This window comes from Leptodactylus fuscus, chromosome 1 (assembly GCF_031893055.1).
Source record: "Leptodactylus fuscus isolate aLepFus1 chromosome 1, aLepFus1.hap2, whole genome shotgun sequence".
Lineage (NCBI taxonomy): Eukaryota > Metazoa > Chordata > Amphibia > Anura > Leptodactylidae > Leptodactylus > Leptodactylus fuscus.
This window is the reverse complement of record NC_134265.1, coordinates 310,744,146-310,888,324: the sequence shown is the minus strand read 5'-3', so window position 1 is coordinate 310,888,324 and position 144,179 is coordinate 310,744,146. Positions and strand designations below refer to the sequence as shown.

The 144,179-nt window shown below is 43.4% G+C and overlaps 1 protein-coding gene and 1 non-coding gene across 4 annotated transcripts; one reads left to right on the top strand and one right to left on the bottom strand.

Moving 5' to 3' along the window:
* Positions 1-55,517: 55,517 nt before the first annotated feature.
* On the top strand, positions 55,518-111,631 carry IRF2 (interferon regulatory factor 2). Of its 3 annotated transcripts, none has more exons than XM_075259273.1 (9): positions 55,518-55,649; positions 87,104-87,214; positions 95,735-95,834; positions 95,928-96,104; positions 98,465-98,511; positions 99,683-99,800; positions 102,346-102,513; positions 104,898-104,938; positions 109,099-111,631. In XM_075259273.1, exons 2-9 carry the CDS (start codon positions 87,128-87,130, stop codon positions 109,405-109,407), a joined length of 1,047 nt encoding a protein of 348 aa, XP_075115374.1. In that variant the 5' UTR covers positions 55,518-55,649; positions 87,104-87,127; the 3' UTR covers positions 109,408-111,631. The 3 variants fall into 3 exon arrangements, with proteins under 3 accessions (XP_075115374.1, XP_075115382.1, XP_075115388.1); XM_075259281.1 differs by lacking the exon at positions 55,518-55,649 and adding an exon at positions 56,200-56,659; XM_075259287.1 differs by lacking the exon at positions 55,518-55,649 and adding an exon at positions 84,236-84,255.
* Positions 111,632-138,212: 26,581 nt separating this feature from the next.
* Positions 138,213-138,294, bottom strand: TRNAS-CGA (transfer RNA serine (anticodon CGA)). The gene has a single exon. It is a non-coding gene; the product is annotated as a tRNA-Ser (tRNA).
* Positions 138,295-144,179: the final 5,885 nt, after the last annotated feature.

Genomic DNA, 144,179 nt, shown 5'->3' with positions numbered 1-144,179 from the left:
TGTCACTCAACATCAGGCGGGCCCTTAGTTCCGCGCTTTGCACAAAGGTCCACTTGACCACCGACGCGTGGACAAGTGCATGCGGACAGGGACGCTACATTTCACTGACGGCACACTGGGTGAATGTAGTTGAGGCTGGGACTGCTTCCCAAACTGGCCCGGTGTACCTCGTCTCCCCGCCTAACATTCCTGGCAGGGACACGAGAAGAACACCCCCCTCCTCCTCCTCCTCTACCGCCTCCTCCTCCGCCACCGCCTCCTCCTCCGCCACCGCCTCCTCCTCCGCTGTTAGATTGACCCCAGCTACGAGTTGGAAACGTTGCAGCACTGGCGTTGGTAGACGTCAGCAGGCTGTGCTGAAGCTGATCAGCTTGGGGGACAGACAGCACACTGCCTCCGAGGTGAGGGATGCCCTCCTCGATGAGACGGCAATATGGTTTGAGCCGCTGCACCTGGGCCCAGGCATGGTCGTTTGTGATAACGGCCGGAACCTGGTAGCAGCTCTGGAGCTTGCCGGACTCCAACATGTTCCATGCCTGGCCCACGTCTTCAACCTAGTGGTGCAACGTTTCCTAAAGAGCTACCCCAATGTTCCAGAGCTACTGGTGAAAGTGCGGCGCATGTGCGCCCACTTTCGCAAGTCGACAGTAGCCGCTGCTAGCTTAAAATCTCTCCAGCAACGCCTGCATGTGCCACAACACCGGCTTTTGTGCGACGTCCCCACACGCTGGAACTCAACGTTTCAGATGTTGAATAGAGTGGTTGAGCAGCAGAGACCTTTGATGGAATACCAGCTACAAAACCCTAGGGTGCCACAAAGTCAGCTGCCTCAGTTTCACATCCATGAGTGGCCATGGATGAGAGACCTTTGTGACATCCTACGGGTCTTTGAGGAGTCCACAAGGAGGGTGAGCTCTGAGGATGCGATGGTGAGCCTTACAATCCCGCTCTTGTGTGTTCTGAGAGAATCCCTGATTGACATCAGGGATAACTCAGATCACACAGAGGAGTTAGGGATAGCATCCGATCCGTCACAGCTGGAGAGTAGGTCCACACATCTGTCCGCTTCACTGCGTTTAATGGAGGAGGAGGAGGAGGAGGAGGAGGAAGAAGAGTTGTCCGATGATGTGATGGTGATACAGGAGGCTTCCGGGCAACTTCGAATCGTCCCATTGTTGCAGCGTGGATGGGTAGACATGGAGGATGAGGAGGAAATGGAGATTGAACTTTCCGGTGGGGCCAGAGGAGTCATGCCAACTAACACTGTGGCAGACATGGCTGAGTTCATGTTGGGGTGCTTTACAACCGACAAGCGTATTGTCAAAATCATGGAGGACAACCAGTACTGGATCTTTGCTATCCTTGACCCCCGGTATAAAAACAACATCTCGTCTTTTATTCCGGTAGAGGGGAGGGCCAATCGCATCAATGCTTGCCACAGGCAATTGGTGCAGAATATGATGGAGATGTTTCCAGCATGTGACGTTGGCGGCAGGGAGGGCAGTTCCTCCAGTAGGCAACCAAGTTCTCACCGGTCCACACAAACGAGGGGCACACTGTCTAAGGTCTGGGACACCTTGATGGCACCCCCTCGCCAAAGTGCCGTCACGGAGGGTCCTAGTGTCACCAGGCGTGAGAAGTATAGGCGCATGTTGCGGGAATACCTTTCCGACCACAGCCCTGTCCTCTCCGACCCCTCTGCGCCCTACACGTATTGGGTGTCGAAGTTGGACCTGTGGCTTGAACTTGCCCTATATGCCTTGGAGGTGCTGTCCTGTCCTGCCGCCAGCGTCCTATCTGAGAGGGTGTTCAGTGCAGCCGGTGGCATCATCACTGACAAGCGCACCCGTCTGTCAGCTGAGAGTGCCGACCGGCTCACTTTGATAAAAATGAACCACCACTGGATAGAGCCTTCATTTTTGTGCCCACCTGTGTAAAGCACCCCAACATGAAACTCCATGTCTGTACTCAACCTCTCCAATTCCTCCGCATCCTCATACTCATCCACCATAAGCGTTGCACAATTCTGCTAATACTAGGCTCCCTCCAACATGATTTCCCCCAACTCTGCTGGTTAGAGGCTCCCTCCACCCTGATTTCCACCAACTCTGCTGGTTAGAGGCTCCCTCCACCCTGCTTTCCCACAACTCTGCTGGTTAGAGGCTCCCTCCACCATGAATTTGCCCAAACTGGGCTGTTTAGAGGCTCCCTCCACCATGAATTGGTCCAAACTGGGTTTTTTAGAGGCTCCCTCCACCATGAATTGGTCCAAACTGGGCTGTTTAGAGGCTCCCTCCACCATGAATTTGCCCAAACTGGGCTGTTTAGCGGCTCCCTCCACCATTAATTGGTCCAAACTGGGCTGGTTAGAGGCTCCCTCCACCATGAATTTTCCCAAACTGGGCTGTTTAGAGGCTCCCTCCACCATGAATTTGCCCAAACTGGGCTGGTTAGAGGCTCCCTCCACCATGAATTGGTCCAAACTGGGTTTTTTAGAGGCTCCCTCCACCATGAATTTGCCCAAACTGGGCTGTTTAGAGGCTCCCTCCACCATGAATTGGTCCAAACTGGGCTGTTTAGAGGCTCCCTCCACCATTAATTGGTCCAAACTGGGCTGGTTAGAGGCTCCCTCCACCATGAATTTCCCAAAACTTGGCTGTTTAGAGGCTCCCTCCACCATTAATTGGTCCAAACTGGGCTGGTTAGAGGCTCCCTCCACCATGAATTTGCCCAAACTGGGCTGTTTAGAGGCTCCCTCCACCATGAATTGGTCCAAACTGGGTTTTTTAGAGGCTCCCTCCACCATGAATTGGTCCAAACTGGGCTGTTTAGAGGCTCCCTCCACCATGAATTTGCCCAAACTGGGCTGTTTAGCGGCTCCCTCCACCATTAATTGGTCCAAACTGGGCTGTTTAGCGGCTCCCTCCACCATTAATTGGTCCAAACTGGGCTGGTTAGAGGCTCCCTCCACCATGAATTTGCCCAAACTGGGCTGTTTAGAGGCTCCCTCCACCATGAATTTGCCCAAACTGGGCTGGTTAGAGGCTCCCTCCACCATGAATTGGTCCAAACTGGGGTTTTTAGAGGCTCCCTCCACCATGAATTGGTCCAAACTTGGCTGTTTAGAGGCTCCCTCCACCATGAATTGGTCCAAACTGGGGTGGTTAGAGGCTCCCTCCACCATTAATTGGTCCAAACTGGGCTGGTTAGAGGCTCCCTCCACCATGAATTGGTCCAAACTGGGGTTTTTAGAGGCTCCCTCCACCATGAATTGGTCCAAACTTGGCTGTTTAGAGGCTCCCTCCACCATTAATTGGTCCAAACTGGGCTGGTTAGAGGCTCCCTCCACCATGAATTGGTCCAAACTGGGTTTTTTAGAGGCTCCCTCCACCATGAATTGGTCCAAACTGGGGTTTTTAGAGGCTCCCTCCACCATGAATTGGTCCAAACTGGGCTGTTTAGCGGCTCCCTCCACCATTAATTGGTCCAAACTGGGCTGGTTAGAGGCTCCCTCCACCATGAATTTGCCCAAACCGGGCTGTTTAGAGGCTCCCTCCACCATGAATTTGCCCAAACTGGGCTGGTTAGAGGCTCCCTCCACCATGAATTGGTCCAAACTGGGGTTTTTAGAGGCTCCCTCCATCATGAATTGGTCCAAACTTGGCTGTTTAGAGGCTCCCTCCACCATTAATTGGTCCAAACTGGGCTGGTTAGAGGCTCCCTCCACCATGAATTGGTCCAAACTGGGTTTTTTAGAGGCTCCCTCCACCATGAATTTGCCCAAACTGGGCTGTTTAGAGGCTCCCTCCACCATGAATTGGTCCAAACTGGGCTGGTTAGAGGCTCCCTCCACCATGAATTTGCCCAAACTGGGCTGTTTAGAGGCTCCCTCCACCATGAATTTGCCCAAACTGGGGTTTTTAGAGGCTCCCTCCACCATGAATTGGTCCAAACTTGGCTGTTTAGAGGCTCCCTCCACCATTAATTGGTCCAAACTGGGCTGGTTAGAGGCTCCCTCCACCATGAATTGGTCCAAACTGGGTTTTTTAGAGGCTCCCTCCACCATGAATTTGCCCAAACTGGGCTGTTTAGAGGCTCCCTCCACCATGAATTGGTCCAAACTGGGCTGGTTAGAGGCTCCCTCCACCATGAATTTCCCAAAACTTGGCTGTTTAGAGGCTCCCTCCACCATTAATTGGTCCAAACTGGGCTGGTTAGAGGCTCCCTCCACCATGAATTTGCCCAAACTGGGCTGGTTAGAGGCTCCCTCCACCATGAATTTGCCCAAACTGGGCTGTTTAGAGGCTCCCTCCACCATGAATTTGCCCAAACTGGGGTTTTTAGAGGCTCCCTCCACCATGAATTGGTCCAAACTTGGCTGTTTAGAGGCTCCCTCCACCATTAATTGGTCCAAACTGGGCTGGTTAGAGGCTCCCTCCACCATGAATTGGTCCAAACTGGGTTTTTTAGAGGCTCCCTCCACCATGAATTTGCCCAAACTGGGCTGTTTAGAGGCTCCCTCCACCATGAATTGGTCCAAACTGGGCTGGTTAGAGGCTCCCTCCACCATGAATTTCCCAAAACTTGGCTGTTTAGAGGCTCCCTCCACCATTAATTGGTCCAAACTGGGCTGGTTAGAGGCTCCCTCCACCATGAATTTGCCCAAACTGGGCTGTTTAGAGGCTCCCTCCACCATGAATTTGCCCAAACTGGGCTGTTTAGAGGCTCCCTCCACCATGAATTGGTCCAAACTGGGTTTTTTAGAGGCTCCCTCCACCATGAATTGGTCCAAACTGGGCTGTTTAGAGGCTCCCTCCACCATGAATTTGCCCAAACTGGGCTGTTTAGCGGCTCCCTCCACCATTAATTGGTCCAAACTGGGCTGGTTAGAGGCTCCCTCCACCATGAATTTGCCCAAACTGGGCTGTTTAGAGGCTCCCTCCACCATGAATTTGCCCAAACTGGGCTGGTTAGAGGCTCCCTCCACCATGAATTGGTCCAAACTGGGGTTTTTAGAGGCTCCCTCCACCATGAATTGGTCCAAACTTGGCTGTTTAGAGGCTCCCTCCACCATGAATTGGTCCAAACTGGGGTGGTTAGAGGCTCCCTCCACCATTAATTGGTCCAAACTGGGCTGGTTAGAGGCTCCCTCCACCATTAATTGGTCCAAACTGGGCTGGTTAGAGGCTCCCTCCACCATTAATTGGTCCAAACTGGGCTGGTTAGAGGCTCCCTCCACCATTAATTGGTCCAAACTGGGCTGGTTAGAGGCTCCCTCCACCATGAATTTGCCCAAACTGGGCTGGTTAGAGGCTCCCTCCACCATGAATTGGTCCAAACTGGGGTTTTTAGAGGCTCCCTCCACCATGAATTTGCCCAAACTGGGGTGTTTAGAGGCTCCCTCCACCATGAATTTGCCCAAACTCTGCTGGTTAGAGGCTCAATCCACCCTGATTTTCAAAACAAATGTTGGTGCCAACCTCAACTTACTACAAGGGCCAAATTCACTGCTGGTGACAAGCTCTCCTCACTGCAAGTGCCAAATACACATGTTTCAAGGTGTTTTCCTACTGTCAGAGAGGTGGTATTGAGTGTGTAAAGTGTGTAGTTGTTAGGCTGTGATGTTGGGGTAATAGAGGGTCTTTGGTGTGTTAGATGCCCCCAGACATGCTTCCCCTGCTGTCCCAGTGTCATTCCAGAGGTGTTGGCATCATTTCCTGGGGTGTCATAGTGGACTTGGTGACCCTCCAGACACGGATTTGGGTTTCCCCCTTAACGAGTATCTGTTCCCCATAGACTATAATGGGGTTCGAAACCCGTTCGAACACACGAACATTGAGCGGCTGTTCGAATCGAATTTCGAACCTCGAACATTTTAGTGTTCGCTCATCTCTACTTTCCATGTATCACACAATGTTTGTGAATTATCCTCCATATCTCAATATACTGAGGCGATGTGAGGACAGGATCAATAAATGAACAGATTACAGGTGAACCAGATGAACCACAAATGATCATGTGACAAAGTGGTGGAAGCCACCCCTTCCCTCACTTGGTCTATATTCACATAACAGTGAATAATGTGACACAGCAGCATTCATTTCACTGTCAGTAAATAGGGGGCTACACATTTTAAAGTCTTTTGACACCAGCAGTATTATACACCGATAGAAAGTTGACTGAACCTCTGTCCTGTGTCCTTGTGTGTACCACATTGAGCATGGAGAAATGAAAGAAGACCAAAGAACTGTCTGAGGACTTGAGAAGCAAAATTGTGAGGAAGCATGAGCAATCTCAAGGCTACAAGTCCATCTCTAAAGACCTGAATGTTCCTGTGTCTACCGTGCGCAGTGTCATCAAGAAGTTTAAAGCCCATCACACTGTGGCTAACCTCCCTAGATGTGGACGGAAAAGAAAAATTGACGAGAGATTTCAACACAAGATTGTGCGGATGGTGGATAAAGAACCTTGACTAACATCCAAACAAGTTCAAGCTGCCCTACAATCCGAGGGTTCAACAGTGTCAACCCGTACTATCCGTCGGCGTCTGAATGAAAAGGGACTGTATGGTAGGATACCCAGGAAGACCCCACTTCTTACCCAGAGACATAAAAAAGCCAGGTTGGAGTTTGCCAAAACTTACCTGAGAAAGCCAAAAACGTTTTGGAAGAATGTTCTCTGGTCAGATGAGACAAAAGTAGAGCTTTTTGGGAAAAGGCATCAACATAGAGTTTACAGGAAAAAAAAAAGAGGCCTTCAAAGAAAAGAACACGGTCCCTACAGTCAAACATGGCGGAGGTTCCCTGATGTTTTGGGGTTGCTTTGCTGCCTCTGGCACTGGACTGCTTGACCGTGTGCATGGCATTATGAAGTCTGAAGACTACCAACACATTTTGCAGCATAATGTAGGGCCCAGTGTGAGAAAGCTGGGTCTCTCTCAGGGGTCATGGGTCTTCCAGCAGGACAATGACCCAAAACACACTTCAAAAAGCACTAGAAAATGGTTTGAGAGAAAGCACTGGAGACTTGTAAAGTGGCCAGCAATGAGTCCAGACCTGAATCCCATAGAACACCTGTGGAGAGATCTCTTGATGGCAGTTTGGAGAAGGCCCCCTTCACATCTCAGGGACCTGGAGCAGTTTGCCAAAGAAGAATGGTCTAAAATTCCAGCAGAGCCTTGTAAGAAACTCATTGATGGTTACCGGAAGCGGTTGTGCGCAGTTATTTTGTCTAAAGATTGTGCTACCAAGTATTAGGCTGAGGGTGCCAATACTTTCGTCCACCCCATTTTTGGAGTTTTGTGTAAAATGATCAATGATTTGGCTTTTTTTTCATTCTCTTTTGTGTTTTTCATTGCAAGCAAAATAAATGAAGATATTAATACCAAAGAGTTTGTGCTTGCAATCATTTTCTGGAAGAACACGAGTATTATCTGACAGAATTGCAGGGGTGCCAATACTTTTGGCCAACACTGTATGTCTAGATGCCCTGTCTATGGGTAGGTTGAAGTGGGTTGAGGTGAGCTTGGCCTAGAGTAACACTTACATGGCGAAGTTAGAGTTGGTTGTGGTCCCCTGCTCCCTACAGAAGCACAAAGAGGGTACTATGTGCAGAAAGAAACCACTATTATACTGTAGGGTAGAAAAGTTGGCGCTATTACTGTTTTTATAGGGTACAGTATGGCAGTATTTTAGGTGCAATATCTGGCATTATTGTTTTCAGGGGTGCTGACTGTATGGCACTATTTGTTTGTATATGTTCACTCACATAAGGTGTTGCAAACTCTGAAGACACAAGTTATAGCTGAAAGAAGCCATCATGGAGGTCTGGGCTGGATTGAAAAGACTCCACTCGTAGAGATCACCCATTGAGTCACTGGATTTTATTGATTTTACTCTATTTTTGGGGGGAGAAAGAACTAACATAGCTCTCACTACCATAAATTATGTAGTAGGGTTTCCAACATTTGGGCAATTTGCAAGCACCAGCCCATCCAAATGCAATGCAAACCACCTAACTGATCATGGATTTTCTCCTGTCAGGTCAATACTTTTAACTGTATTCTTATACACCCTGCAGAGTGTCTGTGTAGAACTGGTATGGACCACAATATGATCATTGTATGGTAGTAATATTGTTTTTTGTACAGTGTAATATTGGTGGTTTGTATAGTGTGTTTTATTCCTTATCTGTATGATAATGTTATTCAGTCAGTATTTAGTTGTAACGGTAGTGGTCATGGGCTGGTAGTATTATTTGGGCATTGTATGGTGGTATTGGTAATATTGGTCTTTGTACAATGTATTTTGTTCAGTAACTGTATAGAGGTCTTATTAATGTTTGATTCTACACTCAGTGGCCAAAGGTGATGGGAAGGCGTGTCCCAGTGCCGGTTATGTCGGATATGATGCTCAAACAGTGTGACATGATGCAGTCTATGGCGCTAGTGTCACCAGGATATCTGAGCAGTCTGATGTAGACAGGTGTCTCGTGAACATGACAGCACATCACGAGTTAAGTGACTTTGAACGTGGGATGATAATCGGTGCAATTCGCATGGGGCATAGCATTTTGGAGATTACCCAGGAATTTGGGTTTCCAAGGTCAACAGTGTCTTGGGTGGACCTTCAATATCACAGAGACAATGTTAGCAGCCACATAAACTGGCGCACTGGTCGACCACACGTGTTCGATGAACGGTCGACACGTCACCTCCGCAGAGTCATATGGGGCTTTTGACTGTGGGTCAAATCACTGCCAATTTAAATGTGAGGTGCCAGGACCCAATTTCCACCAGGACTGTATGCCGGGAAATGCACCACATAGGCTTCAACAGTCAACGCAGACCCGTGTCCCTTTGCTGACGCCGCAACACAGAGCTCGAAGACTGCATGGGCCCACGACCATTGTCATTGGACCATGGAACACTGGCGGCATGTGGCATGGTCTGATGAATCACGGTTCCAGTTGTACAAAGCCGATGGGTGTTTGAAAGTGTGGTGTATGCCCCATGAAGCCATGAATCCTGCAAGCCAACAGAGACGTGTCCAGGTGGGAGGCGGCTCCGTCATGGTCTGGGCCGTGTTCACATGTTCGCAATTGGGCCCCATTGTCCGGGTGCAGGGATCAATAACCAGTGCTCGATATGTGCAACTTATGGCAGACCATCTGCACCCCTTTCTGGTGTTGGATTTCCCTGATGGGGATGCTGTGTATCAACAGGACAATGCAACATGTCATAGCTCGTTGGTGGCACGGGACTGGCTTAATGAACACACCAGTGACCTCATGACCCTCGATTGGCCTGCCCATGCGCCCAACCTCAACCCCATAAAGCATTTTTGGAATGCTGTGGATACCAGTATCCGCTCCATGGACCCAGCACAAACTACACAGGACCAATTGTGGGCTGTAGTGAAGACTGCGCGGATCAATATCCCTCCAGAACTCTTCCACCACCTTGTGCAGTCCATGCTTAGTCATCTTGCTGCAGTTATCAGGGCTCGCGGAGGGGCGACCCACTATTAACGGCGCATCCGGTACCTTCCCATGACTTTTGGCCACTGAGTGTAGTATACCAGCAACAATGCCGTGTGATACACTGACAAGCAAAAGGGGAACAATGTTTTGAACTTTTGACTTTCAGGCTCCATATCTCACCATCAATTACAACATAGAACGTGAGACTACCTCTACATTATTATGATTACTCTCTATGGGGCCAAAAGGAAATATTATGCTTTATAAGGGGCATTTTTAGTATGTGGGGGTATTATAATAATAATAATAATTAATAAACCTTTTTATTTGTATAGCACCAACATTTTCTACGGCACTTTACAATTTATAGAGTTCAAGTGCAGACAAAAAGATACATTACAGAGTAATACCGTATTTTTCGGACTATAAGACGCACCGGACCATAAGACGCACTAAGGTTTTAGAGGAGGAAAATAGGGAAAAAAAAATTTTAAGGAAAAAAAATTGGTGAAATATTTAATAACCTAATAATATAATATTTCACCAATGTAAATAGAACCGGGGGCTTTCGGACACAGGGATACCAAATGTGTATGTGTTTCACAGTAATGTTTTTGTTTTATATGTATTCTAGGGATATGGGGGTGATTTGAACATATATCTATATCTATCTGTCTATCTATCTATCTATCTATCTATCTATCTATCTATCTATCTATCCATCTATCTATCCATCTATCCATCTATCCATCTATCTGTGTCTGTCTGTCTTTCTATCTATCCATCTATCTATCTATCTACCTATCTCCTATCTATCCATCTATCTGTCTGTGTCTGTCTGTCTTTCTATCCATCTATATCTAATCTATCTCATCCATGGAAGTGAAGCTATGCAAGAAGAGAAAAAGGGGCGGGCCAGACGGGTGAAGGAGGTGTGGTTTTCTAAGCAAACTTGAAAACACACCTCCTTCTCCCATCTGGCCCGCCCCTCCTTCACTGCCTCTCAGATCTTGCTCCTGCAATGAAGCCACACAGGCAGGGAAGTAGGGGCGGGCCAGACGGGTGAAGGAGGCGTGGTTTCAAGCTTGCCGAGAAAACCACGCCTCCTCCTCCCGTTTGGCCCGCCCCTCCTTCCCTGTCTGTGTGGCATCATTGCCGGAGCCAGATCTGAGAGGCAGTGAAGGAGGGGCGGGCCAGATGGGAGAAGGAGGCGTGGTTTTCTCGGCAAGCTTGAAACCAGGCTTCCTTCACCTGTCTGGCCCGCCCCTACTTCGCTGCCTCTCATATCTCGCTCCTGCAAACATGCGACACAGACAGGGAAGGAGGGGCAGAGCAGGCAGGCACCGTGCTGCTCTCCGTGCTGCTCCTCATAGACAGGACACAGACGCTGCACACGCTGCATTCGGTCTATAAGACGCACACACATTTTCCTCCCATATTGGGAGGAAAAAAAGTGCGTCTTATAGTCCGAAAAATACGGTAATTAATTCACACAATGGGACTGAGGGCCCTGCTTACAAGAGCTTACAATCTATGAGGTTGTATATCAGAGGATTAAATATTGTGTGAAAGTGGAGCCCTCACCTTTTAGTAAGTGACCCTAGATAGGCAACATTCTTAGGTACTGACCCAGGATTGGCTGTGTAGCTCTTTTGTCTATTTACTTTGGTTTGTGTGTCCTACTGTGCATTTTATTATGTGAAGAGCTCAACGGAAAAATGGCCTAAGTCCAAAAATCAATATTGTGAGAAAAACGAAATTTAAAGTTTTAGCCTAAAGCAAACGGGCATTTTTGTGGAATATATCTATCCAATGTAATCAGCTAATGAACACCGGTAATCCTAATCATAAATTGTATTATTTATTTTAAAAAAATTGCAGCTTCATGTATAAATATTATTTATTTAATATTATTAATTAATTACTACTATTATTAAACGATGATGAAGAAGAATTACCTGCCTCCCTTTTCGGCGCTAAATACAGTCCTATGAAAAAGTTTGGGCACCCCTATTATTCTTAATCATTTTTAGTTCTAAATATTTTGGTGTTTATAACAGCCATTTCAGTTTGATATATCTAATAACTGATGGACACAGTAATATTTCAGGATTGAAATGAGGTTTATTGTACTAACAGAAAATGTGCAATATGCATTAAACCAAAATTTGACCGGTGCAAAAGTATGGGCACCTCAACAGAAAAGTGACATTAATATTTAGTAGATCCTCCTTTTGCAAAGATAACAGCCTCTAGTCGCTTCCTGTAGCTTTTAATCAGTTCCTGGATCCTGGATAAAGGTATTTTGGACAAACAATTCAAGTTCAGTTAAGTTAGATGGTCGCCGAGCATGGACAGCCCGCTTCAAATCATCCCACAGATGTTCAATGATATTCAGGTCTGGGGACTGGGATGGCAATTCCAGAACATTGTAATTGTTCCTCTGCATGAATGCCTGAGGATTTGGAGCGGTGTTTTGGATCATTGTCTTGCTGAAATATCCATCCCCGGCGTAACTTCAACTTCGTCACTGATTCTTGAACATTATTCTCAAGAATCTGCTGATACTGAGTGGAATCCATGCGACCCTCAACTTTAACAAGATTCCCGATGCCGGCATTGGCCACACAGCCCCAAAGCATGATGGAACCTCCACCAAATTTTACAGTGGGTAGCATGTGTTTTTCTTGGAATGCTGTTTATTTTTGGACGCCATGCATAACGCCTTTTTTTATAACCAAACAACTCAATTTTTGTTTCCAAAATGAAGCTGCCTTGTCCAAATGTGCTTTTTCATACCTCAGGCAACTCTATTTGTGGCGTACGTGCAGAAACGGCTTCTTTCTCATCACTCTCCCATACAGCTTCTATTTGTGCAAAGTGCGCTGTATAGTTGACCGATGCACAGTGACACCATCTGCAGCAAGATGATGCTGCAGCTCTTTGGAGGTGGTCTGTGGATTGTCCTTGACTGTTCTCACCATTCTTCTTCTCTGCCTTTCTGATATTTTTCTTGGCCTGCGACTTCTGGGCTTAACAATAACTGTCCCTGTGGTCTTCCATTGCCTTACTATGTTCCTCACAGTGGAAACTGATGGGTTAAATCTCTGAGACAACTTTTTTTATCCTTCCCCTGAACAACTATGTTGAACAATCTTTGTTTTCAGATCATTTGAGAGCGGGCTGTCCATGCTCGGCGACCATCAAACTTAACTGAACTTGAATTGTTTTGTAAAGAGGAATGGTCCAAAATACCTTTATCCAGGATCCAGGAACTGATTAAAAGCTACAGGAAGCGACTAGAGGCTGTTATCTTTGCAAATGGAGGATCTACTAAATATTAATGTCACTTTTCTGTTGAGGTGCCCATACTTTTGCACCGGTCAAATTTTGGTTTAATGCATATTGCACATTTTCTGTTAGTACAATAAACCTCATTTCAATCCTGAAATATTACTGTGTCCATCAGTTATTAGATATATCAAACTGAAATGGCTGTTGCAAACACCAAAATATTTAGAACTAAAAATGATTAAGATTAATAGGGGTGCCCAAACTTTTTCATAGGACTGTATGTGCAAAAGTCGATTTAGAGCCTTTTAAACAATAAGACAAAGTTTTTACACTAATATAAACAACAGACCGGAAGTCACGATTTCAATGAAAAAATGACCAACAAGAGTGAAGTAAGTAAGTTTGTATTGGACTTAGGCCATTATTCCATTGAATGTAAATTCTTCTGCATTGAAATATATGGACTTAGGTCATTAATCCTAGGTACCTTGTAAACCCAATGCATAGAACGAGGTACAAAGAAGCTTTCTAGGTAATAATTTGAAATATGACAAAATGTGGACTTAGGCCATTTTTCCGTTGAGCTCTTCATGTGTATTGCCCATACAGTATTGGCCAAAAGTATTGGCACCCCTGCAATTCTGTCAGATAATACTCAGTTTCTTCCAGAAAATGATTGCAATCACAAACTCTTTGGTATAAATATCTTCATTTATTTTGCTTGCAATGAAAAAACACAAAAGAGAATGAAAAAAAAAGCCAAACCATTGATCATTTTACACAAAACTCCAAAAATGGGCCGGACAAAAGTATTGGCCCCCTCAGCCTTATACTTGGTAGCACAACTTTTAGACAAAATAACGGCGAACAACGGCTTCCGGTAACCATCAATGAGTTTCTTACAAGGCTCTGCTGGAATTTTAGACCATTCTTCTTTGGCAAACTGCTCCAGGTCCCCCCTGAGATGTGAAGGGGGCCTTCTCCAAACTGCCATCAAGAGATCTCTCCACAGGTGTTCTATGGGATTCAGGTCTGGACTCATTGCTGGCCACTTTACAAGTCTCCAGAGCTTTCTCTCAAACCATTTTCTAGTGCTTTTTGTAGTGAAAAGGAAAAGGTTGGTTTGCGACACTCCAGTAAAAAAAAACTTTTCTTTTATTTAATCAATTAAAAAGAAACACACATAACAAAAAAAAAAAGAGGAACTGCAAAAAACACACAAGAGGGGTGCGTTTAAAAGACACCGCTTACGCGTTTTGGGGACATTGCTGCCCCTTAGTCATAGCCTGTTTCCCTAAAGGAAAAGTCCAGAATATATACCTAATGGGGTGTAACCCCTTCTCATTAGTTAATTAACTCACGCAGCTACAACCTGTGATGTTAATACGAGGAATATCCTTACAAATAAAGTTGTTACAAAAAGAGCATAAACAAAACTCTATAATAGTATAAAAAATGATAATGTGACATAATAAACATACAAATTTCAACATAAATATAAACATAAACATATGCCAGTGTGAATAAAATGCTATGAATAGAAAATCTAGATTTAGCTCTAGTGCATACAAAACACTACAAGGTATTGTCCTAAAAGGATAAGGTGTTACTCTGTAAAGGGTAAGTTATAGCAAGGGGCTCTGCGTTTGACTAGATGACTTCAAGCAAAACTCAATGTGAACAAAGCCCAAAAGATAAGGTAACAGGCACCATATATAAATACACAATGGATATGTTATCAAGAACCACCTCAAAATAAAGGATCATTAATTATTACAAGGGACTCTGTATTTGATTAGATGACTTCAAACAAGACTTAATGTGAACAAAGTCCAAAGATAAAATGACAGGCTCCAACAGCGGCACCATATATAAATACACAATGGATATGTTATCAAGAACTGCCACACAAATGAACCACCTCAAAATAAACAGTATAGATAAAAAGTATAGATAAGAAAGTGTGTTACTTATGCATCATGAAACAAGGCTCGCATAATTTCTTAATCCTTATCATGAGAGTGAAATACAGCTTCTCATGTTGTATTTAGTAATCCCAAGTAGAGGCTGGAGGGGTAATCCCCCTAACTTCTCCTCTACTGATCACGTGATGAAGGACAACCAATGAACAGTCAGTAGTATTTGGGTTTCAATGAATGAATGAAGCCTGTCTAAAGATGTACATAAAGGCAAAAGGCACCACCTTCCTTAAACCCCACCTCCATAGGTCACATGATATAAAGTGACCAATGAACAATTTCAAATTTTCTATGAATGAAACTCAACATGTGTTATATTATCTAAATGACCCAAGATCAGACACTGGCTATACTACATAGGACGAAAGCTTCTAACTGCAAAGTAATAGCCAGATAATGCATAAACAAACACATGATAATAAAAGGTACAGAAAAGAGCAAATGGTGCAAAAACCGGGAACAATATGTCTAATGATAGAGTATACTATTATTATTATTATTATTGTTTATTTTTATAGCACCATTAATTCCATGGTGCTTTACATTTGGAGGTTACATACAATACACAGGATATACAGGTAGATATAATACTAACAGTGACAGACTGGCACAGTGGGGTAGAGGACCCTGCCCGCGAGGGCTTACAATCTACGAGGGAAGGGGGAGTAGAGACAGAAGGAGAGGGGGGAGGCTGTGCAGATGGCGTTATGCAGATAGTGTTATTGGAGGTTGTAGGCCTTCCTGAATAGGTGAGTCTTCAGGGCCTTCTTGAAGCCTGTGATTATGGGGGTCAGTCTTAGGTGTCGTGGTAAGGAGTTCCAGAGTATGGGGGATGCACGGGAGAAATCTTGGAGGCGGTTATATGAAGAGCAGATGAGAGCAGAGCGGAGTAGGAGGTCATTGGAGGATCTGAGGTTACGTGTGGGCAGGTAGCGGAAGATTAGTTCAGAGATATATGGAGGGGACAGGTTGTGGATAGCTTTATATGTTAGCATTAGTAGCTTGAACTCAATTTGCTGGGCTATAGGTAGCCAGTGGAGGGACTGGCAGAGGGGAGCAGCCGATGAGGATCGGGGGGTGAGGTGGATTAAGTGAGCAGCGCAGTTTAAGGTGGACTGGAGGGGGCGAGGGTGTTAGCTGGGAGTCCATGGAGAAGGGTGTTGCAGTAGTCTAGGCGGGAGATTATGAGGGCCTGGACGAGCATCTTGGTAGTTTCCTGGGTGAGGAAGGGGCGAATTCGGTGGATGTTCTTGAGCTGGAGGCGGCAGGAGGTGTTGAGGGCTTGAATATGTGGCTTGAAGGATAGTTCAGAGTCCAGGGTTACCCCAAGGCATCGGGCCTGTGGGACAGGGGTAATTGTGGTTCCATTAACTTTGATAGATGGGTCAGGTGGGAGGGCCATACAGGATGGGCTGAAGATGATAAACTCTGTTTTCTCCATGTTGAGTTTGAGAAAGCGGGAGGAGAGGAAGGAGGCTACGGCCGCTAGACAATCTGGAACTCTGGCCAGCAGGGAGGTAATGTCTGGTCCAGAGATGTATATTTGGGTGTCATCGGCATAGCAGTGGTACTGAAAGCCATGAGATTCTATGAGTTGGCCCAGGCCAAGGGTGTAGATGGAGAACAGGAAGGGTCCTAGGACGGAGCCCTGGGGGACACCTACAGAGAGAGGGCGCAGTGAGGAGATGATGTGTGAGTGGGAGATGCTGAATGTGCGGTCGGTGAGGTATGTGGAGATCCAGGAAAGGGCCAGGTCTGAGATACCAAGGGATGAGAGAATTTCTAACAGGAGGGAGTGGTCAACTGTGTCAAAGGCAGAGGAGAGGTCATGTCTAGGGATAATCCTACAATAAAGTAAATTAACTCTTAATCAAAACGTCCTCAGACAAGGAACTTAGCATAACATTAACCCTCAATAAATATAAGTGATGTCTGATTCAACTCTGAATTTTTCAGTGGGGTTATAAGTTAGCTGTTTGTAAGTGGTATTGTCATAGACAATGGGAGGAGAAATAAATTTTTTCTGTTTCAAATCCTTTTCTTCCACATTTGCTCTGGTATGGGCGCTACATTGATGATATTCTCATTGTATGGTCTGGAGATGTAGCGCCCATACCAGAGTTCATTAATTTTCTTCATGAGAATCCTTTTGATTTAAAATTTACATTTTTCCATGATTTTGTTTCTGTTAATTTTTTAGATGTTTCGTTGGTGGGCTCGGTGGAAACAGGCAAAGTTTCAACTTCACTTTTTAGGAAAGCATCAGCAGGCAACGCAATATTAAAGGCAGACAGCTGTCATCCCCAGCACACTGTTAAAAGCATTCCCATTGGAGAAATGATACGCCTTAAGAGAGCCTGCAGTGATGAGTCTAAATATAATGTAGCTAAGGTCAATGCCCTGTCCAGACTCAAGTGCAGGAATTACCCTGACTGGATGCTGGATAGGGCATGTAAAAGAGTAGATAGAGTGAATCGAGAGGAAATATTGAAGGACAATAAAAACAAACATAATGGGAATTTCGATAAAAAAATAGTTTTTTTCAACTAAATTCAGCCCTCAGTTTAATGAAATTAAAAATATTATTAAACGCAACCTTCCGATACTGGAAACTGATGCTGAAACACAAAGTATATTGGCCGAAGGAATTAATTTTGTCTCAAAAAGAGCTGATACTATAGGAAGCAAATTATCACCTAGTAGTTATTTTCCTATTCCATCTGATGATATCATTGAACAACCTAAGGGTTTTTTCAAGTGCAAAAATCCCAAATGTAAGGTTTGTAGGTTTGCAGAAGAAAAAGACATGATTGTTAGTCATGTAGGGAACTTCAAACACAGAGTTAACAGCTTCATTAACTGTAATACAGAAGCTGTCATTTATTGCATTTGGTGTTCCACATGCAATATAGACTATATTGGTTGTACCTCAAGAAAACTGGGCATTAGAATCAATGAACATATAAGGGACAGTGAAAAAGAACCCACTACCAATATGTCAGGGATTTCCAGGCATTTTGCCACAGAACATAATGGTATTGTTCACACTTTGCGGTTTATGGGTCTTGAAAAAGTTTCCCTCTCCTTTAGAGGAGGTAATTTGAAAGACAAACTCCGCAAAAGAGAAGCTTGGTTTATATTTAAATTTCAAAGTAGAGCCCCTAGAGGAATGAATGTATGTACAGACATCACTTATACTTACTGAGGGTTAATGTTATGCTAAATTCCTTGTCTGAGGACTTCTTCATTAAGATTAATTTACTTTATTCTAGGATTATCCCTAGACATGATTATAGTATACTCTATCATTAGACATATTGTTCCCGGTTATTGCACCATTTGCTCTTTTCTGTACCTTTTATTATCATGTGTTTGTTTATGCATTATCTGGCATAATGTAATAATCTGGCATAAGGTAATAATATTATTACCTTATCTTTTGGGCTTTGTTCATATTGAGTTTTGCTTGAAGTCATCTAGTCAAACGCAGAGCCCCTTGCTATAACTTACCCTTTACAGAGTAACACCTTATACCTTGTAGTGTTTTGTATGCACTAGAGCTAAATCTAGATGTTGAAATTTGTATGTTTATTATGTCACATTATCATTGTTTATACTATTATAGAGTTTTGATTATGCTCTTTTTGTAACAACTTTATTTGTAAGGATATTCCTCGTATTAACATCACAGGTTGTAGCTGCGTGAGTTAATTAACTAATGAGAAGGGGTTACACCCCATTAGGTATATATTCTGGACTTTTCCTTTAGGGAAACAGGCTATGACTAAGGGGCAGCAATGTCCCCAAAACGCGTAAGCGGTTTCTTTTAAACGCACCCCTCTTGTGTGTTTTTTGCACTTCCTCTTTTTTTTATGTGTGTTTCTTTTTAATGATTAAATAAAAGAAAAGTTTTTTTTACTGAAGGAGTGTCGCAAACCAACCTTTTCCTTTTCACACCATTGCTGGCTTGTCCTCTACTAGCCCGGAGGCTAGGTTTGGCACCTCCCGAAATTGTTTCTTCATATGCGGTAAGAAAACAGTCATCCATTCTTTTTTTGTATCGCTTTTTGAAGTGTGTTTTGAGTCATTGTCCTGCTGGAAGACCCATGACCTCTGAGGGAGACCCAGCTTTCTCACACTGGGCCCTACATTATGCTGCAGAATTTGTTGGTAGTCTTTAGACTTCATAATGCCATGCACACGGTCAAGCAGTCCAGTGCCAGAGGCATCAAAGCAACCCCAAAACATCAGGGAACCTCCGCCATGTCTGACTGTAGGGACCGTGTTCTTTTCTTTGAAGGCCTCTTTTTTTTCCTGTAAACTCTATGTTGATGCCTTTTCCCAAAAAGCTCTACTTTTGTCTCATCTGACCAGAGAACATTCTTCCAAAACGTTTTTGGCTTTCTCAGGTAAGTTTTGGCAAACTCCAGCCTGGCTTTTTTATGTCTCTGGGTAAGAAGTGGGGTCTTCCTGGGTATCCTACCATATAGTCCCTTTTCATTCAGATGCCGACGGATAGTACGGGTTGACACTGTTGTACCCTCAGACTGCAGGGCAGCTTGAACTTGTTTGGATCTTAGTCGAGGTTCTTTATCCACCATCCGCACAATCTTGCATTGAAATCTCTCGTCAATTTTTCTTTTCCGTCCACATCTAGAGAGGTTAGCCACAGTGCCATGGGCTTTAAACTTCTTGATGACACTGCGCACGGTAGACACAGGAACATTCAGGTCTTTGGAGATGGACTTGTAGCCTTGAGATTGCTCATGCTTCCTCACAAGTTTGCTTCTCAAGTCCTCAGACAGTTCTTTGGTCTTCTTTCTTTTCTCCATGCTCAATGTGGTACACACAAGGACACAGGACAGAGGTTGAGTCAATTTTAATCCATTTCAACTGGCTGCAAGTGTGATTTAGTTATTGCCACCACCTGTTAGGTTCCTCAGATAAGTAACAGGTGCTGTTAATTACACAAATTAGAGAAGCATCACATGATTTTTCAAACAGTGCCAATACTTTTGTCCACCCCTTTTTATGTTTGCTCTGGAATTATATCCAATTTGGCTTTTTGACAATTCTTTTTGTGGTTTTCCATTGAAGACAAATTAAATGAAGATAATAATACCAAAGAATTTGTGATTGCAATTATTTTCTGGAAGAAAATGAGTATTATCTGACAGAATTGCAGGGATGCCAATACTTTTGGCCAACACTGTATTTATAGGTCCAATTTACATAGTGGAGGCCACAATAGTGTCCTTCAGGCTTCTATCAAGCTGGAATAAGTTACTACAACACAATAGGCAATAGGAATTGAAACCTGTGATCTTAGGTCATGCAGCCACAAATCACTATGCAGTCCTAGTCTCACAGAAGTATTCCAATAAAACAATGTCTGAGCCCCTCATTTATGAGACTGCGTGTAATGTAATGTTATTGATAACTTACTGACAGCTTTATTGTGGAGTTATGTGCTCACCTCTGGATCACTGACCTCCTCTCTTATCCTCTGATGCACATAGTGTGTTCTCTATGAAGAAGAGGCCAAACTCACAATGCAAGTCTATGGCAGAGGGATAGAGAGGAGATTATTGCTCCAGAGAGGAGCACATTACTTCGAAATTAGATTAAAACGACTAGTCTCAAGTTACTAGTCTAAATGGACTTAAACATACAGGTTTTAATAGTTTAGGTTCTAATCTCATTTAGGAGGGGAAAACTCTCTGTATGGTTTATCATTATGGTTTAGAGATTTCATGTAACCATATACTTTAGATAGCTGAACTCTCATTTACCATTCATCCTGATAACCACATACACATGCATGGATCTGGCATGATGAAATTCAACATGCCAGACCCTTGTTGGGCACTTGGCATCCCTTCTAATTGGTTGTTCTCACCTTTTTTCGGTGCCAGAACTAGCCAGCTCCATCCACTGTATGCACAGGTCAATTTCTGTGTATCCAGGACACATTAACATATTGTTAGCGTGCCTTCATATTCTGAATATCTTGGCAATGGAGCCCCAAATTTTCATGTGAAAAAGCGATATATTCAAGTGAGGCTGACCTATCGAACTGTGTTACTGGTTTACTAAGCTTCATCCTTGTAACAGACTCCCTGTAAGGCTAACCATACACATTTAAGAAAATTGGTCGTGATACGGCCAGTCATTCCATGTTAGTATTATTCATATAAAAGATCCCATCACCAACATAAACAAGTAAACTGCAAGCAGGACTTTTCTCTTTCAATTTTCCAGGCAGAAACTGCAATAACCAGGTGGGTATCCACTTTTTAAGCAAATTAGGTTTCCGAGAGCACGTGTGAACCTAGTGTAACTCTGCTATGCTTAGTAAGATAACTCTCTACCACTGTAGATGGGGAGACTATAAATCACTTACTAGATAGCAGCAGTTTGTCTGTTGATCTCTGTCCAGTGCCATCCTCTTCATTCCCTCTCCATTCACTTCTATGTTAGCTTCCAATGGAGATGATATTGCCTGGGGTTAGAGAAGGTGGACTAGTTGCCACTCCATTGGGGTTGTGTTCAAAGGGCAACTACTTACACAATAGGTGGCCTCAGTGTTGAGATGTTTCTACCATCTAGTTGCAAAATACCAAATAACATGACTATAAGGTTATATCCAGCTATTAGAATAAACTAGAAACCTTTCTTTTATAAACTCAGCCTTGTATACTTCCATATTAACTTACAGTCATTATGTGTAAATGTATATATATATATATATATATAACATTCTGCCATATCTGTACCATATGTAGATATTTGTAGCCTTCTCTGTCATTCTGATGAAGGTCACTGTCCGGCTCTCTCAGACCATTTTTCATTGTGTGCTTTAATAATAATCTGATCCCTTCCAGGCTGACAGATCTCCGCTATAAAAAGATTTGTTAGATATTCTCATGAGTATTAATTAGAGAAAATACTGGGCAAACAGTTTCCTGCCGGAAAAGGTCGTCAGATCCCGATTTGTACAGAATCTAAGGTAGAGATGATCTGGATAAATAACTTTTCAACATATCCTAATTTTTTCATAGGTTTTCTGTGCCCAAGACATTTACCGTATTTTTCGGACTATAAGACGCACCGGACCATAAGACGCACTAAGGTTTTAGAGGAGGAAAATAGGGAAAAAAAAATTTTAAGGAAAAAAAATTGGTGAAATATTTAATAACCTAATAATATAATATTTCACCAATGTAAATAGAACCGGGGGCTTTCGGACACAGGGATACCAAATGTGTATGTGTTTCACAGTAATGTTTTTGTTTTATATGTATTCTAGGGATATGGGGGTGATTTGAACATATATCTATATCTATCTGTCTATCTATCTATCTATCTATCTATCTATCCATCTATCTATCCATCTATCCATCTATCCATCTATCTGTGTCTGTCTGTCTTTCTATCTATCCATCTATCTATCTATCTACCTATCTCCTATCTATCCATCTATCTGTCTGTGTCTGTCTGTCTTTCTATCCATCTATATCTAATCTATCTCATCCATGGAAGTGAAGCTATGCAAGAAGAGAAAAAGGGGCGGGCCAGACGGGTGAAGGAGGTGTGGTTTTCTAAGCAAACTTGAAAACACACCTCCTTCTCCCATCTGGCCCGCCCCTCCTTCACTGCCTCTCAGATCTGGCTCTTGCAATGAAGCCACACAGGCAGGGAAGTAGGGGCGGGCCAGACGGGTGAAGGAGGAGTGGTTTCAAGCTTGCCGAGAAAACCACGCCTCCTCCTCCCGTTTGGCCCGCCCCTCCTTCCCTGTCTGTGTGGCATCATTGCCGGAGCCAGATCTGAGAGGCAGCGAAGGAGGGGCGGGCCAGATGGGAGAAGGAGGCGTGGTTTTCTCGGCAAGCTTGAAACCAGGCTTCCTTCACCTGTCTGGCCCGCCCCTACTTCGCTGCCTCTCATATCTCGCTCCTGCAAACATGCGACACAGACAGGGAAGGAGGGGCAGAGCAGGCAGGCACCGTGCTGCTCTCCGTGCTGCTCCTCATAGACAGGACACAGACGCTGCACACGCTGCATTCGGTCTATAAGACGCACACACATTTTCCTCCCATATTGGGAGGAAAAAAAGTGCGTCTTATAGTCCGAAAAATACGGTAAATTACAGACGCCTCTCATCTTTTTAAGTGGTGAAACTTGCACTATCGGTGACTGACTAAATACTTTTTTGCCCCACTGTATGTTACCCTTGGTTTTATTGTGCTGTTCTTGACATTTTTTCTCATCCTATTACCGCTCTGGTTGTTAGATCATTTTTACTGTTATAACAATTTAATAAATATCTGTGAAACTAAAAGATGCTTAAAAACTAAAAAAAGTTATTTGCCTTTAACAGCCAATCACAACACAGCTTTCATTTCTAATAGTGTGCAGGAAAATTGAAAGCTGTGCCGTGATTGGTTGCTGTGGGCAACTAAGGAAATTTTTCTTTAAGCCAGTTTAAGAAATGTGCCCCTATTGAGTCAGATGCACCAACGTATAGCAGCCAAATGTACAGTATGACAAAAAGACACTAAACATTTGGTACACAGTTTGTTAATAACACATGGGTATGGTTTTTGGTGGGGTCAGTCTTTGAATAGACCAGCAGGATGCATGCTTGCCCAATATCCCTTTCTAGATGTCTTTTGGGGAGGAGGGTTTGAGGGAGTGTGAATGCACCCTTACCGATTTCGATTCATCAGTTCTTCATTTCACACTTTTAGGCCGGGTTCACACGGAGTATTGTGGCTCGTCATTTGGTACGTACACGCCGCGGGATCTTTTGCGGGCCGTATACGCTCCCATTGTTTTCAATGGGAGCCGGTACCGTACACGCGGCACGGCGCAGTCCATTCATTTCTATGGGGAGCGCTCGCATGCCGGCTCCCATAGAAATGAATGGGAAGTGTCCGGCAGCCCTGCTGTAATGCCGGCGTGTACGGCTGTGATACACGCTGGCGTTCCGTAGTGTGAATGCACCCTAAGTCTGATCAACACGCGGTTTGGAACACAGTTGTGTGAATGGGTAGTTAGGGTTCCCCACACACGTCGATGGTGATGTAGGAGGAGGCCATGATCCCTTGCTGCTACGTGCAGAGATGAACTGCTGTCAGCCATCTTTGTTCAGAAACTGTGTCTTTAGATGTATCGACCAAAAACATCCATGAATGCCTTCCTAAATGTGACACTGTTACGTGTGTTTATTTAGTAACTTTCTTTTTTAAGATTGTGCTTACTGCTTGGGTTCTTCACATTATTCACTGAGAGGTCAGCTGTTTCACATGACATTTTTGGGGTTTTTAGACCTCTCTTTATAATATTAGTATATGAGCCTTTCTGACAAGGAGATGCAATGGCTGTAATCTCGGTCTATAGAACTGGCTGCAGAGCTTTCACTTCTGATGTGACTGTTCTCACTCACTTCTCCTCTCTGGTTTCTTATCTGTAATAAGACCACATGTCATCTGTCATCTGTATTTAGAAGGTTTTTTTCACCTTAAGGTTAATTTGATTGTTAATGTGAAATGTTGTTAGCAGAGCATAAAATACTTCAATCCATTGATGGTTACTGCACATGCCCAAGATTTCAACTAGAACAGCAAGACGTCAGAGGCCAGTACTCGGCCCAATATCCGGGAAGGAGGAGAAGAGACGGAGCACAAGCAGTGGAGGGGCAGTGTTAAAGGCATGATAGAAGGGGTATCGGAAGCCTTGAGGAACACCCAGGGTGTTCCGTGAGAACATTTGCATAACGAAAGAAAGCGTTTTAACAAGAAACGGGGACAAGAGCAGAAGTGAGGGTGCTAGTAGAACAGCCTTTTTAAAGGCTATTCAAATGTGTGTTCAGCTAAAAAGGACTTTCTGCAAAGATAGACTCCCTTTAAAGAGGACCTTTCACCTTCTGGGGCACATGCGGTTTTATATACCACTAGAAAGCTGACAGTGCGCTAAATTCAGCGCACTATCGGCTTTCCCTTTCTGTGCCCCCGGTGAAGAGCTATCAGTGCCGGTACCGTAGCTCTTCACTGTCAGACAGGCGTTTCTGACAGTCAGTCAGGATTGCCCTTCCTCACAGCAGCGCCTATTGCACTGTACTTTGAGAGCGGTGAGGAACGTCTCCTTCCCCTCCTGATAATACTCGTCCATAGATGAGCAACGCCCCCTCTCAAAGTACCTGTCAGTTTTCTAGCGGTGTATTAGGGAGCCTTCACACGGAGTTACGCTGCGCTCGTTCTGAACATAAAAATGCGCGTAATACATTGTAAGCGATACGTAAAAAAGCCTCCCATTGATTTCTATGGGGAGCGCACGTATGCCGACTCCCATTCAAGTCAATGGGAGCTGCTTTTTACGCACTCATTCTGAACGTATTTTTACGTTCAGAATGAGCGCAGCATAACTCCGTGTGAAGGCTCCCTTAAACCGCATGTCCCCAAAATGGTGAAAGGTCCTCTTTAAGCTCATTCACATGACAGCAGTAACATGGCTGTTATTTTGACAGTCCATTGTCACAGATTATTCAAATATAGGTCATGTCCTACTTTTGGCTGTTTTCACAGACTCCTCCATAAACTGAAATGCATGAGGGATCCATGAAAACTGCTGCCCCTCGGGTTCAAGACAGCCATACAAAATGGACGTCTGAGGGTCCATTCACACGGAGTTTTTTGGTAAGGATTTAAGGATTTTGGCGCTGAATCCATGTCAGAATCCACGTGAAAAAAACACCTCCTGCTAGCAGAAAAAAAGCTTCCTTCAGGCAGATTCTGCCTGAAAAACGTAGTCAATGGGAGGCGGAAAATCCACGTCACGGAATTGGGCGTGGGATTGGCTAAAACCACGTGGAAAAAATGATAGCGGTTTTTTCAAGGTCCATACACTGCGCTGGAGGAAAAAAACATTTCCTAATTCCTGAAGCGGATTATTTCCTCGCCAAAAAACTCAGTGTGAATGGACTCTAAGGGCTAGTTCACATGGGGTTCCGCGTGTACACATTCCGTCGCGGAATTCCACGATGGATTAGGGCCAAATGAATGAGCCGGAGCTTCGCACCACGGAATCCGCGGCAAGTTGGGCAGCTCGTTTCTTTTTTCCGCTACTAACTAGCGGAAAAAAGAAGTAAGCGGATCCCATTGAAGTCAATGGAAGCAGCAGATTTTGAGGCAGATTCCGCATGAAAATCCGCTGCCAATTTGCCCCATGTGAACTAGCCCTGATAGTACATCATGCATCCTGCCTTCCATCATCCTGGACTACTACTCCCCTAATCTCTCCTCACCCAACTTCCTTTTTCATATACTGTATTTTTTCGTCCTTACATGCCTATTATTGTTCTCTTATCCTCACCCCAGACTAACCTGGGACTCCAACCACATAGTCTGTGTCATTTTTCCCAGGTTAATCTCCTGCACTAGCTTTACCTTTTTCCCTTCCATACCTAGCCCTGTATATACAGGCAGTTTGCCTGCTCATCACTGGAAAGGTTTCTCGGGTGCAAAAAAACTTTTAGAAACAGAGACTGCTATACTTATTACTGACCACCAGATGTCACTATTTGTTATTCTCCCATTGGTCACCAGATGTCACTATTTGCTATTCTCCCATTGGCCACCAGATGTCACTATTTACTATTGTCCCATTGGCCACCAGATGTCACTATTTACTATTCTCCCATTGGCCACTAGGTGTCAGTATTTACTATTCTTTTGTACATCACTAAGTAATAGCTTATGGTATACCTTATGGATGTTATAACATGGACCTGCCTCATTTCTGTTTTTTTCTGCAGAGAATCATTTCCCAAAAAAAGTGTGTGTGTAGGGGGGTTATATCAGTATTTGCTAAATTATGAATGGAATGTGTGTGTAAATCTGAACAAAATCCATATACCCTTATTGTACCCATATACCTCTTAGTTCATAGCATGGAATACCAATGGAGCCTAAAAAGAAACAGCAATCATGGTCCCTATCAGATGTAATATTAAGGAATTTTTGTGCCCTTGAAACAATATATTTGAACGGTTGAACCTCTTCATGGCATCTGAATTTGAGCCCATGGCATTAACAGTGGGTATCAGATATATATTAGAGTTGCAAAGGCCAAGAATCGAGTTTACGCCAATCCCAGCTGTTTAATGACTTAGAAGCCATAGTTAATGCTGACCATAACATCTAAGTGATTTGCAGATTACAGGGTACCTGTGGTTGTTGTGGCAGCATTACAATGGTCCCCAGGGCCGCCATCTTACTGCACCTATCATACGTCTAAGGGGGCGCTCACACTACCATTGTTTGCATTCGACACAAAATGTTAACAACGGACACTAACAGATCCATCATAAATCCATTAAAAATCCCAATGATTTCAATGGGATTTGATATTGTCCATTTTTCACCAAATCCATCACTTTTGTGTCCATTGAAAATGATGGACTTATGAAGGACATTAAGCGTCCATTATTTTTTAACATTACTGTCTATTGCAATTGGATGGTAAAGGATGGTCGTCTGTTATAATGTCTGTTATTACTGTTCGTTATTACTGTGGGTTTTTTCTTGCGCATGCTCAGAAAGTAGAACAAAAAATAAGCCAAAAAAACACATATTGACAGATTCATTTCTGTTATGATAGGCATCCATTTTTTTTTTCAGAACGGACATTCAAAGGTAGTGTGAATGCTCCCTAATAGTATGCATTTCAGTTGTTATGCTGGCAAGCATAATACAGTGCAATGCAGGAGACACCGATGTGCTATCCAAGGTGTCAAGCTATGGTATGTTAAAATCCCTTATGGTAGGTTCACACCAGGTCCAGACCTGAAAGACAGAGCCTGTCTGCTTACCAAGCAGTTACCCAAGGACACTAACGGATTCCATAGACTATAATGGAGTCCTTCCAGGTGTTCTTCAAGTTTTCACCCTCCTTGCACGAAGTAAGATAATCTGGTTCCCCAAATATACAATCTCTCTTGTCAAAAATAGACTAAAGAATGACAAAATAATGTAAAACAATGTCATCTTTATTCAAGAAGTTAAAACCCATACACAGAATAAAACAAGAACATTAAGCTCCATGATAGCAGATATAACTGACCCCCTGAGCAGCGCTGAAACGTGCAGAAACTAGAATATGGACCCACAGGGCCGGCTCCAGGTTTTTATGGGCCCTTGGGCGACAGAGCCTCAGTGGGCCCTCTTGTAAAGGAGGTGGGGGAGTCGAGACACTGTGCGTTGCAGATGAAGTGAGTGACGTCATGCAGGAGTGTGGCGTCACCAACGCCATACCTCCCAATCTTTTAAAGAGTAGAAAGAGGGGCAAAATGTGCGGCGCGCTCTGCTCCGCCCTCTTTTATGTTGATTCCACCCATTCTCATTCATTTATTATGTGCTCCCACACAGTATAATCCTCCTACAGTCACCCGTAAATTATATGCCCCCCTCCATCTCTCCCCCAGTTTCATATACACCCTTCCTCTGCCCCCAGTTTCATGTCTCCCCTCCATCTCTGTCCCCAGTTTCATCACGTTCTCCCCCTTCATCTGCCCACAGTTTAATGTCCCCTGTCTCTGCCCCAGTGTCATGCCGTTCCCCCCCTCCCCTTCATTTGCCCCTTCAGTTTCATTGGGCCCCCTCCATCTCTGTCCCCAGTTTCATGCCGTTCTCTCCCCACCCCCCCTTCATTTGCCCCCTCAGTTTCACTGGGCCCCCTCCATCTCTGTCCCCAGTGTCATGCTGTTCTCCCCCCCTCCATCTGCCCCAGTGTCATGCTGTTCTCCGCCCCTCCATCTGCCCCAGTGTCATGCTGTTCCCCCCTCCCCTTCATTTGCCCCCCAGTTTCTTTGGGCCTCCTCCATCTCTGTCCCCAGTTTCATGCCGTTCTCTCCCCACCCCCTTCATCTTCCCCAGTGTCATGCCGTTCCCCCCTCCCCTTCATTTGCCCCCCAGTTTCATGGGCCCCCTTCATTATGTTTCACCTTAATATGTAATACAAAACAAACACTTACATCACTCACCTTCCCTCGTTCCCCTGACGCTCCTCTCTCCGCTCTCCCTCCAATCACATACGCGATGCAGGAGCTGTGAGATCAGCTCCTGCTTAGCTCCGGACCGGCTTGCGTGTGTAGGCGTGATGCGATGACGTCATCGCGCCTACACACGCAAGCCGGGGCCGGAGCTTTAAAGCAGGAGCTGATCTCACAGCTCCTGCATCGCGTATGTATTTCAGCTCATCGGCGGACGGACGCCGATGAGCTGAAATTGTGACAGGCAAGTGCCGGGGGGCCCCCAGAGGCTCTGTGGGCCCCGGCACTTGCCCGACTATGCCGTGCGCTGACGCCGGCCCTGTGGACCCATATTGGATATCCTATCCTACTAATTTTGTGTCTTTGGATGTTTGTTAGTCAATCACGCAAAAACGGCTGAACGGATTTAAATGAAATTCGGCACATAGATAGACTGTAACCTCGATTAACACATAGACTACTTTTTATCCCAGTAAATGGCATGGTTTAACTAGTGTTATGAATTTATGTTCACATACTATATTACACTGCACTTGCAGCAGCCTTATCTCAGGTCCCAGGACTCAGCGCTGCACCTCCCATGAGGCGACCTGACGTGACCGCTTCAAGCGGCGCTATGCCAGGGCCCCAGGGGGGCGGCATTTTTGCTTACCTAAGCCAGTCCAGGACAAGCTGTCCTCAGGTTTTTTTTAACCGGACACAAAGTCCTGCATGTCTGACTTTGTGTCCGTTTAAAAAAAAAAAACGTTTTTTCCGCGTAGGGTATAAAACGCTCACAGGCGCTCACGACCAGACAGTTTCTAAACCCATTCAAGTGAATGGGTTTGAAAAATGACTGCAGGTTTCCGACTCCTGTCCAGTTTCGGGCAGGAAACGGAAACCTGCAAAACGGAGACCGGGCGCAGATGTGAATGAGCCCTGACTTGTTCTATCTTTATCTGTTCTCATGGACCCAACAGAAATCAATAGATCCGTTTTTAAGAGATGAAAATGGATCAACATCTGTTAAAACCGGAATTTCTGTCTCCATTATACCTATAGGGAAACAGTCAGTGTTTCCATAGGTGTAATAGACATGCTGCGGTTTCCAAAACCACAACAGTTTTGGAAATTGCAACGTGCCCGCTGTGCATATTTTTTCACAATGTTGGATGGGATTCGCTAGACTGGAAAATGATAGACCACGTGGGGCCCCAATCTTAAGATATATCCCTCAGTGTATTGTCCTGAGAGTATAAACCCACTACTTAACAAGTAGACTTTTATTAAACCAAATATTTTAATGGGTCAGTATTGACTTATCTACGGAGAACAGGTAAGCCTGCTACACACGACCGAGTGTTCCACCCAAGGGGGCCTCCAAACATAGTTCATAAACCCCCCCTCCCCCTCCCCATAGAACTGAATTAAGGCAGGGATAGCACTCGGATGAAAAAAACAAAAAGAAAAACCAATTGCACTCGGTCACGTTCACAAGGCCTTAGACTAGGAATAGTTTTATACTCCAGATGTCGGATTTGTTACACTTTCCTTAATCACATTCACATTTATCTGTGTGCTTGTGAATACTGTGGAGGAAAGCGAAAGTAAAAGAAATGAATCACATTCCTGCTGCAGACGAGAATATGGGTGAAATGAAACGGAAAGAATTATATACATGGCTGAAGGCCGGAGTATGAAATTATAGCCATACATTAGTGTTAGCAGCTCCTTTATGTTTCACACCTCATGTAATAGCAGTGATGCACGGTGGTTACACTGGAAGCCGCAACGATGACTTCACCATTACAAGAACTCTTACTGGTGATGCTGGAACATGTATGAATCACAGTCTGAAGGAAATCTCCAGGCACCGTATAATATTACATGGATGAAACTGTGATAGAAAAAGTAGAATGAAAATGTATGCATTCTGGAGTTTTTATCTTAGGTACATCACAAGGGGCATAATCTGTCACATGACAGTAGATGGCATCTAAGACCTGTACAGGTCTGAATGCTGGGACCCCTAGTGATAAGGAGTAGAGATGAGCGAGTACTGTTTGGATCAGCCGATCCGAACAGCACACTCGCATAGAAATGAATGGACGTAGCCGGCACGCGGGGGGTTAAGCGGCCGGCCGCCGTCAAAGCGGAAGTACCAGGTGCATCCATTCATTTCTATGGAGCGTGCTGTTCGGATCGGCTGATCCCAACAGTACTCGCTCATCTCTAATAAGGAGTAAAGGATACTGAAAGTATCACATGCCCCCTCCTTGTGAGTGTGAATGGAACGCGTGTGACCTGTGCACCATTCACTGCCAAGCATACAATACATGTTAAATAAATATACAGAGATAATTTTATGCTGCACACAAGTCACTTAACATGTCAGGGAGACCTTGGTCCACTATGATACATTTATGGTTGACATGTATTGACTGACTTGTGGTTTTGCTGTGATGTTTGGAAAACAGTAAGTATTAAAGAGGTTTTATTGGCTTATCAATTGATGACCTATCCTCCCAATTAAAGATCGGCAGGCATCTAATACTGGGTCCCCAGCCAATCAGCTGTTGGTAGAGGTTGCAAAATTTGGGTGAGGACTGCAGACAGGGTTGGACTGGCCCACCGGAGCACCGGGGAATCCCCCGGTGGGCCCCAGACCCCAACTTTAAATTGCTGCTCGTTTTATTTAATAAAAAGCATAGGCAGAGTCGGACTGGCCTGCCGGGGAACTAATAGTCAGGCCCTCGAGCCTGACTATTAGTTTCATCTAAATACACTTGTCAGGGGCCCGATCGGGATCTTCAGGGGCCCGATCGGGATCCTGACCATGCCAAAATGGGCCCCTGTATCAATCGCTAGGAGTGTGTGTCTCTGCTCCCTGCACTGCACACTGCCGTCACTAGCAGGAGCTGTGCTGCCCCTCCCCCACACAGATCGGAGTGTGCAGGGGGAAGTTGCCAGCTGCTGTAAATGAAGAGCTTTCACCACAGCCAGACAGGACACAGCCAAATGTAAGTACATTTTTTGGGTAAAATATGTATATTTAATGTGTGTATATTTGTGTAAAGTGTCTGATATACTGTGTGAGTCCTGTATATTTGTAGATAGGTGTGTGTGTGTAAATGTATGTTATATGTATTAGGTTTGGTTCACATTTAGGGCTAGTTCACACGTGAGTATAAGGGGAGGTTTTTGACAGCGGATTTCGCGTCCAAAACCTCCCCTTATAATGGTGGTCTATGGAGACCGCCGGGCTTCTGTTTTCCGCTAGCGGCGAGCTGCTGCTAGCGGAGAAAAGAAGCGACATGCTCTTTCTTCAGGCGGAAGCCGCGCGGGCTGCGCCGCACGGCTTCCGCCCGGCTGCAGCACCCTCCATGTTGGCTCATTCATTTGAGCCGACAGCGGAGGTGAAAGCCGCGACCGCGATGGTCGCGGCGGGCGGGTTTTGACAAGAGAGAGACGCGGCTCACCGCGTCTCTCTCTGTGTCAAAACCCGCGCAGGCAGTTCACGTGTGAACTAGCCCTTTTTTCCCTATTCGGGAAGTCCACTATGGGGAATAATACAGTGTGCAGGGGCCACTATGGCGCATAATATTGTGTGCAGGGGCCTCTCTGGGCCGGGATAATACTGTGTGCAGGGGCCACTATGGGGAACACTACTGTGTGCAGGGGCCACTGTGGGGTATAATACTGTGTGCAGGGGCCACTATGGGGTATAATACTGTGTGCAGGGGCCACTATGGGACATAATACTGTGTGCAGGGGCCACTATGGGACATAATACTGTATGCAGTGGACACTAATGGGGATAATACTGTGTGCAGGGGCCACTATGGGACATAATACTGTGTGGAGGGGCCACTATGGGGGATAATACTGTGTGCAGGGGCCAGTATGGGGTATAATACTGTGTGCAGGGGCCACTATGGGACATAATACTGTGTGCAGGGGCCACTATGGGACATAATACTGTATGCAGGGGACACTAATGGGGATAATACTGTGTGCAGGGGCCACTATGGGGCATAATACTGTGTGGAGGGGCCACTATGGGGGATAATACTGTGTGCAGGGGCCAGTATGGGGACTAATACTGTGTGCAGGGGCCCACTATGGGACATAATACTGTGTGCAGGGGCCACTATGGGACATAATACTGTGTGCAGGGGCCACTATGGGACATAATACTGTGTGCAGGGGCCACTATGGGACATAATACTGTGTGCAGGGGCCACTATGGGGCATAATACTGTGTGCAGGGACCACTATGGGGCATAATACTGTGTGCAGGGGCCACTATGGGGCATAATACTGTGTGCAGGGGCCACTATGGGGCATAATACTGTGTGCAGGGGCCACTAAGGATTAGGCCCTACTGATCAAAACACAGCTAACGCTGGGTTCACACCAGCATCTGGTCTCCATTCTGAGGTTTCCATCTTCTGCACGTAGAAGACGGAAACCTATCGGTTCGAGTCTGGCCATGAGCGCCGGTGAGTGTTTTATGCTCTCTGCGGCAAAACCGTTTTTTTTTTTTAAACCAGACACAAAGTCCTGCATGTCCGACTCTGTGTCTGGTTAAAAAAAAAAAAACGTTTCGCCGCGGTGAGCACAAAACGCTCACAGGAGCTTACGGACGCACACTTTATTTGAATGGGTTTGAAAAATGCCTGCAGGGCGGAGACCCCGGGCGCAGATGTGAACGAGCCCTTAAAAACACTTTCTATTTTTTTAAGCACACTGCCGATCGGAGTGTGCAGGGGGAAGTCTGCCTGTCTCAGTGTCTCCCAGTGCGGTCCAGTCCGGCATGTAACTACCAGCAGAATTGCAGGACGGAGCACTGGGAACAGATGAGTGCGGGGTTTTTTATGTGTAATTTGTTTTTCACCTCCCCGGACTAATTATAAACCAAAAAAAATAAATTATGCTGGACAACCTCTTTAAAGTGTGGGGCATTTGGGGGGAAAATTAAAGGGGTTGTCCAGGCATAATTTTCTATGGTTTATCGTCAGAATAGGCTATAAATGCCTGATCTGTAGGGGGCCAACACCCAGGCCTCAGACCGATCAGCTGTATGGAGCCACTTCTGGTACCAGTCCTGTACACAATACGGGGCCAGAAGCAGAAAGCTCTGTCCACTGTATATCAGCCGGCTCCTTCTCTGCATCTCAGCACTTATTGAAGTCAGTGGTAGCTGAGCTGCAGTGAATCTGCCAGGCAACTATACAGTGGATGAAGCTTTCTGCTCCCAGTCCTGTGTCGTGTACAAAACGAGCGCGGAAACGGAAACCTCTGTGGAGTTTCTCCAAAAAGCGCTGCAGAAAAAACTGATGTGTCGGCGCCGGGGGTTTTCCTGCAGTGTTTTTTTGCTGTGGGACGCTGTGTTAGGCCTTATCCTTATAGTGTGATGTACAGTATATTGAGATGGTAAAGAGGAGCTCTCACCTCCTGGGACACATGCGGTTTAATACATTGATATTGAACTGACAGTGTGATGATGTCAGCGCACTTTCAGCTTTCCCATTCTATGCCCCCGGTGAGGAGCTATCAGTCCGTAGCTCTTCACTGTCAGAAAGGCGTTTCTGACAGTCAGTCCGGAACGCCCTTCCTCACAGCAGCGCCTGTACTGTGAGAGCGCTATAGGCGCTCAGCGTCATCGCTGGCTGGTAAGCAACGACCCCTCTCACAGTACAGCTCTATAGACGCTACCATGAGGAAGGGCGTTCCTGACTGACTGTCATAACGCACTTCTGACTATGAAGATCTACGGTACCGGCACAGAACGTGAAAACCAATAGTGCGCTGAATTCAGCGCATTGTTGGCTTTCTAGTGGTGTATTAAACCTCATGTGCCCCAGATCATGATAGGTCTTCTTTAAGGATTAGGCGCAACAGCGAGATGCAGCTAAAAAAACATTGTGGGAAAAAATTGCAGTGAATCCCAATATATTTTTTTCCACAGTGTTTTTCATTGAGCTTTTGTCCCCAGCACTCCGTTGTCCCCGCCTGTGTCTGTTAGATACAGGATTTCCGGAAATGAGACCTAATTGGTTTCAGTGGTCCCATGAGGTGCAGGACTCCCAGCATGGGTGCACCGGCGCGAGACTGAATGGACACTGGCAGCGGACAACGGAACAACAGGAACAGGTGAAGGCGCTTTTTATTTTATTTTTTATTTTACACCTCCCTCCCAGCACATGGGTCGCTCCAATTCCTGGACAAATCTTTAAAGGGTTTATCCATCTTTGTAATATTTATGGTCTGTCCTTGGGATAGACCATCAATATTACATCTGTGATGACACAACAGCCAGGACCTCTGCAGATCAGCTGTTCCAGGACAGTGCGGCTATAGGTAATGGTAACATTTCTAGGAGCCACGCTGTTCATTTTCCATACACTATGTAGCAATAGGTTTAGGTAGTGAAGTGTTGCACATTGTATGGCGGGTGAGCAGCATGGTTCCTGATATGTTATTACCTTCAACTGGTCAACTGTCTTGGTATCGCTGGTTTGCAGGGATTCTGATGGTGGGCCCCTAGAAATAATTCCACTGGTGGGCCCTAGACACCCCAGTCCGACACTGACTGCAGAATCTTCAGTACTAACTTCACTTGAATTGGACTGAGCTGCGATCAGGCCATGTGACTGATGAATGTGACGACACATGAAACAGAAGCAAACAGCTGATCTACAGGGTGCCGGACTTATACAGATCTTCAACTAATAGGTCATCAACTAAGAACTCCAGAAAGCTATGTGATGGTTGTCAGATTTTTTTTTTTTTCAAAATAAAAACTTAATCAATTGGAAACTCTAAGAAGAACACAATGTGCTGTTTACTCCACAGGAAATAGCATACTTCATACTACTACAAGAAGGAAATCGTCTCATAGTGCGATGTGCACAGGAAATGGCTGCTGCTAGTGAGTCTTTAAGATGCTGGTCTCACATCTCACAACAGTTGTGGTATTCATGGATTGTACAGGATAAAATGTGGTTGCCTGAGAATTACACATATTTATGTTGCAATTTTACTAAACTGAAATATCAAAGAGGTAACAAGATTTTTCCTTCCTACAATAAATTAATTGTCAATAAAACGGAACCATCCAATTAAATGTCAATTTTTCAGTTTTCTCTTAAATAATGGTAGTTTAGAAATGTTTAGAATACTTGTCTACTTTGGGATCTTTGGTTATATCACCAAGAGTGAGTAGTCGGTGGTCCCTGGTAGTCGGTGGTGTGTTAAGTTACTGACAAGTTATATTTCAGTGGGAAGAGGGGATGGTTTATAGGATAGTGGAGACGATGTAATATATTCTTGGCTCTATCATGGAAGGGGTAGTAGTTTATATTTACAATTTAGGAATAGCTGGTAGTATTGCCTCCTGTGTAATGGGAAGTTAGTACATTAAAATCTGTGGCGTACAATAGGGTAAAGAAGTAGGTATTAATCCCTTGTGTAACATGAACAGTAGTTCTATTGGGCACTGCTGAATATAATGCCTGTCAGGTTTACTCTGACTGCATAGTACAAGCATAGTCCATCGCATGCACTGTATAAGTAGGGTGGTATACAATATAAGCAATCAAATAATCAAATATTAAAGGGGTTGTCCCATAACAAGGATAATATCTATACTGCTAGTTTATGTGGATTTAAGACTTTTTCAAAATACATTTCTTTATCAAAACTGCTTTGTTTGGTCCCTATCTTAATTTATTCACTTCATTGTTTACATGCGTTTTTATGACCACGGGCCCCAGACCACGGGCTTATCTGCTCAGTCACTCAGTGACGTAGCTGCCTGCTCTCAGGGGGGGAGGGAGGGGCTGAGTGCTGGGAGCAGCCCTGAGCTGTGTATGTCTCTGACCCACACAACGGAGCTCCTCAGATAGGAGGAGGGGGGAGGTGAGAGCTCCGAGATTTTTGAACTTTTTATCTCCTGCTCTTCCACTTATTAGCTGGTTTAATTGAATTTGACTGATAAGGGCTGAGATAAGAAGTCCCGTACCTCTGTATGTGTTACAAACTGACTCAAATCCAGCTCTGCTACATCAGCTTCTACATCAGCTTCATACTGTGGTAATGCATTTACAACCAATCCCTCTTTACTGACTGCAAGCATAGCACATAGCAGATCAAGTGAAATCCCACCCACCAATGTACCGAGAAAACCAGGAAGTGAACAGAGCACAGAACCTGCAGGTTGGTGAACAAAGGTTATGGGAATACCCCTTTAAAGGGAGTCTGTTAGCTGTAGCTATACACCTAATCCCAGAACCTTGTAAAGGGGATTCTACAGTTTCCAAATATACCTCTGTCATTTAGCTCTGGAACCCCATTTTCATAAAATTGCTATTTTATTCATACGCAAATGAAGTGAAGGTGCTTTGGCTGGGAGATTAGAGCCAAGACTAAAGCCCAGGCATGTCCCCAAAGCACTTTGAAAAGGGGGCTCCAAAGCTGAATAACAGAAGCATATTTGGAAACTGTGGAATCACCTCTAAAATACTGTAGGTATATAACGAATTTACTGCTGACAGATTCCCTTTAAGAACCAAACTAGACTGCTTCGCCAGGTGCTTTAGAAATGCAAAAAAAAGTTTAATAAAAACAGTAAAAAAAAACCCTAAAGCATTAATTCCCCCCTAATAAAAAGTAAAGCACATATTAGCTATTGCCATTTCTAATATTTTCCAAGCAATGCAAATGCCATGTTATTTATCCATCCTGGATACTGCCATATAAAGAATATCTAAAAAACAGTGCAAGAATTGCTGTTATTTGTCTGTCTACCACTGAACAATGTCCTAAAATTTTAATGAAAAACCTTACATTCCCAAAAATGTCACTAATGTTATTGACAGAAAAATAGGAAGGTTCTGTGTCATGTAAAGTAAAACTTAACCACTTCTGGACCGCCCATAGACTATAAACGTCCATTTTTAACTAATCACATACTTGCATAGCCTTTAGAAAGGCTATTCCACACATACCTTTTGTATGTAAATTGCCTCACTAGTTTTTGAATGAGACCGTTTTTATTCATATACTAATTAGCCTCCTCAGTGCACCCTGGAAGTCTCTTTGTGCACAGTTTGCTGTGTATACAGCACAGGCTGCTGCGGCTGCTGACTCCTCCTTCCTGCTCTCATACACAGCACACAGCAGGGAGAGGAGAGCTGGCTGACAACTTCCTGTGCATGGAGGAGGTTAATTAGCATTTGAATAAAAAAGGACTTATACAAAAACTACTGAGGCAATTTACATACAAATGGTAGGTGTGGAATAGCCTTTCTAAAGGCTATACAAGGATGTGATTAGTTAAAAATGACTTTTCCCAATGCTAGAACCCTTTAAGGCTATTCTGACATAGGTTTAGCTAAAAACGGGGTTGCAATGATAGAATCCCATTAAACTTCTCACTAATGCCTTGTTTGTGCAAGGAGTCCTGCTGGACTCTCTTACTCAATTTGCCTCTTAGACATCTGGGTATGGGAATGATTCGTGCGGGCAGTGCGCAGCAAGCACACAGAGCCCATTATAATCTATGGGGTCCATGTGCTTTGACAGCACATCGCTTCCAATTGCGAGTGTATTCTGTCCGGGGGGTGTCCATGCGGACTCCTTCCGGATGCAATACAAGCGCTAGTGTGAACCAACCTTAAGCTGTTTGTCTTTTTGTGCACATCTGCAAAAACCCATAGGGTCCATTCACACGGAGGAAAAAGGTGAGGAATTTGGTGTGGAATTTCAGCGCTGAAAAAAAAGCCTCCCATTGACTTCAATGGATTCCTTTTTCTGCTAGCAGGTTTGGCAGTTACATGTATTCATAGAGGTACTAGTAGATTTTACATGTTCCTGAGACACACAGCTTCATATTACAGAACATTGTCCTTTGATGATTACTTAGCCCAATGGCTGCCAATAGCAACAGCACCCAGACCAATCCTTGCCCACCTATGAGGTAGCAGTCTCTCACAGTACGTTGCTTTCTCACTCACATCAGAAGTCTGGTGTCTTACTAGCAGTCTTTGTTGCTCAATATGACTCTGTACGCACCTTGGTGTTTTTGCAGTACACTCTCTAGTTCCCACACACACTTTTCATTAGCAGCAGCAATTTGTTGCACAATATGACTCAGTACACACCTTGGTGTTTGTACAGACATTCTCTAGTCCCCACAGCCTTTGTATGAGTGTTTGGCCCTCTCTGGTATCTGAAGGAGACATACTTAGCTTACATACACATGACGGTGAAAATCAGCTATGCCACAATTCAACATATGGGAATGGAAGCAATTCACATTACCATTTTTTTGACAGTCCATTTTCACAGGCCATCAAAAAATAGGTCAAGTCCTATATTTATCTCCTTTCCTAGATTCCTCAATAGACTCCAATCTACAAGGCATCTGTGAAAATGGTTGCCCTTTGAATGCAAAATGGCCGTCAATTTTTCAGGGCCATTTCATCCAAGTTCATGTAAATCATATAGGCTTACTGGTTACTATACATCTTATTCTGACATGTGTGGCTCGCCCATTCACACAGATCTTGGTCTTTCCCACCATTCACAGACAATCTAAGGGCCCCTTCACACAGAGTTTACGCTCCGTGTATTCTGTATACGCTCCGCTCATTTTGTTCATTTTACACGTGTAAAACTACACGTGTAAAATGTAGTTAGCCTTTGAGTTCAATGGCATGTTCATATAAAGCGCGTCTTTACAAAAAGACGAGCGTTATACGAACATGCCATTGAACTCAATGGCTAACTACATTTTATACGTGTATTTTTACACGTGTAAAATGTACAGAGTACAAGGAGCGTAAACTCCGTGTGAAGGGGCCCTAAGGGTAAGTTCACACAGAGATTTTTGGTCAGGATTTTGAGGCCATATCCGCCTCAAAATCCTCACAAAAAAAGACAGCTCCCATTGAAATCAGGAGACGCTCAGCGAGGTGCTCATTCTTCAGGCCGAGGCGATTTGGCCTGAAGACACTCCCTCCTTCGAACTAGGCCCTTTCAGTCGCGGCTACCGACTCAGGTTCCGCAGCAAAAATCTCCATGTGAACTTACCCTTAGACACTCTCCCTCTCACCAAACACAGTAGTCACATAGTCTAAGGGCCATAGATAATGCTGTATGCCCACTACTATTTACTAGCAGTCCAGAATTAGGTGTATCTTGAGGGTTCCCCTATAGCAGGGGTCGGCAACCCCTGGCACGCGTGCCAAGAGTGGCACGCGAGGCATATTTTGCTGGCACAGCAGCCAGCCTGCAACCTTCATGCACTAAATTGAGAGAGAGCGTCCTTTCAGAAGCTCTGCTGAGCTGCGGTGTAGGACACGCCCCCTTCTCTCCCTGACACCAATCAGAGGTGAGCCTCTCACTGCACAGGATAAGGGCTCCCTGGACCTGCTGCTACATGTGAGGAGCTCCTGCCCAGCCCTGAATAGGAGAGGAAGCTCCAGGGAGCAAAGTGAAAGTAAAAACACCAGGTACGTGTGTGTTACTAACTATTCCTATTACTGTCAGGCATTTGGGGTTATTAATTTAGTGTTAGTAACTCCATGTGCCTCACATTAATAGCAGTTAACCCCATCATGTCCCTCACATTAACCCCTGTGTGGCTCACATAAGGGTTATTGATATGTGAGACATATGGGGGTACTAATAAAGGACCTATATAATGAAGATATTCACTTATTACCTCCATATGCCTCACTTATCAGTGTCCCTTATATAAAGCACACAGGGGGTTAATGTGAGGGACATGATGGGGTTAACTGCTATTAATATGAGGCCCATGGAGTTACTAAGCTGTAATGCACATGACCGGACTTTTTATCCACAACTGTGGATAAAGTACAGACTTATACATTTCAATTGACCCATATATACAGCCATTCTTTGTGGCTGTGTATCTGGGCCAAAATGAAGAGCTAAAAATTATGGAGCAGGTCCTATATCTGTACTATACGTACCCTATATCAGTCCTATACGTCTCCTATATCTGCCCTATACATACCCTATATCTGTCCTATACGTACGCTATATCTGTCCTATACGTCCCCTATATCTGTCCTATACGTACCCTATATCTGTCCTATACGTACCCTATATCTGTCTGCATTTTCCGCCTTGTCAACTCATTTTTAACATATAGGTCAGTGAAAACCACATCCGTGCCATTTGTGTGCAGGAGGTGTAAGGCTGAGGCCCCACGTTGCAGAAACGGAGCGTTTTTGTTGTAGATTTTGATGCAGTTTATTTCAACCAAAGCTAAAAATGGCTGCAGAAGGAATGGAAAATATATAGGAAGCTTCTTATACGTCTCCCTTCTGTTCAATCCACTCCTGGCTTACGCTAGGTTCACACTAGCTTTCAATCTCCGTTCTCAGCTTTCTGCATGCAGAAGACGGAAAGCTGTCAGACCGGGTCCAGCCGTGAGCGGCGGTGAGTGTTTTATGCTCTCCGCCGCGAAACCGGTTTTTAAAATCGTACACAGAGTGCTGCATATCCGACTCTGTGTCCGATTTAAAAAAAACAGTTTCGCGGCGGAGAGCATAAAACGCTCACCGCCACTCACGACCGGACATCTTTCATACCCATTCAAATGAATGGGTATGAAAGAGTCCTGCAGGTTTATGTCTCCTGCCTCTGTTTTGTGCAGGAAACGGAAACCTGCAGAACGGAGATCGGGTGCAGATGTGAACGAGCCCTTAGGCTCAGAAAAACGCAGCAAAATATTCAACAAAAAAGCTGTGTTCCCACAACGTGGGGGCCTCAGCCTTAGGCTAAAGCCCCATGTTGCAGAAACAGCTTCTTCTTTTTTTGCAGATTTTGCTGTGTTTTTTGAGCCAAAGCCAGGAGTGGATTGAGCAGAAGGGAGACATATAAGAAGATTCCTATATATTTCCCGTTCCTTTTCTAGCCATTCTTGGTTTTGACGGAAAAAAAACGCAGCTAAATCTGCAACAAAAAAAGCTGCATTTTTGTAATGTGGGGCCTCAGCCTTAGTGTGATTCTATTGGATGGTGACACTGTAACTAGATGCAATTATAGTCAAATCACCAGTGCAGTCACTTTGGTGTAAGTGTGACACCCATTAATTCCTGGCTAGGGTTTTGCGGTTACTGCACCGCCAGGAACTAAAAGTGACTGAAATTAATCTGCGTTTCACTTACAGAAAACTGAAGGGCCAAGGGACTGGATGGAGCATACAGGTGCATTGTGTGTCAGCGCTTTACAGGTATGACCTCACTCTGCTCCCAGTCACATACATTACCACTAATTGTGGGTTACGCATGTACTTACATTGCTTCTAATGGAAAAGAACATGTGTATCCAGGCAAATAGTGGTAAGTGCATGTGGCTGGGAGCACAGAATGACAGCACCCCTATGTTGTGGTTTGTGCTATATGACTTTAGTGTAGGTGTCGTCGGCTTTACAATTATTGACCGGCACTCCGAGGACCTCATCTTTGATTTTTTTATTTAAATCGGCACACCGAACAGAAAAGGTTGCCTACCCCTGCCCTATAGCTACGCCACACTTGTTATCACAGATACTAGGAGTACAGACTTATTCACACATCAGCTATCTGTATAATCACGGATAGCACGTGATCCTGCTTTATTTTTGGGTCATGTTCTGTCTATTGATGCTTCAGGTCAATTTATTTATATTACTATTTGCAATGTTTTTGGGTCCATTTCAAAACAAACACTACACAGATGGCATCCTTTGACTGTCCGTGATTTTCTTAGACCTATATGCTAGAATACTGCTCTGTGGTTGGTAAAATGGACCAAAATTGAGCATGTTTTTGTGTTGCTAACCACAGATATGCTGAAAGCAGACATGCGTGTAAGTGTGTGTTCACACCAACCACAAACTAATATTCCTGTCAGAATACAAAGCTGAGGTGACAGGAATGGCCGTCCAAGTTATAAACACAGGATTCCCGCCTAAATCACTCTGGACTAATCTGCAGCCCCCATTACAGGTCAGATCTATAGACAGCCAATAGGAGCTCAGAGTTTAGTGTGATGGAAGTGCAAGCAGCCAATCACAGTCCGTTATCTTACAGAGCGGCAGGGCTAGAAACTCACACAGAGAATCCTGTCTGAAGGAGCTGATGAGAGAAATTCTCACAAATACAAGAAAGGTTATTGTTCTTATTTATTTATATGTGTCAGTAGCGTGTACATGTCTCAACATACAACAAACTACACGCACTATACTACTCTGTACCTGCTATATACGCCAGTATACATGTCTATTAGGCTAGGTTCACTCAGCGGAAAAGAGAAATACCTCTTCATTTTCCACCACCGTATTTGGCCGCGGTCTAAACTGCATCGGCATTGCGTTGTGGCTTTTCTCTAATAACTAGGCCCGGATTAATGCGCCTAATCGGCAGGGACGTCCGAGCTGTGGAATCCGCGGCACGATCGAGCAGGACTCTGACAATGGGAGGCAGATTCGGGTCAGAATCTACTACAGATTCTGGAGTGGATATTCCTACGTGTAAACAGACCCTTATGGCTGCATCCAACACATCACTGCACAGTATACCGTATTTTTCGGACTATAAGACGCACTTTTTTTCCCCCAAATTTCGGAGGAAAATGAGGGTGCGTCTTATAGTCTGAATGTGGGTTTACAGCATGGCCGCGCTACTGCCACCGCTGGTTTTCTTCAGCGGCAGTAGCGCGGCAATCTGCAGGCCCCGGCAGCTAAGACACTCCCCGGCATCCGCCGGTCTATTACAGCAGATGCCGAGGACTGTCTTAGCTGCCGGGGCCTGCAGATTGCCACGCTCCTGCCGCTGAAGAAAACCAGCGGTGGCAGTAGCGCGGCCTTCCACTCCTCCTCTGCAGGTCCCGGCAGTCAGTTAGCCCCGGGGCCGGTCCCCACCGGCCCCATACCTTTAGTGATGCAGGCCGGCTCCTGCACGGCGAGGCCGCAGGAGCCGACCTGTTCCGATGACAGCCGGGAGCCTAATGAAGGCTCCCAGGCCTGTCATAGATATATATTACTATCGCGGCTGGTCTATGACCCTCCGTGATAGTAATGTATAGAATCTCCCATAGACGGCAATACACTTGTATTGCCGTCTATGGGACTTGCAATCAAATGATTGCAGGTTCAAGCCCCCTAGGCGGGGGATAATAAAATAGTAAAAAAAAAAAAAAAACCACTTAAAAAAAATATAATAAAAAATAAAATAAATAAAAGTTCACCTCCTTTCCCTAGAATACATATAAAAGTATAACATTACTGTGAAACATACACATTAGGTATCCCTGTGTCTGAAAATGCCCGGTCTACTAATATTTTTATGTACAGTGAACGTCAAAATCAAAAGTGCTAAACTGCCGGGTTTTTCTCTCTGTTTTGCCTCTGAATTAAATAAAAGGTGATCTAAGCAATAAACATTTCCCAAAATGGTATATCTAAAAAGTACACCTGGCCCCACAAAAAAAACGCCCTATACATCCCCGTACAGCTGCAGGGTCACCTGTCAATGTGGCCTTGCAGCTGTTTCAAAACTACAACTCCCATACATTAAATATTTTACCATTTTTTGCCTGAAAATTTTTTTTCCCTATTTTTCTCCTCTAAAACCTACGGTAAAATACGGTACCGCACATTATACTAGCTACACACTATATTATACTATACTATCCAACACATCATTCATTACATACTATAATGTATGTTACAATAGACAAAACATACAGTATATGTCACATAATACAACACATTACTACACGGTACACTATATCATATACTACAGTGGTGGCCAAAAGTATTGGCATCCCTGCAATTCTGTCAGATAATACTCATTTTCTTCCAGAAAATGATTGCAATCACAAATTCTTTGGTATTATTATCTTCATTTAATTTGTCTTTAATGGAAAACCACAAAAAGAATTGTCAAAAAGCCAAATTGGATATAATCCCACAGCAAACATAAAAAGGGGGTGGACAAAAGTATTGGCACTGTTTGAAAAATCAGGTGATGCTTCTCTAATTTGTGTAATTAACAGCACCTGGTACTTACCTGAGGCACCTAACAGGTGGTGGCAATAACTAAATCACACTTGCAGCCAGTTGAAATGAATTAAAGTTGACTCAACCTCTGTCCTGTGTCCTTGTGTGTACCACATTGAGCATGGAGAAAAGAAAGAAGACCAAAGAATTGTCTGAGGACTTGAGAAGCAAAATTGTGAGGAAGCATGAGCAATCTCAAGGCTACAAGTCCAACTCCAAAGACCTGAATGTTCCTGTGTCTACCGTGCGCAGTGTCACAAAGAAGTTTAAAGCCCATGGCACTGTGGCTAACCTCCCTAGATGTGGACGGAAAAGAAAAATTGACGAGAGATTTCAACACAAGATTGTGCGGATGGAGGATAAAGAACCTCGACTAAAATCCAAACAAGTTCAAGCTGCCCTGCAGTCCGAGGGTACAAAAGTGTCAACCGTACTATCCAAATGATCACAGAGGATAAAAAAAAACTGCGCTTAACCTGAAGTAACAATGAAGAATTGTGGCATTTGGTTGCTGCAAGTTGTATAGTCCCTTTAGTATATTCTTTGACTACTTTTGAATACGATAACAGGATGGTATACTATTTATTTATTTTTTATTTTATTTTTTTTAATATTTATTTGTGGTTTTATCAAGCTATTTGGATATTCTATTTATACATACATGCTGGTAATTTTATGTTTTTATGTGTGTTCTTGTTTTAAGGTTCAACCTTGCTCTGTGTGTAACACTTGAAAAAGGGGAATCACCCCGAAACGCTGCAAAATCAGCGTCGTGTGTAATTTTTAATTTTTTAGTGTGTCAATAAAAATTCTTCATTGTTACTTCAGGTTAAGCGCAGTTTTTTTGATCCTCTGTGATCATTTGGGTTGTTCTTTTTCTAGTATTATTCCCAGTGCCGCACCTCCTATGAGGCGACCTGAAGCGAGCGCTTCAGGCGGCACTATGCCAGGGCCTCAGGGAGGGCGGCATTTTTGCTAAACTAAGCCAGTCCAGGACAAGCTGTCCTGGACTGGCTTAGCACCGAGCGGTGGTTTGGGGAGGCCACTGAAGCAGCGCTGCTCCGGCAGCCTCCCCTCACGCTCAGGCAGAGAGCAGGCAGCCTCCGGGCCTACTCTCTGCCGGCGAACGGGGCTAAGCCCCGCCCCTTCACGCGGTCACGCCCCCGATCCACCCGGCCACGCCCCCAATCCAACCGGTCACGCCCCCGATCCACCCGGTCACGCCCCCGATCCGCCCCCTCCTCCCGGCGGGGGGGGGGGGGCGGCTTTCTGCAGTTAGCTCGGGCGGCGAAAGGGGAAGGTTCACCCCTGATTATTCCCCTATGGGGTGAATTATTTTAAACTGCAGCTGTTTTAAACCTGGTAGCTGGAAAGCTAAGTCTTTATTCATTGTGGACAGATCAGCTCGGTGCACATCTTTATCTAACCCGTACTATCCTTCGGCGTCTGAATGAAAAGGGACTGTATGGTAGGATACCCAGGAAGACCCCACTTCTTACCCAGAGACATAAAAAAGCCAGGCTGGAGTTTGCCAAAACTTACCTGAGAAAGCCAAAAACGTTTTGGAAGAATGTTCTCTGGTCAGATGAGACAAAAGTAGAGCTTTTTGGGAAAAGACATCAACATAGAGTTTACAGGGAAAAAAAAGAGGCCTTCAAAGAAAAGAACACGGTCTCTACAGTCAAACATGGCGGAGGTTCCCTGATGTTTTGGGGTTGCTTTGCTGCCTCTGGCACTGGACTGCTTGACCGTGTGCATGGCATTATGAAGTCTGAAGACTACCAACAAATTTTGCAGCATAATGTAGGGCCCAGTGTAAGAAAGCTGGGTCTCCCTCAAGAGGTCATGGGTCTCCCAGCAGGACAATGACCCAAAACAAACTTCAAAAAGCACTAGAAAATGGTTTGAGAGAAAGCACTGGAGACTTGTAGAGTGGCCAGCAATGAGTCCAGACCTGAATCCCATAGAACACCTGTGGAGAGATCTCTTGATGGCAGTTTGGAGAAGGCCCCCTTCACATCTCAGGGACCTGGAGCAGTTTGCCAAAGAAGAATGGTTTAAAATTCCAGCAGAGCCTTGTAAGAAACTCATTGATGGTTACCGGAAGCAGTTGTTCGCAGATATTTTGTCTAAAGGTTGTGCTACCAGGTGTTAGGCTGAGGGTGCCAATACTTTTGTCCATTTTTGGAGTTTTGTGTAAAATGATCAATGATTTGACTTTTTTTTCATTCTCTTTTGTGTTTTTTCATTGCAAGAGTTTGTGCTTGCAATTATTTTCTGGAAGAAAATGAGTATTATCTGACAGAATTGCAAGGGTGCCAATACTTTTGGCCAACACTATATGTACTACATTTCACAATATACTAGCCAATACATCGCTAAACACTATACTTTATCACACAACACTTTATACCAATCTCATATACTACATTATACCACACAGTATACTACACTATTTCATCCTATTAATATTGTGGGTTTGTGTGTTTGGATGTTCGGATGTTTGTTCCTCAATCACAGCCAAACGGCTGAACGGATTTTGGTGAAATTTCACACACACTTACATATTTCCCAGGAAGGTGCAATAGGCTACCGTACTTTAAATGTGGGTCACTCACCCCAAATCGCCACCATCACCCTCCAAAGACCCCTCCGGGCTCGGCTATAGAAGCTGGCATTCTGCCAGCGCTGGTCTGTCCACGCTCCTCCTATTGGTGCATAGCAGGCTGTGGGTGGGCTATAGAGCCAGGGCTGCGGCACCATAGGTTGGGGGCTGAATGTGGCCCATAGGGTCCCGGATCCGCAGCTATACCAGGCTGCCTACACACATTGCGGAGGCTAAGGAGGAGGCTGCTGCACCCCAATCAACACATACAGGTCAGTGCAGCGGGGGAAGGGGGTGTCCCGGGGGAGAGGGGGTGTGCCGGGGGAGGGGGTGTCTGGGGGGGAGGGGGTGTCCCCCGGTCGGTCTCCCCAGCTTCAGTTCCCCCCCTACATCGCCCCCCTGTGTAGTACGACTCACCTTTGTCTTTGTCCTCCGCTGCTGTGTGTGCTGGCTGAGTACACACAGGTCTCGGCCTGCTGCCGCCTGTGTCCTATATGAAGCACAGCGAGCTCCGGCGTCAGGTTGCTATGACGCCGGGCCTGCTCTGCTACATATACGCCACAGGCAGCAGCACTAGAAGTGTGTGCACTCAGCCAGCACAGACAGCAGCGGAGGACAAAGACAAAGGTGAGTCGTACTACACAGGGGGCCGATGTGTGTGTGTGGGGGGGAACTGGGGCCAGATGAAGTGGACTGGGGGCAGAGAAGGGGGACATGAAGCTGGGGGCAGAGATGGCGGGAGAACAAACTGGGAGCAGAGATGGAGGGGACATGAAGCTGGAGGCACAGATGGGGGGGACAAGATACTGGGGGCAGAGATGGGTGGGACAAGATACTGGGGGCACAGATAGGGGGAGAAATATAAGCGGCTCGGCGCCACCGCCAAACCGCAGACGAAGTCGCGGGTAAGTGCTAGTACTTCATACATTATACTACACCCAGTGCCGCACCTCCCATGAGGCGACCTGAAACGACCGCTTCAGGTGGCACTATGCCAGGGCCACGGGGAGGGCGGCGGCATTTTTGCTGACCTAAGCCAGTCCAGGACAAGCTGTCCTGGACTGGCTTAGGGTCGCCGTCACTGAGCGGTGGATTGGGGAGGCTGCTGGAGCAGCGCTGCTCCTGCGGCCGCCCTTCACGCTCAGGCAGAGAGCAGGTCCTCTTCCTGCCTGCTAAAGACGCTTGCGCCGCTCGGCCCCGCCCCCTCCGCTCAGCCCCACCCCATCCGCTTGGCCCCGCTCCGCCCCACTCCCTCCTCGGGAGGGGGGGGGCAGCTTTCTGACGTCTGCCTCAGGTGACAGAAAGCCATGGTTCACCCCTGACTACACCACACATTAAAGTACGCTATACTATGCCTGATACATCCCCTAGATACTATACTATACCACACGCTATAGTGCACTATATCACACCTTACACCTATACTAAACATCACTACACACTATACCAGGGATAGGGAACGTACGGCTCTCCAGCTGTTGCAAAACTACAACTCCCAGTATGCATACTTGCTCTGCTGTTCTTGGAACTCCCATGGAAGAGAATGGAGCATGATGGGAGTTGTAGTTTCACAGCAGCTGGAGAGCCAAAGGTTCCCTATCCCTGCACTATACTATATCATACACCACAGTGGTATCAAATAACACGTTATATACTACATAACACACTAAAGTACACTTATCATATCCTATATACTACATTAGACAACACACTATAGTGTATTACATCACACTCCTTTACGACTCCTTAATTCAGCTGACTGGTGTGTGTGTGGGGGGGGGGGGGAGGGGGTGTCAGACCCTCAGTCACCTGATATTGTTTACCTTGAGTATCGGTTGTCAATATTCTGAATCTGAACTTTTAAGTATATACCATAAATTTTAAAAAGCGTTATACTCTCTTTAATGCCTCTGACCCAGGTGCTATTTTTGTATTATATTTCCCACATCCTGCCATGCAGTGCCGCCCTACTTTGACTGCATAAAGCTATTTGGTACCTATATACTTAGGGTCATATTTTTATTCCTACTATAAAGATTATGTTGTACTGTGCAGACATACTTTCCACAAACAAGTACAGTGCTTTATACTTTTCCCAGTACCCACAGTCACTGAGAAGACATGACAACCACTAAGATCTCCATCATTGTGCAGGAGAATTATACTGCCCTCTGCTGGCCACTGCTAGTAGTGCTTGCAATGTATCCATTGTCAGTATAGTAAAATCCAGTACATCATCTTCACACACCAGCAGGCCCAGAATTTTAGTTAGCCATAAAAAGCGCATACCTGTGGATGTCTTTATGGAGAAGGTGTCTTCTGCTCAGGGTTAGGACTAGGTTATATTGGATGCATTGTGAGTCGGTGCTATAGTCCCCATTAAATACTTAAAAGGAACCTATCACCAGATTTACCCCAATACCTTGCTATGGCCAACATCTGCATTCGGTATTCCGTTCAGGGATTCCGCTCGGGGACCCCCGATCGGAATACCAAACGCATTTACAAGCGGTGGGCTTATGAAAGCATAGACTATGTGTTTTCCATGTGGTGTCTGTACGAGTCATGCAGAGAAGAAAGTAGTTCATGGCTGTTGTAGAATATGTCATATTGATGGCCTATTCTAAAGATAGCCTATCAATATTAGAAAGATGGATAAACCCTTTAAAGAGGTTGTCCAAGAATTGGAGCAACCCATATGGCAGGCGGGAGGTCCATTATCCGCCACCACTGTCCATTCAGTCTTGAGTCGGCTCCTTCTTGCTAGGAGTACTGCGCCTCATGTGAGCGCTGAGACCAATTAGAAACAGGAAGTACAAGATTATGCTCCTTGGTCACCACAAGAGCGCTCTAACTTTTTAAAGGGGTTGTCTTGGCCTTTTTTTTTTTTTTTTATGGCTACTTTACTGGTCCCCCTGTACAATGGCCCCTTCACTGGTCCCGCGTACTGTATGCGGACCAGTAATAGGTCATTATATTGTGTGGGGGCAGTGATGGGGGTTAACACCCTGTAGGTGGGACATTATAGAGTGTGGGGAAGTAGGGTGAATATTAAAAGGATTATCAGGCTTAATTTTTTATGGTCTATCCTCAGGAAGAGCCATAAATACCTGATAAGTAAGGGCTGACACCTAGCCCCATCAGCTGTACGGAGTCGCTTCCACTGCCCATCCTGTACTAAGTACAATGCTGGAAGCAGAAAGCTCTGTCTGTTGTACAGCTCAGCTCCAACTGACTTCAATATGTGCTGAGATGCAGTAAAGGTGCCTGGCCCCTATACAGTAGGCAGAGCTTTCTGCTTCGTAACCTGTGTTGTGTCCAGGACAGACACTATATTTACATATTTGTTACATATTAGTAACTTTGCCCTTTTAGGGTCCGATTACACGGACTAAAGTGGCGCTGATTCTGACACACTAACTCGCATAAGAATCAGCACTGAATAAAAGACTACCATTGACTTCAATGGGTTCCATTTTCCACGCGGAACACATTGAAATCAATAGGAGGGTTTTTTCAGCGCTGATTCTTACGCGATTTATCGTGCCAGAATCAGCGCCACTTTACTCTGTGGGAACAGACCCTTATAAAGACTACGGCCCTGAAAAGTCCACTCTCACTTTTGTCGCCACCAGTAACATCGCTGCTCATCTAGTATTTGTACTTATATACAGTGTATAGGGGCTATAATTATTTAGATTATCTGGTTGAGGATCTGTATTTATTAGGGGATCTGGTAAGGGGTCTATTTAGGAAATTGTATCTAATATGTTCTGAGGTCTGTATGTGTTGGGAGGGGGGGGGGTCTGTGGATTGTATTAGTTTAGGGAATTTAGTCTGTGGTCTGTTTTTTTTTAGGTGTAGAATAATTTGGGAGTCTGTTTTGGGGTTTGTATTTATTTTAGGATCTGTGAGTTCCTGTACAGTTAGCGTAATTCACACTGCCAGTATATATTGACATAGGTCCAGTGGCGTAACTACCGCAGAGGCAGCGGAGGTAGCTGCCACAGGGCCCGGGCCATTAGGGGGCCCGGTGACAGCCGCTACTGCTGCGGGGTTTTGTTTTTTAATAGGCCGTTACGGGCCCTATTTACTTGCCGATCCTGGCTGGGCCGGGATCGGCAAGTGACACCGCAGGCCCCTCAAATACTATCATTATACTCGGGGTCTTTGCAGACTCCCGAGTATAATGATCGGCGGACTGGGAGAGGTAAGGGAACGTAAAAAACACTGTTACTTACCTCTCCACGATCCTGCCAGGCCTCCTTCCTACTTGTCTGATGTCTCTGACATCACATGAACCCGGCCTGTTTCCCGGGTCATGTCACGTCCGACGTCATAGAAGAAGGACGGCAGCGGAGAAGACAGCGTAGGAGCCGGGGGACAGGTAAGAAACAGTAATTTTTTTATGTTTTTATTCCTCCAGGTCTCCGATTATTATATTCTGGGGTCTGAAAATACCCCAGAGTATAATAATTGTTTATGGATGTCCACTATGGGCTATAATACTGTGTGCCGGGGCCACTAAGGGACATAATGCTGTGTGCAGGGGCCACTATGGGGGATAATACTGTGTGCAGGGGCCACTATGGGGGAATAATACTGTGTGCAGGGGCCACTATGGGGGATAATACTGTGTGCAGGGGCCACTAATGGACATAATACTGTGTGCAGGGGCCACTAATAGACATAATACTGTGTGCAGGGCTTACTAAGGGACATAATAGAGTGCGGAGGAGGAGGTCGGTCGAGGTCTTCGGCGTTGGTGTCGGTTGGGGGGGGGGGGCCATGTTAAAAGTTCACCACGGGGCCCCGCCATTCCTAGTTACGCCACTGCATAGGCCTTTGACAAGGGGACATATAGTTGTTAATGCTAGCACATAAAAATTAAATGATGATGCCTATAGACATGGCTGGGAAAGTAGTGTGGGAACAGCCTGGGGTTGACAATGATTTTACTTAATCTTATACGTCCCGATTTATTTTGGGTAATTTTTAAGGTCTTTTACTACATAATGCTGAGATGACTATTGGCAGGTTCAATACCAAAAAACCCAAGCTGCATGAGAACCTGCGAGTGATTTAGTGATAACTACAAACCTAATGATTGGTTCCACTTGAAGCGTCAAAAAATAAATGTCATTGATTGTACATTGATAAGTTGTACAATTTTCTGATATACAGATATAGCAGAGTTAACCCAAACTTTTGCAATTGGCTAAAGTGCTGCAGTGTGATATTTTACAATAACCAATGTTTATCATGCAGCAGTTCTGGTTAATTCTGCTACATCTGTATTAAATGTATCAGTTTCTTATGGTTTTCAAGAACTCTGCTTGCTGCCATCCATTGTTTACTTCCAGTGAAAAAAATCAGTCCATGGTGATGTGCTGGACACTCAGGTGCACTGCTAATTGCAGTCACAGCACAGTAGCCAGAAGTTTCTCTTGTAACTTGCAGTGCACCTGTGTGTCCATCACGCATGATTTTTGTTCACTGGAAGTAACAAATGGATGACAGCAAGCAGAGATCTAGAAAGCTGTGAGGAGTTTTTGCAGAAAGTATTTTAGAAAATTGTAGAACTTTTCATTATACCAACAATATACCTCCAGCCGTCCTGGGTTCAGTAGACAGAAGATATGTCCTGATTTCAACTCATCTGCGTTTCCAGCTGAGTTGAATACAAGCCTGGTGAAGCAGGGATCCGCCAGCTCCCTGCTTCACCATTCTGCCTCTGCCCTGGGAGGGTAGGCGTGATGTGATGGCGTCAGTTACATTTTGACTGCAGCTCCCCGAAGCCCCCGGGACCAGAGACAGCAGAGAAGAACACCAGGGGAATGGGTCAAGGTGAGTATTAAGTTTTTTTCAGTTTCTTTGGAACCAGGAGAGGGACATAATATTGTGGAGGCAACTGCAGGGGTGATTTTAATCAATGAGGGGAGGCTGGAAAGGGGACATTGAACTATGGGTGCAGTTAAATGGAGTAGATGTTCCAGGGTCAGACACATTTTAGTTTTTTTGTATGTGCGGTTTTGAGGGCTGTAACATTTTTATCATATGTGTTATTCAACTTTCTGCATCTTTTTTCAGTGACACACGGGGCTTTATTTTTATGTTGTTTTTATTTTTGCATGTGTTTTAATTTTTTTTATATCTGGGAAAATATAAACAAAATAGGAGGGAAGTCTGTTTTTCACTTTTCATTTTTCTTTTTATTTAATAATATACTAAAAAACTTTATAAAACAGTTTTATAGGCATATTATTTATTTTTTTTAATAATTTTATTTATTTTACTCAATTAATTAATTAATTAATTAAGTTATTTATTTTACATTGTGTCCCGTTAAGGTCATAATAGACATTTGGGGACATGTAGTCACTTTTTTTTTTTGTTGGCTGATTTCCCCTGTAACTGGGGCTGGTACATTTAGCCCCATTTGCAGGAGAGAATCCAGCCTCCTGCACGTTAGTATAAGACTAATAGAGCTCATCCGGGTCCTGTAGGACTCAGCAGCTCTTAACTGAAGCTGATACCAGCGGATCACTTATCCGTTGGGTCAGAGGGGACCCGCAACATGGCGGTGCCTATAGCGTTGTATACAGCTCTCATTGAGCACTCTATACACAGCGATCGGTAAGGAAGGGAAGGTACCGTAATAAACCTTCCCTACCTTCTCTCTGGGAGCTCCAGCTGAAGTTAAAGCCGGCTCCCCATTTCAGCAGCTGCACAATTTCGTGCAGCTGCTGTGTTCTGCTTGGTCGTACCAGTAGAACTAGACAACCATCTTCCAGAAGTATATAGTCTATGGACCGTCCAGAAGTGGTTAAACCGGGTGCAACTGGACGGAGACATTAAACTGTGGGGGCAACTGGAGGTGGACATTAAACTGGTGGCAGCTGGAGGGGGGCTTTATACTGGGTGGGTCAACTGGACAGGGGACTTTAAACTGTGGGGGCAGCTGGAGTGGGACATTATACTGTGTGGGCAGATGAGGGGGATATTACTATACTGTGTGGGCAGATGAGGGAGACATTATACTGTGCGGGCAGATGGAAAGGGACATTATACTGTGTGGGCAGATGAGGGGGATATTATACTGTGTGGGCAGATGGAAAGGGACATTATACTGTGTGGGCAGATGAGGGGGATATTATACTGTGTGGGCAGATGAGGGGGACATTATACTGTGTGGGCAGTATAAGGGGGAGAATTATACTGTGCGGGCTGATGGAGAGTGCCATTATACTGTGTGGACAGATGAGGGGGACATTATACTGTGCGGGAAAATGGAGAAGTGCATTATACTGTGTGGGCAGATGAGGGGGACATTATACTGTGCGGACAGATGGCGAGGAGCTTTATATCGTGTGGGCAGATGGGGGGATATTATACTATGTGGACAGATGTAGGGGAACATTATATTGTAGGTGCCCTTGGAAAGGTACTTTATACAGTGGGGTGTTATACAATGTAGGGGCACAAAGAGAAATGGCTGGATTCAACGTGCAAGTAGGTGGGGTAAAAATTACCACGCTATGCACAGGTTCTGTCCCTCTTTCTGTCCTTGGATAGATGGGTAAACAATAACATTTATTTGCTGAAACTGAACAACCCCTTTAATGCCTTTGTGTTACATGTTGTGTCCGTCTTGTGACCAGTGAAGGACCTCTAACATTTTCCTCCTTCTCTTGTGCTGTTTCTCTCTATTTCTGTATAGACTATGTCTAGTTACCCCCTTAGGGGCTCAGTGGGTTTTCTTTTATATTTATTGTAGCTGTGCCATCCTGATGTCAGACTATCCTGACTATGTGTGTAGTGAGGGCTGATCTTTCTGTAGAGGGGCCCAGTCTCCTCCTGAGGGCCTGTTGTGGCCGCCCAGTCTCCAGCACCACAGCTCTGTAGTTTCCTTTACAGCCTGTGACGTGCTGTGTGCACAGGGAAGTGAAAATGAAATTGCCTTTTTCCGAGAATGGCTGGCCGGGGGGGGCGGGCTCACCAATGAGGAGGCTGCAGCAGACCCCTCCCCTCCCTCCCCGTCCTTGTGCTGAGCAAACATGTAACAAACAATTCCTGGGAGGGGGGACTCTTCTGCCTGAGCTCTCTCACTTTCCTCTCCTTGTTTTGCTTTCGATCTGGAGCCGTCACTTTTAGTTTTGATCCTGCGATCATTCACTACTGGTATGTAACTTGCATTTTGCAGCGCACCTTGTCGCCATCTGGGAGAGCAGCAGATACCAGTGTGATCTGTAGCCTGTAGCTCCTAGCCATGTCCACAGTCACTACACACAGGAAGCACAGCCTCTTACCAAATAAAAGTCATCTAGAGCCAGGCTGTAAGGAAGCTTTACCATCCGGGGCTGCAAGAAGGTGAAGTTTACATTACGCTTTTGGATTTAGGATTGCTGGTGCCACCCTGGCAGGCGGCTGTCTATGGCAGGGCTACATGCCAGGCTGTATACTGTCTCCAGGATGGGCAGCTGCTGCAGCAGGTAATCGCCTCTTCTTCTGGATTACCCCTGTGTTATAGCAGCAGTACAAGGTGAATAGCTGGGCTGAGACTCCAGCTGACAGGCTGCTATTTATGACATGAGGTAAAAGCTTCCAAAATAGCTGTGATCTCAACCAGTACACACTGGGAGGACTGGAGGCAGAAGCTGCACCGCATAGGGGGAAGTGCACTGGTGTCTTTTATATACAGAGAGTCTGCTGTTCCAGACGGATTGATGTGTTGTCATTGTATTTACTACATTATAGCAGCCCTGGCCATGTTTGCTGTGACTAAATGCATTGGATTTTATGCCCCCACATGGGTTTATCAGCTTCTGTGTACTTGTCATCTAAAGGATTTACTAAAACTTTTGTCTAGGCTACATAATATTGTGATTTTATGTATCTCTTGCCTTTCCTGTATATATAACATGAGGTTTTACACTGATCTGTCTGATATTTTAGTAAAAATGTCCCTACCCAGCTATGTTTACCACCAAGTGTGATCTGTTCTGCCCCCTAGGCCTGTGCTTTAGTCATGTTAGTTGCTGTCTTGTGACTGATGTCCTCTTTTGAGACCCCTGTTTGTATCTTGCTACTTGTTTACATCGCCTTTTCCTTCCATGTCACTATAAGGAGTAAAGCTGCCAGGGGCTGAAGTGGTTAAAGAGCTCTAAAGCTTCTTCTCTCCTTTCAGTCAAGTAAGTTTGTTGATTGATGTCTGTCATGGCCAATGGGATCTGAGGGCTGAGTGTAGATCAGCCAATCCCTGCACTTGTTACACGTCATAGAGAAGGAAGGTCTGTGCTGGCAACTTGTAATAAGCAGCGGGGGAAGGGACTTGCAGGCCCAGGCTGGCTGTCTATGGTACCATTGCCTCCATCTAGTTATCATACAGAGAAGCCACATGTTCCCTTCTCGGTCCTAAATGTTAGAGGCAATAAAAATATTCTTGTGTTTTATGCTTTGTTCTTTATAGATTTATGTGTAAAACAGGGGACACATCTAAAAAGCCGAGCATAGTGTGATATTTACTGAGCTATCTGTATAGAGCCTCTTGAAATAAGTTATACAATGTAGTAAACTAGAGGCGTAACGAGCACCAGGACGGGACCTGTAACAGACCTCCCACCTATTGTGTGCCATTGAGCCCCAATAGACACTGGGGCCATAATATAGCAGAATGTCTGCACCACTAGGCGGAAAGCAAAGAGGAATCTGAGGAGGTTTTCTGCTTGAGAATCCTCTCCACTTTCCAGGCCTGGACTTTCTATTGTGGCTTTACTTGCTGGTTAGCCTCAGATACAATGAAGATGATCAGTGGTAGTCTGCCTTGGGATCTGCAATTGAAGCAGATTCTGTGGCTAGACCGTGCAGGACACTTCTTGTTTTGTATTTATTTATTTTTTTTTAGGCCCGGTTTACATCTGCATTCGGGTCATTCCCTTCCCCTATCCTCATGAACTATGCGGAGAGAAAAGTCCTGCAAGCAGCACATTTCTCTCCGTATTTTTTGTGCGGAAACCACACGGACCCCATTATAGTCTATCGGGTTGGCAGGTTTCCTTAGGTAACCACTTTTCTATGCAGATAGGTTTCCAATTGGGGGGTCCCCAAGTGGGCTGTCCAAACAGAAACCCGAACGCAAATGTGAACCTGGCCTTAGGGCAGGCTTTACGCGCGCTCCCATTGAAGTGAATGGGAAATATATAGAAGCGCTCGCGTGTACAGCTCGGAATGAGCCGAGCACTTACGCCGTGTGAAGGGGCCCTTACTGTTCTGAAAAAGAAGCATCTGGTGCTGACTCTCACTGACACTAAGGGTAAGTTCACACAGGGTTTTTGGTCAGGATTTTGAAGCCTCAAAATCCTGACCAAAAAGACGGCTCTCATTGAAAAAGAAACGAGCTGCTCATTCTTCAGGCCGTTTCGCCTCGCGATTCGGCCTGAAGACACTCCCGACTGGGCCCATTCATTGGGCCTAATCTGGAACGGAGTGCGCGACTGGATGCTGGTGCAGTGCACCGGAATTCAGTCGCAGCAAGCCGTATTTTGGACCGGAACCTGAGGCAGCCTCCACCTCAGGTTCTGGTCCAAAAAAAAAAAACGTGTGAATTTAGCCTTATTCTGGTCAAAATTTGGATCTCAATTTGAGGCAGAATCTAATGGATTTACTCCTATAGTTATGCCCCTTGTTGGAATCTTCTGTGAATCATAAGCTACAGTAGAAAATGAATTAGGTTATTTGCTGTGTGACACCACAACATCTGTCATCTATCACTATTGGCTACCTGCAGACTCTAAACATTTTTTAGATATTTTTAACTTTTGCAACTTCCTTGTGACTTCAAGAGAACTTGTCACCACTCCTGATGTGTCTGTTTTAGTAGATAATTGTATCACCATGAAATAATTCTGGAATATCTTTATTTAGATTTCTGTATTGCACCATTCTGTTTATTCTTCCAAGATGTTTATTAATAAAATAACAATTAAGTGTTACCAGATAGGACTCATTCACACGTCTTCCTTATACAGACTTGTGATAATCAGAGAAAGCACACCATCCTTGTCTGTGTAGTATTTCTCACACACGGGTCTTGTCCGTGAAGTATTTCTGTTTGCTAATGTGTTTGGGTCTTTGTATGATACATCTATATCAAAAAACAATGACAAAAAATGTATGTGCTATGGAAAAAAAAAATATGAATAAATACATATACATATGGATCTGTATTCTGTCTGTAAGAAATGCAGATGGCATGTGGATGTGGAAAATAGATGTGTAAGCAGGGCATGGACCCCCCCCCCCCCCCCCCCCCCGAACCAAAACACATTCCTCATTAAAAAAAAGTGGTTACTGTAGGAAATCCACGGACCCTACAGACTATAATGGGGTTTGTGTGGTTTTCGCATGAACAATGCAGGGAGAAAAGTACTGTAATGGAATCCCCGAACACAGATGTGAACCGAGCCTAAGGCCAGGTTCACACACGTTTTTTTGGTCCACCTCAGGTTCCGGTCCAAAATACAGGTAGCTGTGACTGGATGCCGGTGCAGTGCAACAGCATCCAGTCGCACACTCCGCTCCGGATTAGGTCCAATGAATGGGCCTAGTCCGGAGGAGAGAGTGTTTTCAGGCCGAATCACGAGGAGACTCGGCCTGAAGAATGAGCACCTCACTTCTTTTTTCTGGGAGCCGGAACAAACGGCTCCCAGAAAAAAAGAACTGAATGCCTCCTATTGATTTCAGTGGGAGCCGTCTTTTTGGTTAGGATTTTGAGGTGAATACGGCCTCAAAATCCTGACCCAAAATACCCTGTGTGAACCCGGCCTAAGGCCCCACGTTGTGGAAAACAGCTACAAAAAGCTGCAGAAAAAAACGTTGCGCAAATGCATGTTTTTTTTTTTCTCCCTTTATTAAATCTATAAGAAAAATGTCCGCGTTTCCGCAGATAAAATTAACATGCAGCGTTTTTCAAAAACGTTTGTTTTCGAAAATGCAGCTTTTCCCGTGGTGTTTTATTTTCTGCAGTGTGTGGACAGGATTAGCCAGGATCTCTTTTACTTTGTTGGTACTGTGAAACACAGCGTTTATTTTCTGAAATGTATAGTGTCTTCCTTAGAGCAAGTCCCAGACATATTGGGGAGAATTTATTAAGTTTGGTGTGCTGACCTGCTTGGTGTGTGATACATCTGAATTAAAGGGGTACTAATTTAGGTGCCGCTAAAACTGAAATCTACTCCAGTTGGAAATTGGCATAGATTTTAGGTATAATAACTCACACCAGTTTTCCGCGGGTTTCCTTAGGCAACCGCTTTTTTTTTATGTGGATTAGGATTCTGTTCAGGGGGTCCCCAAGCAGATTCCCCAAACAGAAATTTGTGTGCAGATGTGAACCAAACCTAAGCTTTCCCCACCCTATCCCTTCTTGGTTTCTTCCTTCTTTTGTAAAAAGAGGCAAGCGGAGTGCAGAAGGTAAAGTAGTGCTTTGGTATAAGAGGTGACTGTGTGTCAAAAATGTGCCACATTTACAGCCAGAAAAACTGGCATAGATGGGTTATTAAACTTCCCCAATATATTTTTTAACTGTTAACTATCAGTGCAGCAAAAATCCTGGCTTGTATGAACTCTAGTGTCATTCCTTCACTGATCCCTAAGGGTAGGGTCATGTGCAAAATATCACAAGTATTTTTTCCTGTAGTAACTGCGGTAGAAAGTGGAGGCTGAACATGGTGGTTCTGCCGTAGTCACTTACACAGGTCTGCACATATATTAGTCCCTTTCAATAAAGGTAATCATTGTCTTGAAACCACTGTGGTTTCAGCGCTGAAACTACAGCCATATACGGTTGGACACTTCTTTTTCCAGCTCGCTGAAAAGAAATGTCGGTCACTGCCTTGTGTTAAATACAAAAGGAGGGAGATTTAAGGAGTATTTTTTTCACACTGATAGACATAATTGACTTCAGCATATGCAGAGTTAGATTTCTGTCAGCGACATTCTGCCGCCTGTTTTTCCTTGCAAGCCTCTGCGGCAAGGAAACACCTGAAATTGTGATGCTGGATTAAGTCACAGAAATGGATGAAAATCTCATCCACTGTGTAGCTACTCATAGCAGTGGCTAATCCACTATACTCACTGCCTTTGTGGCCTGTGACTCACGCCAGGTTCACACTAGCACTGCATCTTCGTTGTTCGGGTCTCCTGACAGACTTGAACAACAGAGATGGACTGCTAAAACAATGGTTACACACAGAACCTGGCGAATCCCTTTAACTATAATGGGATATGTCGAGTGTCTGTTGTTATAAAACTGAAATTGGTTGGAGGAAAATGTCCCCCTTGCGGGACTTTCTCCTTCACTGATTTTCGGCCGGGACTCCGCTACAGATGTGAAAGTAGTATTAGGCCAGGGGCCCACGTAGCAAAAACGCCGCTGCATTTTACATTAACTTCTCAGTTATATCTGTATGGAAAATCTGGCATTTTCTGTATAGGTATAATTGAAGCAGAAAGTCTGCAGAGGAAAATTCTGTGGATTTTCTGTGAAAAGTGCTGCGAGAAGAACCACAATGTGTAGCCGCCACGTTTTTCCCTACAGCATTTTAAGGCTCCATGTAGAAAGGCCGCAGCCTATGAGTGAGTTCACATGGAGTTTTTTGGACCGGAACCTGAGACGGAGGCCGCCCGCTCCGCCCTGCTCCGCTCCGGATTAGACCCAATGAATGGGCCTAGTCGGGAGGCGAAACAGCCTGAAGAATGAGCACCTCACTACTTTTTCTGGGAGCCGGCACAAACTGGCTCCTGGAAAAAAACACAGCCGTCTTTTCAGTCAGGATTTTGAGGCGAATACAGCCTCAAAATCCTGACCAAAAATCCCTGTGTGAACTTACAGAGTAAACGTGCGTGTATTTTGGCAAAATACACGTGTAAAAATGAGACTCCCATTGACTTCAATGGCATTTTCTTTTACACGTGTAAAAATACACGTCAAAATACACATCAAAATACATGTCAAAATACACGTGTAAAATGTCATTGAAGTCAGTGGGAGTCTTATTTTTACACGTGTATTTTGCCAAAATACAAGCGCGTTTACTCCGTGTGAAGGGGCCCTAGAGTGTTTTTGCTTTTGTCGTTTAAAAAAAAAAAAAATCAACTACCTGTCATTGGTCCTTGATATGAACTGCTATATATTACTATTGTTTTGTATAATATATTATTGTGTTGGAATATTTTGGTGGTATATTCTCTTGGAAGAGGATTTTTTGGACCCTGTAATTTTGTTGGCGCGGTTATTTGTGTGCTTTAGTTTTATGTGATATGTTCTCATTTTTGAGGGGGGGGGGATCTTTGAAACCTCATTGTTGTGCAATATTATAGCACAAAACCTGAAGCGCTCGTTTCACTTTTATTTTTAGTTCCTCGTATGGTTTTCTTTCCATCTGACATCTTTTTTTATTTGTGTGATATAGACAAGCATATAGATACCATCAGCTCTTTAGAATAATGGATCGGCAATGCACATAAACACCTGTAAAGACAACCTGTATGTGGTCACGTGGCTCATAAGAAAACTGGATGAGTGAATGCTTCCCAAATGTTTGAGTTGTCTTCTGTGTAGCTAAAGTTCAGAAGATGTTTCTGTAGCATCAGCAACTCCCTCTCCTTATCTAGTCGGTGTGTAAATATGGAGTGGCCTTTTTGCTTGTGCTTTATCTAAGAGCTCAACCGTCATGAAGTCTCCTGAAATGCTCAGATTAGAGACCTGAAGGGAATGGCACACACCCCTGTCAGCAAAAAAAGCTCAAGAATGTCGGCCTGAATGGGTTACTGTTGAGCCGCACTCTGGGAAAACAGGTCTGACAACTGGAAGTCCTGAGTGTATAATTTCACATTGGTCTAACAACAGTGCTGTATGTGGGGCCTACAATCACAGGTATTCACTTACTTGTAAGACAGGTGGGTTTTTTACCATGGCTTGGTGGGGGGGATTTATTAAGACTGGCGTTTCTTACACCAGTCTTCTCAACCAGGTGCGCAACCAGGTCCGGCCTCTTAGTAATTCTAGCTAATGTAGATGCGCCTGATCACAGATCTACGCCATTCAGATGCTGGGGTAGGTTTGTGGTATAACTCACACCAGTTTTGTGGCACGAGTTTTAATAAATTTGGTGGACTGGGGTGGTTCACACCCCACTCCACCTACTGTCTTAAAAAAGCGGTAAATGGGTTGCAAAAAAAGCACCAAGCTGAGGATGCACATTTTATCTACTTTCTTAGTAAATGTGGGCTGCAATGTTTATAGGTGTATGGATTTTAGTAGGCCGTGAATATGCTGGTCATACACTTCATATAGCTGTCCGGCTCAGGTAGGCAAAACCTCTATCTTTACACTGGCCGACTCCAACCTTGACCCCTCATAAATGGCTGACTGCCGTGCTCAATCAGCAGTGAAGCCCCTCTAATTCATTAAAAAGCCAGTGCTTGAATTGCTATGAAAGTTAATATGAAACAAACTATAAATCTAATTAATTATAGATTGTCAATAATTGTAATATTAATCTAATAATATAATCAAAACGTATTTACGGTAATCATTTTAGTTATAAGTCAGATTCGGTGACGCTTTTCCGTCTCCACTCTAAATTGGTCCTGGCTTCAACTGGTCAGCCTCAGGCCTGGTTCACATCTGCTTTTGGGTTTCCGATCGGGGAGTCTTCTTGGAGACCACCGAATAGAAACCTAAACGCATAAAAAAGCATTTACCTACGGTAAACCCACAGACCCCACACAAAACATGCAGAGAGAAAAGGGCTGCTTGCAGGACTTTTCTCTCTGCATATTTCATACGGAAACCACACAGACCCCATTATAGTTTAGGTAACCTCTTTTTTTATGCATATAGGTTTCCGTTTGGGGGGTCCCAAGACTTCCCAAACGGAAACCCGAGCATAGATGTGAATAGGGCCTAAGAAACCAGCTATTTCTCCAGACGATTCCCGCATACAAATTATGCTTGACTTGGCCAGGCATGCATGTGTTCTTTATGTAGAGAGAGAGTAAAGACCCTACTACACAACCCAATGATCAAACCAGTCATTGGGCTCATGTGTTTGTAGAAAGGTTTGTACTTGATATTGGCCTATGTGAGGACTCTGCCACAAGTAGCGGATCTACAGTAGATAGCCTGCGGGTGCATTCACACAGAGGATTTTGGTACGGAATCCGCGCGGAAAATGGAACCCATTAAAGTCAATGGGAGGCTTTATTTATGGGAGGCATTAAGGCTAAGGCCCACAGGCTGTAATCGCAGCGCTAAAGCGCTGTGGAAAGAACCGCTGTGTGAACGCATTGCGGTTCTTTCCGCAGCGCTTTTAAGAGAAAGTTCACAGAGTTTTCCTCTGCAGACTTTCTCTTAACATTATATCTATGGGAAAGCCGCTGCCGTTTCCGTTGATATAATTGACATGCTGTGACGTGGGGCCCCGGCCTAAAGGTTTTTTTTTTTGTTTTTTTTTTAATGTAGATTGTGAGCCCCACATAGAGCTCACAGTGTACATTTTTTTTCCCTTTCAGTATGTTTTTGGAATATGGGATGGAAATCCATGCAAACACAGGGAGAACATACAAACTCCTTGCAGATGGTTTTTTACCCTTGGCGGGATTTGAACACCAGGACCCAGCGTTGCATGGCTGCAGTGCTAACCACTGAGCCACCGTGTGACCCCCTCACTAAGGACATTTATCTCCTATCCATAGGACACAGAATAAGTGTCCAGTTGCAGGGGATGTGACCTCCAAGTCTCCCAATGATCATAAGACAGAGGACCGAGGACTTTGTTTATTGTCCCCTGCCTCATGTTACTGGTGTGGTAACACAATATGTACCAGGGCTATAGCCACATCTCATCCCTGGTCACCAATGTTCGTTTCACTTCTGTGGAAGTGAAACCCCAATTAATTTTGCCTCATTTTGCTTTTAGCACACATGCCACAGCCGCATCCTAGGTACATATTGTGTCACCACCCTAACAACCATGTGGCCAGTAACAAGGTGCCGCTGTGTGTAGTCTCACCCTGAATGTGACAAACAAGAAAACACTCACAAGTCAGGTGGTTGTTTGTTTTTTGAGGTACAAAAACCCATTTACACAGAACAATGTGCCGGTGTCCACAGGGACATGCTGCAAACAAAAAATGGAACTGTATGGAGAATGTATGATCGCTTTAGCAGACGTTCCTCTTCTGTCTGTGTGAAAGACCGGTGCCCACAAACCCCAGTTGTCTTGTGATATATCATCAATCAGTTCTCTTCCTTGCCTGAAACAGCCTATCTATTGGTGGCTTATCTCCTCTGAGACATCTTGCAATCTAACTGCATTATCTTTCTTTCTCCTGATGTCTGTCCTATACACATTGGATGGATGTAATGTATGGTGTGGGGCTGACTCCAGCATAGACGCACCACCTAACAGAGGGCGCCCTGGAGGTACGAAGAGGTGTGTACCTCCTCCTAAATCAGGGGAGTCTTCCACTGGGGATTTGAAGCCAAGCATTCAGTATTCCTGTCTTTATAGATATGCCCCATTGAATTCATCTTGACTGTTCACTTACAATCTGTTCATAGATTGTAAGCTCTTGCGAGCAGGGCCCTCAGTCCCAGTGTGTGAAACGACTTTCTTTGTAATGTATCTTTCTGTCTGTATTTGAACCCTACAAATTGTACAGCGCTGCGGAATATGTTGGCGCTATATCAAGATGGCCCATTTTAACAGACTGTCAGAAAATAGAATATTTCCCATCTTTGTCCGTTTTCACGAATCTTTCGGTGGACTGAACTCTGAGGGATCCATGACAATGGGACCAAGACAGATGCCAAAACTGCGTGTCAGTTTTGCCCATATTTCAGGACCATTTTCTCCACTGTCGTGTGAATATAACCTTATACCTACATGCATGTTAATAGATGAGCGTATAGCACATAACTGGAACATGTTGAAGTCAGTGATGTCTATAAGGTTGGGTAAATACCTTGTCACATTGGAGTTTTCTGACCTTAACTTCTGCTCTTTTGTGTGGGCACAGAAGGTTGTCATGGTGCTTCCTCAGTTATCTTACCCTTAGCAGTAAGCACTGCCTGTTTTTTTCCATTCAGTACATGCATATTATGTACCGAATATATGCAATGCTTCTTGTTACTGCTTCTTTATTTATTGATCCACATTTATTATACTCGTGGATGGTTTTGATCACTATCCTACATTATTTTAGAAAATCCTACTTGTGAAAAAATGAACTTTCAGTGTTCAAGTGTCTGTGTGAGAATTCTTCAGAAATAGGAAAATCTCACCAGTGTCCAATGTCAAGTGAAAGAACTGGTGCAAACCTAAATGAAGTATAGTTTGGGTACTTTGCACCAAGTCCGTTCCCTTTATTTGCTTTGAATTGGCAGGATATGACATTTAGGAGGAGTTAGTCAGGGTGACCGTATTCTTTGTTAAAGGGGATTTCCAGGTCTTTTTTTATTTTTATGGCTGTACTGAGGATAGACCATTAATATCTGATCAGTGGGGGCCCAACACCTAGCCTCTTCACTGATCAGCTGTTTGAGACTGTTGCTGCTGGGCCTTGTTTATACAGTGTATGATGTTGGAAGCTGAGGACCTCGTATATTGTATAGTGACTGTACAAAGTTACAGCAGCTCAGCTCCCATTCACTTCAAGGGAAGTTACAGTAATGTCACACAGTGGCTCTACAGTGTACAGAGCCCTCTGCTTTCAGCTCTGTATCGGAAGCAGTCCCAACTGCTGATCAGTATTGGGGCTGGGAGCTGGCACCCCTAGGATCAGATATTGGTGATAAGCCCTCAAAAAAGGATATGAGGCTGTAATAACATTGCAGGGCACTATTAAAAAAAATTACATGATGTGAACAATGAAGGGGTTATGGTACTTGCACCACAGCCTCTTCAAAGAGCTGGCCGAGGGGGGGGGGGGGTGTCTCAGGTGTCAGACCCCGCACTCTTCTTTTATTGATGACCTGTCCAGAGAATAGGATTAAAAAAAAAAAAAAAAGTAGACTTGCACAATAGAATTTATAGCCTGAATTGCCATTATGCAAGAGAGTATTAAGTTGTGGGTTTATTAGTAGAGTTTAATAGGATGTTACATAACACTAAATATTCCTATCAATAAAATAATCGGCATTTACAATCACAATCTCTGTTCTGTGTGACTGCATGTATAATATTCTTATGGCTCTCTTTGCCATAGATGATGTGTTTTTGAGGCTTTAGCTGCTTAGATTTTGGATTTATAGGGGGTATTGTGATAATAATAAGTTATTCCCTAGTCATCTGCCCTCTCACCTGTGTTTGCCACATATTGGGATCTGTCAATCTTTATGTTATAGGGCAGTGCTAGGTGGCGACCCGAAGCAGAAGTGGGTGTTTTGGCATGCACAGCCTCACCTTTGTTGTGTCTAGTTTGCATGCAATTTAAGGGCGCATTCATACAACTGATTTTCACCTGTGAGACTTGGTCCATGTGTGTACTGCATTTACCGGCCTGCACCTTATTCCAGGAGAGGGACCCCTAGCCGTATAGTGTCCCTGCCTCCCACTGACTTGGTAATAATCGGTACAGCTCAGTATTTTACTAGGAGGCAGGGCCTCCTGACAACATAGATGACTTTACTGCTAGGAGTCCCTCTCCCGTCATAAGGTGCAGGCCGGTAAATCCGGGCAAAAGACGGACTGAGTATCACGGCTGAAACTTGGCCGTGGAAATGCGCCCTTAAAGTTTATTTACTTGGTAGCAAGATTGCACTTTGACACAAAAAGTTATGTTTACTATGTCACTAACCCTGTGCCAGTTCAGACATGGTGGTGGGAGACTTCCGTTATACTATATTAATGAGTAGTATATGTGGAACGGTTGTGGGTTTATTATTAAGTCTCTACACTTGACTACACAAATCCACCTTATTGAACACTAAGAATGAGATGTGCTTCATTTTATTTCTAGTAATTTCAAGAGCCATTAAAGGGGTGCTCTACTGACAAAATTGTAAAAACAACTGCAAATAGCACTAAGTAAAAAAAAAAAAAAAAAAAATTTGTAGCGACGTCTCGGTTCCTCTGATGATTAGATGATGGCTCTCCCAGTTTCTTTATTTATGTGGACAACGTGTGACCTGCTGTATTACTGGCATCATGGCTGCCATCCTGCAAGGACAATGCCAGTAATACGGCATGTGGCAGCTATTGCCATCGATTGGTTGCAACCAAAGCCGCATTGTTTGTCTAAAACCTAAAAACAGCAAAATGATCAAAACCTACAGTAACGCCCTAATAGAGCCTTAATCCAGCCATGCACATTAGATTATTGTTGTACGAAATGATCAGCAACTGGACATGTACATGGTGTGAATGAGACTTTAGCATGACAAAAACAGATCGGCCATGCTGGATATTTGTACCTGGCTGTTGGCCGAAAATTCCAGTGTTTGTCATGTCTGCTTTGGTGTGATCAGAAGCCAATTTGCACAGACTCGCTGCCTCACGATCAGGTAGTCTACTTGGTAAAGTTGATGGTGGGATTGTTAGTAGGAAAGGACACTTCACCAATCTTATGGCCAGCAAGTGAAATCAATGTATCAGCTGGCCTTTAGGAAAGTTGTTGTCTGTAGTAGACAGTACATGTTTGTGCGAGGCACCTTCAAGTGTGTTGTACTTTTTTCAGTACGGAAGATTATAGCTCTATTTTTAGAATCTGAAAAAAGGAAGTACAGGAAGGAAGCTAGAAAACGTTAAGAAGCCTTTTTTTATTTCAACTGTATAATATATGTGTGTAATATATACATGCTGTATAAATTACAATATTTCATTCAAGTAATTTCATTCAAAGTTCCAAAATAAATGCATCAATTTAAAATAGGCCTAAAGAGATTAAAAATGATGAAATTGTATAGGATTTATTCCAATATTCCGGTATCTTAGACTACTGACATATTACTTCACCCGTTTAGAGAAAGTACATTCTGGGTTAAGTAATTAAATGTTATCCTCTGCATAATTAAAAATTGTATGATTTTCCCTGGTCATGTGGCACAGCTCTGACAGCGGCAGTGCAAGGGTGTAATCAGGTGAGGTGCTCCGAATGCTTTAAAGGGGTGCGCCAGTTCATATCTTTACCCCCTGCAGAGCCTAAAATAACAAACACTGTATACTCACATGTCCACTTGTCCAGGACCTAGCTGAGTTATTATTCCATCCTTGGTGTTTCTGATTTTTGGCCTGTACATGAGCGGTGCAGTCTGTCCTGTTCAGATGGAGAACCATGGATTGTTTGTATCACTCATATATAGGCAGAATGTCAACAAAAACCATAGACCTAAAAGGTGACTCTCTGCTGGATCCTTGTCCAAAATGGTAAGCATATAGTGTTTGTTAATTTAAGGTTCTGTTAACTGGACCACCCCTTTAAAATTTTTATAAAAAAGTAATATCCAAACAATTGCCAGCCACTCACTTACTGACCATTCAGCCTTACAACAGCCATGTTTGGTGATGTAGGTGGCTGCAAAATGTTGGCTGGTGAAAAAACTTTGTGTAAAAACCTCACCAGCAATTATCGCATAACAAAAAAACACGAGTTTCTAGATTTATTTTCTATGTGGTTTAATCCATGCCATGACACATCGCATTGTATGACTGCACCCGAATATATACCATGAGCGGATTTATGTCCATAAAGTTTGCAGTGATTTATTTCAGTCTGGGATCTTGATACCGGGCTGAATTGAAACAGAAACTAAATCAAACAGTGTTAACTTTTTATCAAACATCACTATCATTTGCCGACGTCACAATAACCTTTTAAGTATCTGCTGAACTGGGAACCTCACTAGTATATAATGGGAACGTGGTCACCCAGTAGTCTCTCCGAGTGCAACCAGTGTATTAGGAGCCTTTCATATTGATCAGTGCAGACAGTAGATTATACACTGGGATGAGTTAAATGGCTTTTGTGGGAAAATGTTTCTCTATAAAGCTGGTCTCACACTTATGTTTATGATATCAGTTTAGGTTAAATTCACACAGGAAGTTGGAGTTGAGTTTAGGGTGGACTCAAAATCCATTCCAAATCCCTTCTTAGAACATGGGGGAAGGAGTGCAGTTGGGATGGTGGTCAGAGACCTAATCAGGATGCTGAAAATGGAATCGCGGAATCGCCGTGCTCGATCTTGCTGCAGTTTTCTATGGTGCAAGATGAAATATCATGCGAAAGCTCCAGAAGTCATTATAGCCTATAAGTGACTAAATGTTTAGTTAAAGGGGTTGTCCAGAAGTTATTTTTTTGCTGGGAGGCTGGGGAAGGTGAAAAAAAATTCCATACTCCTCTGTTCCTGGTCAAGCAGTTCCTGGTGGAAGTGCTCGCCGATCGATTTAAAGAGGACCTTTCACCACTCCCACTAAATCAAGTTTGTAGCATCTCTTAATAGGCATAACCCCACTGATTCCAGCGCAGTTGGAATCATTTCTCTAACCCACTCCATTCCCAAGCAACAGTTAGTTTTGGTGCCTGATGTACTATGTAAGCTCTGTAATGTCAGGTGGGCGGTGTCAGGCAGGAAGTGATTCAGAGCTCCAATGAGAGGCAGCCAGTGTTGACACACCCCTTGTCTGCTCCTGCCTGACACCGCCCTCCTGACACTACAGTGACTAAATAGCATATCAGGCACCAAAACTACCAACATTGATTGCTTGGAAATGGAGGGGACTAGAGAAAAAGTTCTAACTGTGCCAGAATCAGTGGATTGGTGCCTATTAAACCATGTAAAGAACTGGATTTGTTGTAGGTGGTGAAAGGTCCTCTTTAAGCAAGCGAACTTGGATGTGAGTGAAATCCCGGGTGCTTTCCTTAGTGCCACGAGAAATTCCTCCATGAGCACCTGGGTGTTGCTGGACCAGACAGCAACCTGGGACACCCAAGCACCACTGAATGGTGAGTTTGTTTTTGGGTGTTTTTTTTTTTTTTTAAATTTCCCCAGCAAAAATCTGTAAATCCTGGACAGCCCCTTTAAGGAGCATTTCCTCACAAACCAAGCCTAAAAATTCAACGTGAACAAATATTCTTTTAACTTATTTATTTAATTTTCTTCTCCATTTTGGCTCAGGAGTTGAGTAGACATGAAGTGGGCTCCTTAGCTTAGGCTTGGTTAACATCTGCGCACAGGTAACCAATGGGGTCCGTATGGTTTCTGTTCAGTTTCCACCTGAAAAGGGCAAAAATAGCAGAGAAAAAAAGCGCTTCTGGCAGCGCTTTTCTCTGTACATTTTTCATATGGAGAGGGAAATGGAATCCCTATACAGAAACCGGGCGCAGATGTGAACTGAGCCTTACAAAGAGAAGACAATATATGTTATACTGCATATTCTTTCACTACAGGTCAGCCTTCTCAGTTCATCCTGCTCTGCAATGTGCTAGCCAGACTGCATGTTCCATGGGACACATTACGGTTAAGCTTTTCCACCACTTCTCTATTGCAGGATCTTAGTGAATTGGTTATCTGATAGATGGCTACCTTTTCTTTTGTAAGTTCAGGACATGTACTGACCCCTGAAGGGTATCCTAGCCATAATAGTTGTACAAGCATCGAGTCCGTCTTTCTTGCCATTGCTTTATAACCAGTAAGCAATGGTTCCAGCTGTAAAACCTGAAGACCTGCTGCTCATAAACAGCTTATATTGTATACAATTTTTATCACCGTGTCCTTTTCTATTCATGCAGATAGAAAACAAGCCAACTTTTGGCAGAGTTTTGTAAAACGAAACTGTTATTTTCAGACTTGGAGCGCATGTGACAGGAAAAGGGTTAAAGCTGCAGTTTCAGAATCTGTTCTATTCATTTCGGTGTGCGTTCAGACTTGCATTGATGTTTTACTAGAGGATTGCAAGTCCTGACAGAATTGGGAGAAGGTTGTGTGAAGCAGGAACAGTGGGGCACATTCAGAAATATAAAATGTCGTTTTTGTCTCGTTTTCTCTTGCCAAAGGCTTACATTTTACTAAACATGTGGCATAGACTGAAAAACAGCCCAGAACGACATACAAGAATTTGGATTGGTATACCCCACAACCACTGAAATAGAAGAAAATGTAGTCCTTAACTTGTATTTCCGTGCACAGTGCTCACTGACACTGTAGACTCTATATACTCTATATGCTATGTGGAATATGGCATTGTTGTCTTTAGGTGGATTCCGCGGCTGATTCAGCCCCAGCGTCTGCCTTGCGGCAGCACCCTCTGGGCTAGGCCCATTCATTTCAGCTTACTCCTCCGTTGTGGCAGACACATTGTGGTTCAATTCCGATGCGGCTTCCCGCATCAGAATAAGGATCAAAATACGCTATTCCGTGCCCCGTGTGAATGGGGCCTTAGGTGTGCAGACTTCTTACATGGACTTCTGTATTCATATTAATAATGAAAAAACTGAATCTAAAGGGAGGCAGGAAAGAAGGCCACAGTCAAAGAGATTTGGCACATTGAATTTTTTAAAACATTATTCATGTAGATATATTTACCATGGGGAAAGGAGAATTTTTCTGACTGTAATACGGACTATGAGAAGTCTCGCATTCGTGTTATCAGATCTGGCAATAAAGACTACTGTCCAGAAGCTTTCAGCCTGATATGATATAGATAATTGTTATAGACTAGAGATGAGCGAACAGTGTTCTATCGAACACATGTTCGATCGGATATCAGGGTGTTCGCCATGTTCGAATCGAATCGAACACCACGTGGTAAAGTGCGCCAAAATTCGATTCCCCTCCCACCTTCCCTGGCGCCTTTTTTGCACCAATAACAGCGCAGGGGAGGTGGGACAGGAACTACGACACTGGGGGCATTGAAAAAAATTGGAAAAAGTCATTGGCTGCCGAAATCAGGTGACCTCCATTTTAGACGAATAGTGGATTTCAAATCCGGGTCATATGAGAATGTGAACTTTGTGACTATGAGACAGGGATAGCTGTACAGGCAGGGATAGCTAGGGATAACCTTTATTTAGGGGGGAATGTTATTAAAAATAACTTTTTGGGGCTCTATCGGGTGTGTAATTGTGATTTTTGTGAGATAAACTTTTTCCCATAGGGATGCATTGGCCAGCGCTGATTGGCCGAATTCCGTACTCTGGCCAATCAGTGCTGGCCAATGCATTCTATTAGCTTGATGAAGCAGAGTGTGCACAAGGGTTCAAGCGCACCCTCGGCTCTGATGTAGCAGAGCCGAGGCTGCACAAGGGTTCAAGCGCACCCTCGGCTCTGATGTAGGAGAGCCGAGGGTGCACTTGAACCCTTGTGCACCCTCAGCTCTGCTACATCAGAGCCGAGGGTGCGCTTGAACCCTTGTGCACACTCTGCTTCATCAAGCTAATAGAATGCATTGGCCAGCGCTGATTGGCCAATGTATTCTATTAGCCTGATGAAGTAGAGCTGAATGTGTGTGCTAAGCACACACATTCAGCTCTACTTCATCGGGCTAATAGAATGCATTGGCCAGCGCTGATTGGCCAGAGTACGGAACTCGACCAATCAGCGCTGGCTCTGCTGGAGGAGGCGGAGTCTAAGATCGCTCCACACCAGTCTCCATTCAGGTCCGACCTTAGACTCCGCCTCCTCCGGCAGAGCCAGCGCTGATTGGCCGAATTCCGTACTCTGGCCAATCAGCACTGGCTAATGCATTGTATTGGCTTGATGAAGCAGTGCTGAATGTGTGTGCTTAGCACACACATTCAGCTCTACTTCATCGGGCTAATAGAATGCATTGGCCAGCGCTGATTGGCCGAATTCCGTACTCTGGCCAATCAGCACTGGCTAATGCATTGTATTGGCTTGATGAAGCAGTGCTGAATGTGTGTGCTTAGCACACACATTCAGCTCTACTTCATCGGGCTAATAGAATGCATTGGCCAGCGCTGATTGGCCGAATTCCGTACTCTGGCCAATCAGCACTGGCTAATGCATTGTATTGGCTTGATGAAGCAGTGCTGAATGTGTGTGCTTAGCACACACATTCAGCTCTACTTCATCGGGCTAATAGAATGCATTGGCCAATCAGCGCTGGCCAATGCATTCTATTAGCGTGAACTGAGTTTGCACAGGGGTTCTAGTGCACCCTCGGCTCTGCTACATCAGATTGCTACATCTGATGTAGCAGTGCCGAGTGTGCATCAGATGTGTAGTTGAGCAAAACTGACTCAGCACTGCTAAGTCTGCATTCGCATAGGAATGCATTGGCCAGCCTTCGGCCAATCAGCGCTGGCTCTGCCGGAGGAGGCGGAGTCTAAGGTCGGACCTGAATGGAGACTGGTGTGGAGCGATCTTAGACTCCGCCTCCTCCAGCAGAGCCAGCGCTGATTGGCCGAATTCCGTACTCTGGCCAATCAGCACTGGCTAATGCATTGTATTGGCTTGATGAAGCAGTGCTGAATGTGTGTGCTTAGCACACACATTCAGCTCTACTTCATCGGGCTAATAGAATGCATTGGCCAATCAGCGCTGGCCAATGCATTCTATTAGCGTGAACTGAGTTTGCACAGGGGTTCTAGTGCACCCTCGGCTCTGCTACATCAGATTGCTACATCTGATGTAGCAGTGCCGAGTGTGCATCAGATGTGTAGTTGAGCAAAACTGACTCAGCACTGCTAAGTCTGCATTCGCATAGGAATGCATTGGCCAGCCTTCGGCCAATCAGCGCTGGCTCTGCCGGAGGAGGCGGAGTCTAAGGTCGGACCTGAATGGAGACTGGTGTGGAGCTATCTTAGACTCCGCCTCCTCCAGCAGAGCCAGCGCTGATTGGTCGAGTTCCGTACTCTGGCCAATCAGCACTGGCCAATGCATTTCTATGGGGAAAAGTTAGCTTGCGAAAATCGCAAACTGACAGGGATTTCCATGAAATAAAGTGACTTTTATGCCCCCAGACATGCTTCCGCTGCTGTCCCAGTGTCATTCCAGGGTGTTGGTATCATTTCCTGGGGTGTCATAGTGGACTTGGTGACCCTCCAGACACGAATTTGGGTTTCCCCCTTAACGAGTTTATGTTCCCCATAGACTATAATGGGGTTCGAAACCCATTCGAACACTCGAACAGTGAGCGGCTGTTCGAATCGAATTTCGAACCTCGAACATTTTAGTGTTCGCTCATCTCTATTATAGACACATGAATATCTCAGAGTATTCTCAGCACTGACATGACCAACACACTCCAATCTGGTGGTCATGTGTCAGGTATCCATGATGAAGAAGTTCAAATAAAAATCTATAACATGCTCCAAAACATGTTTCTAAGGAATGATGGTGTCTAAACTGTTATCAATACACAATGGTAGCTGAATATAGGAGTATGAGATTCAGCTTTAGCTGGTGGCTGAACACGTTTATACCAAAGCTGTTCCTCCCAACCTATTCATACACATACATGCTAGACTCGTCCAAGGAAAAGAGCAATAAGACAAGGCCATTTACAAGGGGCATCAGTTTATCCTATGTGAGAATAAAGAATAGGGCGTGCTTATATCCAACGTACCCTGTCCTTCTTTTTCCTGACACGTGTTGTTTAGACAGAGTTGGGACTTCACTATACAGATTAGATGGTTGGCCAGTCCCAAATGTTCATCTAGTGCAGTGGTTCTTAACCTTGTTTGAGGTACCGAACCCACCAGTTTCATATGCACATTCACTGAACCCTTCTTTAGTGATAAATCAAATATGATTTTTTTTTTTCCAAATTCAAGACAGGAATATGTTTGTTTTTTTTTACTGGTACACAAAATGTACCGTGCATAGGGCCTAGGATTCCATCGAACCCCAGTTAAGATCCACTGATCTAATGTGTATGGGCATATTAAAGCGGTAGTAAACTTTTATTTTTTCATAAATCAGTAGTGCAGGTGAAGAGAACAAACTTTGCAATATACTTCACTAAAGAAAAGTGCCTGTGCCTTTATGTATTTTTTCTCTTTACTTCTTAATTGATTGATTTCAGTCCATACATAATGTGGGATTTATCAGTCCATCTACGCTTGCAGAGGCACACATTTGGCTCACTGTCTTTTCTTGTGCCAGAAGTGTGCTGCCAACCTTGTTCTGTACCTCACTTGCCACATTGTGTAGAATATAGGCAGGGCGCACTGAGGACACCTCAGCCTGACACATTCATTATAAATTATGATGGCGTTCATATCTGGGGTACATCTCTATTCTGGTTGAGGCCTCTTCGTAAATCAGCTGTGTCCTGTACTTGTCTGGGCCTTTATTAAGACTAGCATACAAAATGCCAGTCTTAGGCCTCATGCTATCCATTTTTTCCAATTTTATGGAGATGGATAAGGACCTACTCTATAATTAATGGAACAGAGCATTGACCCCTCTCATTGGAAGAAGCTCAGTCATGTGCATTAGGCCTTAATATATCTCCTCCATTCAGTGTCTGTTTTCAGTGGGCTCTATGGAGAGGGGAGTAGGAGGAGGAGAGAGACAGAGATATGCGGTCGTCTACAGCATTAGTCATTTCTGTCAGGAGAAGGCTGGATAAATAGGAAAAAGGAATCTATCTATATTGCAGACATTTCTGAGGAGCTCTGGACTTCCTCCCCATCCCCTCTCCATAGAGTTCTATTGTGCAGATTTGATTAGTGGCACAATGAGGCAAATAAGTGAAGAAATAGGCAGTTTGCACTATGGATTTATGGAAAAAAAAGTTTAGTGACACTTTGTGGAAAATATGTAGTGTTTATTTGTGTATGCAGCCTCAGGCCTCATGCAAGGTATTTAATGGCAACACATGGGTTATGTATGTTTTCATGGTCGTGGTCATGTATTATAGTGGTATCCATACCTAGAAGCAGTGTTTCTACGGGAGAAATCTCCCCAATACGTTTACTTACTTCTCTTTTATATAATGGAGGGCAGATGGAGGTGCGGTTTGGGCTCCTACACTTGTATGACCATGTGAATAAGCCCTGAGGGTTTGCTGTGTAATATAACAGAGTGTACTTCAGGTATAACATGAGGTTGAGCAGATGCTTAGTTTTCTGTATGAAAAGTTGTCAGTTTCAGTTGCCTTTTAATTTGCTTAGCAGACGTTCACTATGTATTTCCATGTGAGCAAGGCCTTGGAGGAGAGGCACACATATGAAGACGGCTTCTTACTTGGACTCTTCTACTTGTTACTTGGGCTTTGTCCTTCTATTTGTGTGGTTGAAGCACAAGGTGAGCGAGTCCATTCGGCCTTTTTCCAGAGTTAAGAATATGAACCTTAAATGTCCCTGTATTGTATGTAAACACATCTTTTCTGCCTGGGGCTTTTGAGGGTCAAAGTACTCACTGCCGTCCTATGTATTACTATTATAGTGTACTTGTAGTATGTGCTGTTACTGTAGACATAGCAGTGAATGAGTTGTACTGTTTATCCTTTCTGTCTAACCAAACACCATATAAACAATTTTACTATAGTTTTTTGGGTACTTTACATTTTTTTCTATATTTTACTTGCCTTTGTTTTTTCAGGTGGACCTGTTTTCCCACCTATACATGTATTCTGGTATTTTTTCAATCTCACAACTATTTTGCTATGATTTTCCCACCACCACAATTGTTGTGTTAGTGACTACTGGGAATTTCCGTACATCTTGTTTGGGTAGTAAATATCTCAAGACAATTACAAGATTGTAAATTTGCCTTGAAGGGGTTATGCCACAAAGTATATTCATCCTCTCTTCATAGGGTAGAGACGAACTAGATAATCGCTGGGGGTCTGACCACTATCTCTGGTGCTCCCATTGAAGTGATTTAGAGCCGGGATGTTTTCTATTCAGAAGGGACAAAGCTACATTCAGAGTACCTACATTCACAACAGGTGAATACTCACAACCCCCCCTTACCCTATTCCCACAACCTGAGTATCAGTGGGGGTCTCTGCCGTCAGACCCCCAACCAATCCATGTAGATCAATATACTTTTGTAGCAGGACACCTTTAACTACTGTTACTTGCCTGCTACATTGTATGCACTGCCATATTGTGTAAAAATTAAGGCCTGACATCTGCATTCGGGCCATTCTGATCCCTATCAGCATGAAATATACAGAGAGAAAAGTCCTGCAAGCAGCACTTTTCTTTATGCATTTTTCATGTGGAAACCACACGGACACCATTACAGTCTATGGGATCTGCCGGTTTCCTAAGGTAACCGCTTTTTTATGTGGATAGGTTTCCATTTGAGGGATCCCCAAGCGGACTCCCCGAATGGAAACCTGAATGCAGATGTGAACCGGGCCTAACCCAGCAATGTAAATCTCTGGTCATAGAATAGAAAATAACTTTATCTTGATGGGAAATTCCTATGCCATAATAGGTGCTAACAAGCGGTTCAACACAATACAACTCATTACAGGACTTGGGGGTAACACCAGAGGATACAGAAAGGAAGTAGGACAGACCAGTAGTCCATCGTGCTATACCGAGAATTCTCAGCCCCATCACGGTCCACCTCCACCCCCGATGCCCAGCCCATCTTAGCAGTCTTGGATGTCTTACCAGCCCCCCTATTAGTCCTGTAGGACGCAGTGTTGGATAGGTTTATGGTAGTTGTCAGGAGCGATCTGTGGAGCCTTCCGGAGCCACAGCGCAGTCAGCCACTAAATCCACTGCTCCGTGACAACATTCTATTATTTAGTACATGGATCCCCAACCAGTGGGCCGCAGTCCAGTACCGGGCCGCGGGGCATGTTGCACCGGTCTGCGTACTGAGACGACACTTGGTTGTTGCTCATCGGGATAAGGTGAGCAAAGTGCGGGGTTGAGTCAGGACCCGCTGTATGTCCGGGATTCTAGTACTATGCAGGACATGCAGCGGGTCTTGGCTCCACCCCGCACTCGCCTACCAAACTTTGGGCAACTACATTACACGTCACTTGTCCCTGTGACGTGTAATGTAGCTGTAGTGAGGCTGTAGTGAAGTTAATAGCAGCATTAGGAGTGATATCCGTCATCAGTAGCCATCTTCATAACAGTGTCTGTCATCAGTAGCCATCTTCATAACAGTGTCTGTCATCAGTAGCCATCTTCATAACCTGCAGTGTCCGTCAGTTTGCACTTTCTCTTGTGTTTTCATATGTACATGATTCTAATGTACATCCCTATGCTTAACCCCGCCCCCAACCACACCCCTTCCCGCCCCCACCGGGCCATAGAAAAATTGTCTTGCTGAAACTGGTCCCTGGTGGATAAAAGGTTGGGGACCACTGATTTAGTGCATACACTGGGTCCTGCATGATGGCTTCCAGCTTTCCCCGACTTCTTTTCTCTGCAATCTACGAAAAGCCCGTTAGTGAGATGTCTGTTACAGAACCGTCTCTACTGGTTTTTCTAGCACCTTTCTGCCCCCAGCGAGTGAATAGAAAGATCATACTTGCTTTCACAGTGTAGTAGAAGGTATATAGCATTTTACTGCATACGTTAAAGGAGCACAACTTCCTCAGAAAGTACAGAAGGCAGTTTCCTTTTTTTACATACCGTGTGCATAGTCTAGCTTTCTGTCAGTATGATCTTCTATGTACTTGTAGTTTTCAGTTATCTCAGTCTTCATCATCAATGGCATCATCCAGGGGCCTTCTGTTTAATCTTAGGATCGTCTTTGTTTTAGCAGCAATAAGTAAGAGCCCATTTACCTTGCTCCATTCAACAAACTTGGATGTGACACCCCTGAACTCCACTCCCACTACTACACAGTTGTCGGAGAATTTCTGCAGGTGACAGAGCCTTGAGTTATGCCTCCGACATGTATATCGCAAACAGAAATGGGGACAGGACGGTCACTTGTGGGGCCCCAATGAAGTTGCACACCTCATCTGATGTTCCCCATTTAAACAAACTGCAGCCTGTCTACTAGATAGCCCAAGGTCCACTCTGTTAAGACTAGGAGTGTCCCCATTTCTGTTTCTGCTTCATAGTCACCAGGTTGATATTATTGAATGTACTCAAAGTCAAAGAAGGTCACCCAAACTATAATGCCGTACAGAGATAGCGGGTAGTCAGTAATTCATTATTTTGCCTCTGCTCATTGATGACTTTGACTTTATTTTCTTGACTTGCTTTATATGTAGTAACCAAAAGGTTGAGTTGTTTATTGCGTTTTACTCTTATTAAACATGACTTTTTAGCTTTTCTTACCCTTCTATCCTTGAAAAGAACCTGATGTGTCTGTTTTAGTAAATCCTTGTGCTCCCCATGTACATCTGGTACATCCTTTCTCTTAACTGTAAGCTTTGCCATTCCTCTGTTATCCCTTCTAGAAATTAATAAATCGACAAATGTAAATTGTGCAGAGTCCCACCTATTTCCCTTGTGAACAGAGTGGAGCTTGCACACTTTGATACTGTCATCTTTGATTGGACATAGTCAGGCTATGTAGGGATTCCCCCCCATCCTAACTGATTACACACAGTTGTCTATTTGTAAATTTCTCTGAGGAATAACAGCGATACATCTTCAAAGAGGTTCCAAGAAGAAATGCAGCAGAATTTCATAGGCAATACTAGCAGTCAGCAATAAAGATCCAGGTCCATTGATTGTAGTTGGCAGCCGTTGTCCACCATAACCATCAGAGTGTTGCACTTTTTTTTATAAATAGAAGTCATAACATAGAGAAGATCTTATCTATATAAACTTATCTATAGACATAGTAACATACATTCTGTGCAGAAGTGACAATAGAGCATGTGTTGGATGTCACTATCAGTAAGCTTCTGAGAAACTGAAGGTGAAACTGTCTTGCTGACAAGATGAGGTTTGCTGCCTCTACCGCTTGCTGAGTATCTGATCTAAAAGTCATTTCTGGTATAGTCTTCTCTATTGGTGGTAAAATGGGTAAAATAAGTCCCTAGATTGCGTGGTTACCACCTCTTAAACCCAGTGGTACCAGCCATTTTGGAGCAGTGGCTGTTTATGCCACTTACCCCCATGTTTTAACCAGGACTGGCCTGAAATTGCCAGGGCTGTTTCTGAAAGTAAATGACTGTCCCAGCAAATAAGTGATAGTCGACAGCTATGCAGAAAGTGTTTATTTCATTAACTAAAAGGCAGAAATAATGTCCTGCATTACAGTAGCCTTTATAGTTCGGAGGATCTGTCATTTCTCTTGTCTATTTTAGTTAAAGGGGTATTCCCACGTCGCATACTCACCAGTCTTCACTCCTATAAAATCTTCTTTCTTCCTGGTTTCTTGCATCATTTGGTGGGCGGGGTTTCACATGCAACCTGCCATTTAGCTCCGCCCCCAAATTAGCATGTAGCTCCACCCCACCCATATTGGACTATGAAGTACAGGCAGCAGCAACTCCATTCTGTGTTACATACAGACACTGCCTGTCTCTGCCATAATGAACACAATTGAATTAGCTAGCCTGATAACTGGGAGAGCAGAAGAAATGAAAGCAGCTCCTCTCCCCTATCTGAGTGCAGGACCTAAGTCAGGTGGTGTAGACACAGGAATAGCTAGATACACAGGCTGGTTCCTGTGCACTTAGCCCCTCTCCCCTGAGAGCAGGCAGATACATCACTTGACTTTTGAGCAGATAAGTCAAGGGCTGTGTCAACAATGAATTGAATAAAGTAATATAGTGGACAAACAAAGCAGTTTTGCTGAAGCAGTGTATTTAGGAAAAGTCTTACATCCACATTAACCAGCAGTATAGATAGGATCCTTGTCATGGGACAACCCCTTTAATACTTGTAGTCTCTGACATAACAATTCTGGAGCTTCTTTACTTATAACTCTTGTCTTATAGGACTTGTCCAATTCACATTTCTACCGGTGTAATAGCACTGCTATAGGGTAAAACAAGTACTCCCTTCTCCTCATACCTCCATTTCCAGCGGTGACCACTCCATTCATCTTTATACAGGTCCCCTGCCTGATATTACCAGTGATGTCCACTTGTGCTATGGGGCCGCTGTAGCCAATCACAGACCTCAGTGGTGACCTCTTCACAAGTGACACGTGACTCCTGTTTATGGAGAGGTGACCTCTGAGATCTGGCTACAGTGGTCCCCTCACACAAACAGCGTGGAACCTGTATTAAAAAAAACCCAAAAAAACAGAGTGACTGTCGCTGGAAACAGAGGCCTGGAGGCGGGCGAGTACTTGTTTTTATGTTTATATCCTAGTAGTAAACCCTTCCACCTGCAGTAATTTTTCAGTTTTTGGTTTTTTTTTCTCCTCATTCCAAAAGCCATAATTTTTATTTTTCCATTCACGGAGGCGTATTTGAGCTTCATTTTTGCAGGACAAATTGTACTGAGTAATGGAAATCTGATCATCTAAAATGGGGTGGAATTAAAGAAAAACTGTGTTTACATGAGCTTCATTGTTATGATGTTCATTGTGGAGCCAAAATGTGTCAGCAGATCGCAGCATATCATCCATCCCCACAGATAGATAGGTTAGGAAATATACAAATGAGTTCTTATGAGTAATGAGGGCATTGCCATTTACCTCTTTGGAGCAATAACTATACCTTTGGTGCTCCGAAAATCTCATTTGCATATTGACAGAAGCAGCGATATCTCAGCAATATCTAGGCAAATACTCCATCTGATACAGGTGACTGTAACCTATCTATCTGTGAGGCTGCGTTCTGGAGCACTCTTGTAGTATGAGTGTAAGTGTGCTCCTTTAATATGCACTTTCACTACATTTACTCTTTTATTATATCTAGTGTTTTATCCCTTAACTTTACAATGTAATATTCTATTATTGTGAAGTGGAATAATAATTTGATGTCTATTTGATATGAAGAGGATAAAGACTAGTGAATAAGTAGTGGTAGTGCAGTGTGTTCACACTCTCCTCCTGCTCAGTATATACAGACGTCTGGGGTCAGCCAATCATTTGTGGTTCCTCTTCGGAATCTCCTTCGCTGGTGACTCAGAGGGAGGGAAGTGACCCCTGCCAGACTTTCTCCATTTCCCGCAAATCTGCTTCCAGAGATAGATTAATTTCCCATCAGTGAATTGGTAATATTTACACTTTTTTTGTGTAATTATTTTATAGATTTAATAATGTAAATGGCTATAATGCACTTTAGTATGTCCATAAAATACACAGAATGAGAAATATTTATAGCAGACATATTAATGAGCCCCTGTACAACTTTCTTGGAGGATTTGAAAAACTTGGCTGCTTTCTTCTAGAAACAATGCCACACCTGCGCGTAGGTTGTACTTGGTATTGCATCTCGGCTCCTCTGTGCATGAGGCTGAGCTGCAATACCACATCCAACTTGTGGACAAGGGTAGCAGTGTTTGTTTTGGAACATAGCAGACATATTTTACTTGACCTGGAAAATCCTCTTGAAAACCTAGACTTTTAGCAGGACGTACATGTGGGGATATATGGCACCCGCTCAGGTGCTGAATGGGCACCATAGCTGCTGGTCTTGCCTGTTTTAGACAGTAGGGTATGAGATCTGAGACAGATCTGATCACAGACTATTAACCTGTCATATGTGACCAGGGCAGATGAATGGGGACTTTCACTTTTGTTGTTGTCAATGGAACAGCTCTCCCATGGGAAGATGGCAGAATAGTTCCATTGCTGTGGCAGCCAGTAGACTTCTGAAGGCTTCCGGGCCTGTCAATGGTATATTACTATTGATCTCTACCTGTGGCAAAGTCCAATAGTAATAGAGCAATTTCACTATAACCTGCAGTACAGTAGCATTGCAGTCTTTGGTATAAGTCATCTAATGGTCGCTGCAGCACGCATGCCACTCAAAGCAGCGGGACCGCCAATGGTCAGGCACTTGCCCCCCACCCTGTCCTGTGGATACCAGATAAGTTATCTTTGCAGAAAACACCTTTTAGGGTAAGTTCACACAGGGTTTTTTGGTTAGGATTTTGAGGCCGTATCCACCTCAAAATCCTGACCATAAAGACGACTCCCATTGAAATCAATGGGAGCCGGTCAGTTCTTTTTTCCGGGAGCCATTTGTTCCAGCTCCCGGAAAAAAAGAAGCGAGATGCTCATTCTTCAGGCCGATTCACATTGCAACATCCACCTGAAGACTCTCCCTCCTCCCGACTAGGCCAGAGTGAAGTGCGCGACTGGATGCCGGTGCACTGCATCGGCATCCAGTCGCAGCTACCCGTATTTTGGACCGGAACCTGAGGCGGCCTCCAAAAAAACCCCACGTGAACTTACCCTTATAAAGAAAAGAAGTGGTGGACAACAACACCGATGTACTGATACCCGAACAAGGTTTGTGAAAATCTTACATAACCCATACCAGATATTCTATTACAATACAGCACATAAGAATGCTCGTTTTTGTTATTACTTTCCTTTTGTGCGGTTTTGCTTGCATAATCTTGGCTTTTACATTGTGCAATCTCTGATATAACCATTTATTGGCTTAGTGATTACATTTATTGAGCTTATCACAGAAACAAGGATTCCTATTTAGTAATCGGTGTGGGAGCAAACGTCGCATACGTCACATGTTACATGAAATGGGATCTTATTATATACACTATAATGTGCAACAACTCTTACATGTTGCAATCCTTTGTGATATTTCACAACAAGATTTTGTGAACACCTATAAAATGCTGAAGCTTTGCTAATGTATGATACAGTTTTATTTTTCTTTAAAGGAAACCTTTCACCCTGAAAATGCTTCTCAGTCTGCAGGTAGCATGTTATGGAGCAGAGCCTATTGATGTATAGGTTTGTATACAGAGATAGCAGTCAGACTATGATTGAACTGTGCACTAGACTCTTAAAGGGGTATTCCCATAACACTTGTTTACCAACTTGCAGGCTCTGGGCTCTGTTCACTTCCTGGTTTTCTGGGCACATTGGTGGGTGGGGTTTCACTTACTCTGCTATCTGCTATGTTTGCAGTCAGTAATGAGGGTTGGTTGTAAATACATTACTACAATATGAAGCTGATGTAGCAGAGCTGGATTTGAGTCAGCTTGCATTACATACAGAGGTAGACTCCTTATCTCAGCCCTTATCAGCCAAATTCAATTAAACCAGCTGAAAGTGGAAGAGCTGAAGATAGACAGCACAGTAATCCCAGTGCTCTCACCTCCCCCTCCCCTATCTGAGGAGCTCCATTACTTGTCAGACATGAGCAGCACTCAGCCCCTCCCCCCCCCCCCAGAGTAGGCAGCTACATCACTTGGAAAATGAGCAGATAAGCCCCCTGGCCATAGAAATGCAATGTCAACAATGAAGTGAATAAATTAAGATAGTGGCCAAACAAAGCAGTTTTGATAAAGCAATGCATTTAGGAAAAGTCTTAAATCCACATAAACTAGCAGTATAGATAGGATCCTTGTTATGGGACAATCCCTTTAAGGCTGAGTTCAGATGGAGGGTTTTGGTCAGGATTTTGACACGGAATCCACATCAAAATCCTGACAAAAAAAAAAACGCCTCCCATTGAAATCAATGGGAGCCGGTCATTTCTTTTTCCGCGAGCGGTTTATTCCCACTCACGGAAAAAAGAAGCGACATGCTCTTTCTTCAGGCAGATTCCGTGACTGATTCAGCCGTGGCCGCCCGCCTCACAACAGCTCCATCCCAACTAGGCCCATTCATTTGGATTTAATCCGGAGCGGAATGCCACGACTGGATACCGGACCAAAAAACCCCATCTGATCTCAGCCTTAAAGGGGACCTATTGGAAATGAAACAGACGTTGTGGTGCTCTTAGACATTTAGTCTAAGGCCCCACAGTGTGGAGAAGTTGCTTTTTTTGTTGTTGTTGTTACAGATTTTGCAACATTTTTTTGTTTGCACCAAAGCCAGATGCAAATTGAACAAAAGAGACCTCACTGATCAGCTATTTGATAGAATCGGCGCTTGTGGCTTCTTCGCCATTCTTTATATTACACGCTATATGATGTAATTACAGCTTTATACCCTTGGCTTCTATGGGACAAGGCTGCTCTTATATTGTATGGTTGCTATGAAACGGATGGCGTGTGATGTAAACTGTGAAGTGCCATGATCACGTCAAAAAGCTGAACACTTGGGGTCCTGGGTGTAGGGCCCTGAAATCTCTTATAAATGACTCTTCATTATTGAATAAAAATGAATAGAAAACCCCTTTAATTCTAAGGGTGAATGGCAACCCTGATGGTCTTGTAATCTGTGTGAAAACTGGACTATTTGTAAGTATAATAGTTTTCTATAAAGATACATAGATCACATAAATCTAGAAAACAAGCAAACTAATTTTTACAATTAATAACTAGGTCCTCATTGGGCAGTACTTCCCCTTTAGTATTGGGAAGCACAGCATATTCACTATTGCTTTCTACCTGGTGTTGCTCGCTGTAACAAGATATTATTAGCTTGTTCCTATTGACACTGCTGGATATTGTGAACAGCTCCAGCACTTTATACGGGGGGGGGGGGGGGGGGGACGAAACTTTTGGAAGTTGCAGAAAATCTTGTTTGCCTTTGATATAAACTCCATGAAGACCTGTATAAGCCTTTACAAATGCTATGTACTCTCATGCAGCCCGACTTGTTTGATCTTTATTTAACTCATTGTGTTGCTTGGCTTTAGGTCAGTTTAAGGTTAGGCGCATATACAGAACAGAGCTTGTTTGATGTATGGAATACAGTACGTGTTTTGTTGAAGTGTCGCTATTTCTCTACTTTTAAGATAATGTGATTTTTGTTATGAATGTTGGTCACATTCAGAAGTCTAAGAGATATATATATATATATATATATATATATATATATATATATATATATATATATATATTCGTGTTAAAAAATGCTGTTGAATATGTTTCAATGCGCCTACATGGCGATCCCTGCAGGGGTGCATGCTCAAGTATTGGCAGCTGTAACCCTGCAAATCCTGCTGCTGTTACATGAACTTGTACCCTTTATTAGTCTTACTAGTTTATTTTACTTTGTTGTTTAGAAACCTTATGATTCGAGTTACGCCAAATAGAGGTTAAATGGGTTTTCTACCCAAACCAAATCCTATTTAGGAAGGCTTAGCCTTTTGTATTAAAAAAAAGCCCCAAAACATAAATTGTCTCCTAGATCCTTGCTCCATCCCCGATGCTGCTTCATCACCCACCACTCTGCACTTTTGGGGCACAGGGACATGTCACCACTGCAGCCAACCACTGGGTATAATGGTGCCTAACTGTACTGTTATATTCCCCTGTGTTGAGACGTCATGAGTGGGCTAGGGGGCGCAGAGCAGTGTGAGCCCAGACAGTGTCGACAGCAGAACGATGGGGAACACTGAGTTAAGATTGAACACAAATAGGTTTTTTTCACAAAGGGTCTGAAAACAACTCAGCATAAGTCATGAAGTGTTATCCTTGTAAGCCGCTGATCAAAGCCTTGGTACAGGGAGCTGGACGTTCTATAAATACATAGACTTCAATCAGATGAATAGTTCTGGTATGCCACATTAAGACACCAGATTTCATCACATTCACAACTGGAACAATTTTGTCTTATATATTCTTTTTTTGCGTGATATAGTTTGCCTAGAAAATAAAATAATTGTAAAAATGTTTTCTTACAGCTCCCATCTAGAATTTCTGGAAAAATGCCCGTGGAACGAATGCGTATGCGGCCCTGGTTAGAGGAACAGATAAATAGGGACTGTATTCCAGGCTTGAAATGGTTAAACAAGGTAATTGTATATTAATAATGTTCATCTGTAGGTATTTTCTCACTTTTATAGATGAAATTTTGCACTGAAAACTGTTTCACAGGACTTGGCGATGTCAAATGGTTGGTACTATGGATGCTCCTTGGCATCAGAATATATACTGATCTACCATAACATTAAAACTGCTAATAAGTGATGTAAAAACATTGACTATATTATGACTTTGGCTCTTGTCAAGCAGTGGGATGTATTGGGTAGGAAAGGGATGAATGGACCAGCGACAGGGTCAAAGGCATCTAAATTTGTGAAGATTAGCCGGTTGGACCTGATCCCATAGGAGTGCACAAGTGCTGAATGTTATTACTACAAGGGATAGAAAGGGATAAGAATTGCAGCTTCCAGAGTGCCCATGATAAGGCGGCCTTGTCCACCACTGAAAGAACCTCATCAGACCATTGAGCAGTGAAAGAAGTTGATCTGGTCTGATATTACATTTACTTTTCTATAATGTGGACGGCTGTTTGTTCATGTGCGCTACTACTTACCTAGAAAAGAGATTGCAGTAGGAGGCACCATGTAAAAAAAAAAAGCAAGCCAGTGGAGGAAGTGTGATGCTGGAGACAGTGTTCTGTTGGGAAAAGTTTTATGCTGACATAAACCACCTCCCTGAACGTTGTTGCACATGAACGTGGTATTCCTTAGTGGCAGTGGCCTGTCTCATTAGTATAATGCTTCCTGTTATACTGCAAAAATTGTTCAGGAATGGTTTGAGAAACATGGCAAAGAGTTCAACGTAATGACTTGACCTCTAAATTCTCCATCCAATTGTGTATTGGTGGGATGTGCTAGATAAGGCCATACCATGAAGGCTCCTTCTCTCAATTTCTAGGATTTAGAGTACATGCACACTCATTGACTTTAATCCTGATGGATTATGGTGTAGATTTTCTGCATTGAAATCCACACGGAAAATCCACACGTATACCTGATTATGTGCCCATAGGATGTACTGCCATATACCAAAGGAGATCTTCAGCGGTCTTGTGGCTCCATTCCTCGACAGGTCAGATCTGTTTTGGTGGCATGAGGGGGAACCTACTCAATATGGTGTTAATGTCATGGCTGAAATGTAAAGTGATTATTTGTTTCTTACTTCAGGATAGAGAATGGATGAGTTTATTGAAAACTATAGTAGTAGTGAATAGTCAGAAGTCTCTTACACTTTTCCTTTGTAGTACTGTGCTAGTTCCATTTGCCAGCACTCAGCAGTGAATATGCTTTGCTTTTCCATTTTTTTTTTGTTACACAGATTCAAAATAATGAATAATGGATAACATCTTGTTCAATACATCTTATTCTGTGCGCCAGCTCGCCCACCATGCAGCAATTACAAATGGGATATTGTATAACAGTTTATATACCTACACCTTGTGTATTTCAGTGGGCCAAGCGTATCACAGCACCCAAATACATTTGCAAATACCACAGAGTCCAATCTGCTGGTGCTGTATATTGTACCAAGTTATCCTCTGGAAGGATTAAATAGGTTGTGCCAGCAATACAAATGGCAGTAAGTAAACTGAATATGCATTGCATCTGTTTTATTATGGTAACCACAGTGATCCCCATTATAGTCTATTGCAGGGGTGCTCACACTTTCTCAGCATGTGAGCTACTTCTTTAAATGGCCAAGCCCTAAGATCGACTACCCACTTCTTGTGGGCCGGGGCGGGCCTGTAGGTGGAGTGGGGTGTGTCTGTGGGCAGGGCTGGGTATGTGGGCGGGGCCAGGCAGATCGTGAGAGGTGGCCGCCCAGGCATCCCCGCTGTGTGCTTCTTCACAGCGCAGACAGAGAGTTATCTCTGGACACTGGCAGGCTGGGGCAGCCCCAGCCTGCCAGTGTCCAGAGATAACTCTCAGCCTGCGCTGTGAAGAAGCAGACACCGGGGATCCCTGGCTGCATCCCGTGATCGACCCATACGTCCATTGCGATCGACCGGTAGATCGCGATCGACGTATTGGGCATTCCTGGTCTATAGGGTCTCTGGGTTTCCTAAGGTAACCGCTTTTTTATGCAGATTAGGTTTCCGTTCGGGGGTTCCCAAGCCGACTCCTGAACAGAAACGTGCACCGGGTCTCAGATGCATACTTATTGCCCTTTGTACTGATGGCCGTTTATTTCATCCTTAATAGTTGGGGCTTCGTGTTGGAGAAATAAATAAGTACATTTATGTTTCGCTATAAGAGGTTCCCTGTTTTGCTTCCTGTGAAATAGTCTTTTTTTCTGTATTATTACTATGTGGTTAAATAACATATTTATTTCACATCTGGTAAAAAAATGAATAAAAACTGTCCTTGTACTAAGACTTTTTACATAACTTGGCAGTCATAGTCCTACAAAGGTTGCATAATGCGCACAGTCATGGTAAGTGAAGTAAAAGTCGTTTCTCCATCCTCTCCTGGGTCTTATTTTCCGGAGCGGTGGGGATTCTTTCAGTTGTTTCTTGAGCTTTCTTTTGTAAACAACGTCAGTAAAATTTATGGGTTTCCCATAAATGTATTAAATTATTTTATTTTTCTCAGCTAACCATTTATTGATGGTCCGTGACTATAATAATTCTCTAGCTCTCGCAATGGAGTATATGTATCAAGACAGTCTTGATCTCCTGTGTGTGGGAATGAGATGTGCCTAATTTGGAGACCAGTGCCTCGATATTAGGCTCATCTCTTACCCTCCATGTGCCAGAAACTGACCTCTAGCCTAGCTGGCATAGATTTCAGCTATAAATTAGGCCAGGAAATCGCCTAATATCACCTATAATTATAATAATTGGAATTCATCAGTAGTTGCTCTGGTTAGTTATAAACATTCCTGAAGAACTCTTACTATAAGTAATTCGAAATTTGTTGGATGTTTTTTACCATATTGTTTTCCATCTATGAATAATGATGGTTTTTAATATTTTTTTGTCACAATAATACAACTCACAGGGTGTGTCTACATAATTTATCTCAACTCTATGACAATACTTATGAGGCTTTTAATCCTATACATTAAACATTAAGTTTAATATAGAGGTAGTTTACTCCATTTCTGTGATTGTTGACAATTCAAAAGTCACAGTGTTAGTAGGCAATGAGGAAATGGTAGATGATCAATGACCATTGCACCCTGCCCCCTTCCTGAAGTCCTCCAAGTACATCTGTTCCCTGGTGCACCAGGACAGTGCAGGGCAGGGACAGTTTTATCCCTGTTGCCTCCTATCTTTCACCACCTCCAATAAGTCCAGCTCTTTATATCAATTAATATCTTCTGCTCCACTGATTCTGGCACAGTTGGAATTTTTCTCTAGCCCCACCAATCCCTAGCTATCAATGCTGTTAGTTTTGGTGCCTGATATACTATTTAGGCTCTGTACTGCCAGGAGGGCGGTGTCAGGAAGGAGAAAACAAGGGGTGTGACTGAGCTCTGACACTGGCTGTATTTGATTGGAGATCTGAATCACACCTCCTGCCTGACACCGCCCACCTGACATTACAGAGGTTACATAGTATATCAGGCATCAAAACTACCTGCACTTGTTACTCAGGAACGGTGAAAGCGGCAGAAAAGATGTCAACTGTGCTGGAATTAGTGGAGAAGAGCCTATTAAAAGTTGCTAAGAATTAGAATTGGTGGAGCTGGTTTAAGCCTGCAAATATCTAGCAAGTGTTCACTCATAACAACAATAATAAATCTGGCCAAAGTCTCTGGGTGGTGATAGTGGGAGCTTTCCTTTTATTTCATCAAGGAGAACTTACTTACTACTGTAATATTATACTGAAACTAAAAATAAGCCATGTCGTTCCAAAAAGGTCTACCTCCGTCTTGTGTATGATAGAAAATAAAATCAAGTAGATTTTTCTTGCTTATATAGTGCCAACATATTCTGCCGTACTTTACAGATATTGTTATTCCCAGCTGGGCTCTAAATTCCTTGTTAGTTTGTCATTGGAGTGCGGGAGGAAACTGGATTATCCAGAGGAAAGAGTAGAAACAACAATAACCAGCATCAGGTCTGCTGCAGTTACGGCCATGGCTATGTATGCTGGTAGACTACATTAACTGGGGCTAGTCATTGGCGAACCCCCACCATACTTTCGGCACAGTTTGTGGTGGTGGATCTGCCCCGAGAGAGGGGAAGACTCTGAACAAATGGACATTTGTCTTTGTTTCCCATTAGAATTCGTTTGGTAAAACTCTAACCTGCCTCCCCCTATTTTCAAAGTATTTTCTGTGTTGAAATCCGTGTGTAAAAACTCTATGTGAACATACCCTTATGTCTGCTAAATAAGAAGTACCAAGGCCTATTAATATTAACTAGAGAGAATCTAACACTGCGATTTATAAGATAACCGAAAAAAGGAAATGTCCATAAAGCTCAGTAGGGAGGTTTATTAAGGCTGGGAAAAAGAAAAAGTGACGTGCTGTGACTTCAAGTTAATTTGCATCAGTTTTGATATATTTCCTCCAGTGTGTGAACATGGCCTTACATGAATATTGTGCAAGTACAATCTCCTGTTTCCTTGTATGATCATATTATATACAGCACTTCCTCATTGGATTATTACTGAAGTGTGATCTAGACAATTGCAGTCATTCTGTCTTTACTGTTCAGCGCTCGCAGAGAATTACACAATATATTCTAACTGATCATAAGAAAACTTGATATTGTATCAATTTGTTAATCTCGAGTTCATGAAGCGTGTGTCTCTGGTTACTACACCTCAGCTAGTACGTGGAGGATAATCATTAACTTCACTTCCCTCGCTGTTTATCAAGTCAGGGCTTGGGCCGAGCTGGGTGAGAACACACCTCATGGTTTATCTGACAGCGATGAAGAGGACGGCAAGCTGCGACATGAGAGTACTGAACTGACTCAGGAGGCCCAGGAATTGGCACATTATTCAATATGTTTTTTAAAAGGAATTTTCAAACTTTTGTAGCGACATTAACATGTATAAGAGGTTCAGCATTAGATCCACTTTACACAATGCAACTATCACTAAGGCTTGGTTCACATCTGCACATGGGTTTTTGTTTGGGGATTCCACTTGGAGACCTCCGCACGGAAACTTACTCCACGTAAAAAAGCAGTTGCCTTAGGAAACCAACAGACCCCATAGACTATAATGGGATCCGCATGGTTTCTGCTGGAAAGTGGTGAAAAATGCGGAGAGAAAAGCGCTGCTTGCATTTTTCATTTAGAGAGCCAAGCACAGATGTGAACCAAGCATAAGGTTGCAAGAACACATGCAGTATTCAATGCATTTTTTTTTCTTACATCTACCTAAAGCTATGTTCACATTTGCATCAGAGTCTCCCACACAATATCCATCTGGAATCGACAGAGAAAAGAGGCCTTCATACAGCTTTTTTTTTTGTCCACAGCTTTCAGTTTACAAAACAACGGACACCCAGCGGGCCCCATTATAGTCAATGGGATTTGTCAGGCTCTGTATGTAACTGCTATTTTAGCAGTCCACCTGCCCATTGTTTTGGTCCTCCAATGGACCAGAACAATGAACAGCCGATACTAGTGTATACCTAGCATTGTTTTTATGTAAGAATATTTTTCCAGTGTTATACAGAAATAAATATCAGTCATGGCCAGTAGAAATTTGATTTATTGTTGATGATAGAAAATGTATTGTTCACTCTCATTTGGAATTGTAACTTTCTAATTGTGATTACATAAAGAAACTTCTGTAACGAATCGACTGCGTGTAACTATACCTCAGTAACATCACTATTGGACCGTATATGTGTCTACCTCAGCATAACATGTGAATTAGACATACACACCAATTGCAATGGAAACCTTTTAGGAGTACTGAGTGTGGAGCCCATGCACAATATGAATGGAGGCTAAGGCCGTCTTCACACCATCACTGTGTGGGAACATGGTAACTTATCCACTGGTCGGGAGGAGGGGAGTGTCTTCAGGCAGATGTCACGAGGTGAATCTGCCTGAAAGAATGAACATCTCGCTTCTTTTTCTGGGACCGGAACAAATTGCTCCCGGAGAAAAGAACTGACCAGCTCCCGTCTTTTTGGTCAAGATTTGGAGGTGGATACAGCCTCAAAATCCTGACTCAAAAACCCTGTGTGAACTTACCCTAGTCTGTTTTAAAGGGACACTAAACCCTGAAATGTAAGGGCTCGTTCACATCTGCGCCCGGGTCTCCATTCTGCAGGTTTCCGTTTCCTGCACAAAACAGAGGCAGGAGATGGAAACCTGCAGGAGTCTTTCTCACCCATTCATTTGAATGGGTTTGAAAGATGTCCGGCCGTAAGCGGCGGTGAGCGTTTTATGGTCTCCGCCGCAAAACTGTTTTTTTTAAAATCGGACACAGAGTCGGACATGCAGTATTCTGTGTCCGATTTTTAAAAAACGGTTTTGCGGCGGAGAGCATAAAACGCTCACCGCCACTCACAGCCGGACCCGCTCCTACAGCTTCCCGTCTTCTGCATGCAGAAGACGGAAAGCTGAGAACGGAGACCCGAACGCTAGTGTGAACCTAGCGTAAGGTGCATTGTATAGTTCATGTCTAGGTCTGTCTGCAGGAGTAACTGCTGTGTTGTTGCTCTGAGCAGTTTAGCAGAAGTCTTGCTGACATTTCAGTGGTCAGACATTGCTTCCTGCCCTTTTTTTGTTTTCTCTTAACATTAGGAACAAGTCATTCATTATCTGATGCGAACGTTCAATGTATACGCCATCTGTGCACGTCCTTAGCAAACCACCATATTCCAGAAAGTGCCTAATATATATTGGGTTACAGTCGTCTCAATGGCTTTAATACAGTTGGCTGTGCTATTCAATACAAGTGTATACAAAAGTAAAAGGATAGGGAGCAGATCTGTTCAGTGGCCCTGATAGTAATGGCAAGTATTGCAGAATAATAATGTAATAGTATCATTCTGATTGATATTGGAAAAAGTTAGTTTTATCTTACATGGCGGTGTGTGAACAAGGTCTGACTAGTGCCATTGTTCCAGGCCTGTGTACCCAAGCTATTATCAGGTTGAGCTGGTTCAGCATAAAGTGGTCGGATATGAAGTTTTCCTTTCTGATAACAAGATAAGCTGAAGTCAGCAGAGAACACAACTTCTGGTTGTCGCATGTCCTTGCTACTTTAGCAAAACTCTTTTTTGTAAGAAAATCATAAAAGCTACATTGTATTACTGATGCCAAACATGATGGAAACGGCATTGACGTTCCTGGCTAGGTGTGTTGTGAAATTTTCCCTATCAGTACATTGCACATAGTATGTGGGAGCTCCATTTTTGTTTGACAACCAGTGTGGTCCATATAAATAAAAGCACATGCCATGTGGTGCTCTATTCCATGTCTTAGGCTCCATGAACATGTGCTTTGTCAGTGTGCAAGCTGTGTTTTTCATGGCCAACACACTGAATACTTTCTATTGTAATGGCCCCATAGACATGTCTGTGTATTCCCACAGGTCCGTGTATGGAGCTTGAGCCAGGGTCAAAATTTCAGCCTGGGCTCACTGAAGGAAATTCATCCAAGTGCCCTCTGTGCTGGTTTACCATGGACCTAGTTAGGGACAGCATAAGGTAGAGAGTGAGGGCAAAAGCATAAAAATATATATTCCTTTGTATTTTCATGTCAAAGGTTCATGGGAAGAATATGCAAATCTGTCTTCCATGATGTAAATAGGAAGACAGTGCCTCAGGCATGCAGCCCACTAGGGGGAGCTCCCTTTAACATCATGCCCGACCTTCCCACATCATCGCAGCAAGGCCTCTGGGAAGGTCGGATATGATGTTAAAAGGAGCTCCCCCTAGTGGGCTGCATGCCTGAGGCACTGTCTTCCTATTTACAAAAAATGTGGAATTTTTATTTTTTCATTTTTAGAGCACTTTTAATTCCATGGTGCTCTACATGTGGAACATAATACGCTGATATTGCTCTTGAAGGCTACAATTGTTGGGGGCAGGCTTATTTGTAGAGAGTCTCAGAGAATAGAGGATGCTTAGGAAATATTTTGAAGGATGTTGAATTAAGAGCAAAGTAAAGAAGCAGTTCTTTTGAGGATTGGAGATTGTGTGGGATGGTATCAGGACATTACAACAGAGAATGGAGGAGACAGAAGCCTTGTATCAAGTCTTAGAGAAGTGTATTTCCCTGATGTTAACATTGCCTACATTTGGAAGGGACATCTGACAAATCCACTGTAATTTTTCATGACCGGACTGCATTGGGCATATTCACACTAAGCAGATTTGCTTTGGATTTTCCCAAAACCTGTATTCTGCAGACAACTCCTGCAGCGCTATAGAAGATCTTAACCTTTACACTTACAGTAATGAATTTCAATACTTGGAATTCTCTAATGAAATCTTAAGATGAAGTTTTACTTTATGGAGTTCCTGACAACTGCTACAGTCAGTATTGTTGTTGTCAGGTTCTTAAATTATCATAGGCGATTAAAATGAGCAGAAGCATTTACCAGTTGTATTATTTCCACCTTCAGGAGAAGAAGATATTTCAGATCCCATGGATGCATGCAGCTCGACATGGTTGGGATGTGGAAAAGGATGCTCCGTTATTTAGAAATTGGGCAATTCATACAGGTATTGATCTGAAATTTACACTGTACATCCAAGTAAATGGACTGCAAGCTGCTAAGCTGAATTGGTATATGTATCTGATTTTTGTGTTTTTAGGAAAATATCAACCTGGAGTAGATAAACCAGATCCAAAGACATGGAAGGCAAACTTCAGATGTGCGATGAACTCCTTGCCGGATATAGAAGAGGTGAAGGATAAAAGTATGAAGAAGGGGAACAATGCCTTCAGAGTGTACAGGATGATACCAGTTGCAGAAAGACCATCAAAAAGAGGTGCGACTTTACTTCTCTGTCATCTGTAACCATTTATCTGAATAACAAACATAGACTTTGTCCCTGGGATGAATGTTGCATGTACATGCTAGTGTCATGTAGTGCCTTTCTGTCGTTTTGGTCCGCTACAGACTTTTTCAACTGGTGATTTTGGACGCACTTCAACAGTCTTCCAATGGAGACTATTGCAGATTAGAGATGAGCGAGTACCATTCGAAACGGCAGTTTCGAATAACACGCACCCATAGCAATGAATGGAGCCAGCTGCCTCCATTCATTCCTATGGGTGCGTGCTATTCGAAACTGCCGTTTCGAATAGTACTCGCTCATCTCTATTGCACATGTGTGAACTTTGTTAAACCAAGAGTAGGAGAGCAAGCCTACCCAAAAAGGACGTTTAAAATATAACTTTTAATAATATGTATTAAAAACATTCCCCAACACTCCTACTCTTGGTTTAACAAATTATTGAGGGTACGTTTTATACATCAAACTACTAATTGGTAGATTTAGATGTGTGAACTTTGCCTTAATTTTTTTTTATGTATAAATGAATAGTTCAGGTAAGTATAAGAAACTTAGAATAAATTTCATCTCATAAGGTATCACAATCTTCTCTTAGGGGCTGTTTACATGGTGGAGATCTTCCTAACTGAAAGTTTAGCTTCAGGAATATTTCCTAGCTGAAATTCAGGAATTTGAAACAGATTTTTTTCCCCTTGACCAAATTCTGCACCTACCAGGCAGAATCTCCTGCTCTTATTGACTTCAATGGGCGCTATCAGGCGGAATCTGCTTTCCGCTAGCTGAAAAAATAAGTATTTGATTCTCATTAAATGGAGACTGATTTCAGGCAGAATTTGAAGCTGATTTTGAGGTGGAATTTTCCTCCAAGTCAGTGCTGAATTCCTCTGTGTGAACATACCCTTATCCATCTTCTCCTGCCTGTTAAACTGCTTAGTTCACTGCCAGATCTCTCTTTGCTAGAGCTTTTATAGACAGATCAGGTTACATAGACGTTTATGGAGGAAGGAGGAGCCGAAGGAAAAAGAAACCTGCAAAGATACATAAAATAACAATGAGTTTACAGCAGATTTCTTGCAATTTCCCTGCAGGTTTTAGAAGTACTAAGCATTGTAGATGTGAGATAGGTAACTTACTGTTATCTACTCTAGGACGTCTCTGTCTTTGCTTCTTCCTCCTTCCCTCTCAATAGACATCTCTAAACTGCAGCATTGCAGCATGTATTCTTTGAAGACAAATCTGGCGCTGAGCTGAGCAGTTTTACAGGTAATAGAGGAGCCGATAAGAGGAGACAGAGGAATTTTTCTCTGATAAGATATATTTCAAAGTGTCTTAATTTCATCAGAATTTTTAATATATAAAACGAAATATGAAACAATGTTACTCTTTCATATCTACACAGTGACTAAAAGGGTTATCCACTTTATGATATTGGTGACCGATCCTAAGAACAGGTCAACAGTATGGGGGTCCAACACCTGGGACTCTGCATATCAGCTGCTCCGGGACCACATGGCTCCCAGAAATGTTTACATGCTGGTGAATAATAAAAATATATTGTATTACTTACTATTTACTGAGCCTATTGCCAGCATGCTTTTTTACTGCAAAACTGCATTTCATGTTGTTATATAACTAAAACTTTCCTGTGTTCTTAGCTTCCCAAAATTTCAGAAAAGTGATATTCACCCATCTTATCTTACAATTTTGGAATTTCCCAGGAAGTTGAAAGCTACATGTACGCCCTCTTTGATATACTGTATCCTAGCTGTTGCTTATATTACAGTGTTTTATTGTTGCAACTTCCCCTTAAATTTTCTCTGGGACCATTTGTAACAAAAATCATTTTCATAGTCTCCTTTTTCACTTCCTTATATTGGTTGTTGGTTCCTTCTTGTCTAGCTATATAATACTAATTCCTTCATACTGCATGTAAACAAGAGGAGCTTATTTCTGCACAGTGAGGCGGTGATATAGTTTTCACATTCTTATGTTCAGCGTGGTTTTGAGAAGACATTTTATAGTGATAATGTAACATGAAAAAATATAACTAATGCAGTTATATCATTGTAGCAGTCACAAGGACATTTCTGGCCATTAGGACAGATTGTGAAACAATAAACTGTTGTGTAACAATTGTTTTAGGAAGCACTTAGTCATATTGTGTAAAAACATGTGCTGGAATAATACAGGTAGCACCAAGGTCTTATGAAATAAGTCTTTAGTAACTCACTGTTTGTGTATGCTGTATATAGTGTCTGCAAATATAGGATAGTGATACAATTGGGAACAAATAAAAGGTGAATGGGGAAATACTTTTTCTTTTTTTATTGCAGGAAAAAGAGCAAAAGCAGAAAAAGAGGAAAAGATAAAACAAGAGAAGGTGAGTGTTTGCTTTGCTAAATGTTTCTGAGGAGAATGAAGCAGAATTTAAGGCGGACATCCACCTCTGATTCCTCTTCATTTTTCACCCCGCTGGCTCCCCGCAGAGCACCAGCTTTCCATTGTTGAGTTGGTTTAGATGAATGGACATAATCATTGGGGAATCTTGAACCACAGACAGGGGAGGGGGGGCGGGCAGAATCAGGGCGTCAAATTCCATTCGTGAATGGGGCCTAAAACTGCACATTTGATTGCCTCTACCTCCCATAACCCTGACCATATGCTGTAGGCAACAGTTGCACAGTTTTCTAGGTATAGAATCATACAACCATTGATTGCTGTGGAGTCCGTTGGCTAAACCACTTACTCAGAGTCCAAATCCTCTATTTCTTCACAGCTCCCTGGTATGCAGCAGCCGCCGTGTTGCCCCGAGATATATTTTTATATACACACAGTAGGAGACCAGTCTCAGGCTAATCTCTTCTTTCAATGACATCCAATGTTTTTAATTCCTCTGGTGGGATAAAGTGTGACACTTATTTTACCCATCATCCCTTACCCATGCGTATGATATACCTGCCTGTCAATGCAGTATTAGCAAACCAGATCTATGGGCGGGTTCACACCTGCGCCCGGTCTCAGGTTTCCGTCTTCTGCCTGAGAAACTGGACAGGAGACAGAAACCGGCAGTCAGTTTTCAAACCCATTCATCAGACATGCAGGACTTTGTGTCCGATTAAAAAACCAAAAAAACCAAAATAGTTTTGCCGCAGAGACCAGAAGACGCTCACAAGTGGACACTGACTGCCGGGTTTCGGTCTCCTGTCCAGCTTCTCGGGCTGAAGACGGAAACCCACAAAGCGGAGACTGGGAGCAGGTGTGAACCCGCCCATAGTGTGAATTCAGGCACAAGGTTATGCTACATCTTTAAAGTGTTGGAAAAGGTTGGAATAGTAGTGCAATCTAGACTCAATAGCGCACCCATATTGGTCATGCAACGCTATCTGGTCATTATTAGGACATTTTTAGTCTTTCGATAAAAATAATTTGAGAACAATGGCCCAAGGAATTTTTTTTTCAGGGGTATCCTGAAAAAATTGGTAAACACTGTTATGCATAGTAGTTTAAAGCTGGCCTAAGTACATTCATTTAATTTGTTATATTTCATACAGGATGAACCGAGTCAGACATCAATGCTACCCATGAATGGGGCATATACAGTTACCTCTCAGTTTCCAGTCATGTGTTCAGGAATAAAAGTAGAAGTGGATAGTACTGTAAATATTCTAGGTAGGTATCCTTTGTACCTTTCTGTTCACAGGAGACAAATATGTTCTTGAGATGACCACTGTAATGGTCAATAACTTTCTTCACTAGAATAAGGACACTATTACACATGCGGTAGCAGCTACTGATACTTATTGCTAATCGTTGTGCAAGGCCTGTACTTGTAACTTAAAACCGTGATAAGTCCAGGGGAATCCCAGCCATTATCATTAATCTGTATGCTATACCCATGGCCGCTACCACACATGTAATAACCTTATCATCCATTATAAGTTATCGCCAGCTCTACCCTTAAAGGTGCTTTCCAGGATTTTGCTACTTACAACTTTTCCTGAAGTTGTCAGTATACAAAATTAACTTACCATTTTCCATTCCAACTAATATCTGGAACTGTTACCACAATGCATTATAGGTGATTTTTTTTTTCATGTTCCGTAATAAATCATACATCCCTGCAGTATCTTGCAATATAGAAATGCATTCATACCCCTCCCACTCCCTAGTATGTGAGAATTGCATTCCCTAAGTAAGTGACCGCCACTCGGAGCACATTACTGACTCAGTGAGGGAAGTTGTCACTTTTAAGAACACCAGCTGTTCTGAGATTTTATAGCTGGTGGAATATTTTAGCAAAGCCATTTTAATGCTATGTGGAAGAAAGCCCAAAGATCTTTAATTTGCAGGTGACATATCTCAGCGAGTAACTGCAAATGCTCTATTGTTATACTGTATGACATAATTGTAAAGCGTTGTTATGTGTAATAAAAGTGCATCATTTTTACCAAGTCACCCTCATTGTGCTAAGTCAATAAGTCCTGTACCTGCCTTTAAGAGGAAAAAAAGTGCGTACAAACAAAACCTGTCTTTTGAAACAAGTCACTTAAAAATCACAACTCCTTGAATCTTACTCCAGTATTATACTCTGTCTTGAGCAACTTCTATTCTTTAAAGACAATGATAAGAAGCAAGGGCTTGTCTTCACAAATACATGATTCAGTTATTCTAAGAATTGTCATGTAATTGGTCATGTAAACGCTGCTGGTGAACGTCTGGTTTATGATCCATAAGAGGAACAGAACAGCAAACAGTAAGGGGGAATTCACACGGAATAAAGTGGCGCGCAAACTGGCACATATACGTGTGTCGGAAGTTTGCGCGCTCAAAAAAAGATCCCATTGATTTCAATGGGAGTTTACGATCTTATATGGCACGTAATTTTGCGCCCGCAAAATTACATGTCATATACCATCGTAAACTCCCATTGAAATCAATGGGATCTTTTTTGACCGCACAAACTTCTGACACGCGTATACGTGCCAGATTGTGCGCAACTTTACTCCGTGTGAATTCCCCCTAAAGTTTTCTTGACTGATGGATATAAATGGAAGACTGCTTGTTTCTGTCCGCACTGACACCACTTGACTCTGCTTTCTGATTTGTTTTTAGTATGGAAATAATATGATCTGCTGCATTAGCTTTTCCATCTTAAAAGTGGAATGCTGATGGAGATTTCTAATGGATCAGAACAATGGACATTCACTGGTAGTGTGTTATATGATCATCTGAGTGAGCAGGAGCTGCAATAGCATGTACAGCTAAAAAACTGTGTAGGAAGCCATCTCCTTCTTGCTCTGTACACTGTGCAAATATCATCTGATCATTGTGGCCTACCTTGATGATTATTCTCATCTTGATAACTTACCCAAAGGATTGACCAATAGTGTGAAGTCCAGGACAACCACTTTAAGGAGTGCATGACATGAAAAGTTACATAACATATAAAGATGTGATATATAATAAACACCATAGATATGAAGTTATGGTTATAAGATTATTATTGTTTATTACTCTATAGGTACAATTACCTAGAGGTTTTCTTACCATGTTCTGTCTATGTCTAGCTATGTAATATATATATAATACTAGCACAATTTCACACTTTTTCAACATTTGAGATTCTTATTTTCCATGTCACTTCCTTTAAAAACCACAACTACATTGAAAATTTAAGTTTTTCTTTTTCTCATGTACAAATTGCAACAAAGTAGCTGCTTTCTCACAATGTGGGGCCTTAGCTTAAAAGTAGCTTTGCGTGGGGGGAAGTTGATAAAGTATTCTGTAAAACTCTGCTCCAAGGCTATAATATCGCTCAGATTTACTGTTTTGCAAAGTATCCTTGAAAACAGGTCTTTTTGTTACATGTTCATGGGAAGTTCTGCACTAGGTGATGGTCAGAGCTGAGCTCCTCAAACTCTCGGCATAATGACCTCTTCTTAGTCTTCCTGGGAAGTCAATGAATATCTCAAGACCCTGTAGTCATATTTAGACATCAAGTTATCGCTATCAGTATTATAATATGCCTATGATGACATCATAATATGTCTGTAATAACATTACATTACGTCTTTAATCACATTCTAAATTGTCTGTAATGAGATTAGAATATATCTTTAATCCCATTATGTCTATAATCTCATTATTATATGTCTGTAATCGTAGTTTATCTTTCATACATCTTGTTCTAATCTAAATTTCTTGACTGTATTAGAAGGACCGACTTACAACACGTACAACACTAATATGGTGGAAGATTTGATAGTCACCAATCCACCGGATGTTTGCCAAGTTGTCGAAGTGATGACAGAAAGCGACGAACAGCCAGCAATTCGGGCACAACTTTACCCTCTGCAAATATCACCAGTGTCTTCATGTGCAGGTGAGATTTCTTCATATTCAGTGTAATAAACAGAAGAGGCACGCAGTAACAGAAGTCTACATTTCTTAAGACATACCATTAGTGTTAGATATACTGCATTAGTGTTTCACAACGTAAACACTGTAAATGGTGGTGTACGAACAACGCACAATAGTGATATGACACACCTGACTGTGTAAGTGCATGTATACAGTAAATTATAAGGCAGATGTTGGTATTGGCTGAGTATAGGTACATAAAGTAGCTAAACCTGGTGTTCAGGTATCACATCCAAGATTGGTTTTTGGAGCATCAACATGTGACTTTTGCCAAAGGGAAAATATATATATAAATATTTATTATAATAAAAATAAATGTAACACAATAATATTATCTCAGTAACCAATCTATTAACTGCTTTCATACCACAATGATACACTACACAGTGCCAATACATTAACACATAAACTACAGCCCTTTGGTTGATCACTCTTATTAGGTACATGTATGGTATATGCTGGGTTATGTAGATATCTATCACTTTATACTAAGTGCCACAATTCTCCATTGAGCTACTGTTCTCCAATATCAGAAGGGAAAATGGGATTAGATGATGGTCGCACCATGTGTGTTTCTTAGGCTCTGTACACATGAATGTGTCCTTTGTCAGTATGTTAGCTGTGTTTTTTTATGGCTAGCACACTGACCCATTATTTTGTTATGGCTCCATACACACGTCCGTGTATTATCATGTGTCTGTATAGGGGACCATAAGATGGGTCAAAACTCAGGACAGGTTCTGCTCCTGTACGTTAAACGACCCAAGCATATTAATAAAATCAGTGGGTGTGTGGAAGGCACGGATGGCACATGGATATCATTTTATTCATTTTAATGGGACTGAGCTGCAGTATTGCCATGTGACCAACCTGAAGAAGAAAGCTGCCATGTTTTCTAATCCTGTGCAATCCCTTTAAAAGGGTTTTTTTGGAAAGTAAAGAACATTAAATATAAAGTACATTACTAGAAATGCCTTCAATTATGTCGAAACAATCATCTTGTCTAGGGGTAATTAATAGGTTAATTACTATGGCTGCCCTCATTTTAGTAAGTGTACATACAGTACACATATGCTGCATGATGTATCACACTCAGTCTGCAGTGTATGTTTACCACATGGTGTGTGGCGACCTGAAGGCCTTGTATGGCAAGAGGTCAAGACTTTTCTTTTGTCCTCTGTTCGATTTCTATTTTTACTTTACGGAGTATTGCTGCAGACTACATTAATCCATATGCAGTCTAGTTAAAAAAAAAAAATGTATACAGCATGGTATATGTTTTGTTAACACGGCACCTATGGGTGATGGATACCACATCCATTAATTCCATATGTCATAGGTTTCCATCTCAAAATCCTCCCTGAAATCTCAGATGGACATTGCCCATAGCAGCCCACGTCTTGTTCCTCCTCCTTGCCACTTTAGCAGCCTATGAAGCACGCGAACATAGTTGAGGCGGTATGTCGGCTGTGGTGCATATAAACCCTATAGGTCATAGATTTCTACTCATCTGGTAATAAAATATAATTCTTTCCTGATGATGCACATTCAGAGAAGGAAGGAGGGCTTGTGCTGGGCACAGGAGTCAAGATAAGGGGAATGTAAATCTGTAAAAGTGCTGGATGACGACCACTGTGGGCAGAGTACTGGCTGCCAATGGACTCTTCACACACGAGGACCACTCTGGGACTTATAGTTTCAGGTTTATTTTCTTTTAGGTGGAGACTTCTGGTCCTGGAGCTTGAGGGAGCCCAAAGGGTGCACACGTTTCATATACAACCCTGCTGACTGTCTCTGCTGGGGCTGTTTCCTCAGCCCTTGTTTAACAGAGAATTCCCCTCTTGTACCATGGTTACCAGCTGAGCATCTGCCATATTAAACCAGACCTCTGAGAACACAAATTGTCTTATCTACAACCCTTCATTATCTTCACTTCTGTAACAGGGTCTTCCACTTGTTTACTGGAAGATAAGAGCAAAAAAAAACAGAAAACAGAAGACTAGTGCTAGTGTATTGAATCTATAGTATACAGATGTAGCAGAGCTGCATTGTCTAGGAAATAAAGATGAGTGAATGTCAGATATGTCTCATTTCTCATGTCTCATTTCCCAAACATGGTCAGCAGGTTTTTACCCTGAAAATAGAGGACACCGTCTCCCAACATGAATCCATATTACAGTGTTAGCTCGGACTCTCCCCTGAGATATACTACATGTAGTTCTGCCTTGGTGTTTCTTAATGGTGTATGATATTATGATGGAGTAGACATGTGTATAAGGAGCAGCACCTTGTACAGATAGTAATGCACTGCCTTGTTTTCATTTCATTTTCTCTTTGATCTGACAGAAAGTGAAACAGACAGCGTACCCAGTGATGAGGAGGGCTCGGTGAGTTTGCTTTATGTGTTCATAAAACTTCTTGTGTGTAATGGATTTGTTATTTTAGAATTTCTTATTTGTCTCTTGCTCCTCAGAGTATGTTCATTTCATGTTTTCAAACCCCTTTCCTACAGTATATTGACTGGCCATGCATGTGTATGGAGGAGAAACCTCTCTAGACATGGCTGTACTTTCTGAAGAAAACAATCATTAGCTATAGCCTGAATCAATATATCTACGGAGTTACCTTCTATTCATTGCACAGATGACTACACACCAGACACTCTTAGGATCCTGCTAAAAATTAAAAAAAAAAAAATCACATTTTTTTTAAAAAATTGAGTAAATCCTGGGCAAGCAGCAAGTCACAGCCATTATTCGCTCTGCTTTTACAAACTACCATGTTTGGTGCACAAGACTGGTATTTCTGATGCAAATATTTCATAATTGTGTCCTGTGACACATACAATTTGGAGGCCACAATTTTTTTTCCTAATGATTAAAGAAATGCATAGTAGTCTACATATGTCATAGTATATGTCCATAGAACACCGCTCCATAATATGGTTATGTGTAGGAGCCTTGAAGGCCAAATATATTCTAAATATTTTAAAATAAATTCTAAAATGTTTTACATTCCATCAGACATTTTCAACAAACATAATTTAATTTCCAGATGATCCTTTATAATTATATATATATATATATATATATATATATATATATATATATATATATATATATCAATATGAATTAATAAGCAGATCAGCTCTCCTTGGACCCTGAATGGGTTAATGTAACAGCACAATGTTTACTGACACGGATGTTTGCTTTGGGAGGAGTCCTTTTATGAAGGAAAGCAAGACACACATGAAATACAGGTGACTTGGTTACAGATTATACAACATACCTTGTATAATTAACCCATGCTTCCTAGGATGGTCAAGGGAAAATAATGCTGTATACAGGTCAAATAAAAAATCAGGATGCTGTAGGTGTCAATGAAAGATCTCATAAATGCTGGCATGGAGTAGTCTGTATTCACCTAGTAAATGCAATACAATGTACAGGGATCAGACATGGGAAATTACCATATCTGCTGGCTGTCAGAAATTATTCATTGCTTACCGCAATGCTTGATGGTAATGTGCAGAATGTATGTAAGAATTCCTATGCATGATAACAAAAAGTAATGGTCACAGGAGACTGACATGTCTGTGGACTTACTAGCAATAATCCCATTGCAATATACCGTATATACTTGAGTATAAGCCAACCCCAATATAAGCCGAGGCCCCTAATTTTGCCACAAAAAAACTGGGAAGACTTATTGATTCAAATATAAGCCGAGGGGGGGGGGGGGGGGGGGGGGGAATGCAGCAGCTACTGGAAGATTTCAAAAATTAAAATGGTCGGAGTTTTTGGGTGCAGTAGTTGCTGGGTGCTGGGGAAGGGGAGGGGGTGTTTTGGTTGTCTGTCTGCCCCCTCCCTGAGCTTGAGGACTGAGGTTTTTTTCCCCCACTTGGAATTCAGCCTGGCTGAATATAGGGTATCTGCAGTGCTCCTATTAACCCCTTCCCGATGGAACAGGAGCACTGCAGATCCCCTATATTCAGTAGACCGGGCACTTTCAGACACAGGACACCTAATGTGTATGTGTTTCACAGTCATTTTCTACTTTTATATCTATTCTAGGGAAAGGAGGGATTAAGAACTTTTATTTACTTTTATTTTTTAAAAGCTTTTTTTTTCACTATTTTATGGGAGATTCTATACATTACTACTGCGGCTGGTCATAGACTCCTCCTCCCGCGCCCCCCCCCCCCCCCCAAAAAAAAAAAAAAAAAAAAAAAATAAAAATAAAAAATAAAAAAAATAAAAATAAATAATAATAATAATAATAATTTTTTTATTGCTTGACTCGAGTATATGCCTAGGGGGGCTTTTTCAGCACAAAAACTGTGCTGAAAAATTCGGCTCATACTCGAGTATATACGTATATAGATTATCTTCTCCTCAGTCCAAGATGGCTGCTCCTGACCAACAATACAGGGCTACTTGTAATACTGCCATCTACTTTCTTTTATTCCATGATAGGAGTAGAAAACACAAAATAACTGAGAAACGTATCTGCCATGTGACTGATGCCAAACAGCACTCATTCAACTCTATGACTAATAATGGGGTTCCTTGGGGATCCATTGATCTATTATTAATGTATTGGTCTATTATTTTCTCAGGAAAAATTCCACTATAAGATTGATATTCATCCAGTCAAAAATTATGGATTCTGCAACCAGGGGTCCTTTTAGACCCCCATTGCAGATGATATTATAAGTGTAATATTCTGCTGAAGTCATAACTCTTATTGTGAAGATAGATGGCAGATAGTGATTGGGATGTTACTTTTCCTTCTATATGTTACACAGTAAAGGCATTATTCTAAATGTTTCAAGAGCATGGGGTACAAATTGCCCCATATACTACTTTACTTACTACACATATTTGCTTTTCTACTTTTCTAATGCTTTTACAAGCTATGGGTCCCAAATAACCACTGATTTTAAGTGAGTATTGACTTACTCACATCCTCTTTATATAGATGGGTGTATCTGGGCCCCACTGGTTTTTTAAAACATTTGCCCACTACTGTACACTGCAAAGACCCTGGTAGAGAAGGGCCTAATAGGATGGCCATCAGCTTTACACTGATAAACATTATACACTGCTTCTATAAAGTACTGCAGTGTATTGTAGTATTACAGTATATTGTACAAATGACTAAGAGTAGACCTGTTCATGTCTTCTAGTGGGACTAAAACATAGTTAAAAAAAATAATATATATATATATATATATATATATATATATATATATATATATATATATATATATATAATTTTTTTTTTTTAAATGAACAGTTTAAAAAAGAAATACAAAAATATTCACTATACACTATTCACTATACTATACAATAATATTAACTATAAACTCTCATTATTAATGTACACCTTGCACACAATAAAAGATAACTGTGACAGAATTACTTTTATTTTCTTGACACTCAAAACAATAAACAAAAACTTAAACAAACAAGCCTTCATACAGCTGTTAAGAAAACCTACATGTTATGGTTCTTATAATATAACACCACAAAAACATTTTATAGTGAAAAAGTAGAAAAACATTAAAAAAACAAACAAACAAAACTTTATCTGTTTTGTTTGGCGGTTATCATACTAACCCATAATCTAAAGGTAAACTTTTTTTCCATTCTGTTGATTAAAAAAAAATAACAAAGAAAAATGGTGTCATTAAAAAATAAATTCATCCTGCAAACAACAAGCCCCCATAAACCACTATGAAATGTATATCCAACAATAAAAAAAAATCAAAATGTCCTTAAAGTAACACTACAATGAAGATTCAGTGATAACACTAAGCATGCTACATAGTTGCCCTGACTCTTTGCTTCAGGATCTTGCAGAAAGTGCTGCAGTCTGACAAACAGTCTTGTAGAAATCCTACACAAGGCAGGGATAATGAGGTTCATGTTAGGATCCTCTGCTGTATCTTGGACCATCTGAAGGGGTCAGAGTTCATTAGTAGATAGGACTTTTTGTCCTACTGTAGACAGGGCAGAAGAGGAAGGTCTCCTACTCCAGTCAGTTATCTTACAGCATTTCACCTGCAAGTGAGAAGAAGATTCAGTGTACGGAGCCTTGCTTATACCCACTACATGCATTAGGGATTAGCGGGGATACTGGTATTCACGTTAGGTTGTTGTTAGGGTCTTGTTGACTAGTTGCTAACCATTAACTTATTTCTACATCCAGTTTAGTTTACCACATATTACATGACACTTATACTGAACACAGAGACCCTCATGCAACAAAACACTTGTCAGGGTCACGATCATCCTTGATCCAGGCCCTGGTCTCAGAGCTGTTTTACTGTACATAGTATGTTCATGCCATGGCGGAGCCAAACATTTGCAGAATAATATTATTTACTGCATCAAAAGTACAGACTGACGTGTGGCACACTGAGGGTATAACTTTGGTATTATAATTCTTATAGTTATTATTATAGATATGTAACAACATTTGTATTAAAGGGCTGTATATTTTGGTAATCCATACTAACTTTTTTTTTTTTTTTAATATATAGAGTCGATTGCAGAGTCATAAATCTTCTGAAAATAAAGATTGTTTACGGACAAGCCCAAGAGCTTTGTACAATCTCCCTGGCATGGCAACATTTGTAACATCCAATAAGCCAGATCTTCAGGTCACTATAAAAGAGGAGAAGTGTCCCATGCCTTATAATGCATCATGGCCAATTTTCTCAGAAGGGAGCACATATTCACAGACAGCCAGCATCTCAACATTTTCCAGCATGCGGAAAGACCATGAAACCAGAGCTACCGTCATTAAGAAAACATCAGATGTCACTCAGCCAAGACTTAAGACATTCTAACAAGGACTTGCGTTGTGAATAGTGTTTTTTTATCTTGCAAGGGAGAGAAAAAAAATTGTTGTGTCATAGTATTTAATTCACATCTGTCTGCCTTTTCAGGTGCTGTTTAGTTGAAAGAACATCAGTGGATGAGGAAAGTGCTTGTAGACGCTTCAGGTTTTCTCAGGAGTAAGGCCTGCAAAAAGGTCTAAAAGACAAACCGAAAACAGGACCAAGACTGCGAGTCAACATAACAATGGCCTTAGTTTGGATATTGATAGAATATATTCATTTTCTTAAAAAACATAAATCTATATTGTAAATATGTACATTATATGCAGCAGTTTTAGCACATTTGCATTTGCTTGTGCACCTTATAAAGCAAGCACTTACAGGAAACATGGCTGTCTGCAGTACTGCTGTAAATTATTTCTAGGCCACAGCCTTTTGTAGCCCTGGTATGACGGGCCTTGTGTAAGGAGTCAAAAAGTTAAGCAACCAATCAGATTTTAGTGTTCTTTTCCAGGTCTGTGGAGTCAGGAGGCTAAACAACCAACTCTGACTCCTCTTATTTTTTCATAGCCCAATTCCTGCTCCAAATCTTGGACTCCTTCATTAATGTCTGACAGCCATAGTCTGTCAGAAGTAGTAAAATCCTTCAAAGGGGTTCTATCACTGGATTTTCGCTATTTTAGATAAACATATGCCTGAATAGCCTTTAAAAAGACTATTCAAGTCCTGCTAATCGCCGTATCTTTCGGACTATAAGAGGCACCTAGGTTTTAGAGGAGGAGAATAGGGGAAAAAAAATATGTATCAAAAAGATAGTAAAATATTTAATATATGAGAGTTGTGGTTTTGCAACAGCTGCAAGGCCACATTGACAGGTGAGCCTGCAGCTGTACGGAGATCCATAGAACGTGTTTGCGGGGCCAGATGTACTTTTTAGTTATACCATTTTGGTTAATGGCTATTGCTTAGATCACCTTTTATTTAAATCACAGGCAAACCGGTGGGAAAAAAAACACGGCGGTTTGAAAAATATTAGTAGACAGGGCATTTTCAGACAGGGATTCCTAATGTGTATGTGTTTCAGAGTAATTTTCTACTTTTATATGTATTCTAGGGAAAGGAGGTGTTTTAGAAGTTTTATTTATTTTATTTTATTTTTTTAAAGCTTTTTTCACTATTTTATTGCCCCTTCCCCTAGGGGATTTGAACCTGCAATCATTTGATTGCAAGTCCCATAGACGGCAATACAAGTGTATTGCCGTCTATGTGAGATTCTCTACATTACTATTATGGCTGGTCATAGACCAACCGCAATAGTAATATAGCAGTGACAGGCCTGGGAGCCTTCAGTTGGCTCCCGGCTGTCACCAGAACAGGTCGGCTCCTGCGACCTCGCAGCACAGGAGCCGGCCTGCAACTTTAAAGGTATGGGAGTGTATTCTATACACTTTGGGGGGAAGGGGGGTTAAGTTTTAATGCCCACAATTAGAATGCATTCTAATTGCGGGCATTAGCTTTGTGCATCCGCGTATAGCGGAGACCCAGTTGCTATGGAGTTCTGGCGTCCTGCATTGCCACACTCCTGTCGCTGCAGGACCGCAGCAGCAGGAACATGGCGACATTCGGACTATAAGACGCACCCTCATCTTCCCCCCAGATTTTTGGGGAAAAAAGTGCGTCTTATAGACCGAAAAATACGGTACCTTTTAAACGTATATGTAAATGAGCCCTATCATGCACTATGGGCGTACATATACGTTTAAAAGGTAATTCATTAAAACGGGGGATGTGTCTTTTAACAAATGACTAGCAGGACTTGAATAACCTATTTAAAGGCTATTCAGGTATATGTTTATCTAAAATAGCGAAAATCCAGTGATCGAGCCCCTTTAAGTATGAAAGTAAATATGTAACAAGCTATAGATTTAATTATTTATACAATATTAATAATTGTAGAATATAATAAATATTCATTATATATTGGAGTTGGAGTCGTTAGCTTTTTTTTTTTTTTACCAACTTCAACTCCACCCGACTCTCCAGCTCCAACTCCACAGCCGCAGTGTTTGCCCTAGTACAGGACAGGAAGCGACACCGGATTTCGTACATGAGGCCCCATAATCATTCACAAAAGCCTGGCAAATGGGACAACTGCCTTCTACAAGAGTGAATGGTTTGTGTTCTGTATATAAAGATGACAGGTTTTATTATATAATTATTAAAATAAAGCTTATTTGATCAGTTTGCTGAAACCCTAGGTACCATAGGAATCGAGGTCTCTTCACAGTTCGTATAGCCTCCCTTCAGACGTAAATATTAATATTGTTCAAATGAGAAAAAATAGAACTAATCTCTCCCAAAGGTTTTTTTATTGTTTTATACAGGGAATATTTAATTTGAAGTAAATCTAAAAATGAATATAATAGGTTTTTTTTTATCGTTTTATACAACAGATTTATTTTATGATTCTGTTTCCTGTTTGATAGCAGAATGTCAGTTTCCAGGCACATTTCCTAATTTTTGTTTCCTAACATGAAACTGATTTATTGATCTAATATGTAGAATGCAAATTTATCCTGTGGATTGAGAAATAAATATTAATTGCAGTTCTATTTGTTCAAGGGCTGAAACTTTTTATTGTGTTTTATCTGTTATACAAGATGAATTTAGGAAAGATTTACATTAGTAGAGAGAGACAAATTCTGAATGTTTTTAGGCTGAAGCCAAACGTGGAGACACAGAGGGGAAAAAGTGCAGTTCTAGCAAAGTGACTGCGTTTTCTCTTAGGTTCCATTCACACGTAGGAATTTGACACTGATTTGGGGGCAGATTCTTCCAAGATTCTACCTCCCATTGTTAGTGTCCGTCTTGATCCTGAGACTCCCCAATGGTTTGGCCCATTCATTTGTGCCTAAACAGTGGTGGAGAGCCGCCATAGAATGCCAGTGTTCATTTTCTGCCATGTGAATACTTCTTAATCTCAACTACACATTGCAGAAAAAAAAAAACCAAACTCTGCAACAAAGCTGTATTTTCTAATGTGTGTATCATTGTGTATGTATAATATCAGTTGGGGTCTAACATAAGGACCCTGCACCAGTCAGCTGATGCGGTATACAGTATATCGCCAAAAGCAGACCTACTCCTGTTCAAGTGAATGGGTGCAGGGCTCTATTCCGAATATCCTAGTGGTGGTGCCTGGAACTACAGCTCTGCTCCTTTCACATGTGCAGTGTTGCTTTCATATACCTTATACACACCTTCTGGTGGCCACAGTGCGATCTGATATTGATGACCAGAATCCAGTTGGATTCAGTATTTGTTTATGGATTTTAACCCGTAAATTTATTTCTGAGGACAATGCATCATATCAGCAGAGCCTAAAGAGAAGAGCACGCCAACCGCGGTACAGGGTGACACAGCCCATTAAAAGTAGAGGCAGCTGCGTGCTCATATGACTCTTCTTGTCAGCCTCCATATTTAGAAGAAGCATGGACCACAGCTCCTGACACTGGGGGTCGGACAGAAAGGAACTGGGTATTTGACACGTATTGGAGGAGGGTGACATAAGCAGGTAGCTCAGGGACCTCTGCAAAATTTAATAAAAAAAAAAACCATATCTTGTCTTCGAGCACTCGTAGCATACGGCAATGTTGTAACCTACTTTTTAGTTCCTGCTTTTGTTATGTTTGGATATGAGAGCAGTGTGCTCAGTAACTTGAGCCCTCACCCGCTTACAGCATTAAAATCCATCCTGGGAAATTCCCCACGTCTACATTCCTAAGAGAGCACTTATTACACTTACAGCATAAGAGTGCAAACAATGTGAATTGTGCAATCCGTGTTACATTAAGACAGGACCATATTTGTACTGGTTTGGGTTTAATTGTAGATCTTATCTATCCGCAGAAATCTATGATACCGTAAAAGCTTTCATTCAAAATGATATCAAGGCTCTGGCAAAGGAAATGCATGACTGCAAACATTTCAGTGATCTGGTTTTTTAGTTCCAAAACTTTTAGGGTAAGTTCACATGGTGGAAAATGAACAGGAATTTGAGGCAGACATACCCACCAAAGCAGAACATCAACCTTAACCTTAGGATTCTCGAGCTGCGGAATCTGCAACAAGATTAAGAGCTTATTTTTTAAACGTCCTGCTCCGATCTCTGCCTTCCCATTGAATAAAATAAGAGATGGAATCTGCCCTAAAATCAGTAGAAGTTTCCGCCATTTGAATGGGCCCTTACAGATAAAACCGGGTGAAAGTATTGCCAAAAAAAAACAGATTGCAGAAATTGTGTATTAAAGGACAAATTAACTCACATGAAAATATTAAATTGATAACCTGTGATCTCAAGTGCCCGGGGGATTCACCCGTACCCGGTGGACCAGTCTGAGCTTTTTTCACATTATCCTCTTCCTCCATTGTGGAATGCTTGTGCTAGTGGAGGAAATTCATGTGAACATGAGCAAAATGTTCAGCTGTAGATGTGCCTATTAAATGATACAGTATATGTACGATCCAAGTACCATATAGAAAACGGGTGGGTGAATCATTTTGCCATGGGGGTCACATGAGGAATTGAAATGGTTCTAGAGGGCTATGTGCACCGTGGCAAATTTAAGTCCACCCACTTCTATGTTGACTCCGCCTATTCACATCTATTTTTCCATGTGCCTCCACACAGTATAATGCTCTTACAGTCACCCTAACATTATATACCCCCCCCCCCATTCCCCTCCAATTGCCCCACAGTATTAAGTCCCTCTCCTCGTGCCCTAATTTAAACTGGCAGAAGCTAGGGGACAGTAAACAGGGCAATTGCCCAGGGGCCCCACACTTTCCCTACCATAAGGACAAGATCGGCAGCAGAGAAATCACTGGCAGATGCAGGGGCTGCCGATCACTTCTTGTAAAATTTCCCTGCTCTGAGCAGCTTCCTATGCCACCCCTCCCCCTCCTCAGCATCAGAGTGTGAGGGAAGAAGTCAATGTAGCTGCTCTCTTCACTGCCAGACAGAGCTACACAGAAGTTTCCTCCATGTCCAGGGCACCCAGCCATTCTTCCAAATGTAAGTATATTTTTGGGTAAAATATGTATAAATGTGTATGTTTTATATACTGTTTGTTATATATATATGTGTTTGTTTTATATACTGTGTGAGTCTTGTATGTGTGTAGATAGGGGTGTGTGTATAAGTTGTATATGAATGTATGTGTGTGAATAGATGTGTATATGTGTAGGTATATACAGCATATCAATGTCTGTCTGCCTATCTATCTATCTATCTGTATTTGCTTCTATACATGTCTAGCATTATACATGCTAGAATTGTATTTTATAATGTGATGCTTAGGACCAGTTCACATCTGCGTTCAGGTTTCCGTTCGGGGAGTCTGCTTGGGACCCCCAAACAGAAACCTATATGCATTAAAAAGCGGTTACCTTCAGGAGACCCATGGGCCACACAAAAACACTATTATTATACTCCGGGGTCTTTTCAGACCCTCGGGTATAATGATCGGAGGCCCGGGAGAGGTAAGCGAAAATAACAAACACTGTTACTTACCTCTCCAGGCTCCGTACAGGCATCGGGCCTAGTTGTCTGACGACCCTGACATCACTTGTCCGGGACTTGCGTCCCAGGTCATGTGACGTCCGTATGTCATTAAAGATGGCTGACACCACCGAAGACTGCAGCGGAGCCGCAGGTAGGTAAGTAACAGTGTTTTTTTTGTTTGTATCATCCTCTGGGTCTCCGATTATTATACTCTGGGATCTGAAAAGACCCCAGAGTATAATAATTGTTCATGGGTGTCCACAGTGGAGCATAATACTGAATGCATGGGCCACTATGGGGCATAATACTGTGTGCAGGGGCCACTATGGGGCATAATAGAGCATGCAGGAATGCGGAGGGGGGTCGGTCGGTCAAGGTCTTCGGTGTCGGTCAGGAAGGGAGGGGGGCCCCATATCAAAAGTTCGCCAAGGGGCCCCGCCATTCCTAGTTACACCACTGGTTGGAGGGAAACGTTAAACTGGGGGCAACTAGAGGCAGACATGTCCCCCTCCAGCTCACTGTTTAATGTCCTCCTCCAGTTGCCCCCAGTTTAATGTCACCCTCCATCTTCCACTCCTCGATCTGTCCCCATTTTAATGTCCCCTTCCATCTGCCACCAATTTAATGTCCCCCCTTCCACCTGTCCCCAGTTTAATATTCCCCTCTATCTGACCCCAGTTTAATGTCCCCCTTCATCTGCCATCATCTTAATGTCCCCTTTTATCTGCCACTATCTTACTGTCCCCCCTTCAACTGCCACCAATTTAATGTCCCCGTCATCTGTCACCAAGCTTAATGCCCCTCCTTTATCTGACCCCAGTTTAATTGCCCACTCCATCTACCACCATTTTAAAGTCCCCCTTTATCTGCCACCAGCTTAATGTCCCCAATTATCTGCCCCAGTTTAATTGCCCCCTTCATCTGCCTTCAGTTTAATTTCCCCTTCACCTACCCCCAGTTTAATTCCCCCTTCATCTGCCTTCAGTGTAACTGCCCTCTACATCTGCCGACAGCTTCCTCCTCTTGCTCACACTTGCTGTCTCTTCTCTCCTCCTTACCTTCCATCAGTCTCCATTCCCGGCAGCTTGCTCCTTCTGTGTAACACCACACTGTCCTGTAGTATCCAGAATAGCTCCGCCCACTAAAGAGTCTGATCACATGGTCATGATGTCACCAAAGCTCCTTTAGCCCACTAGGATTTATCATCTATCTTTACCCTACCATTTATCCTTTACCCTATACGGGCCGGTCAGAAATAGTTAGAGGGCCGGATGTGGCCGGCGGGCTGTACAATGCCCAGGTCTGCTATGAAGATTTGGCAAGTACCCTATGGAGTACACATTACACAGGTTGAGAATCTAGTCTGTAGATTATGCTGATGCCTAACAAGAGGGGATACCGGTAGATCAGTGAGTGTTATGGGCAGGCAAGGGCTAATGGTTATTTAGGTACTTGTTTTGACAGCTGTAATTTTGGGAGACATTGAGAGAAGCGTTAGTATTTCCTGATTGATAATATTTGTTTTTCGTGTTTTTTTTTTTTTTTTTTTTATATATTAGGTTATTGGACAGCTACATGGTTATTATTGCAAATATTCTTAAAGAGAACCTGCAACATTGTAGTCCAATCTGCACACAGCATGTTACAGAGCAGGATTTGCACAATAGGATTATAGTTTTGTATGAGATTTCATGTCATTTGAATCTTGTTCATTTAAGGCCAGCAGCACACAGGCATTTATGGTCTGGCTATGAGTCACTACCGCACTGCAGGTCTATACATTCATACTGTACTCTTAATGGGACAAAAGTTCTGCAGTGAATCACAGTGTAATAGACTGTAGGTGTGGACCCACTGTGTCACCTAACCGGTTTAAGCTACCCCTTGAAGGCATTGTTCAGGTGATCCCCTGGTTTTCACACTTGAATCATTGTACAGGGATCTGATTTTTGCTGCAGGGAGTCACCAGGTCACTACCTCTAGGAGTAGTTCCAGTGTAGGTGATGGGATAGTAAAGTACAAACAAAGGTCAGGACAAGCAGAATTTATTTCTAATGGTAATTAGACCATGACATTAAACCAGGTATAAGTCAGGGCAGGTGGCAGAGAGTCAACACGGTAACCAGACAGAGGTCAGGACAGCAAGAAAGAAATCTAAGATCAGGAAAGTGGTAAACTCAGAACTACAAAGAGAGACTAGAAAACATTTGCTGAGGAAATCTTCTGTGGGAAAAGCTGCTTTAAACATCCCTGAGGTGTAGGAGATTAGCTGTATGCAGACAGTAAGAGCTAGGGTTTCTTAAAGTGTAAGTGCACTCTACAGGCATGGGCTGAAAAATTGCCCTATGAGAGGGGTTTCATATGCAAAGAAGAAAAAAACAGGAGCACTCGTAGGGCAATAGCATAACAAATATGTAAAACAGAAGTCACCCATACACCATATGGGTGGGTACTAAACAGAATTCAATGGAGTAGTACAGTGAACTATAGCAAATAGCATACAGGGAGGCTAGATGCATTCAAGCGTGATTCCGCCAGATACTTGGACCAATCGCCCAGGTGGTGTGGAAATAACAGTATAAGGAAGATCCTAGAGGGAACGCTGGAGTCACAGTCCTACATACAAGTATAAGCAATAAACAGCTGATTTCAGGGTGTTTGCTGAATTAAGGAACTGATAATCCCACATTCCAGAGACACACAACAAGTGCTACATTGTGGGACCTTGTTGAAGAGGCCAGAACAGCTGGTGCTACATTCATAGCCATTTTTGGTTATCCAGCTTTTGGTTTATTGGCAACAGAACCTGTTTCTTGGAATTTGCTGAGAAGTTTGGGAAGTTCTTTGTGGATAATGGAAGATCTGCAGGGGTAAAATAGCCATATAGTTTACAGGGAAGAATCCCAGTGGGTTGCTGCTTTTGATCAAATAGTGGGTCCTCTGGACTGCTTTCTAACCACATGGATAAATCATGCCCATGTCTGTGCCTATGCCGCAATGTCTCATATGAAAAGTTTGGCAGGAACTTAGTAGTGGCCTGAACTGGAATTGGCTCACTGTACATAGTTTCCATAGGTAATGCGTGTTTATCCCTTTAATTGGCCTGTGAGTGGGGCAAAGGTTTGGTATGCCCTATGCAGAGAGTTCTAAATAGTAGGAAAATCCAATTTTTTTTCTAAGTCCTAAAAAAAGCAAGATCACGCAAAAGGAGTAGTGACTCTGAGGAAGATCCCATTCTGATGTGGAGATCCTCCAGTCAGCCCCACATTGCACTGCAACCATAGTCGGGAGAATAAAACTGTCTGACGTAGCTGATATAGTAGAAGAGTGTGGCCTGATATGGAATTTGAGGATAAGTTGTACAAGGGCCTCAGTGCAACAAACCTTCCCAAGTCACGGGACAGACAGGGAACCTTTTTGATACCCTATATGAGAGGGAGAGAGAACGAGTGACACTTGGATAAAGTGGAGACTACCTTGTCAAGCAAAAGCGCATTCTGCAACTGGGGCTACCATTGGCTAGGTCACCTCAACTCACGGTGAGAGACATACAAGAATTGTTACCTCCCTTTGAGGAAGCTGTTGTTTTCCATTCTACCTCAAGTAAAATTACCAGGTTTTCTTTTTATCTATGCTTCTCAAACAGTCTGCAGTAGCAAAATAGATATGGGAAGATGCCAGGGTGGTCAACACAAAGTATAAGGCAATGCCCAAAGGACCAAAAATAAAAGAGCAGGGAGATGTAATGATTAGAGATGAGCGAACAGTGTTCTATTGAACACATGTTCGATCGGATATCAGGGTGTTCGCCATGTTCGAATTGAATCGAACACCGCGTGGTAAAGTGCGCCAAAATTCGATTCCCCTCCCACCTTCCCTGGCGCCTTTTTTGCACCAATAACAGCGCAGGGGAGGTGGGACAGGAACTACGACACCGGGGGCATTGAATACAATTGGAAAAAGTCATTGGCTGCCGAAATCAGGTGACCTCCATTTTAGACGAATAGTGGATTTCAAATCCGGGTCATATGAGAATGTGAACTTTGTGACTATGAGACAGGGATAGCTGTACAGGCAGGGATAGCTAGGGATAACCTTTATTTAGGGGGGAATGTTATTAAAAATAACTTTTTGGGGCTCTATCGGGTGTGTAATTGTGATTTTTGTGAGATAAACTTTTTCCCATAGGGATGCATTGGCCAGCGCTGATTGGCCGAATTCCGTACTCTGGCCAATCAGTGCTGGCCAATGCATTCTATTAGCTTGATGAAGCAGAGTGTGCACAAGGGTTCAAGCGCACCCTCGGCTCTGATGTAGCAGAGCTGAGGCTGCACAAGGGTTCAAGCGCACCCTCGGCTCTGATGTAGGAGAGCCGAGGGTGCACTTGAACCCTTGTGCACCCTCGGCTCTGCTACATCAGAGCCGAGGGTGCGCTTGAACCCTTGTGCACACTCTGCTTCATCAAGCTAATAGAATGCATTGGCCAGCGCTGATTGGCCAATGCATTCTATTAGCCCGATGAAGTAGAGCTGAATGTGTGTGCTAAGCACACACATTCAGCTCTACTTCATCGGGCTAATAGAATGCATTGGCCAGCGCTGATTGGCCAGAGTACGGAATTCGGCCAATCAGCGCTGGCTCTGCTGGAGGAGGCGGAGTCTAAGATCGCTCCACACCAGTCTCCATTCAGGTCCGACCTTAGACTCCGCCTCCTCCAGCAGAGCCAGCGCTGATTGGCCGAATTCCGTACTCTGGCCAATCAGCACTGGCTAATGCATTGTATTGGCGTGATGAAGCAGTGCTGAATGTGTGTGCTTAACACACACATTCAGCTCTACTTCATCGGGCTAATAGAATGCATTGGCCAATCAGCGCTGGCCAATGCATTCTATTAGCGTGAACTGAGTTTGCACAGGGGTTCTAGTGCACCCTCGGCTCTGCTACATCAGATTGCTACATCTGATGTAGCAGTGCCGAGTGTGCATCAGATGTGTAGTTGAGCAAAACTGACTCAGCACTGCTAAGTCTCTGCATTCGCATAGGAATGCATTGGCCAGCCTTCGGCCAATCAGCGCTGGCTCTGCCGGAGGAGGCGGAGTCTAAGGTCGGACCTGAATGGAGACTGGTGTGGAGCGATCTTAGACTCCGCCTCCTCCAGCAGAGCCAGCGCTGATTGGTCGAGTTCCGTACTCTGGCCAATCAGCACTGGCCAATGCATTTCTATGGGGAAAAGTTAGCTTGCGAAAATCGCAAACTGACAGGGATTTCCATGAAATAAAGTGACTTTTATGCCCCCAGACATGCTTCCCCTGCTGTCCCAGTGTCATTCCAGGGTGTTGGTATCATTTCCTGGGGTGTCATAGTGGACTTGGTGACCCTCCAGACACGAATTTGGGTTTCCCCCTTAACGAGTTTATGTTCCCCATAGACTATAATGGGGTTCGAAACCCATTCGAACACTCGAACAGTGAGCGGCTGTTCGAATCGAATTTCGAACCTCGAACATTTTAGTGTTCGCTCATCTCTAGTAATGATATATAAAGAGCAGAAGAAAAAGCCACTGCAGTATAAGCCCCCCCCCCCCCAAGTAATAATAATAACCTCCAGTCACACACTTTATACCATCCCGCGTCTCCACCCATAGGTACATCCAACCAAGTAGACGTCTTAGACATCTCCAGCCATGTTATGTTGAAGCCAATGCTCAAGAGATGGTATGTCCAGAGATTTCCACACCATAATGACAATTTGTTTAGCGCAAAAGAGAGTAAAACAAAAGAACATCTCGTCACAGTAGCCTGGGAAAATCTGGGAAACTAAAGTGCTCTTGGAGGAAAGACAGAACTGGCAATCAAAAGGGAGAAAGCTTAGGGCAAGACCTCCAGGCTTCCTCCAAAAAGTTATTGCTGCAGAGGGTTCTTGTACAGTGGGGGTATTGTCTTAACTAGGGGAACACAGTGTGGGTATATTAATCAGTGGGCGCCATCCAACAAAAATGTTAAAATTCTCAGTGTGATAGCTGTTTTTTTGTTTTTTTTTTTAAAATCCGTGTATGAACCCATTTCCACAACTGTTTTTTTTAATGGACCATGTGAACTCAAATCTGTGAGGACCCATGGAATGGGATACTACATGGATACAAAAACAAACCACTATGTCCGTGATGACTGCTGCTAAACGACCGTGGTCTTCTGTATATAGGCTATGGCAAAGGTGCAAAATGGGTATTTTTCATGGCTGTCTTGCGCCCAAGAGGCAGCCGTTTTCATTGATCGCCCATCCATTTGATTGTATGAAAGGATCCGTCAAAATGGACAATGGATTGTCACAATAACGGTCATGTGAGTAGCCCCATCACTGATATTGAATTCAATGCTGCCATATTTGCCAATGCTCCAGTTTGCATTGGGGTAGATGACGCCATCATCCACCTTCTTCACAGAGCTCTCTCTCACTTGGAAAAACCTGAGAACACTGAGAATAATGTTCTTTGATTTCTCCAGTGCGTTGAACACCATTCAGCCAGGACTACTGAGGGAGAAGCTGAACCTTGGTGGTGTGGACCATCACCTGTCCAACTGGATCCTAGACTACCTGACAAACCGCCCTCAGTATGTGAGAGCCCGGGACTGTGTATCTGACGCTGTGATCCGTAGTACGGGGGCACCACAAGATACAGTTCTTGCCCCATTTCTCTTCACACTGTACACTGCTGACTTTAGGCACAACTCATCCAGCTGTTACTTACAGAAGTACTCTGATGACTCTGCTATAGTAGGCCTTATCACTGATGGTGACGATAGGGAATACAGAGACTTAAACCGGGATTTTGTTGAATGGTGCCAGCAGAACCAGCTCAGGATTAATGCTGGGAAGACCAAGGAGATGGTGGTGGACTGTAGTAAACAGAGAAGTGCTCCGACCCCAGTGGAGATCCAAGGAACATGTATTGAGATAGTCAGGACCTATAAGTATCTGGGTGTGCTCCTCAATAATAAACTAGACTGGGCTGATCACCTGGAGGCGCTGCACAGAAAGGGCCACAGCAGGCTCTACCTGCTCAGGAGGCTGAGGGCCTTCGGAGTCCAGGGGCCACTTCTTAGGGCCTTTTTCAATTCTGTGGTTGCCTCAGCCATCTTTTTCAGTGTGGCCTGCTGGGGGAGCAGTATATCAATCAGGGACATAAATAGACTTGACAGGCTGATCAGGAGGGCCAGCTCTGTCCTGGGGAGCCCCTTGGACCCAGTACAGGTGGTGGGTGACAGAAGGATACTGTCTGTGGTGACCTCCATGCGGGAGAACAAATCCCACCCCATGTATGGGACCCTGATGGGACTTGGCAGCACTGTAAGTGACCGTCTGCTTCACCCCAAGTGTGAGAAGGAGCGTTATCGCAGGTCCTTCCTTCCAACCGCGACCAGGCTGTATAATCTACATCAGACCAAGCGAAGATCACTCCGTACAGAAAACTAATGATTATGATTATGAAGTCTTCCTTCCTTCTTCTTCTGTTCCTTAGCAACTATGGACTCCTAGTATATCTTCTCTTCTCAGCATATGTGTGTCTACGTCTGTATTATATTACTGTTTATTATCCTGTACCTGTATTACTATGCTGCTGTAACATGCTGAAATTTCCCCACTGTGGGACTATTAAAGGATTATCTTATCTTATGTGATGTTCAAAAAAAAAAAAAAAACCTGGCCTATAATCACTGTTGTGTGAAGCCTAAGACTTTCTCTGTTTAGACATTACATAACACAGATGCATACTGGTGTAGCCTTCGGCTGGCAGGTATCTATAGGTGTCACTAGAGGGAAACAGATGTCTTCCTGATGGAGTAGAGAGCTATTACTTTATACACAGTTCTACTTCTGAGACTAACTTGCCGCTTGTAGATAAGACATGTAAGTTGTTAATAAATAGCAAAAAAAACTGGACATTGACCTGAACTCCAGCAATAAAGAGAAAATTTAACCCAGGGAATGTTGAACAGGTAAGGATGGACTTTACCCCTTAAAGCCACTGTTGTCATCCTAACATGCCATATAAATAAATTATATATAGTTACTCGTATATCCATTTTTCATAATAAAGCAAAAATTCAAAACTTCTCCCAATTCTTGGTATTTCCCATATTTGCACAATGGATGATTGTCTTATATTGAGTTTATGAGCTATTTTCCTGCACTCCTGGTTTGTATATTGTGTAAGTAGATGATGGGCCAACAATCCAGTAGTGCAATCTGGACATCACATGATCATTGCAATATCTACTTCAATCTGTTCATGTGGTTGAAAGAAGATTGTCAAGCTCATACCTGGCAAATGAAAATCTCGACAAAATTGAATGAATGTTCCTGACCATGATGATTTTGATTTCTTCTTCTGGATAGGTTGCAGAATTGGGTTAGTTGCCTGACATTGCCTGTAACTTCAGTGTGTGGACAGTTTACTAAGGCTTGGTTCACATCCGCCTCAGAGTCTCCGATACAAATCTACCAGAAGTCAGCAGACAAAAAGTCCTGCAAGCCCAATTTTTTTTGATGGACCCCATCATATTACGGATCAGTTTTTCAGGTCCTGTGATGGACCAGAAGAACGGAAACAGTGATGGAGGTGCAAACCTAGCGTAAAACTGGCATATGAGACATTGAGCAGAGACCAAGGTACACACAGCAATTCTAATACTGCTCACAGTCTCATCTTTCATATAGAAACCAAACAAAACTTATGGAAACACTGGCTTTTATTTCCAAGCACTTCAAATGGATACTGATTTAGCAGAGTGAGAGACTATAGACCAGGGTATGGGGGCACTCGTCCACATTAGGGAGAGTGTGTGCCTACATAGGCAGTACGGAGACTTACAAATCATTCCTGCTCCGCTAGGGATTATGGGTAAAAAATATGCAAATCTATTCTCCTGGATGGAATTAGGAGAACAGAGTGCACTCTGTACACCACCCTATAGAGGGCAGCATCCTTAACATCATGAACGACTCAGTTATAAAGTCTTTTAATCATAATGATGTTAAGGATGCTGCCCTCTATAGGGTGGTGTACAGAGTGCACTCTGTTCTCCTAATTCCATCCAGGAGAGTAGATTTTCATATTTTTTACCCATAATCCCTAGCAGAGCAGGAATGACTTGTAAGTCTCCGTACTGCCTATGTAGGCACACACTCTCCCTAATGTGGACGAGTGCCCCCATACCCTGGTCTATAGTCTCTTACTCTGCTAAATCAGTATCCCTACGCTATGCTGAGGATGGCCCAATAGGCTGAAACAGCGCTGTCCATAGCTGGGAATCTGTTCCTTTTGGGACAGAAATACTGATTTAGCAATTAAATCCACATTATGATTAAAAGACTTTATAACTCAGTCGTTCATGATGTTAAGGATGCTGCCCTCTATAGGGTGGTGTACAGAGTGCACTCTGTTCTCCTAATTCCATCCAGGAGAGTAGATTTGCATATTTTTTTTACCTTTTATTCAAATGGATAGTAAGAGTAATAGTGACATCTGCTGGTAGGCACAAGTACAACAAGCACATTACAATGCCTTACACATTTCACATGAAGTCAGGAAAATTTTTCATACAAAGAATGAATCAGAAAAGTGGTTTTAATATTAACAGTATGAAATGTCGTATTATTGCAGAGGTAGGCAACCTTTTTTGTTCGGCGTGCCGATTTAAATTAAAAAATCAAAGATGAGGTCCTCGGAGTGCCGGGCAATAACTGTAAAGCCGACGACACCTACACTAAAGTCATATAGCACAAACCACAACATTGGGGTGCTGTCATACTGCGCTCCCAGCCACATGCGCTTACCACTATTTGCCTGGATACACATGTTCTTTTCCTTTAGAAGCAATGTAAGTACATGTGTAACCCACAATTAGTGGTAATGTATGTGACTGGGAGCAGAGTGAGGTCATACCTGTAAAGAGCTGACACACAATGTACCTGTATGCTCCATCCAGTCCTCGGCTGTTAGTAACTTCAGTATTCTGTAAGGGAGCGTTCAAACTACCGTCGGTGTCCGACAGCTAGTGTCCGCGGCTAATGTCCGTTCAAAATCTTGTGCGGACATTAGTATCGGACACTGGCTGTGTCCATGACATTTTGCATTGATTTAAATGGACATCGGGTGCGTTCGTTTACTGTCTGTGGGTGTCCTTAACTGTCCGTTCTCAAAGATGTCCGACTTTTCAAGCGGACAGCAAAACCCAACATGTAGGTTTCTCTGTCAGGAAATGTCACAGACACAGCTAGTGTCCGCTGCTAATGTCCACACAAGATTTTGAACAGACATTAGCAGCGGACACTAGCTGTTGGACACAGACGGTAGTGTGAACGCTCCCTAAGTGAAACACAGATTAATTTCAGTCACTTTTAGTTCCTGGCGGTGCAGTAACAGCAAAACCCCAGCCAGGAATTAATGCATGTCACACTTTCAACAAAGAGAATGCACTGGTGCCCAGGAACTGGATTTGGCTATAATTGCATCTAGTTACAGTGTCACCACCCAATAGAATCACACTAAGGCTGAGGCCCCACATTACAAAAATGCAGCTTTTTTATTGCAGATTTAGCTGCGTTTATTTTTCCCGTCAAAGCCAAGAATGGCTAGAAAACGAATGGGAAATATGTAGGAAGCTTCTTATATGTCTCCCTCCTGCTCAATCTACTCCTGGCTTCGACTCAAAAAAAACAGCTAAATCTGCAACGAAAAAAGCTGTTTCTGCAACGTGGGGCTTTAGCCTAAGGATGAGACACAGGGAACACAGCTTTTTTTTGTTACATATTTTGCTGTGTTTTTCTGAGCCTGAGCCAGGAGTGGATTGAGCAGAAGGGAGACATATAAGAAGCTTCCTATATATTTCTCATTCCTTCTGTAGCCATTTTTAGCTTTGGTTGAAATAAACCGCATCAAAATCTGCAACAAAAATGCTGCATTTCTGCAATGTGGGGCCTCAGCCTCCTGCACACAAATGGCACGGATGTGGTTTTCACTGACCTATACATTAAAAATGAATTGACAGGGCTGCAAATGCAGACAGATATAGGGGATGTATGGGACACATATAGGGGATGTATAGGACACATATAGGACCTGCTCTATAGTTTTCAGCTCTTCAATTTGGCCCAGATACACAGCCACAATAAGAATGGCTGTATATATGGATCAATTGAAATATATACACTCACCGGCCACTTTATTAGGTACACCTGTCCAACTGCTCGTTAACACTTAATTTCTAATCAGCCAATCACATGGCGGCAACTCAGTGCATTTAGGCATGTAGACATGGTCAAGACAATCTCCTGCAGTTCAAACCGAGCATCAGTATGGGGAAGAAAGGTGATTTGAGTGCCTTTGAACGTGGCATGGTTGTTGGTGCCAGAAGGGCTGGTCTGAGTATTTCAGAAACTGCTGATCTACTGGGATTTTCACGCACAAACATATCTAGGGTTTACAGAGAATGGTCCGAAAAAGAAAAAACATCCAGTGAGCGGCAGTTCTGTGGGCGGAAATGCGTTGTTGATGCCAGAGGTCAGAGGAGAATGGCCAGACTGGTTCGAGCTGATAGAAAGGCAACAGTGACTGAAATAGCCACCCGTTACAACCAAGGTAGCCAGAAGAGCATCTGTGAACGCACAGTACGTCGAACTTTGAGGCAGATGGGCTACAGCAGCAGAAGACCACACCGGGTGCCACTCCTTTCAGCTAAGAACAGGAAACTGAGGCTACAATTTGCACAAGCTCATCGAAATTGGACAATTGAAGATTGGAAAAACGTTGCCTGGTCTGATGAGTCTCGATTTCTGCTGCGACATTCGGATGGTAGGGTCAGAATTTGGCGTCAACAACATGAAAGCATGGATCCATCCTGCCTTGTATCAACGGTTCAGGCTGGTGGTGGTGGTGTCATGGTGTGGGGAATATTTTCTTGGCACTCTTTGGGCCCCTTGGTACCAATTGAGCATCGTTGCAACGCCAAAGCCTACCTGAGTATTGTTGCTGACCATGTCCATCCCTTTATGACCACAATGTACCCAACATCTGATGGCTACTTTCAGCAGGATAATGCAATGCCATGTCATAAAGCTGGAATCATCTCAGACTGGTTTCTTGAACATGACAATGAGTTCACTGTACTCCAATGGCCTCCACAGTCACCAGATCTCAATCCAATAGAGCATCTTTGGGATGTGGTGGAACGGGAGATTCGCATCATGGATGTGCAGCCGACAAATCTGCGGCAACTGTGTGATGCCATCATGTCAATATGGACCAAAATCTCTGAGGAATGCTTCCAGCACCTTGTTGAATCTATGCCACGAAGAATTGAGGCAGTTCTGAAGGCAAAAGGGGGTCCAACCCGTTACTAGCATGGTGTACCTAATAAAGTGGCCGGTGAGTGTAGGTCTGCACTTTATCCGCAGTTGTAGATAAAGAGTCTGGTCATGTGTATTGCAGGTTACAACTCAATGTGCCTCATATTAATAGCCGTTAACCCCATTATGTCCCTCACATTAACCCCCTGTGTGCTTTACATAAGGGACACTGATATGTGAGACATATGGAGGTAATAAGTGAATATCTTCATTATATAGATCCTTTATTAGTACCTCCACATGTCTCACATATCAGTAACCCTTATGTGAGCCACACAGGGGTTAATGTGAGGGACATGATGGGGTTAACTGCTATTAATGTGAGGCACATGGAGTTACTAAAACTAAAGTAATAACCCCAAATGCCTGACATTCATAAGAATAGTTAGTAACACACACGTACCTGGAGTTTTTACTTTCACTTTGCTTCTCCTCCTCAGGGCTGCAGACGGCAGGAGCTCCTCCTCACATGTAGCAGCAGGTCCAGGGAGCCCTTACCCTGTGCAGTGAGAGGCTCACCTCTGATTGGTGGGCAGTGAGAGAAGGGGGCGTGTCCTACACCGCAGCTCTACCAGAGCACTGAAAGGACGCTCTCTCTCTCAATTTAGTGCATGAAGGTTGCGGGCTGCCTGCCGTGCCAGCAAAATATGCCTCGCGTGCCAGTCTTGCCGACCCCTGTATTATTGTTTCTTTGCTTATATATACTAATAATTTGACTGTTTTGGATGTTTTCATCCATATGCAATTCCAATGTATGTATACACTGTGCCATACTCAAACTTTGATCTACTTAAGATTCTAAAGAAGATAACGTGCTGTGGTTGTCTATTGCAAGTATATTCGGGTTGGAGACCCCTTCCTCTAAGCACCACCTTCTAAAGGTGAGTTCAGTACAAGAGAATACAAATACAAAAGAATATGAGTCAGTCACGAAATCTCCAGACATGATGCCGTAGTGCTGTACAAGACACCCTGCTTGGTTCTGGCTCTTTGGTTAGTTTTTTCAAATCCAAATAATGAAACATTTTGTAGTTTTAAAGACTTTCTCTAACCATCTTAGAGGTGATATCTGTTGTCTTCATGTGCTGCGAAAGGATCCGACCATGAATACAGAAACTTTCTATGTCAGAAACCCAGCCATGTTTTGTTTTTTTCTTATTGTGGACAGGTTATCAGGCAGGGACACTACATGTATAAGATGATAACACAGTCACAATAAGGAAATCATGGCTGGATTTCTGGCAAGTGCTTGACTATAGAAAGTTCTTGCATTTATGGCCATATCCATTGGCAACCCATCAGGTCACCAGACTGCCACCATAAAGATGTTTAGAAGAAATATGTAAAACTCTGCTACATTTGTAATTACTTATATTTGCAAAAATGTTTAACTTGTAATTGACTGCAAATTGAAATATGTTTATATTCCCAGAAAACCCCTTTAGGCTGGAGCCCCACGTTGCGAAAATGCAGCGTTTTACAGTACCTACAAAGTGGATGGGATTCTGACTAGTTCTATTCACATATTGCAGGAAAAAAATTCGTATTGGAAATGCTGCATATTCAAAAATATTTGCTATTTGAAAATCTGAGCATGTCAATTATACCTGTGGATGTGCCGGTATTTTCTCTATAGGTATAATAGGGGCAGAGTAAACCTCTGATGTGTTTCCGCCACCGTTTTTCTGCAGTGTTTTTTATGCTGTGCTTCACTATTTGGGGCCTTAGTCTTAAACAGCTAGATAGGTTTGTGATATTAGAGTAAGGTTGTGTTCATGAATTGTGTTTTTGATGTGTTTTTCTTTTTTTATGTAAAGGGCACATTTATTTGTAAACAAATGTATGTCTGTCTGTCTATCTATCTACAGTATCTATCTACAGTATCTTTCTATCTATCTATCTATCTATCTATCCAACTATCTATCCATCAACTTATCCATCCATCTTTATATACTACCATGCAGTTGTACTTATTAACAGGAATATAACATCCTGCAGTCGGAGACAAAGGTTTATTTGTAGCAGGATGGATAGTAAGGTCACTGTATACTCAGACATGCAAATAAATAGACATACATTCACTAACTTACCGTATTTTTCGGACTATAAGACGCACTTTTTTTCCTCCCAATATGGGAGGAAAATGTGTGTGCGTCTTATAGACCGAATGCAGCGTGTGCAGCGTCTGTGTCCTGTCTATGAGGAGCAGCACGGAGAGCAGCACGGTGCCTGCCTGCTCTGCCCCTCCTTCCCTGTCTGTGTCGCATGTTTGCAGGAGCGAGATATGAGAGGCAGCGAAGTAGGGGCGGGCCAGACAGGTGAAGGAAGCCTGGTTTCAAGCTTGCCGAGAAAACCACGCCTCCTTCTCCCATCTGGCCCGCCCCTCCTTCACTGCCTCTCAGATCTGGCTCCGGCAATGAAGCCACACAGACAGGGAAGGAGGGGCGGGCCAAACGGGAGGAGGAGGCGTGGTTTTCTCGGCAAGCTTGAAACCACTCCTCCTTCACCCGTCTGGCCCGCCCCTACTTCCCTGCCTGTGTGGCTTCATTGCAAGAGCCAGATCTGAGAGGCAGTGAAGGAGGGGCGGGCCAGATGGGAGAAGGAGGTGTGTTTTCAAGTTTGCTTAGAAAACCACACCTCCTTCACCCGTCTGGCCCGCCCCTTTTTCTCTTCTTGCATAGCTTCACTTCCATGGATGAGATAGATTAGATATAGATGGATAGAAAGACAGACAGACACAGACAGATAGATGGATAGATAGGAGATAGGTAGATAGATAGATAGATGGATAGATAGAAAGACAGACAGACACAGATAGATGGATAGATGGATAGATAGATGGATAGATAGATAGATAGATAGATAGATAGATAGATAGATAGACAGATAGATATAGATATATGTTCAAATCACCCCCATATCCCTAGAATACATATAAAACAAAAACATTACTGTGAAACACATACACATTTGGTATCCCTGTGTCCGAAAGCCCCCGGTTCTATTTACATTGGTGAAATATTATATTATTAGGTTATTAAATATTTCACCAATTTTTTTTCCTTAAAATTTTTTTTTCCCTATTTTCCTCCTCTAAAACCTTAGTGCGTCTTATGGTCCGGTGCGTCTTATAGTCCGAAAAATACGGTAAATGTCTTGGGCACAGAAAACCTATGAAAAAATTAGGATATGTTGAAAAGTTATTTATCCAGATCATCTCTACCTTAGATTCTGTACAAATCGGGATCTGACGACCTTTTCCGGCAGGAAACTGTTTGCCCAGTATTTTCTCTAATTAATACTCATGAGAATATCTAACACATCTTTTTATAGCGGAGATCTGTCAGCCTGGAAGGGATCAGATTATTATTAAAGCACACAATGAAAAATGGTCTGAGAGAGCCGGACAGTGACCTTCATCAGAATGACAGAGAAGGCTACAAATATCTACATATGGTACAGATATGGCAGAATGTTATATATATATATATATATACATTTACACATAATGACTGTAAGTTAATATGGAAGTATACAAGGCTGAGTTTATAAAAGAAAGGTTTCTAGTTTATTCTAATAGCTGGATATAACCTTATAGTCATGTTATTTGGTATTTTGCAACTAGATGGTAGAAACATCTCAACACTGAGGCCACCTATTGTGTAAGTAGTTGCCCTTTGAACACAACCCCAATGGAGTGGCAACTAGTCCACCTTCTCTAACCCCAGGCAATATCATCTCCATTGGAAGCTAACATAGAAGTGAATGGAGAGGGAATGAAGAGGATGGCACTGGACAGAGATCAACAGACAAACTGCTGCTATCTAGTAAGTGATTTATAGTCTCCCCATCTACAGTGGTAGAGAGTTATCTTACTAAGCATAGCAGAGTTACACTAGGTTCACACGTGCTCTCGGAAACCTAATTTGCTTAAAAAGTGGATACCCACCTGGTTATTGCAGTTTCTGCCCGGAAAATTGAAAGAGAAAAGTCCTGCTTGCAGTTTACTTGTTTATGTTGGTGATGGGATCTTTTATATGAATAATACTAACATGGAATGACTGGCCGTATCACGACCAATTTTCTTAAATGTGTATGGTTAGCCTTACAGGGAGTCTGTTACAAGGATGAAGCTTAGTAAACCAGTAACACAGTTCGATAGGTCAGCCTCACTTGAATATATCGCTTTTTCACATGAAAATTTGGGGCTCCATTGCCAAGATATTCAGAATATGAAGGCACGCTAACAATATGTTAATGTGTCCTGGATACACAGAAATTGACCTGTGCATACAGTGGATGGAGCTGGCTAGTTCTGGCACCGAAAAAAGGTGAGAACAACCAATTAGAAGGGATGCCAAGTGCCCAACAAGGGTCTGGCATGTTGAATTTCATCATGCCAGATCCATGCATGTGTATGTGGTTATCAGGATGAATGGTAAATGAGAGTTCAGCTATCTAAAGTATATGGTTACATGAAATCTCTAAACCATAATGATAAACCATACAGAGAGTTTTCCCCTCCTAAATGAGATTAGAACCTAAACTATTAAAACCTGTATGTTTAAGTCCATTTAGACTAGTAACTTGAGACTAGTCGTTTTAATCTAATTTCGAAGTAATGTGCTCCTCTCTGGAGCAATAATCTCCTCTCTATCCCTCTGCCATAGACTTGCATTGTGAGTTTGGCCTCTTCTTCATAGAGAACACACTATGTGCATCAGAGGATAAGAGAGGAGGTCAGTGATCCAGAGGTGAGCACATAACTCCACAATAAAGCTGTCAGTAAGTTATCAATAACATTACATTACACGCAGTCTCATAAATGAGGGGCTCAGACATTGTTTTATTGGAATACTTCTGTGAGGCTAGGACTGCATAGTGATTTGTGGCTGCATGACCTAAGATCACAGGTTTCAATTCCTATTGCCTATTGTGTTGTAGTAACTTATTCCAGCTTGATAGAAGCCTGAAGGACACTATTGTGGCCTCCACTATGTAAATTGGACCTATAAATACAGTGTTGGCCAAAAGTATTGGCATCCCTGCAATTCTGTCAGATAATACTCATTTTCTTCCAGAAAATAATTGCAATCACAAATTCTTTGGTATTATTATCTTCATTTAATTTGTCTTCAATGGAAAACCACAAAAAGAATTGTCAAAAAGCCAAATTGGATATAATTCCAGAGCAAACATAAAAAGGGGTGGACAAAAGTATTGGCACTGTTTGAAAAATCATGTGATGCTTCTCTAATTTGTGTAATTAACAGCACCTGTTACTTATCTGAGGAACCTAACAGGTGGTGGCAATAACTAAATCACACTTGCAGCCAGTTGAAATGGATTAAAATTGACTCAACCTCTGTCCTGTGTCCTTGTGTGTACCACATTGAGCATGGAGAAAAGAAAGAAGACCAAAGAACTGTCTGAGGACTTGAGAAGCAAACTTGTGAGGAAGCATGAGCAATCTCAAGGCTACAAGTCCATCTCCAAAGACCTGAATGTTCCTGTGTCTACCGTGCGCAGTGTCATCAAGAAGTTTAAAGCCCATGGCACTGTGGCTAACCTCTCTAGATGTGGACGGAAAAGAAAAATTGACGAGAGATTTCAATGCAAGATTGTGCGGATGGTGGATAAAGAACCTCGACTAAGATCCAAACAAGTTCAAGCTGCCCTGCAGTCTGAGGGTACAACAGTGTCAACCCGTACTATCCGTCGGCATCTGAATGAAAAGGGACTATATGGTAGGATACCCAGGAAGACCCCACTTCTTACCCAGAGACATAAAAAAGCCAGGCTGGAGTTTGCCAAAACTTACCTGAGAAAGCCAAAAACGTTTTGGAAGAATGTTCTCTGGTCAGATGAGACAAAAGTAGAGCTTTTTGGGAAAAGGCATCAACATAGAGTTTACAGGAAAAAAAAGAGGCCTTCAAAGAAAAGAACACGGTCCCTACAGTCAGACATGGCGGAGGTTCCCTGATGTTTTGGGGTTGCTTTGATGCCTCTGGCACTGGACTGCTTGACCGTGTGCATGGCATTATGAAGTCTAAAGACTACCGAGTGATTATGAAGATAATCTTGTTTCCCTTAGTCCTAACAGCGGCACAATGTGGGGTATTTCTGCCCCTGTGTGCTGGTAGGACAGGCGGATATTTAATTAGCCAATCAAATGCGTGGCAGGCCCTATAAGAGGGCACAAGAACCTCCCCTCTGCGTGTAAATACAAAAGTACCTCCATTACATTTATATACAGTTTTATACATAAGATATGATTCCTAGGGTGGGAAATCTTGTGCCGCTGTTAGGACTAAGGGAAACAAGATTATCTTCATAATCACTCGTTCCCTGTCGTCCTCAACAGCGGCACAATGTGGGGATATAGCAAGCAGGTCCCCAAGATGGGTGGGACAAACCCATGACCGAACTTAAACTGGTCTGGGCAAAGGCAGTGGAATCTGCCACTTGGTCCTTCAGGCGGTAATGCCGAATGAAGGTGGATTCAGATGCCCAAGAGGCAGCTGCATATATTTGGTCCACAGACAAAGCACTTCTTTCTGCCCGTGAAGTGGACACTGCCCTGGTTGAATGGGCATGAAGGAAAGATGGAGCCGACAGCCCTTGGGCGGTATAGGCGACTCTAATAGTCTCGGTAACCCACCGTGATATTGTAGCTTTGGCGGCTTTGGCGCCCTTGTTTTCCCCGTGTAGCTGACCAACAGGTTTTCAGTCCACCTAAAGGGGCGAGTGCGCTGCAAGTAGATCTGCAGGCATCTAACCACATCCAGCTTGTGCCATCTTTCTTCTTCAGCAGAAGAAGGGAACGGAAAAAAATACTGGAAGGGAAATCAGTTGGTTCCTGTTTACAGCAGATGGCACCTTGGGACGAAACCCAGGGAGGAACCTAAGCTGTACATGGTCAGAAAAAAAGGTGGTATATGGCTCCTCAGCGGACAAAGCTTGTAGTTCACTAACGCGTTTGGCAGGTGTGACTGCCCATAGCAGCGCCATTTTGCCGGTTAGCGACTTGAGGGAGACCTCTTCCAGAGGTTCAAATGGCTGGCCACATAGGGCGTTCAGGACCGGAATAAGGTCCCATTGGTGGACAGGGGTGTTTACCACCGGTCTCAGCCTAGTTGCCCCTTTAATAAAGGTGCTCACTAAAGGATCCTGAGACAAACGCCTCCCCAGATAGGCGGACAGGGCCGCTACGTGTACCTTGAGCGCAGCAAGACCTCTGTCTAGTCCGTCTTGAAGGAAGTCCAGGATCACCTCCGTAGGGGGATCGGTGGAGTCCACTTGATGCTGCAGACACCAGGCATTAAAGATGTTACCTATTCGACGGTAGCTGTTAGTCGAATCTGCTCTGGCGCTGGATAGGGTCTTCAAGACGGCTTGTGACAGTCCTCTATTTCTCAATAGGGACTGGTCAACCTCCAGGCTGTCAGGTTGAGTCTCCTCAGATCCTGGCATCTCAGCTCTCCTTGGGTTGCCAGGTCTGGGAGTGGGGGAAGCCTCCAATATATGCCCTGACTCATTTGTATGAGCTGAGCAAACCAAGCCCTTTTTGGCCAGAACGGGATTATGGCTATTCCCGAGGCTTGGTCCTGTCTTATTTTTATCAATACCTTCGGTATGATTGGAATTGGAGGGAATATGTAAAACAGCCTGAACCTCCATGGGATGGACAGGGCATCCACCGCCAAGGGATTGTCCTCCTGGTACAGAGAGCAGAAGGTCCCCACCTTGGCGTTGAGTCGGGTAGCCATAAGATCGACCTCCGGGAGACCCCATCTCTGGACGATCTGTTGAAATACGTCTGGATTGAGAGACCATTCTCCTGATACGGTAATACCCTGACTCAGCTGATCCGCTACCATGTTCAGGGAGCCCTTTATGTGAACAGCGGATAACTGGACCAGATTCTTCTCCGCCTAGGCAAATATGAGATTCGTCTCTCTCAGCAAGGTTGGTGACCTGGTGCCCCCTTGTTTGTTTATATAGACTACCACTGTCATATTGTCTGACCGGTTTTTGACAGACTTGCTTTTCAATTCTGGGGCAAAGTGTACTAGGGCCAGGTACACTGCTCTGAGTTCCTTGAGATTGGATGACCCCAGCTCCGGACATCTCCATCGTCCTTGTACAGTTTTGTCTTGACAATGGGCTCCCCATCCCCACTGGGATGCATCTGTTGTCAACAGGGTCCACACTGTCGGGACCGTGGACCTTCCGTCTTTCAGGTGTATCCACCATCTGAGGGAAAGACGGGTAGCGGGAGAAAGGCAGATCTTCTTGTGCAATCCCCGTGGAGACCTGTTCCAGGTTCTCAACACTTCCATCTGCAGGGGACGCAAATGCCATAAAGTCCAAGGCACCGCCCTGGCCGAGGATGACATCAGGCCCAGGACTCTCATGGCGGTCCGGATGGTTACCTGCCGAGTGCGCAATAGGAATCGTGCACTGGCTTGGATTCTTTCCTTCCTTGGACTGGAGAGGAAGATCTGCATCGCTTCTGAATCCACTATAAATCCGAGGAATTTTCTTCAGGTGGATGGAACGATTTCGGACTTCTCCCAATTGATAATCCTAACTCCTGTAGGAAGTTGATGGCAAGGTTGAGCTGCTGGAGGAGAGCAGCAGGAGACTGAGCTTTCAGTAGCCAGTCGTCTAGATAAGGGACGATGAAAAGACCCTGAAGTCTGAGGGCCGCGGCGACCGGAGAAATCACCTTGGTGAATACCAGTGGGGCGGATGTGATGCCAAATGGCAGAGCTGTGAATTGATAGTGCTCCCTGTGGCCGGCCATAGCGACGGCAATCCTGAGGAACTTCCTGTGGAAATGAGCAATGGGGACATGTAGATAGGCGTCCTTCAAATCGAGGGTAACCATCACCTCTCCTGGCTGAAGAAACACAGCCACGGAATCCACGGTTTCCATTCGAAATGACCTCTTCCTGATAAACCGATTGAGGTACCTCAGATCTATTATCATCCTCCAGCCCCCGGTGAACTTGGGGACCAGAAAGACGGGGGAGTAGACTCCCAGACCGAGGTCTGAGGCTGGTACCTTCTCCAGGGCGCCCTTGGTAACATATTCGGCAACCAAGGCTTCTAGACTGGCCTGCTGAGAAGGTGGAAGAGTTTGGGTGGAAACGAACCGATCTGGAGGTGGAAGATGAAAGTCGATGTGATACCCGTGTTGTATGATCTTCAACACCCATGGGTCTTGGATATGGGTGAACCATGCTCTGGAAAAGGAGGAAAGACGTCCTCCCACAGGAAGGGGGGCCACAGGGAGCTGCCCCACGTCAAAACTCAGGCTTCCTCTTGGTGTCCTCCTTGGAAGCGCCACGACCAGCTCCCCTAGGGCGATATCTAAAACGCCGTTGTTGGGAAGGGCGTCTATAATTAGAGGAAGAACCTCTGCCTCTAGGGGGAGCACGTCTGCCCCTGGATGCTTGAGGTAGGGACCTTCCCCTACCTTCAGCTAATCCCTCCATAATGGCGTCTAAGCTTTGGCCAGACACCCTTCCCGGCTCAAAGGGGAGAGCACAGAGTGCTGCTTTAGACGCAAAATCTGCCCGCCAAGGCTTTAGCCAAAGGGGTCTACGGGCCGCAGTAGACAACGCCATAGATTTGGCGGAGATTTTAAATTGATGGCAGGAGGATTCCGCCAAATAATCTGCAGCCCTATGAACTCTTTTCATAGAGGCCAGAATCTCATCTCTGTCTACGCCCAAGTCTATATCCCGCTCCAAGGCGGCTAAGCGGTTGCGGAAAAAGTCACCAACCATAGAGGAGGCTATGGCCACAGAGGCTTGTGCGGAGGAAGCTGAGTAGACCTTCTTCAGAACGGAGTCCGCCCTACGATCCAGAGGGTCCTGAAGATTTGAACCATCTTCCAAGGGCACCAGGGTTCTGCGGGACAGCTTTGCTACGGCCAAATCCACCTTCGGGGGAGGCCCCCAGGAATCCCACTTGAAGATCCTGGAAAGCGAATGTCCTTTCTCTGGCTGTTTCCACTGCTGCACCATAAGGTCGGTCAGCGTGGCGTCCGCATGGAAGGCAATATGTCCCCCAGAGGCAGACGTGGAGGCTTCCCCGTCAACATCTCGGCCCACTGTAGACCGGATGGACTTCAGCAGCCTGCCCGTTTGTTCATAATGGAACGCAGTTCTGCTGGAATAACTGAGTCGTCCTCGGAGGAATCATCCTCTGCCACCCGCAGGTGTTACAAGGGGGGGGGGAGAGACGAGGAACGGAGCTCAGAGCATGGTCTCCTGGTGAGCTGAGACAAGGTGCAATGGATCCCTTTGAGGGAATCATCCTGCAAAACAAAAAGGAGAGTACAAGCAAGGGAAAAACTATTTACCCAAGCGATGCCCAAACTCACCATCTCCTTGACCCATGCCATCATATCTCTGGGAGAGGGCTCCACAGGTGGAGGACCTCTGCACCCGCGACAACGGGCCCACTCATAGCCTGAAAATAGGCACGTTATAGGACCAGTAGTACCCCGCAGGGCACAACCTTTCAAGCCGCTACCTACCATCAGGGAGCGGTGTGTCGCAATCGAAGCAGGAAAGATGTTTCCTCTTGGAAGAGGTTTTCCTCCTACCATCCCCAGGAGGGGTAGTAGAGGATGACATATCCTACAGAGAGAGATAATAGACCATGCAACACTGTCACCATGACATCATACCAGCTTTTAAAAAAAGGGTAAATCTTACCAGGTCCTGTAGACCGGACAGAGAGGTGACTTGGCGCCCAACGTGCGACTCGAACCCACGACCTTGAGATTAAGAGTCTCATGCTCTACCGACTGAGCTAGCCGGGCTGGCGCTGTGAACAGGATCTGAACCTGTGCGGGGAGACCCCATTGGATTTCGAGTCCAAAACCTTAACCACTCGGCCATCACAGCCGGTTCCCAATAAAGTTTGCAAACTGGAAAAGAGTTCAAGATCAATGAACACCACAATCGCACGCCTTCAGCAGATACTGCAGGAAGGTCTCTGACACCAGGCCAGCCAGCCTCTTAATTCTGGCCGGCTGGAAGTGGGCGGAGCCACAATCAAAGCAGGTGAGGCAACCTGCCCAGACAACTAACCCTGTAATCAGGGGTCTGCAAAGATATACATTCCCCCCCACCAAGAGGCCCTTAACACGGGCACTTACCCCCACATCTCCCCGTCTTTTCCGGCCTTTAATAAGGCCTGAATCTTCCCTGAGTGAGCGGCCGCCAGCGCCAGGCCGTTGCCATGGCGCTATGATACTTCCGGCGAAACCGGAAGTGCGCGCTTACAGCGGCCGGCGGGGAACAGGATACACAACAGTGTGGTTCCACCCGCCGGCAGTCCGCGCGGCCACCAGAGGTGGCATGCGGAGTCCCCGGACTCTCACCAAAATGTCAGGTAAGTCACAAGGAGCAGGGGAAGCGGAGGAGAGGGGGGGCAGGGGGGATAGAGGGGGGTAGCCACACATGGCTAACAAGCACCTTCTCCCCGCAGGGCACAGAAGGTGACAAGAAGAAAACAACCGCTCAGGAGGTGAGTGATCCTGCTGAGCTTTTCTAAGAGGACACAAGTCCTCCCACCTGTCCTCTGTCCACACAGGACAGAAAAAAACACGCAGAGGGGAGGTTCTTGTGCCCTCTTATAGGGCCTGCCACGCATTTGATTGGCTAATTAAATATCCGCCTGTCCTACCAGCACACAGGGGCAGAAATACCCCACATTGTGCCGCTGTTGAGGACGACAGGGAACAACAAATTCTGCAGCATAATGTAGGGCCCAGTGTGAGAAAGCTGGGTCTCCCTCAGAGGTCATGGGTCTTCCAGCAGGACAATGACTCAAAACACACTTCAAAAAGCGATACAAAAAAAGAATGGATGACTGTTTTCTTACCGCATATGAAGAAACAATTTCGGGAGGTGCCAAACCTAGCCTCCGGGCTAGTAGAGGACAAGCCAGCAATGGTGTGAAAAGGAAAAGGTTGGTTTGCGACACTCCTTCAGTAAAAAAAACTTTTCTTTTATTTAATCATTAAAAAGAAACACACATAAAAAAAAGAGGAAGTGCAAAAAACACACAAGAGGGGTGCGTTTAAAAGAAACCGCTTACGCGTTTTGGGGACATTGCTGCCCCTTAGTCATAGCCTGTTTCCCTAAAGGAAAAGTCCAGAATATATACCTAATGGGGTGTAACCCCTTCTCATTAGTTAATTAACTCACGCAGCTACAACCTGTGATGTTAATACGAGGAATATCCTTACAAATAAAGTTGTTACAAAAAGAGCATAATCAAAACTCTATAATAGTATAAACAATGATAATGTGACATAATAAACATACAAATTTCAACATCTAGATTTAGCTCTAGTGCATACAAAACACTACAAGGTATAAGGTGTTACTCTGTAAAGGGTAAGTTATAGCAAGGGGCTCTGCGTTTGACTAGATGACTTCAAGCAAAACTCAATATGAACAAAGCCCAAAAGATAAGGTAATAATATTATTACCTTATGCCAGATTATTACATTATGCCAGATAATGCATAAACAAACACATGATAATAAAAGGTACAGAAAAGAGCAAATGGTGCAATAACCGGGAACAATATGTCTAATGATAGAGTATACTATAATCATGTCTAGGGATAATCCTAGAATAAAGTAAATTAATCTTAATGAAGAAGTCCTCAGACAAGGAATTTAGCATAACATTAACCCTCAGTAAGTATAAGTGATGTCTGTACATACATTCATTCCTCTAGGGGCTCTACTTTGAAATTTAAATATAAACCAAGCTTCTCTTTTGCGGAGTTTGTCTTTCAAATTACCTCCTCTAAAGGAGAGGGAAACTTTTTCAAGACCCATAAACCGCAAAGTGTGAACAATACCATTATGTTCTGTGGCAAAATGCCTGGAAATCCCTGACATATTGGTAGTGGGTTCTTTTTCACTGTCCCTTATATGTTCATTGATTCTAATGCCCAGTTTTCTTGAGGTACAACCAATATAGTCTATATTGCATGTGGAACACCAAATGCAATAAATGACAGCTTCTGTATTACAGTTAATGAAGCTGTTAACTCTGTGTTTGAAGTTCCCTACATGACTAACAATCATGTCTTTTTCTTCTGCAAACCTACAAACCTTACATTTGGGATTTTTGCACTTGAAAAAACCCTTAGGTTGTTCAATGATATCATCAGATGGAATAGGAAAATAACTACTAGGTGATAATTTGCTTCCTATAGTATCAGCTCTTTTTGAGACAAAATTAATTCCTTCGGCCAATATACTTTGTGTTTCAGCATCAGTTTCCAGTATCGGAAGGTTGCGTTTAATAATATTTTTAATTTCATTAAACTGAGGGCTGAATTTAGTTGAAAAAAACTATTTTTTTATCGAAATTCCCATTATGTTTGTTTTTATTGTCCTTCAATATTTCCTCTCGATTCACTCTATCTACTCTTTTACATGCCCTATCCAGCATCCAGTCAGGGTAATTCCTGCACTTGAGTCTGGACAGGGCATTGACCTTAGCTACATTATATTTAGACTCATCACTGCAGGCTCTCTTAAGGCGTATCATTTCTCCAATGGGAATGCTTTTAACAGTGTGCTGGGGATGACAGCTGTCTGCCTTTAATATTGCGTTGCCTGCTGATGCTTTCCTAAAAAGTGAAGTTGAAACTTTGCCTGTTTCCACCGAGCCCACCAACGAAACATCTAAAAAATTAACAGAAACAAAATCATGGAAAAATGTAAATTTTAAATCAAAAGGATTCTCATGAAGAAAATTAATGAACTCTGGTATGGGCGCTACATCTCCAGACCATACAATGAGAATATCATCAATGTAGCGCCCATACCAGAGCAAATGTGGAAGAAAAGGATTTGAAACAGAAAAAATTTATTTCTCCTCCCATTGTCTATGACAATACCACTTACAAACAGCTAACTTATAACCCCACTGAAAAATTCAGAGTTGAATCAGACATCACTTATATTTATTGAGGGTTAATGTTATGCTAAGTTCCTTGTCTGAGGACGTTTTGATTAAGAGTTAATTTACTTTATTGTAGGATTATCCCTAGACATGACCTCTCCTCTGCCTTTGACACAGTTGACCACTCCCTCCTGTTAGAAATTCTCTCATCCCTTGGTATCTCAGACCTGGCCCTTTCCTGGATCTCCACATACCTCACCGACCGCACATTCAGCATCTCCCACTCACACATCATCTCCTCACTGCGCCCTCTCTCTGTAGGTGTCCCCCAGGGCTCCGTCCTAGGACCCTTCCTGTTCTCCATCTACACCCTTGGCCTGGGCCAACTCATAGAATCTCATGGCTTTCAGTACCACTGCTATGCCGATGACACCCAAATATACATCTCTGGACCAGACATTACCTCCCTGCTGGCCAGAGTTCCAGATTGTCTAGCGGCCGTAGCCTCCTTCCTCTCCTCCCGCTTTCTCAAACTCAACATGGAGAAAACAGAGTTTATCATCTTCAGCCCATCCTGTATGGCCCTCCCACCTGACCCATCTATCAAAGTTAATGGAACCACAATTACCCCTGTCCCACAGGCCCGATGCCTTGGGGTAACCCTGGACTCTGAACTATCCTTCAAGCCACATATTCAAGCCCTCAACACCTCCTGCCGCCTCCAGCTCAAGAACATCCACCGAATTCGCCCCTTCCTCACCCAGGAAACTACCAAGATGCTCGTCCAGGCCCTCATAATCTCCCGCCTAGACTACTGCAACACCCTTCTCCATGGACTCCCAGCTAACACCCTCGCCCCCTCCAGTCCACCTTAAACTGCGCTGCTCACTTAATCCACCTCACCCCCCGATCCTCATCGGCTGCTCCCCTCTGCCAGTCCCTCCACTGGCTACCTATAGCCCAGCAAATTGAGTTCAAGCTACTAATGCTAACATATAAAGCTATCCACAACCTGTCCCCTCCATATATCTCTGAACTAATCTTCCGCTACCTGCCCACACGTAACCTCAGATCCTCCAATGACCTCCTACTCCGCTCTGCTCTCATCTGCTCTTCATATAACCGCCTCCAAGATTTCTCCCGTGCATCCCCCATACTCTGGAACTCCTTACCACGACACCTAAGACTGACCCCCATAATCACAGGCTTCAAGAAGGCCCTGAAGACTCACCTATTCAGGAAGGCCTACAACCTCCAATAACACTATCTGCATAACGCCATCTGCACAGCCTCCCCCCTCTCCTTCTGTCTCTACTCCCCCTTCCCTCGTAGATTGTAAGCCCTCGCGGGCAGGGTCCTCTACCCCACTGTGCCAGTCTGTCACTGTTAGTATTATATCTACCTGTATATCCTGTGTATTGTATGTAACCTCCAAATGTAAAGCACCATGGAATTAATGGTGCTATAAAAATAAACAATAATAATAATAATAATAGTATACTCTATCATTAGACATATTGTTCCCGGTTTTTGCACCATTTGCTCTTTTCTGTACCTTTTATTATCATGTGTTTGTTTATGCATTATCTGGCTATTACTTTGCAGTTAGAAGCTTTCGTCCTATGTAGTATAGCCAGTGTCTGATCTTGGGTCATTTAGATAATATAACACATGTTGAGTTTCATTCATAGAAAATTTGAAATTGTTCATTGGTCACTTTATATCATGTGACCTATGGAGGTGGGGTTTAAGGAAGGTGGTGCCTTTTGCCTTTATGTACATCTTTAGACAGGCTTCATTCATTCATTGAAACCCAAATACTACTGACTGTTCATTGGTTGTCCTTCATCACGTGATCAGTAGAGGAGAAGTTAGGGGGATTACCCCTCCAGCCTCTACTTGGGATTACTAAATACAACATGAGAAGCTGTATTTCACTCTCATGATAAGGATTAAGAAATTATGCGAGCCTTGTTTCATGATGCATAAGTAACACACTTTCTTATCTATACTTTTTATCTATACTGTTTATTTTGAGGTGGTTCATTTGTGTGGCAGTTCTTGATAACATATCCATTGTGTATTTATATATGGTGCCGCTGTTGGAGCCTGTCATTTTATCTTTGGACTTTGTTCACATTAAGTCTTGTTTGAAGTCATCTAATCAAATACAGAGTCCCTTGTAATAATTAATGATCCTTTATTTTGAGGTGGTTCTTGATAACATATCCATTGTGTATTTATATATGGTGCCTGTTACCTTATCTTTTGGGCTTTGTTCACATTGAGTTTTGCTTGAAGTCATCTAGTCAAACGCAGAGCCCCTTGCTATAACTTACCCTTTACAGAGTAACACCTTATCCTTTTAGGACAATACCTTGTAGTGTTTTGTATGCACTAGAGCTAAATCTAGATTTTCTATTCATAGCATTTTATTCACACTGGCATATGTTTATGTTTATATTTATGTTGAAATTTGTATGTTTATTATGTCACATTATCATTTTTTATACTATTATAGAGTTTTGTTTATGCTCTTTTTGTAACAACTTTATTTGTAAGGATATTCCTCGTATTAACATCACAGGTTGTAGCTGCGTGAGTTAATTAACTAATGAGAAGGGGTTACACCCCATTAGGTATATATTCTGGACTTTTCCTTTAGGGAAACAGGCTATGACTAAGGGGCAGCAATGTCCCCAAAACGCGTAAGCGGTGTCTTTTAAACGCACCCCTCTTGTGTGTTTTTTGCAGTTCCTCTTTTTTTTTTTGTTATGTGTGTTTCTTTTTAATTGATTAAATAAAAGAAAAGTTTTTTTTTACTGGAGTGTCGCAAACCAACCTTTTCCTTTTCA

What these genes read in the sequence shown, in the direction of transcription:
- IRF2 (XM_075259273.1), top strand. Translation starts at nt 87,128, where the DNA reads ATGCCCGTGGAACGAATGCGTATGCGGCCCTGGTTAGAGGAACAGATA. An exon ending in AGAAAGACCATCAAAAAGAG is followed by an intron (nt 96,105 to 98,464) that starts GTGCGACTTTAC and finishes TTTTTATTGCAG; the next exon opens with GAAAAAGAGCAAAAGCAGAA. An exon ending in AAAAGATAAAACAAGAGAAG is followed by an intron (nt 98,512 to 99,682) that starts GTGAGTGTTTGC and finishes TATTTCATACAG; the next exon opens with GATGAACCGAGTCAGACATC.